General features: G+C 38.8%; 5 protein-coding genes across 17 annotated transcripts; 4 read left to right on the forward strand and 1 right to left on the reverse strand.

Moving 5' to 3' along the window:
• Positions 1 to 3,745: 3,745 nt before the first annotated feature.
• On the forward strand, positions 3,746 to 9,903 carry LOC148869202 (heat shock 70 kDa protein 15-like). 4 transcript variants are annotated; one of them, XM_088968776.1, is made up of 11 exons: positions 3,930 to 4,146; positions 4,394 to 4,418; positions 4,574 to 5,803; positions 6,164 to 6,391; positions 6,516 to 6,611; positions 6,775 to 7,002; positions 8,024 to 8,218; positions 8,295 to 8,441; positions 8,527 to 8,676; positions 8,919 to 9,049; positions 9,348 to 9,903. In XM_088968776.1, exons 3-11 carry the CDS (start codon positions 4,634 to 4,636, stop codon positions 9,562 to 9,564), a joined length of 2,562 nt encoding a protein of 853 aa, XP_088824902.1. In that variant the 5' UTR covers positions 3,930 to 4,146; positions 4,394 to 4,418; positions 4,574 to 4,633; the 3' UTR covers positions 9,565 to 9,903. The 4 variants fall into 4 exon arrangements, with proteins under 4 accessions (XP_088824899.1, XP_088824902.1, XP_088824900.1 ...); XM_088968775.1 differs by having other exon boundaries at positions 4,132 to 4,225; XM_088968773.1 differs by lacking the exon at positions 4,394 to 4,418 and having other exon boundaries at positions 3,746 to 4,146.
• A 4,149-nt stretch (positions 9,904 to 14,052) lies between these two features.
• MSH7 (MUTS homolog 7) lies at positions 14,053 to 47,815 on the forward strand. Of its 6 annotated transcripts, XM_088968777.1 has the most exons (18): positions 14,053 to 14,201; positions 14,318 to 14,655; positions 15,155 to 15,698; positions 19,314 to 19,409; positions 19,501 to 19,556; positions 21,217 to 21,283; positions 26,784 to 26,879; positions 31,436 to 31,567; positions 31,675 to 31,708; positions 31,793 to 31,840; positions 34,232 to 34,431; positions 34,518 to 34,644; positions 34,752 to 35,029; positions 35,766 to 35,960; positions 44,178 to 44,594; positions 44,862 to 44,958; positions 45,533 to 45,660; positions 47,157 to 47,815. In XM_088968777.1, the coding sequence occupies exons 1-18, from the start codon at positions 14,154 to 14,156 to the stop codon at positions 47,622 to 47,624; spliced, it is 3,369 nt and encodes a 1,122-aa protein (XP_088824903.1). In that variant the 5' UTR covers positions 14,053 to 14,153; the 3' UTR covers positions 47,625 to 47,815. The 6 variants fall into 6 exon arrangements, with proteins under 6 accessions (XP_088824903.1, XP_088824907.1, XP_088824906.1 ...); XM_088968781.1 differs by lacking the exon at positions 35,766 to 35,960 and having other exon boundaries at positions 14,064 to 14,201; XM_088968780.1 differs by lacking the exon at positions 31,436 to 31,567 and having other exon boundaries at positions 14,064 to 14,201.
• A 1,784-nt stretch (positions 47,816 to 49,599) lies between these two features.
• LOC148869204 (beta-ketoacyl-[acyl-carrier-protein] synthase III A, chloroplastic-like) lies at positions 49,600 to 60,251 on the forward strand. Of its 3 annotated transcripts, none has more exons than XR_016107572.1 (9): positions 49,600 to 50,706; positions 52,105 to 52,253; positions 53,141 to 53,277; positions 54,572 to 54,677; positions 54,778 to 54,896; positions 56,638 to 56,702; positions 56,818 to 57,387; positions 58,659 to 58,720; positions 59,810 to 60,251. XR_016107572.1 is itself a non-coding variant. In XM_088971513.1 (9 exons), the coding sequence occupies exons 1-9, from the start codon at positions 50,522 to 50,524 to the stop codon at positions 59,847 to 59,849; spliced, it is 1,086 nt and encodes a 361-aa protein (XP_088827639.1). In that variant the 5' UTR covers positions 49,600 to 50,521; the 3' UTR covers positions 59,850 to 60,251. The 3 variants fall into 3 exon arrangements, 2 of the variants coding, with proteins under 2 accessions (XP_088827639.1, XP_088827637.1); XM_088971513.1 differs by having other exon boundaries at positions 56,818 to 57,040; XM_088971511.1 differs by lacking the exon at positions 58,659 to 58,720 and having other exon boundaries at positions 56,818 to 57,040.
• A 4,928-nt stretch (positions 60,252 to 65,179) lies between these two features.
• Positions 65,180 to 74,443, forward strand: LOC148869205 (polyamine-modulated factor 1-binding protein). The gene is made up of 4 exons (XM_088972993.1): positions 65,180 to 65,513; positions 66,479 to 66,530; positions 66,973 to 67,134; positions 74,186 to 74,443. The coding sequence occupies exons 1-3, from the start codon at positions 65,411 to 65,413 to the stop codon at positions 67,127 to 67,129; spliced, it is 312 nt and encodes a 103-aa protein (XP_088829119.1). The 5' UTR covers positions 65,180 to 65,410; the 3' UTR covers positions 67,130 to 67,134; positions 74,186 to 74,443.
• LOC148869206 (potassium channel KAT3-like) lies at positions 67,185 to 87,259 on the reverse strand. Of its 3 annotated transcripts, none has more exons than XM_088972990.1 (13): positions 86,923 to 87,259; positions 80,828 to 81,043; positions 79,595 to 79,756; positions 79,419 to 79,476; positions 79,011 to 79,328; positions 75,094 to 75,333; positions 74,274 to 74,372; positions 74,164 to 74,196; positions 72,323 to 72,508; positions 71,793 to 71,861; positions 70,971 to 71,046; positions 69,689 to 69,844; positions 67,185 to 67,602 (listed from the first exon to the last, which is right to left on the reverse strand). In XM_088972990.1, exons 1-13 carry the CDS (start codon positions 87,111 to 87,113, stop codon positions 67,499 to 67,501), a joined length of 1,908 nt encoding a protein of 635 aa, XP_088829116.1. In that variant the 5' UTR covers positions 87,114 to 87,259; the 3' UTR covers positions 67,185 to 67,498. The 3 variants fall into 3 exon arrangements, with proteins under 3 accessions (XP_088829116.1, XP_088829115.1, XP_088829118.1); XM_088972989.1 differs by having other exon boundaries at positions 71,793 to 71,870; XM_088972992.1 differs by lacking the exon at positions 71,793 to 71,861.
• Positions 87,260 to 103,400: the final 16,141 nt, after the last annotated feature.

A 103,400-nucleotide genomic window follows, 5' to 3' on the forward strand; every position in this document is an offset into this window, starting at 1 on the left:
TCCTGTTGATTTTAATTCTCATTTTCATTCTTGTATGAACCAAACAGACTATGGGAATGGACCATTTCGATTCTGATTCTAGAGGATTCTGATTCTGATTCCAACTATGAAACAAATGGACCCTAAATAATCTCTCTTCAAGCTACCATTTGTCCTACTAACATTGAAAAATTCAACATTTGAGACTATTATATTGTGTATTTGCGTTAATAAAATTGTATACATTGAATTCATTTGGGCATGGAATTCTAGAGCATCACCACTTATGGCTAAAATTAATAAAATGACTAATTATTCCCCTTTTAATGTATTTTCGTCAAGCTTTCTCCTTGGTTGATGAGCCATAACTTAAAACCTTGATCTGAACCAAATATTTCAATCAGATTTAGGACATTCAAAAATGTCTACCTATCAAATTTCATCACAGATTCCCTCATTCAACCTACTATTAAACCAATATTTTTTTCCAACAAATCTCCTTGATTAGAATTTATCTGTCATAGATCTTCATCATCTAAACCCCACTTGATCAATCAGACCTCGCCATTTATGCAATATTTCACGCCTAAAAAATCCATTTATGCAATATTTCACGCCTAATTTACTTGTTTAGCTGTTAATTAAAAAATTTTGACGCACTAGATTAAATCACCCCTTCATTTATCCCAACATGAGACCTCAAGAGAGTAGGGGCTGATGTCAACACTATACTTTGACATATTAAAACACCTGGAGCAGTAACATTAAGTCTAATAGACTTAAAAAACCCCAAAACCCAAAGATACCTTCGCTTAAAGAGAGGAAAAAGATAAAATGATCGATGAAATCAAATTTACATTTTATTGTTTCTCATTGGATGCACAGAACTTGTGGAAATCAACTCTAAATCAAAGAAAAATGTTGTGCCAAGAATGAAATGCTGACTACAAACTTTCATCATTTGAACATCCTTGTCATTTTTATAAAAAAACTCTATTGAGACCCAAGTTTTGTAATTGGTTGAAGTTTTATACATGTTTTTTTCTCTTATCTCTATAAATGGACCTAAAACCAAGCCCAACAAGGGACAGGAAGATGAGCTAAAAGTATTCTCATCCTTTCTGTAGCATATTTATTTTCATTTTCTTATAAGAAACATCAAGTCTTTAGCCCTTGAGCTTCCAATCTACCCAAAACAAAAAAATAAATAAATAAATAATAGTCCAGGCTATATTTAAGAAGTAAGTTTCTCAACTCGATTCTCTATTTCTTTAGTTTGTTTTAGCTCATTTTTTATTTCATTTAGGCTTGAAGAATGAGGTAGAGAGGTGATGGATTTGGGGAAACCAGTACCCAACTCCCGATAATATTGCCTTAAAGCAAGTTTAAAGGAAATTGAGAATCTTCTCCTAAGGATTTAGTGTTTACTTCTTGATTGAAGCTGTTTATTGGAAAATTAAACCTAAAAAACTCATATATTGGGCTATTACAACAACTTAGAGAGAGGGTGCCTAATTCCTTCCCTCTCTCAATCTATCTGAATAAAAAATATCTCTTTGTCAGGTGTCTTTCCCATGGAGAAATAGAATTACAATCAAGAAAATAAGATCAAATTTCAAAGTTGAAATGGACCATTTTCTTTAAAAAGTGGGCGATGACTATTTCTTCTTTGAATTGGCCATGAGCTATTGGAACTCACACCATGGAGATTGAAGAGTGTTATCAATCAATATTAGAAATTTAGTGAGCTTTTGGAGTGAGGATGGCGTGTCATCATGTCTTCTATGAAGCCAATCAAGTTGTGGACTGGCCTGCACATAAAACTCTCTCCTCTTAGGATTCCCATCTTTCTTTCATCTTTACTGATCTCCCTTTTAACTTTTGTATGATGGTTTAATGTTTGGGGTTAAGCTATCCCCCCTCGCCCACCTTTGTGTAGCTCTTCTTGTATTTACCAAAAAAAAAAGAGATTTATCAGAACTTGTTATATTTGAACCCCCAATAAAGAATAAAGAGACGCTTGTAATTCATGTTTATGAATATGTTGATAAGTTGGCTGAAAAAACAACAAAATAAAAAAAATCCGGTTTGGAGCAGCAAAATGTACTTTTGCTGGTGTGAAAAAGAACTAGAACTGACATTTAATCAAGTCACCATCTTTAAGACAAACCCAACTTAAAATTCCTATTTCTCCATAGAACTTTTTACCAACTTATATCACCCCATCCAATATGGCTACTTAAATAAATTAGTTGAACAAAATCAATTGAAGTTTTAAACATCTAATAACGTAAACATGAGAAGGTACAAGAAATTGAAGTGAAAGAGGTTCTCGAGGTATGCTCAAAGAAGAGACAATACGGGCACATCCCGCTTGAAATAAGCGATTTTTATTTTTTATTTTTTGATTATTAAAGAAGTGCTGTTTTATCAAACATTGGTAAGTGCTTATTAGGATAACCGCTTATCCCAAACGCCCATGTTTGTACCATGCAGTTGAAGTTGTTGCTTAATCCTTAATCCTTATAAATAGTTTGGTGGGTAAGCAAATCTATGTGGGAGGTTTACAAATCACCATCTTTTTTTTTTCCGCTTCATGGGGACAAATCACCATCTTGTGTTAGATGGTTAGGGCCTAGGGGTAACTTTTGTTGTGGAAGAAATAACTTAGATTGGACCGCTCAAGGTTAATTGGGTCATTAAACAAGGAAAGGAACGGATCTGCTCTTTACACCCCACGCGCACTTCACACGCACATCCTATTATGCATTGGGAACATCTCCCATACTCATTAATTATTATTTACATGAGATATTTCCAATGCATATTAAATGTGTCTGTGAGTCATCCTTTTGTTAGGAGCAGATCCCGCTTTCGCTCTATTTCATAAGTCGGGTTGGATCTGTTTATTGTGATTTTTTCAACTGATCCAATCTGGTCGGGTTATTTGACATAGAAATCGAAACCAACCCAGTGTTAAGCAAAATTGATTTGGTCGGCTTGAATCGAGTTGAGTCGGTTTCGGTTCTAAGTTTATCCCTGTGATAAAATCTTGCTAATTTTAAAAATAGTCATAAATTTAACATCATTTCAACCATATCCTATGATAAAATTTAAATGAAATGTTTCTTGCAATCATTCAAAAACTAGGTGGCCTAATGGGCTTTGGAACTTCATGTTTGAACTAGAAACTAAGTCGGTTCGGTTCGGATCAATTTCAGTTTTCTTGTGTAAAAATCAAAACCAACCTGAATCATCGGTTTAGAAATTTGTACAACTTGAAACCGGCCTATACTGATAAAAACCTGACCGACTCAGATTGGGCCAATCTAGATTGATCGGTTTAGTCGGATTGGACCTTCTTATGAACAGCCCTACGACCCAGGTTAATTTGATAATTCAAAATAATCAATGATCTAAATAGACGATTTCTGTTAACGGTCACTTTGATCCCTATCTTTTCCGAGTCTTTTTGTGCTTTTCCAAACCAAATTAGCCTAACTGTGACCCTACGGATGACGGAACCGAACGTAAGTTTTTTTAAAAAGAACTGCTTTTAAAAAATCAGGGTATGTTTTAAGAAATAGAGACAAAAGTGAAGGAAGATTTTAGATAATAATTCTATTAAAAATCAAACCATTTTGGGATCACCATCATAGCCACATCCCACTATTGGGAATATGAGTTCAACTTCAGTTAATGCAGCGTTTGAAACATTTAGAATATCTCTGTATATAAATTATTTAATAGGGAGATACTCTCACTGTAAGGTTTCAAGATGTTATTCGAAACCGATTTCCTTTTCTGAAGTATGAAAATATAAAGTGACATCATAATAATATGCAAATACGGGAGATGTTCTCGATGCGCGGCTGAGACATGCTGTAGGAGCAAATCCGGACTCAAGATTTTCGGTTAACCATGCGCTACGACACTACCGTAGCGAAAGTGAACTCAATGTCATTGAAAACTGGTCGTGTTAAGCTCATAAGTCATAACCAAGCTCCTTAAACCGCGATAGTTTTCCAAGTCTTTGGAGGATTCTAGAACAAGAGCCACCAAATATTATACGTCTCAGTTCTAGCATGCGCCCACGGTAGCACGTTTGATTCAGAAGGCGCTTTCTTAAGAAGCAAAAAGATCAATACGAGCTCTGCAATCCGCAAGGTATGTCTACGTTCGGCCACGGCGAAACCCTAGTTTTTCATTATTTTTGCCAATCCAGTGATTCACCCGCCAATAACATGTACGCATTTTGCAGATCTGTATTAAAATTTTAACCATTTCTTGTTCATTTAGGGTTTCGATCCCATTCCTCTGTTCTATTATGTTCTTCGGCATAGGACCTACTTTTTTTTATTTGGATATAGATATTAATTCGTTTTTTCTTCTCCTTTTTTGGCTGGGGGATTAGACTTTGGAGTCATGAGGGCCCTGATGTGAGTTTGTAGATTCATTATTAGATTCTCTTTTTTTTTTCATAAATAAAGAACTTTTATTACATGTGTAGAAAACCCTAATTTGACGATGATTTTGTTGTGGTTTCTCTGTTTTCTTAAGTGCTAATTTATGAATTTTCTGCAATGTTGTTAAGATCGTTGTGTAGTAGGTGGCAGTAAGCCGATTTATTTACTGATTATTGGTTTCGACGAAGATGAGCGTTGTTGGTTTTGATTTCGGTAACGAGAGCTGCATTGTTGCTGTTGCGAGGCAACGAGGTATCGATGTGGTTCTTAACGATGAATCGAAACGGGAGACCCCTGCCGTTGTCTCTTTTGGCGAGAAGCAGCGGTTCATTGGAACTGCTGGAGCCGCTTCAACTACGATGAACCCCAAAAACTCTATATCTCAGTTAAAGCGATTGATTGGTCGTCAATTCTCTGATCCTGAGCTTCAGCGGGACCTCAAGTCCCTGCCTTTTACTGTCACGGAAGGGCCCGATGGGTATCCATTAATTCACGCACGGTACCTTGGGGAATCCAGGGTTTTTACGCCAACACAAGTTCTGGGAATGGTACTTTCTAATCTGAAGAGCATAGCGGAGAAGAATCTTAATGCGGCAGTTGTGGATTGCTGTATTGGGATTCCAGCTTATTTCACAGATCTTCAAAGAAGAGCTGTTCTGGATGCAGCAACAATTGCTGGTTTGCACCCTCTCCGGTTGTTTCATGAAACAACTGCCACAGCTTTGGCCTATGGAATTTACAAGACGGATTTACCAGAGAACGATCAATTAAATGTTGCTTTTGTTGACATCGGCCATGCAAGCATGCAAGTATGCATTGCGGGCTTCAAGAAAGGCCAGCTCAAAATATTGGCCCATTCTTTTGATCGTTCTCTTGGTGGTAGGGATTTTGATGAAGTTCTCTTCCAGCATTTCGCAGCAAAGTTCAAGGAAGAATACAAGATTGATGTGTTCCAGAATGCACGGGCTTGCCTTAGACTACGTGCGGCTTGTGAGAAGTTGAAGAAGGTTCTTAGTGCAAATCCAGAGGCACCTCTGAACATAGAATGCTTAATGGACGAGAAAGATGTCAGGGGATTCATCAAGAGGGAAGAATTCGAACAGATAAGTACTCCAATTTTGGAGCGTGTTAAAGGGCCTCTGGAGAAGGCTCTTTCAGAAGCTGGGCTTACTGTTGAAAACATCCATTCAGTTGAGGTTGTTGGTTCTGGTTCTCGTGTTCCAGCCATTATTAGGATATTAACAGAGTTTTTTGGAAAAGAACCTAGACGCACCATGAATGCCAGTGAATGTGTGGCTAGGGGCTGTGCTCTTCAATGTGCAATTCTTAGTCCCACTTTTAAAGTGCGTGAGTTCCAGGTACGCTTTCTCCTTCTTTATGATTCCTTATAATGTGAATTGTTATTTAGGCTCAGTTTGGGAGGGGTTCAAATACTATGTTCAGTACAAAACCTTGTACATGATATTTCTAAACCTTGTATTTGCATTGTACATATTTGAATTTGCTCTCTTTCCAAGCCGAGTTGGGGATATTTAGACAGGCTCACACGCACACGGGCATATTATTATTGTGTGTAAGATTATTGCCATTATTTTACTTTACATTGATAGTGATGCTGTGAAGGATCTAGAACTACTCATCTTCCATTTTGAAAGGAGCAGTACAAGCATTGAGTTATTGATTATCTTACTTCCCCCTCCCCTTCCCCTGATGAGTAGGTAAATGAGAGCTTCCCCTCCCCAATTGCCTTATCATGGAAAGGTGCAGCACCCGATTCCCAGAATGGAGCAACAGAGCACCAACAGAGCACCATTGTATTCCCAAAGGGTAATCCAATTCCCAGTGTCAAGGCTTTGACAATCTATAGGTGGGGTACATTCACAATTGATGTTCATTATGCTGATGTTAGCCAATTACAGGCACCTGCAAAGATCAGCACATATACTGTAAGTGGTTTACTGATAATTTGCAGTTTTAAATCTATTTCTATTTTCTTGTTTCATAAGTGTTTGATATTCTGTTTTCACCCCATAATTTGCTTCTAACATTCCAAGTGTCCCTGTTCTATAGGTTGGTCCTTTCCAATCTAACAAAGGTGAACGGGCAAAGTTGAAGGTGAAAGTTCGCCTGAATCTTCATGGCATTGTGTCTGTGGAGTCTGCAACTGTAAGTGTGTTGTTTAACTGTGTAATTGTTTATTGCCATTATATCTGTTCATGGGCTGGGCCCATTCAAATTGCAAAAGCTCAACCTGAGCTTGGTCCATGAACAGGTATAATTTCCATTTTTTTTTTTTCTATTTCATCAACTTTTCAAATGTTTATTTCAGTTGTTGGAAGAAGAAGAAGAAGAAGTTGAAGTTCCAGTAGTAAAAGAGTCAGCAAAAGAAGATACAAAGATGGAGACTGACGAGGCTCCAAATGATGCAGCACCTGCTGGTACTGTTGAAAATGATGTAAATATGCAAGATGCCAAAGGTGCCACTGATGCTCCTGGGGTTGAAAATGGAGTTCCTGAGACGGGAGACAAGCCCGTGCAGATGGAAACAGATGTCAAGGTTGGAAAACTAGTGTATATCTTTTGGATCAGTTATCATATATACCATTCCTTTATTGTAGTTGCTTTTTCTGCTTTGCTTCTCAATTGCTCTATAGGGTTTTCAGTTGGATCATGTTTTTTTGTGTGTTTCTGGTACATTGTTAAAATTGTTTTCACTTTACAACTTATGCTTGGGTTTTAATTTCCATTCATGCTATTTCCTAAGATATTTGGGAAATTACTTGTTCATGTGCATTCTGATAGTTTCTTCATATTCTTTGGTTTTTCACTTTGTCTGCTTTTCATTTGTTCTTGAATAGTTGTGTTTGTTCAATGGCACATGATGTTTTTTCACTTTGTCTGCATACTGCAAAACGATGAAGTGATAAGGGGTTATCAGGAATTGGTAGGTCAAAAGGACAAAGAAGGAAAGAAAAAAGAATTGTGTAGTTGTGTTCTCTATCTTCTCGTGTTGCAATTTCTCTTGACTTGTGTTATTTTTAATATGTACTGCCATCAATATGTTATATTATGCTATTGCCAGTGCTCATTTTGGCAACAATGCAGTTAATGCACAGGTATGGACATATGAATTTCATAAAAGAAGAAAAGCAGGTCTACATTGATTATAAACAGGGAGAGTGGTTAGCTGACCACGTTGAACATAGACTATGACACACAGTTCTTTGATTCCCATAGCTCAATGCCTTTAGGCTACAGAAACTGTTTCCCCATGCTCTTTGCAATGCATTTGTTGAAAATGTTGGAAGGGAGAGGTTACAGGGGGTGGATGGCAATTCTTTATAGGTTTTTGACTTTTTGTTAGAACTGTGTACAGGGAGCTTCTGATTTCCTAATTTGCTGCCACATCCACTAATTGGGAATGGCAGCTTTCATTATTCCTTCCATCTAAATGACTTCATTGTTTGCAGTACCGAGTGAGATTGGGGGATTATCATTTGTGCTACTTAGGGAGTGATGTTCTTGCTTGAAGTAAAGTTTCCTTTCCATTCCTGAATACCTTAGTTGTTTGTCTACAGGTTGATGCTCCAAAGAAGAAGGTGAAGAAAACAAATGTCCCAGTTGCAGAGCTGGTTTATGGTGGATTGGCACCAATAGATGTGCAAAAGGCTGTGGAGAAGGAGTTTGAAATGGCTTTGCAAGATCGGGTGATGGAAGAAACCAAAGACAAGAAGAATGCTGTGGAGGCATACGTTTATGATATGAGAAATAAGGTAGGTAAAATTTATATTTGCAGTCTAAATGTATCATTTAGCAGAAATTGACATTCTCATTTTTCTGTTCCTCCAGCTAAATGACAAATATCATTACTTTGTTACTGATTCGGAGAGGGAGACTTTAACTGCTAAGCTTCAGGAGGTGGAGGATTGGTTGTATGAAGAGGGTGAAGATGAAACAAAGGGTGTTTATGTTGCCAAGCTTGAGGAGCTTAAAAAGGTAAATGATCTTTGCTGCTGTTGGCTGATTTGGTAGTTTTAGTTGTAAGAAATATTTGTATCTTATGAGACTAATCTAAATGCAGCAAGGAGATCCCATTGAGGAGCGTTACAAGGAGAGCTCAGAACGAGGGCCAGCAATTGACCAACTTGTCTATTGTATCAATAGCTACAGAGAGGCAGCGCTGTCAAATGATCCCAAATTTGATCACATTGATATTGCTGAAAAGCAAAAGGTTGTATCTTGGTGCCCTGTCTTCCTATATTTTCATCTTAACTCGGTGATAGTTTCTTCATAGCCTGCTGCCTCCTGTTTTTGCTTTCCTTCCATTTTATTCTTGAAATTCTTCTAGATGGATCTATTGTACGAAGAATATATATATATATATAATATATATATATATATATATATATATATATATATATATATATATTCATATTTGCGGTGGCTTATTATTGCTCTCCTGTTATTTTGCAGGTCGTAAATGAATGTGTGGAAGCAGAAGCTTGGTTGAGAGAGAAAAAGCAGCAGCAAGATGCTCTGCCCAAGTATGCCAATCCAGTTCTGCTGTCGGCTGATCTAAAACGGAAGGCGGAGACAATTGACAGGTGCACTTAGTGTTTGTTTTAAAATTTTCTTGGTTGCTTGGAGTTACTGGTATTTTTTGGGCCTTTCTTGGGGGGATTTGCCTTGCGTGCTTGCATGTTCATTTAGAAGTATTTGATTTCTCTTTTGGGGTGGGGCAATGAATCACTGTATTTGGCAGTTCAGAGAAAGTGTTTCATATTGGTGTTTACTCTTATTTGTCCTGCTACCCTCTGGTGTTTTCAACACCTATTGGCTATTTCTACTTGCCATACCCAATTGAGTATTTATTGAACACAATATTTCCCTTTCCATGAACAGGTTTTGCAGGCCTATAATGACGAAGCCCAAGCCAGCCCCGGCTAAGCCACAGACTCCTACCGAGACACCAGCATCTCCAGCTCAAGGAACTGAGAGCCAGCCTCAAAATAATGACAGTAGCAATGAGAACTCAGCAGGGGGTAACGAGGCAGCACCAGCTGCTGCCGCTGAGCCAATGGAGACCGACAAATCTGAGAGCGCTCCAACTCCAGCCTAAGTTGGTTAAAAGATGCGAGGAATTTGCCATACGATTTTTACCCAGCCCCAAAAAAAGGCTCTACCTGTATTTTCATTTCTGTTTGAGCATTCGTCTTTACAAGGCTCGGTTAAGGGGGTGACCGGATGGTTAATTTACAGGTGTTGGTGTTTTTGGATGTGTAGCACCACTCTTCTTTGGTGGGTCTGCCCATTCATATTGTTATTAGGTGGGTCTCTAGAATCCAGTTTTCAAAAGGGTTTCAAGAGAAAAATCGGACTATTCTGATCTTTTGTTTTTTTTCCCATATTTTATGATGAGATGTCACGCTCTAGAATGCCATTTACATTTGTTTTCTCATTTCTGATCTATTCGGCAATGCATCGAGTACCTTCCTCTTTTTTTGGTAAATTTTAACCAGGCATGCATTTGATTTGAGGGAAGAATTCTGACTATCGTGTCGCCAGCCGGCAGAATCGTCACCGTTTCTCGTTTTTTCGATTATAGGCTGGGAGGTTATCTGGCTCGTCACCCGGCCGGATTTCGGTGGGGGATCTTTGCCGAATCTTTCCCCACGTCGGTCGTCGGAAACAACAAAACAGTAGCAATTCAAAATTGTGATTGATAAATAAAGAGTACTGGAACAAATAAATTGTCTTCACAGTCGGATAGCCATTCAAACAACTTGCTAGTGGCAAGTAATGATTGTTTAGAAAGGTTGAGGGCATCAAGCAACAGCTGTGGTTTTCACTGTAGACAGACGAATTAATTCTTAGCAATTTATGGATTTGTTGGATTGATTATCAGTTTAAGAATTAAGAGAGCATTAGTAAAAACGGGGGTAGTCTAACTCCAAATGTTTTCAAGCTTAATTTTGCAAATTTTCTGGTCGGAGAGGTGCTTCTAAGGTGCAAATAGTGAAGTGGCCTCGGTTGGCCAATCCATCAGCAAAGCTGATTTGCCTCAAGAAAACACATGAAGCCACTGAATGAACTTTTCACTTTCCTCCCATTTGGAATTCTGGACGGGCAAATTCTGGCCAACTTGAGGAAAATCTAATACAATGTGAGATGGGAGTATGAACACGTGGGCTGTTTTGACACTAGGCACTAGAATTTTACCAGTGTTCCATTTCACGAGCTTGCCATATCAAATAAAATAGAAATGCTAAAAAATCTCCTCTAGTGTGCTGTTTTTCGGAAAGAAGCACTTCGTAAATTGTTTTGTTATGCTGAATCATGATGATGTGGCACATTAATTTGAAAAAGTTGACGCTTTTTTTGTTATTATAATAAGTCAAAACTCTTGGTGGTTTTTATTCCATTGCATTTTTTACGGTTTTTAAGAATAGAGTCAGGATCTCTTCCTCACAGTGCGTGCCTCACACATACCTCACTTCATGTTATGTATGCACATGGGGAACATCTCCTATACTTGCATTTATTATTTACGGGGAGATATTCTCAATACAGGGTGGAATGTGGCTGTGGAGTCCGTATGCAGCACTTTGTGAGGAATAGATCCCAATTCTTAAAAAAATGACAATGCAGGGTGATGTTTGTTCCCACTTCTCACAATTACCTGAAAATATTTTGAAAAAATAAAAAGACTCAATCTGCTACCCACTAGTTGTTCCTACATCCCTATCCACACGACATAACAGTTGTGCATTGGAAATAGCTCTCTCTTTTCATTCATAGGGGGATGTAGAGGTGTATAATTGATCGGTTAGGTTCAATTCAATTATAACCAGTGACCTAACTGATGATTCAGTTTGACCATCTCTCCCAAGTGAACCGAGCCAAATTAGAATTTAGAACCAAACCAATTCAAACCGAATTCAGTTTGATTCGCTTTTAATAATTAATGAATAATAAATTATTAGACTTTAGTATAGGTTTTAATAATTAATCTAGGTCTTAATGAACAATTAACACAACTACAACTACACTCATTTAATGAACAATTTAATGACTAATTATTAAAACAACTATATTCATTCTTTATAAATAATTACTGAATAAATCATAATTAATCTAGGTTTTAATACCTTAGTTGTATAGAGTTTCTAGATAATTAATTAACTATTATTAAATAAAATCTAGAATATGACTAAAGCTATAAAGAATAACGAGGAATTGTGAATTGGCAAATGGAAAATATAATAATTATTAATTAATAAGTATAAAGTTTTAAATAGATTATTATATATTTAATAGACTTAATCTACTAGTTTGTTTGTCGGTTCGGTTATTGAAAATCTCAACCAAACCAAACTAAAATTAAAACCAAGTTTTTAAAGAAACCAAAACCAAATTGAGCCGAACTAGCTTATTCGATTTGGTTCGGTTCGAAAATTTTTGGTTTATCATCAGAATTTGGCCACCCCTAGGGTGTTCAAATTTTGATGTTTTTTCTTTCACTATGGATCTACCACCTAGTACCAATGCATTTTTTTTGTTGTTTTGAAAATGTCTAATGTGATACTAACATGGTATTTGATAAGGGTGGACTTGGTCCTCCAATGATATTTTGACACATGGCACCTCGAAACAACTAAGTGACACCCGGAACCAATTTGGCAACAACTTGCCTTAGCCAAGTTGATGGTGTCCCACCTGGTGGCCTGGCTCTAACGCGAACTAGCAGCCTGGCTAGGCGCAAGTTGGCAGCCTGGCACAGGCGCGACCTGACGGCCTAGCCCAGGCGCGAGCTAGTAGCCTGGCACAGGCGCGACCTGGCGCCCTGGTGGCCTGGCACAAGCGCGACCTGGCGACTTGTGAGATGTACTCAGCGACAAATTCGACATGCATATCCAAACAATCCCACGATCCTTGGAAATTGGCCCACGTGTCGAACGATCCGGAGGGTGGTCAACGTGCATGGTGGTTACCTCAGGGAATTTAGGACCACTTAGGCGATCTCTCATAAACCTCAGATATGGTGTGTGAAGCCCATGCCAAACAATGCCTATATAAAGGCATCAACCCCAGTGGCATAGGGGGGCAAATAAGCAAATTATAGCTCTCATGCTTTGTGATTTTTAGCTCGCAATCTACTATGAGAGTACTAACTTAAGCATCGGAGCGACGTCACCAGGTTAGCCACCCTGGGTCCTTTGACATTTTCGTTCCTTGCAGGTCTCTAAAGAGCAACAAATCTCATCAATCCAGCTCGGTACCTGGTCAGCCCGACACCTCACAGGCAACTCGGCACCTAGGCAGCTCGACACCTCACAAGTAGCTCGACACCTCACAAGCAGCTCGACACCTCACAGGCAGCTCGCCACTTGGTCGGCTTAGCACCTCATAGGCAGCTCAACACTATAATCAACTCACCACCTAGCCTGCCCAAGTCAATTTAGCCTGGTAGCCAAAGTTCTCTACTTTGGCCTGATTCATCGACCACTTGTAAGCAAACCAAATGATGAGGTACCTAGCCAAAAAATTGATACATCACCAAAAATCGATTCACTAGTATTGTTTTTCAATTGAACTAGTGGAGGGAACTTGCTTCACACGGATTGGAATGGAACCATCAACACATTGATCCATTGATTTGATCCCTGGCCAAAATTTGTTGAATCGGTTAACGATCTATTGATTCGAATGGTTGAGCCATTGACTCGTTGACCCATTCAAGGGTTTTTGCCCATTTTTATTTATTTTTAATTGAGAGCCATCAAGGCAACTAGTTCCGTTTTCTCACGATCTTGGTCCCTAGCCAAAAACCGTTGAATCGGACAATGACCCATTGACCTGGGCAGTCGAACCATTGACCTATTCAATGGTTTTTGGTCATCTTTTTAATTTTTGTTGTTAGAATGAGCCGTTTATTCGAACCAGACAATCAAACCGTTGACCCGAAAACCAATGGCCAAAATAGTTTCATTTTCAGGTCATATGGGTCACACGCTCGAATGACATAACATCTTGGTTTTTAAAACCGAACTGGAGTCTGAACCGATCAAGGGTCCAACTGACAAAAAAATAAAAAATAAAAAAATAATAAAAAAATGGTCAAAACCGTTTGAACGATTCAATATCTAGTTATTAACAATATTTATAATAACTATTATATATTTTATATAATTAGATAATTATATAAATCTAATTATCTAACAATATTTATATAACTATATATATCTAACAATATTTATATAATTTTAAAACCGATTCGGAAACCGAAACGATTAAGAGTCCGATTAGCAAGTTGAACTGTCCAATAATTCAAAATGAACAGTTAGCCCGTTCTAACAAAAAAAAAGTGAAAACCGTTCGGACTATTCAATAACTAGTTATTAATAATATTTATAATAATTATTATATATTTATATAATTAAATAATTATATATATCTAATTATATTATATATATTTATTAAAAGAAAATAGATTGCTCACGTGGAAATCTATTCGTACGAAATAGATTCCATTTCCTGTACGGATAAAGCATCCTTATCCTATATATATATTTATATATTCCAGCCATACATTGAAAACTTCTTCCATAGATTGGGAGATGCTCCCAACGTGCGGCTGTAGTTCTGAATCCGCATGGCGCAGCAAAAGCGCTTCCGTCAGAATGATGGACATTTTCGTTTTCCCAAAATATGAACACAAAATTCCTTTTGGCGCCAAATCGTCGTCTCTGTAATAGTGTAATACCACTCGTTTCTCAACGTTTTCTCTTGATAAATTCTTCCCCTCCTCAATCCTCATCACTCTGTTTCCTTGTCTCTCTCTTATTATTATTATTATTTTTTTTTAAATGCAGCGCCAGAAATCTATCCTCTCGTTCTTCCAAAAGTCGTCGTCGGAGAACCAGAGCTCTGATGACTCTTCATACACTGACACGCTTTCCCGCCAGCATCTCGTTCAGTTTCCTAGAAACCAACTGAAGCTCAACTCGTCGAAGTCTGAGCAATCAAATGCTCCTCCTTCGGCTAAAGATCCCTGGTCCGAAGTTCGAGGAACAGATACTCCGCCGGAAAAGTTACCTTGTCGGATTTTCTCCACCGACCTTCCGGCGAATGATGATAGCCGACCTTCACTGTTTTCTAGTATTCTGCACAAGTTTGCGAGGGTTGATGAACGGGAGAGCTCGCGTGATCGGTATATGTCTGCCGCTTTTCCTCTTTAGGCTTTTCTGTGTCAGTCTTCCTGTATTTGGTCTGCTCATGCACTTAAATTGTTTTGTAATGTACTAGTTGTAAGGTATTTTGGATGCCTTGTTCTAGTTGCTTGTGGATCTCGTGTGCTGTGATTTGTTAGCCGTTAGGTATTTTCAAACTCCTGCGTCTCTACCGCACGAAGTTAGGTTTTCTGCTCAAGTTTACGTATTCATTTTATCCAAACACATATAGCCAAATATTCTCATACTTCTATTTCCACTATTCTTAATACATACAATTCTAGATTTATAACTTCTAAGGATATTGACTTGTCTTGTCTCATTTGAATGGGAAGTCCCCCATCCCAATAGATTCATAAATTTTTTAGTCATTATCACTTATTTTCTGAGAAAAAATCGACATATAGCTTGTTTTGTTTTTAGAAAGCTCTGGTGTTTTTGATATTGCCTGCATCATTTTTTTTACTGGAAATTTTGCAGGAACCAAGCAAATGGTGGTTCCGCTGGTAGTTACTCAACAAATATTAAAATTGGAGATTGTCAAAAGTTGTCTCTGCAAGGAGCACCTTCTCAGCGTTCCCGTAAAGATAATCCTTCCAATTCTAGTGTCACTTATCGAGGGGATGTTGCACATGTTGAAAGTGCTCCAGATATATTAGGTCCGGAGACACCAGCTATGCGTCCTCTTGTTCCTCGTTTAAAGCGAATTCAGGAGGACAGTTCTAACTTGGAGGAGAAGAATGATTCATCTTTGTTTGATCCTAACAAAAGAGTGAAGTTACTTCAGGATTCAGAGATTGCAAATATGAACCATAGGCAAGCATCTGAAATGACTACTAGTAAGTTTGAATGGCTTGACCCTTCTTTGATGAGAGATGCTAAGGGAAGAAGGCCTGGAGATGCTCTCTATGACAAAAGGACGCTGTATATACCACCTGATGCTTTGAAAAAAATGTCAGCATCTCAGAAACAGTATTGGAGTGTCAAATGCCAGTATATGGATGTTGTTCTCTTCTTCAAAGTGGTCAGTTCAAGTTACCATCTCATCTAGCCTTTTCCTTCCTGTCAGTGTGGTTTTTGATTACTATTACGTTTTGGCTTGGGTTTGTCTGAAACATTATTCTTGTTACATTTTGGTTTCGTATTCAGGTTGTCTTTCTTGAATTTTACTTAAACTGCTTTTTTGTTTCACCTGCAATGGCTATACATTTCATTATTCATATGATGTGACTACAAGTAGAACTACATCTGTTTGAATTGTTCAATGTTGAAATAGATGAGACATTGCATAATGTACATATAAACAAACAAAGATCAACTCTCTTCTCTTCTACCCTGACTATTCTGGTTTTTTATGAATATGGCAAAGTAATAGAACATTACTTTGTTAGAGAGGTTAACATATTCTGTGGAATCAGCAGCCAGAGGCAAAGAGACAGATAGCAATGTTTTCTTTTAAAGAAAGGTGTTCCCAGTTTTGATCAAGGATGGGAATACTTGTATCGATCCATATGATGATGCAAATAACTCATCTATCAGTAATGTTATAACATTCTTCTTAATGTTAAAGAGAATATTAAGGGAAGGTGTATAAATACTTATGATTTTTAAATGTTATCTACTTTCTCAATTATGCTCCTGCCTAATCATTTTTCAAACATGTCCTTACAAATGCAAGCATATGAATTCTCAAAGTATTGCATATTTGTATTTTGTACAGATGCAGGACAGGTAGTGGTGGTCCACAACTGTGAACCCTAATACAAAATTAAGGGATAGTTTGTATGTCTACCGATGTAAAATTAAGGGGTTGATGATGTGAAAAAGTGAAATATATTATCTAGGATAGAGAAAACGACCAAGAAACGACAGAAACATTGCAATATGTTGAGAATGATTGAAGGAATCAAGTGTCTTGATTTAGGAACAATAGAGTAAGACAAATTAAATGAAAGTTGAAAATATATTGACAGCAGAAAAATGGTAACAGAAGTCTTAAAGGTACCAATCCAACAATATAACTATATCCCTAGAATCCAAGGTAACTAGCTAGCTTCAATATATGTTCTTCGATCTTTATAACATTACCTTGATGTATGAAGGATAGAGGAGGAGTTGTTTTTCTTTTTGATAAATGAGTAAGAATTTATTAATCCAGCAAATAAGAGTTAAAGGCAACCCAGGGAAAGGCACGAGGTGCGACCTTTCCTTTAAAGTTGGTCACAGAATTATAAGTTCAAATTAAATAACAAAGTAGCCCGATTAACCCCCTGTTTTGCAAGTTAGTCAACCATTGAGTTTGCTGATCTGCCTACCTATTGAACTCTAATTGTCATATTCCTTGTTTTCCATTTAACCTTTTTAAAGAGATCTCTATAGTCACAGATCACAGAATCCGGATCTTGCAACCAGCCCACTATCACTTGGGAGTCCCCTTCAATAAGCAGATGCTCTATTCCTAGCTGGTTTGCAAGCTGGATTCCTTGTACAACAAGTAATTCAGCCCTTATAGAGTCTCCCACACCTGTAAGACCTGAATACAAAGATATAATGCTACTGTCTTTATTTCTCAGCACTCCTATACCTGAAGGTCCAGGGTTATCTCGCTTACTCCCATCAAAGTTCAGTTTAATGAACTCCTCCCCAGGTGGCATCCATTCTACCACATATCTATTCTTCTTGGTAGAGAGGTATTAGCCACTGATAACCAGTTCCTCCATAGGTCATTGAAGGAGTAGGTATCATTGTATCAAAAAGATTTAAAGTTTTTGGTCACTGAATTGCCCTTGTCATAATACAATCTTTAACTTCCTAAAAACTTCTTTTGTTTTCACAAAAAAATCTGGTGCTCCTTTCTTCCCAAACAATCCACAAAATAGCTTCTCTTATGCACTTCCGCATATTTCTCCCTCTCATTGTATGCCATTCAAAAGTAGATGGATTGAACAGCAAGCTAATATCAGATGGTAGGTTCCACCTACACTCAAACAACACAAATATCCAATTCCATAAAGCTGCAGCAAAGGAGCATGAGATTAGTAAGTGGTAACAGTCTACATTTTGAGCTTTACAAAGAACACACCAATTAGGGGATAAACACCAATTTGGTATCCTGTTTTGCAAGTTTTCAAAGGTATTAATCTTACCATAGTAAACTTCCCAACAAAAAATAGCAATATTTGGGAGAATGGGTCTAGTCCAGAATTCTTTAACTGGGAAATTCCGGGGTGCAGAAGAAGAGCAAAGGGAATTGAAGAATGAGGAGCAGGTGAAGATGCCTTTTGGATTAGGGGTCTAAATTCTTGTGTTAGATTTGAGAGGGTCTAGGCAAGCAGACTCAAGTAATAACAACAGTTCTGATACATGAGCACATTCATCATCACGTAACCCTCTTTAGAAGCCAAAGTCCTAATTTATCTATAAAAAATCCCAGTTTAAGGTCAAAGGAGAAGCTGGGGAGGAAATAAATCTGCAAACCAGCTCTTTCTTATAAAGGGAAAGAGAGTAAAGAGAGGGAAGGTCTTTAAGAGGTTGGTTGCCTACCCAAATGTCTTCCCAAAAAAGAACATTGTTTCTAGAATTGACATTATACCTGACCAGATTGAGGAATTGGGGAAGGATTCCATGTGCAGCTTTATAGGGTGTTGCAAGAGTTGCTTGTTGAGATACCCCAACATCCCAACCGTTTTGCGAACAACCATGAATACTATTTGCCACCTTGTGCCACAACCTCTCTCTCTAACGGCCATCTCTCAGTAGATCCTTTATCAACCTTCTTTTCTTCGCACTTCCTAGACCCCTCACATTTCAACTAGTGATTTTCATTAACTCGGTTCTATGGGCGATTTTATCACCTTATTGTAATATTTTTTCCTCTTTCTTAATAAATTTTCCTTTTATTTACTACCAATAAAAAAATAAATGTATACTTCCACAGGAAGGGAATAGCATATTGTTTCATCCCAACCACTCAATACCACTAGCAAGCACATCATTGTAGGCAATTGACAAGCAGACAAGTATAAGTGGTAAACCATGCTGACAACTATGGATATTCATAATGAATGGGATATCACAACTTATAAAATGGAAACATGAAATTCACCACAGGTAGTAAATCCAGAATTACCATAAAGAATTAGTTTGGAATTACTAAAATGGTAGAAGGGTAAATTATGTTAAATAATCATGCCATGTGTACTAACTGAATAAGTGTATGATGTTTAAAGCTATTGATCTGTTGTGGTGGTTAATATGTAATACTATTGGATTCCAGACTTAACCCATTTCATTGTGTTATTTGATACATGTTATGCATTTGGTTGGTATTTTGGTGATGAAGGGTGTTTCACTGCTTTCCATCCAACTCTTTTGTTCTCATACAGCAGAATTTATGAATTCTTAACTTCCTTTTGTTACTGTGTTTCTAATAAGTTTATCTTTATGTTTGCCAATAATAACTCCATTTCTCCTTTTTCTTCCTTTTGTTTGTTTTACTTATGTTTATTATTCACTTAAATGTTTACATCTTCCAAGTTCCATCATACAATGTAGCAGAGAGTTGTAAATTTTACAGGTATTAATTTCCTTGCTTTTGGCATTAATTTAACTAATAACTGTTTGTTTTGAAAAAAAATAGGGGAAATTCTATGAGCTGTATGAACTGGATGCTGAGATTGGTCATAAAGAACTTGATTGGAAGATGACATTCAGTGGGGTGGGTAAATGCAGACAGGTAATACTCAAATTAAATGTCAAGTGGCAATGAATATGGCATTTATTTGTGAGGAAATTGTTCTATCCAATGGCATCTCACTTTTGTTCAGGTTGGTATTTCTGAAAGTGGAATAGATGATGCTGTTCAGAAGCTACTTGCTCGTGGGTAAGGGAATACTGTATATAACCTTCATATGCATAATTCTTAGTTGCATAATGCATTTTAGAAGATGAAGAAACTGTGCTTTTTGTTATCCATTTATGTTTTTGCCTTCTAGCACAAGTCCTTTATGGTCTGATTTATAAATTTGCTTTTGAGCTTCTCAGTTTCATAGATCAATTGTTGGATTTTGTTGGCTGGAAATATGTTACTGGAATGAGTTGTCTGTTTTAGAGCTGGTGTTGTTTTTGTATTAAAATTTTTCCTAAACGAGCAATTATTAGTGATATGTAGGGCTGTCAATGGAGTCTGAAAGTCTGAGACCTGATCTGTTATCCAATCTGGTTATATTTATGTACATGGATACCTATGCAAGGGTGTCATATGATGTCAGATACTATATCCAGCCATATCTGGGTAACATATTGTCAAACTAGGATGGATATATATTGTATTTATAGCTTAAAAAGTGATTAATTTAATTATAATTTTTGGTTATTTATTTATTTTAAACTTCAAGAAAATCTGATAGGATATAAATTCGACCCAAGTCCCAAGAACGAATTAATTTTGGATTGGATCCAGATTTAGGTTTTTAATAATGAATTGTACTTGGATGTGGCTGGGTCCTATCCAAATTCAACCCAATTACAGCACTAGTGATTCACTCTCATACAGGTGCTGACATCACCTTTCACAAGGAACAATTCATGGGGTCTAGGGGTGAAAATGGATCTCATGATCCGATCCGATCCTATTTGGTTGAATTTGGATCACCCTTGTTCGGATCTTCAGATTGGATAATAGGAGCCAATCAGAAATTGGATTGGAATCGGATCACCCCCTATCTGATCTGAGAAGATTTGATCCGATATATATTATATATTATATATATTTATAAATGTAAATATATAATACATATATATGTTATTTATTTATAAATATAATTTTTATATTATATTTTTATAAATTTGTTATACTATTTATTTTTTATAAAAAATATTAATAAATACTTGTATTTTTTGTTTTTACTTTATTTAAATTAATTTTTCTTTTAATAATTTATTATTTTTTAAAGAAAACAAGTCAGATCAGATCAGATCTGAAGATCCCACTTACCGATAGGATTTGAATTCAAATAAAGTCCTATCAGATCTGATCGGATCTTCAGATTGGACCGAATCTAACATGAACAGTGTTGGACCGATTTGAATATACCCTGATTTGATTCCGATCTGATCCGTTTGCATCCCTAATGGGGTCCAGGTGTTAGGGATGGAAATTTGGTACCTGATTTGAAGAATTTATACAACATCAAGTCTGGGCCTATTCAAATTTTAACAAGTTTTCAACCTAAGCCTGCCCAAGTTGCACCCCTAAGACCTGTATGACAAGGAACCTGCATGGGTAGTTTTGGTCTGTTAAATAAATTCACTCAATGAACAATGCAAATTATTTGTCTTGTGTATTGTTTAGCTGTATTTAATATGTAATATATCTCTTCAGTTGTTATAAATCATTGTGAAGTTTGCATTATTTGTGAGAAAGTTATTTCCCTTGAAAGAAGAAAACCTTGAGGAATATTTATTTTCCCATTCATGTATTTCATGACTCATACCTATTTATCCTTTTTATTTATTTCGTTACATGTTTATATTTTGCAAAGGTATAAAGTTGGGCGAATTGAGCAGGTAGAGACATCTAGTCAAGCCAAAGCTAGAGGAGCTACTTCTGTAAGTAGTTATGACCTCATGGGGCCTTGTAGAGACATCCAATCAATAGTTGCTATATATTTTGTGGTTATAGTTGTTAACCAAAGCTATCTGAGTTCTTTAGACAAGGGATTCTTTGAACCTCTATTTTTTGCATTCTTTGTTTATGCAAATAAACTTTCTTTTTGAATGCAAAAGCAAGTATGGATAAATCTACAGTGCAGTCATGTCCCTATTAATCTTACAAGGAAAAAACATTGTTACAGTAGCTCTTCATTGGAATCAAGTTTAGAACTGCAACTTGGTCTTTCATTTCAAATGAGTTTTAGGGTTATTGGATCTTGGCTTTTGATGCATGGAAATTTCTGCTTATTATGCAATAAAAGGGATATTGAGAAGTGCTTTGGTTGTAAAAGCCTAATTGTTTTCCTCAACATTTTGATTTGATGTAAAAATATATGTTTTCTTCTTTTGCTTCTAAAAATGGATTATATTTCTTCTCTTTTCCCTACTAGTGTAAAAATAGTCATGAGGTTTGTTTTTATTATTTTTCCTTTTTCTTAGTAAAATGCTTTTTGCATTGAAAAGCAAAAATACATTGCTTCTTGGAGTAAAAGTAAGACTTTTGCATACATGCATTGATGTTATTTTCACTCTCATGATGCATCCATAGGTTATCAATCAAAGATTTGACTGAACTTCCTATTTGAAATTAGTTTTCATATTTGAAAACCTGGATATGAGTTTAGTTTGGTTTGGTTAATCTGGTGGGAACCACCAAATTGCACTCCTTGTTATTGGTTTTCCTGTTCAATTGGCCCATTTGGTCTGGGTTCAACAGCACTGATTGTTTGTAATATCTTAATCTAGTTGAATGAGATGTTCTTTCAGGTTGCTAGTCATTCAGGCTCTTGATCTTTCTTTGATTGGTGGTGATCCAGGGTCTTGTGTGAACTAAGGAGTCACCACCAAGCGTATAGTTCGGGATTACATGGTAATCACTTCACGTTATACCATAGAGATGCCTTAAACGTTAAGGGACAACTCGGGATAGCGACTACCGAAAAGTCTTACTTTGGGTATGTAGCTCTAATAGCTCGAGCGATGAGATCACTTTAGCAAAAATAAAGGGAGCACGCCATACTTTGAAGAAAAAAGAAATTTCATTACCATTCAAAAAAAAAAAAACCGAGCTAAACAGTTCGAGAAAGTTTATCAAGAGATAAAAAGGGCACAACCGCCCAACAAGATTTTTTCAAGACCGGGTTATGGCACTCGAGAGCCACTAAAGATAAGAGCAGAAAAATCGGAGCCGCCAGCCTCAGGGGTCTACCTCCTCCACCTCGTCCTCATCCTCCGGGGAATCATGCTCTTCCTCTGTCTGGTTCGTCGTCTCAAGAGCCAGGCACCTTGTTGTGATGCCGTCAAGGTTGAGCCCAGAGAATTTCTTTCGGACCAACCAATGGAAAAGCTTGAATCCGGAGCGGTACGAGCTCGAGCCATACTTCACTTAGAGGTCGTGATACTCCTGGGAGTCCTTGAAGTCCCAGACCGCCCTCTCCCGCTTGGCCTCCACCATGGTGTCGAAGTTTCGAGTTTGGTTCAGAAGTGTGGACTCCAAGTCCCGAACCTGTTGGCGAAGGAGCTCCCTCTCTGCGGCCACCCTCGACGACTCCTCCCTATAGCATGCGCTCTCATCGGAAAGCCTGACGATCTGTACCTCTTGGTCCTGGACAAGCAGCTCTTGGGACTCGTTCCCCTTACGAGTGTGAAGGAGCTCCCCCTAGAGCTTCTAAATGATGACCCTCTGATTGTGAGCGTCGCCGGAGTGGATGTTCGTCTAGAGGGCCATGGCGTGGATGGTGGAGTTCACCTGCCAACAAGAGACTATGGTTAGAAGGCAGCAAAAGGAAGCAAAAAACAAGGAGAGGGGAAGGACCACTTACCACCATACAGTGAGGGAGGCGAGCGCGGTGGGATCCCCGGGCTCCATCTCCCCCCACTTAGCGATCTCCTCATGGCAGATCGCCCTTTGGCTCTTTCGCCTGGCCACTACATAATCATTAATACCCTCCCAGTTCCCCACCGAGATCCGCGGGTAGGGAAACGGATGAGAAGGACCAAGAGGAATCACCCCTTGTTGCGGGAGGTCACCTCCTCGAGGCCAACTCTGCCAGCACCTCCTTCAGATGGAGGCAACGAAACTTCAGGCAGTGGAGAAGTGAAGTCTGGCTCCACAGACCCGAACTCAGTACCCCTAGAGGTGGGAGTCCGGTCAGGACGCGATCTCTTCACTTTGTGCTTCTGGTTGCTTGAGAGGAGGCGGCGCACGTCAACACTAGACATGATGGCTGCCAAAAAACCACAAGATATTAGTTCGGTAAGAAACAAAATGTATGTATACACAATATTGTTACAAGGCACTACGCGACCTAAAAGGACAACTTACCTAGGCTCAAGCTGGCCTGCGCGAGCTTCTCCTTGGTCAAGTAGTCCAAACAGAGGAAGCCTACCGATATCCAGGACAACATCGCTTTCCGAGTTTCAGGGTCCAGCTCGGCCCCGAGGTCCTGGATGGTGCCCCTCCAAGTTGGGAAGGGCCACCCCTCGGGGTTACGAACCACAAAATAATCCCACTTCCAGGCGGGAATCTTGTTTGGTAGCTCATACAAGAGCTTATAGCTGTAGCAGGGAGAGAGGTAGTAAAAATGCCTTTCCATAGGAACTCTAGGTGCGGCATTTTGATACAAAGAATATAAGCAAAAATGTCAAGGTTCAAGGGGAGGTAGTATTCATAACACAAAGAAATGGTCCAACCATGTTCCGGATAGCGTTGGGATGAAGCTGATCGATGGTAACATTAAAGTGGTTTAGCACCTCCACTATTAGGGGGTGCAGGGGAAGACGCAGGCCAGCCTCGAGCTGTTCCTGGAAAATAACTATATCATCGGGACCATGCTCCCAGGGGAAATTACCAGTGGGGAGACTGTAGATGAGGTTCCCAGGAAGGTGAAAATAGCGGATTAGAGACCCGAGCTTCTCCGCCGTCATAGAGGAAGGATTGAAGGTGTTAGGCTCCCTCCCCCGAGAAGTAGAGGCCACATCACCGTTGGTCTCCCGAGCCTCTGGAACTTGCTCCCAAGCTCCCTTGGAGCTCGAGGGATCGTCGTCGTCCTGGTTATCGTCTCGGTAATAAGTATGGTACGGATACTCGGGCATGATTGACAGTGATTGAGACTCACCGGAAAAGGCGAAGCGAAGTGAACGGAAGAGCTTGGGTAAACTAGACGGATGCACGACCTCGGAATCCGAGGACAACAAGATAGCATGAAAGGAAATGAGGCCCAGGGGCCCTCCTATTTATAGTCACTGTGCCTCCGAATCAATGTTCCAAATTGAGGCAGATCTGACGGTTTGCAGTCAAGCTAACCGCACGCCTTCTGAAACCGAAATGTGACTGGTTGCACGTCTCCCATGATTGAGGTAATGGCGGCTGCACGACATCTGGAGTTAAGAGCCGCTTCAATGCGTTTTCGGTATTCGAGAAGTCAGAAATCCCTTGATTCCCGCGCACACATTTAATATGAGCAGTCAATCAAGTTTGAATTTCGGTCAAATCAACCCGTCACACTTCATGAACTCCTCACGCTAAGGCAACACTCTTAGCTCGAGGAGTGGGGGGCAATTGATGGAGGATGATTTGACCCGACCTACTGAGACAATGACACGTGGATCTGACTCAGCACGAGCAACAACTCAGCGTCATGGCCTGACCACAACTAAGTAACGAGCCTGTAGAGCAACTCGCTACATCATAGCTCGCTATAGGGGAAGCTCGCTACAACGCGAGCTCCAGGTCCCCCGAGCTACTCGAAAGGGAATACTCCAAGACTATTTCAGCTCGTGAGCTAGGTAAACCAACTCGCTCTAGCACCTGGGCAGAAGAACTGCCCTAAAGACCCAACCTTGATGAGGGTCACCTCGAAGTACCCCTAAGAGCTTCCTACAAAGTAGCTCACGGCAAGGATAGCTTGCTACGAAGCAACTTGCGACTGGGATGCGACGCTCTCAGGAAGCTTCCATCTGACAAGACTGTACTCGTCAGACTGCACCACGTCTCTCTACTGACGATGCAGTCCCTGCCCATTTGATAGTCTGCACCCACGTCTCTCGACAGATGGTGGCGTGCCTGTCCCTTCAGGACGTGTCACTCATCCAAGCGGGTAGTACATTGCAACGATCACCTGCACAGCTCAAGCAGGTAACGGTTGCGACAGGAGCCCAGTGGCGGTTACGCCCCATTTGACAAGAATGCCCCTATAAAAGTCCTTTAATCGAAGGGGAGAGGACACTCTCTTGAATTGGATCTGAACTTGAATTCTTACTTGCTCACGAGCTAATCTTGAGACACAATGATCTAGCGCGACCTACACTCTTAGCCTTTTATACTCTTTTCTTCCTCCCCAGCGTTCTAACTTAAGCTTCGGAGTATTCCCGCCGGGCAAATCCTCTGGGAATCCTTCACCTTCGTCTTCTCAGGTGCCGTCAGTTGCCAACAAGGAGCCAGTCAACAGCCAGCTAGGGGTGCCCGGATCGTGCCGCATCACTACCCATGAAATATGTTGTGGAAATGTTAGGGAAATTAGGGACATTTTAAACCATGTGTATATAGATCCAATTGAATGTCTTAATATTAGTACAATAACTACAGCTGACAATGGCAACAAGTATAAAATAACTAATGAGTTGTCTAAATAGAGGTGTTTAGCTTTCCATTTGCATTTTTCAGGTAGGATGTGTTATTAAATATAAATGAAGTCATAGGTTTCTTAAGATGATCTTCTTAAAAGAAAAATGTAATCACTGTTATACCCTTCTTTACTTTTCTGTCTTGTGCATAATGGGGTTGCTAGTTAGAGACCAGTCCCACTTGATGGGTGTGCATTTGCTAGGGTTCTATGTGGTGATCTGGGTGTGCATTTGCTTGGGTTCTATGTGGTGATCTGGTACTTATAACTTTTTTCTTGTTGAGCATGTTTTGAGACATTAGCGATGTTTGACATTCATTTGTAGTAGTAGTATATTTGCCAATGGTATCTGGACTGTAAAGAATGTCTCTTTTGTGACAAACCATGGAGTCTATTTTGTTATTAATTGAGCTTCTGCTTGTTTATCATTTTTGTTAATTCTTTACAAAGTTTTGAGAAGCCACAACAGCCATCGTGCTTCTACTTTTATTTATGTCTATATCTAGTATGCAGATTTCCCTTTTAGGGGTCATTTTATATTCTAGCTTGATGACTTAATGTAGGACTTCACAGCTACTTCTGCAGCAGGATGTTATTTTTAAAACTTTGATATGCTTTGGTTATCTAGTATTCCCCAGTTTGCATTTTCATTTTGTATTTCACTTTTCTTGGTGCTTTTCTGTAATCTGTACCTTCTGTCTATTTCTAACATAACATTGACCATATGGGTAATTTTAAGGCTAGTTTTTTTTATTAGTAATGTTGGATTTTAGGTGATTCAAAGGAAATTGGTGCATGTAATGACACCATCAACCGTTGTTGATGGAAGCATTGGACCTGAATCTGTTCATCTTCTTGCTTTAAAACGGGTTTGTACAATTTGTCTATTTCTTTCTTGTATATATACATAGAAATCATTTGTGAGTTGTCCTAAATTCTAGTGTCTGTTTTCAAATGAAATATAGAATTGTTTAGATTTGCTCGTTTCTCTTTCCCATTATGCTTGCATATGATTCAACTTTTGTTTCTCATCTTCTTTATGTATCTCTCTCATCCTTTTCTGGAGGGGTGATTGGTTCTTTTGATTATTGGTCTCACATTTTTTTTTTGAAAAGGCCCCCCCCCCACACACAAAAAAAAATTCCACCCTCAAAAACGAAGAGGATAAAGTATCATTTTTAAATACAGTATGAATGGATAACCGGCTTCTAAAATTCTCTACTACCCTATTTATCATCCCTGATTCTGTTGATGCATTTTGTTTGAAAATTCTCAGTTTTCTTTCAGACCAAATGGCCCACAAAACAGCCAATGGAATTTCTGACCAACAAACTTTCCCTTTTTTGGACATGCCCGGAATACCCTATTCTTGCAACAGATCCTTAACTGAGAAGGGACAATACCCGTGCAGATTGATAGCCCTTTAAGTGACTTCACACAGCTGAACTGAAATTTCAGTGCACAAATAAATGTCCAATAGTTTCTTACTCTCTATTGCAAAGCACACAATGTCTATCTTCATCCAACTATTTATTCTTGAACATGCTTTGTGTATGGCCTGCTTTCTCAAATAGTAATGATTCAGCACTGTTGCATAGACACCAACATGAGTCAGAATCCTACACATGTTCAAGAGTCTGACTCTGCATGACAAGAAAACATGGATTTGCTTACATGTTTATGAAATAGTATATACTGTTAAAGTGGTTCATATTTTATTGAATTTTAACATTATATGACCAACAAAATATTGCCTTTATTACTAAATAACATTTGATATAAAAAGTGGCATTCATTTTGTATGTTATCTTTTCATTTATGTCAAGTAAGCTAGGGGATGAAAAAGAAAATGTTACATAGAAATGTTCTCAAGAATTCATGGAGTGTTGGACTTGTATCCAACATGAACACGTTTCTCATTTAGGAGAAACTATGCGACACTGTTAAGAAGGTTGTGCATATATGAGGCATCTTGTTTTAAAACCAGAAGTACCTTATCAGTCATCAATATAGGTCAGCGTACTGCTGGAGTTAATGTTCGGAATGAATATCCTTAATATGTATTTTAGAAAAAGTTCTTTTAGATTAAAAAAATAATTTACTATATGATTTTAAGTGATATAGCATAGCCTCATAGGTTTGGGAGGATTAAAAGGGATTTCATGTGTGACATTTACCCTTGAATTGTTAAAGACAAGATGAACTTTTTTGTGATGGCTTGTGTGAAGGGATGAGAGATCCATCCCATGGACGCCCAAAGATTGCGGAATAAGGGGCGAATTTCAAAAATTTTTCTCTCCCTTCAACTGGGAATCACATTCCCTATTTAGAAAATCATATTTTCAAGGATCATTCTTGAGCCTTAAACTGAACCAGATCTGAACCAAAAGGAATATGAGAGAATTATACCTGATACGGAGAAGTAATATCTCCCAACGAAGGTGTTCACGCCCAAGGAAGGATCCAAAGATTGCTCCCACTGAAGATGGCGCAGTACAGGATGGAGCAGAATCAACAGTGTTCTTCCCCAAGAACTCTGTCCTTCGCAAGAATCAGTAGAATGGTACCTGAGCACAACTTCCTTCTCAATCATTTCTCAAAGAACTGATGTCAAGATCCAATCTTGACTTCTCCCACAACTGGAGATCGAACTGGCAAACAGGGCGTCAAGAACAGGGAGGCGGCAAGAGAGTATTCGTAGGGTGCAGAATTCTCTCTTTTTGATTTCAGCACTAAAGAGGAAATGATGTATCTCTTGGTCTCTCTCAAGGTTGCCGCCCCCTCCTTTTTGTTAACTTAAAAGATCAGCTCCTAATCCCATTAGGAGGTGCTTATCCAAATCATATTTGGATCAGCCTTCTCTTCTAGTGATAAGGATAAACCCTTATCTTATCTGCAGATTAGATTAGCTTTCTCCCAATCCCATTAGGAGGTTTCTAGATCTGAATCACATTCAGATCTGGACTCTCTGAGTGGATAGGATTAAGACCCTATCCTATATGCTAATCCATCTCAGAATTCGCCCCTTTAATTAACTAAATAAATAGCCCAGTTCGAAATGGGCTTTAGGCCCATTAAGCTTATGTGCTCACTTAACCTTCCTAACTGTTGTCTAGTTGGGCTTCCTTGTATGGCGTGGGATCCAAGCATTGATCTACACATCAGCCACATGGGTTCGGCCCAGCCTTTGTTACAAGGCCTGGTCGAATACACTGTTAAAGACAGTACACCCCCTGAAACCCATCGAATGGGCTCTATGGGCCCAACAGTTACCCTAAGTGGTCCTTGGGCCAAGCCACCTTGTAACACCCAGGGACTGTGGGCAGATGCAAGATTATCCCATTAGGTATTATCCTCAATGGTCTTACACTTAACCTCTCAGCCCTTAATGATCATACACTGCCCAACAAGAGATGACCTCTCCCTCGGCTGCAAGGAACAGTGTTGCACTCTCCACTTATATGGATCCCGGGAATTAAAACATTTTAGAAACCATAATATATATACTTTTATATCTCATATAAAATATACTTTGCAAAACAAATCTCAATGGTTGAAATCGGTTGTCGGCAGTCTTGGTTTCCAACAGTGAGAGTGCATCCCCGATCATTACCTTTGTCCGACAAAGGGGCTGATCCTGTCATTATGATCACCCACTCAGATGAATTCTCGGATTGTCCCAACATACCCAGGTTTTGACCCCCGCTAAGGATCTCACTGATTGGTACATCAAAGACAGCCCGATCCGACACCTAGTGCAGTATCATAATCGAGTCTAGGGGTCGGGTGTAACTTTCCAGTTTTGCCCATCAATCTCCAAGGTCCAGGGCAATACTGGAAATCTGGTCCAGTTCAAAGATTCAATTAATCCTACACTGTATGTGCCTAGGGTCTCACCTCGGTAGCTGAGACAAGCCACCCCAACCGACTTGGTGGCACCACAGTGTCAGCCTTGTCAGGATAGGTCTCCCCAGACCGATCCACTGGCTGTTAACATTCTAAACTAACACAAGTCTCAATAAGTGTCCAGTTTAGGGGTATTACACAGAAACATACCAAGGGAACATGAATCAAATATGCACTTTTATTCGTTTACAATAAACTCATAAAGTACATCAATTTTGATTGAAGCTAAGGGCATACAAAACTGTCTAACATTGTGCCCTAGTGGCTGTGCCATTAGTGTTTATAGAGGTATGTTAATCTTGTGACTTGAGGCTTGCTTCTAGACTAGCATCAAATCCCATAAGATTAGAATCTTAGATTGAGGTTTATGTCTTTTGCATTGTGACATCATGTTGGGTATCTATGCCTTTGTGTAACTTTGTAATGTTCCATTTAATGTTTTGAAAGCCAAAATTGTATTGTAATTGCAAAATTGTTTCTATTTTTTTACAAACTTGTAAAAAATAAATAGATATGCTAAAAAGCTAAAAATATATAGAAAAGTGATTTTACCCAGTTTTAATCCATATCTACCATATATGTACCTACAACAATAGAATTTACCATTTGTACACTAGAAGCCTAAGATGATAATCAAGTTTGACCTGAAAGTCAAATAACCTGCTTACAATGGTTCTTTAACCTACATATGATGGAAAATATCTGGTCTTAAATAACCCAAATAAATCATTTTCTAGTAAGGGCTTTAAAATAGGTTCCCTTGACAAAACTAAATATAAATAAATCAGTATGCATTCTTACATAATGTAAATAAGTTGTTTTCAATCAAGGGATTTAAAACAAGTCTCCCTTGACAAAACTAAATATAAAACAAAAAGGACAAAGTAGAGAACTAATTCTTAATTAAATTGATACGAGTTGCATGTATCCTATAAGATTTGTCAATCAAATTGTAAAACAAAAATCCTAGGATTTTTGCAGAAAAGGATTCAGACATATGATTCAAATTGAAACTCTTGAGATTTGTGATTCAAATAGTGAATTGTATCATTAATTGTAAGATTTTAACAACATTGATTCCATGACCTTTTTGAAAGTTCTATAATTGTATATTCATTTTAACTATTTTTCAATAATCATTCTTACTAAATTTAAAGGTGAAGTCAAGAAGAGGTTCTTTTTCAGTTCATATATGGTTTTTCCTCATTAGCCATGCAAAAACTTTTTGTTAGTGGGTTTTTCTTTTTTACCCTCTCTTTATAATTATACCAATATATCCATACTATTTATAAGATCAAGTTTTGTGTCTATATGTATATGAGTTATTTGTTTGATGGTTTGATCTGCTGCATGGCTTAAAATAGAGTTATTTCTCTAACCAAGTTCTCAGTTCTAATTACTGAATACTAGTGAGTTTGTTCTTTTCATTTCCATAAAAGCCAATTAAGTTATTTATGTGGGACATTAAGGGATGTTCAAGTGTTTCTTATAAAGCTTACATTTTTGCTTTTGTTTTTAGGGAACTGGTGGGTTAGAGAATGGTTCGGTTGTATATGGATTTGCATTTGTTGATTGTGCTACTTTAAAATTTTGGGTTGGTTTGATACATGATGATGCTTCTTGTGCAGCTTTGGGGGCTTTGTTGATGCAAGTAGGTTGTTCACTTTGATTCTTTTGTTGTATATTTGGGACATGGTATGTACCTATGGTTAATGACTTTAAGTTTTTCTTATTTTATTGTGGGCTTTTGCTTTTCAGGTTTCACCCAAGGAAGTAATTTATGAAGACACAGGTGGACTTTTCTAGATATTCTAATTGAAAGTGTTACTTAAATTTTGGCATTAGGATTTGCAACTAAAATTGTCAGTTACTGCAGGGCTGTCCAGAGAAGCTCAGAAGGCACTCAAAAAGTATTCTGTAGCAGGTGCTATTATTTTTCTCCTTTTTTTAGATTGCTAATACAGTAAATTTACTTGTATGGAAAAATATGTACAAGTAAGGGAGAAGTGTGCAGAGAAAAAAACAAAAGGAAGAGAAAGAAGAAGAAAAGCAGGAGAAAAGAAGAGGAAGAGGAAGGAGGAGAGAAAGTAGGGCTTGGTAGCAGAAGTAGGGGACATGTCCTCTTTCATTAGAATTTATATTAATGGCACGAAGTTACAAGTAGGCCCCTCATTAGCATAAAACAGAAAAGGTGGACAGACTTTCCCTCAAACAAACGCCACACACAACAAAGAGGATACAAGATTGTCGTAATACAAAAATGCAGGAAACAGGAATACACAAGGAGCATAATATCAATAATGCAAAATCTCATCCCAGATGTACTAAAAAATGGCCTATCTAGTTTCATTATATTCTTTTGAAACCATAGCCCTTTCTCCATACTGGAGATGTGGTTGTGGCTCTCTTGCATTTGCCATAATTTTTTTCTTGCTTTTTTTTCATGTTTATTGATTTTCATTATATTGTTTCTCTTGTATTGGTTTTATTGGTCGAATTGTCCATAAATGTTCAATGGCATTCAGATGTTAGGAAAGTTAGCCATGCTATTTGCCTATGCATTTGATTAATAATGGTGACACCGAGGATACAATTTAGAACAAAGTGGGTGTAGGCTCAACTCTTTCTGTAGGCTCAGTTTGGGAAGAGTACAAATAGAAATATATACAATACAAAACCTTGTATATTAGACCTGGCAATTGGGTGGGTCGGGTTGATTTTAGGTCGAGTTGGCTTTTGAGTTGGGTCAGCAAATGGTGGACCGAACCCTAACTGTTAGGGTTAGGGTTGACCACAGGTTAATTCCGGTCATCCCTAAAAATAATCGGAAATTTAAAAAATAAAGAAAAGGTACAGAAAAATTGCCAAAATTAAAGGAATTAACCTTAAAAGGAACATTCAACAATTCAAAGAGTAAACGATAAAGTGTAAAGACTAAATAGTAAAGATTAAAGTTTGGAAACTTCTAATAATATATAAATAGTCCCAATTAGACCTGACAATCAGGTCAGTGGGTTAACCCATGACCCATCCCAACCCAACCCAGTTTTTTCCGGGTTGGGTCAAGTTGGGTCATTCTCACATTCAGGTAGCTAAATATGAGACCCTAATCCTGTTTTTTTGGGTTGGGTAAACTTTTTGCCAGGTCTATTGTATATTGTATTTCTAAACCTTACATTTGCAGTGTACATATTTGTACTTGTACTCTTTGTAAGCTGAACCGTAGTTGTAATCTTTGCATTCATTAGTTCCAAGAATGCTTATTATTATATAACGAGGTTAGGTTGATGCAAGGTTCAAAGAATTGATACATGTGATGTGCAATAATTTTTCATTTGATTTGAAGGGGCAATACTCCTAGTATTTAGCATATCTGTGGGTTCAAAAATCGATATGTATCATACAACACACACTGATACGTAGTCATTGGATTGAGGTCTATGTATTGATGCTACCACTTACCAGTATGTTTTGACAAGCTTCATTTCAGAGCTTCATGCACTGCTTAATTCTTTTAAGTGTTTCCTGTATCTTGAATGGAAACTATTAGATACCATCATTATTATCATTGTTGTCATCTAAGCCTTGTCCCAACATGTTTATAGCAGTTTGGTAGAAGTTTTAGTGCTCTCTGCTAACCTGACACAACCCTCCTCCTTTATCCAGGCTTGGGACCACAGCAATGTAAGACAAATTCATACTGGTAGAATTAAAACTATCATATATCAAAACCATTATATTCTTTGTAACCCCAGATGGCGTTGAAAAGAATCAATGTCTTCCTAGGGGGAAGATTTGGTTCTGCTCTTAAGGGAGTTCTGGGAGTGTTCAGTTTCTCTTTTTCTTTCTTGTGTTTTTGTATTTTTGGCAGACTGAGAAATAGAGAAAGTCTTGCATGCTTAAGTTCTATTTCTTTGTGGTAATTTCCCCAATTTTTTGTGAGCAGGTTCAAAATGTAACAGAACCCTTCAGATGTAAACCTAAAAGTCCTTATCAAAAAATTTGGTTGTTCTACTCATGAATAGCAGTAGCATAAACCGTTCATTTACTTCTCCATGCATGAAAAATGTTCAGGCATTAGAAGATATGCTTTGATTATGGTGCTTATACACATCAGTGAACGTTTTCTAGGATTTGCTTCCCCTCCTTTAATCCTTCTAACTTTCAAAGATTTAGGCATTTAGCACCTGTAAGTCTGTTTTACAAGAATGGACCAACTGTGCATATTTCTGGCTTCAAGATCAAACTATAGTCATATGATGCATAAATCATAATATGAGATGACACTGGTTTGCATTTTCTGCTTATTGTATAGGTTCTACTAAGTTGCATTTGACTCCAATGGCATCAATCACCAATTTTGTGGATGAATCTGAAGTAAGAAAACTGATTCAAAACAAGGGATACTTTAAAGGGTCTACTAAATTGTGGGATTCTGTAATTGATGGTGGTGTTCACCATGGCCTCACCATATGTGCCCTTGGGGGACTTGTTGGGCACTTATCTAGGTTGAAGGTAATCTTGTTTCTGTTATTTCTTCTCAACTGGAAGTGCTTTTTTTTCTTTTTAATTATGATTGATACCTTACCGGTTTTAAACAGTTAGATGATGTTCTATGTAATGGGGATGTTTTACCTTACCAAGTCTACAAAGGCTGCCTTAGGATGGATGGCCAAACACTGGTAAATCTTGAGATTTTCAACAACAATGCTGACGGTGGTCAATCAGGTAAGTGTTATAAACTTAGCTGCATGGAAGAGCATCTATTTGAGAAATCCAGTTCTTTTATCCATGAACCATTACAACTTCTTAGATATATGTTGGTTAATATTCAGGTACTTTATATAAATATCTTGATAACTGCACAACATCATCTGGCAAACGTCTTTTAAGGAGCTGGATTTGTCATCCACTAAGGGATGTTGGGGATATCAATAGTAGGCTTAATGTGGTTGAGGAACTAGTAACACATTCAGAAATAACTTCCCTTGTGGCTCAATATCTTCGAAAGATTCCTGACATTGAAAGGCTTCTTGGACGAGTGAAGGCTACTGTTGGGTCCTCAGCTTCACTTTTATTGCCAATGGTTGGGGAAAAAGTACTGAAACAACGAGTATGTCTGATCAACTGCTTTTTTGAATTTTTGTAATTTTCATCCATTTGATTATAATTAAGTATATGTGTTGCTTTATTTCTGTTTTGCCTTCATGCATTTTTCAAGTATTTTGGAATGCATATATAGTTTTCTCTTCTCTGTAATCGATTGTACCTAGTTGGTTTTCTTCACGAAATGGGCTTTCTTTATCTTTACAGAGCTTATACTATCTATTTTCTGAAAAAACATAAAAATAACTATTGACTAACTGCTAAAATAGATTTTTTTTGTATTTAATTGTTGGATCCTCTAGTTGGTGTTTCAGGTTTTCAACCAACGTTATTTGTTAGGAAGGCTTCAGGGTTGAGAATTTTGTTTGTAATTGCAGTTTTTTTTACCATGAGATACTTAACATGTTGATACTTTCTCTTGGATATGCATGCTAAGATATGTGGAGTCCTTGTATGCATCTAATCAGCATCATCACTTACTTTTGATGCTGAAAACAATAAAATTGCACTAGCTGGATGCATATAAAATTTATCCCACATTTCCACCCTTAATCTTTCAATAATATCTTGTGTGAGGATGTTTTTTGTAGGCAACTGGATTTTATAAATAGATGGGAAAACTAAAATATTTCTTACCAAAAGAAAATAATTTCGTATCTATGGGATTTTATAGGAAAATGAGATTTTTTGGGTCACCTTTCATGTTTGAGTTATCATATATAGAATCTTTTGGTGCTATGCAGGTGAAAGTATTTGGATGTCTTGTTAAAGGACTGCGTGTAGGAATTGACTTGCTAATGATACTACAGAAAGAAGAGCATTTGTTCTTGTCATTGTCTAAAATTATGGTTCTTCCACTTCTAATTGGTAGCAATGGGCTTGATGAATTTCTTACCCAATTTGAAGCAGCTTTGGATACCAATTTTCCAAAGTATCAGGTATTCTTTGAATCAGCTATGGTACTTTTGTACCTTTCTGTCCATGCATTACAGAATCTGGTTCTATTGTAGAACTGTTTGTAGTGAGTCTCATTTGACCACTATAAGAAGTAAGCTTTGTCAGTTTCCAGCATGTGTGTACATCTAATGACATTCTATTCTTGTAGCTCTTTTTTTGGTATCAGGATTATTCATAGATAAAACCTGCCTAAAGGGTATCTTCTCACTTAAATCCTTCTGCAACAAATTAATGGAGAGGTAATGGTTGAACTGCTTCTGGAGTTGCAAAGATGCAGGGGAAGCCAGTGTCTTCTAGGGTCGAAGTTATAATATGGTTTGTGTTTGTTTACCAAGCAAATGAGGTTTTTTTGTTCTTTTTTTTTTGGTGGTGGGGGGGGGGGCGGCTGGTAAACAGGCAAATGAGGTTATGTGAAGACACTGCAGAGGATGCTAAGTTGCTAACCACTTGTCCTTTTTTTTAAATCTTTCAAGTCAACTGCAAGATTCTGGTCAAGAATAATGTTTTGATGCACTAGTGACATTCAAATTCTATCTGTGACGAAAAGACAGAATTTTATGAAGGATAATGTCATAGTTTAGGGCATTGGAAAGGATTAAGTTCAATTTTTTAAATAATCTTGAGACCACTTCATATAATTTTCAAGGATATCAGTTTCTTTCATTGTGGACTGGTCATTGGTGCAAAAAGAGTAGGATAGGTGTATCAATTAAAAAAAAGGCCATTATCCAATGTTGATCCCAGCTATCTAGGGTCTCGGGAGGGGTGGTCTGGATATAGACCTAACCTTTGGTGTTTCTATATTTTTATTTTTATTTAGCACTAAGTGGCTGCTTTCAGACTTGGGCCTACATTCTCATTCTCATGATTGTCAGCCCAAGATTTTACCATTAAACCACACAGTGGCCCCAGTAGGTGTGTGAGCAGTTTATATTGAGTAACCTTCCTCAGCTGACCATATTGATAGAGTTCAGTACACCCATAATTGGGTCACTATTGGGTTCTTTTGTGAAATGCCAATCTTTGAGGTTCAGGCCCTAGTGTATTCTGTTCCCAAATAGCCATGCTATATAAATTTGAAGTGATTTTATCTGTTTCTTTCTATTATTTTTATTCATAATTTTGTTCTATTAACATATTCTCATCTCCGATCTTGTCCTGCATTGTGCACCGACACTGCCCTGGTGTTGTTTATTCACAGGGCATGGCAAGTTGAGGTTAAGGTGCAGTCAAGTTTGGTTTTGGGGTTTATACTGAGTCTAACTTGTTGACATCCCTATTCAAGGATATGGATTTTATTGACTTTGACAACAATGTGACGAAAATTTGAGACATTTATACAAATCATATTTGTGTATTTTTGGTACTTTTGTATGGTCTTCTACATTATAGGTGGAGTGACCTTGTTCTGCTTTAATTGTACTTTCGTATATATACTTGATTATTAAACTTAGTTTTCTTAGTAAAATATCTCCAACCCTTGTTTGCTGACTTTCTTAGTCCTGTGTCAATAAAACCTCATCAAGCTATACTGAACTACCAAAATGCATTATACTAGTCACATACTTGTCAAGACACATGGGTGATTCCAGGCAAAAGTTGAGTGCCTAGGCAGCTAAGCTATAGAATTTGATAAATAGAAAGCCTAAATTCTGTATTAATTCCCTAGTTTCATAAATCAATTAGCATTCACATGAATTGTAAAATAGCTATGCTCCTTACCAATAAATGTTCAAGAGAGAAATTGGATGTCAAAAAATTAACAACTAAAAGAAGGCTACAATTTTATACTAATAATAGAGGGAGGGATTTTAACTGATTACGAGTTGTTGAAAGCTGTTATTTTCCTAAGTATAGTACCGCAGGGTTACTATTGTATTTTTACCCTTTTATTTTTTTAGTTGCTGTCGCCCTAGTATATATAACAAATAGCTGGCGCTGCCAGCATGCTTTTGGCTCTCAAATCTTTCTCGTCTCTTCTTCACTCTCTCTCTTCTTTCTTCCTCTCTTCTTTTCTCCTACATCACTGCACTGATAACATGGTATCAGAGTGGGACCATTAGATCTGAAAAGGAGAGATCGCACCAGACTTCCAGATCTGCCGCCACCATCTACAGTTCGAGTGATTGAAGATCTGCCGCCATCATCTACAGTTCTCACGCCTGAAGTAATCTCTCTCCTTCCCTCTTTTTTTCTGGTTGTGCGCCAGGGCAGAACCTGTATTAGGTCTGCTGGTTGGATGTGAGGTGACCAGCACCTCTGTCTTTCCTTTTTTGTGGGGTTGACTGACCCCTGAAAAATTCTGTAGGTTGGTGAAGACTTTTATGTGTTGCGATAGCAGCTTTTATGCTGAACCTGAAGGTCAAGGTGACCTGTACTTGCTGTAGCAGCATCCATGTTTGATGCGTAGATCAAGAATTGACCTGTCTGCCCTGTAACAGCACTGATGTTTATCAAAAAGGGGCCTGTTAGTGCTGTAACAGCACCTGTGTTTTCAAAAAAAGGGGGGTAACAGCACCTGGTGCTATCAAAAAGTGGTTGTGTTTCTGAAGAAAAAAAGGGGGGGGGGACTCCCTTGGTGTTAGCCTTTTTTTAAAGGTTTTGCCTCACTCTTAAGAGTCTTTTTTGAATCTGTAACCATGGGCGGTGAAGATTCTGGTACGTCCGGTGTTTCCTCAATGCAGAATGGAATGAGTCGGGGTGCAGACCTATCCTTTCCAATGGCTGTTATTCCTCTCGATGGTTTAAATTATTTGGAATGGTCAAGAAAGATCAAGTTGTACATTACTGCAAGGGGAAAGATAGGTAATATAAATGGGAGAATCAAAGAACCCAATTCTGGGAGTGTTGAATATGACAGATGGAACTAGGAAAACAACATGGTCATGTCCTGGCTTTTAGTGTCTATGCAACCCCAAATAAGAAGGAACTTTATGTGGGCTGAAATGGCAAATGAAATCTGGGAACAGGCAAAATCAACCTATTCTGAACTGTGTCACTATGCAAAGATTTATTAGTTATAGGTAGATTCGTCCACTTGTAAATAGGGGGAGAGGTGTCTTTTTATGTACTACTCAGACTTGACCTCTGTTTGGAAGGAGTTAGATCATTATTAGAGTGTGGACTGGAAGTGTGATGAAGATGCAAAATTATACAAGAAACTTGTATCTCAACAAAGAGTGTTTGCTTTTCTACATGGCTTGAATCCTGCATATGAATCTATCAGAGTTCAGATCCTAGATAGCAAGGATCTTCCCTTCGTCCAGGAAGTTTATGCTCTTGTACAATCAGAAAAAAATAGAAGGAACTTGATGAACAGTTCTGGAGGGGATGCAGTTGGGTTGGCAGCAAAAGGAAGTGTGATTATGTTATGGGTCCGCGAATAGGATCTCGTCACGGGTCGGTCCACGGGGGAAACCCTCTGTTTTCCCTTGTTCCTCCCTGCTCTTGATGAACCTATCTAGGCACCCTAATGGTGATTTGTTCAAGAGATCACCTAACTCTCCTTTACTCTCTTTTTTGACTGAATATTCGATATCCTCATTCAATAATGGTGTCTCCTTAAATAGGAGATTACAAGAGTCCTAATCTTAGGGAGTCTCCTTGCTGAATAGGGAGACTTCCAATTCTATCTTGCTAAGGATAAGATAAGCTAATCCTAATCTGATAATAAGATAAACTAATCCTAAATAAGATAAACTAATCCTAATCTGATAACTTACCAACAAGATAAGATAAGAGCAATAGAATAAGATAAGAACAAGTAAGATGATCTAATCTAATCTGGCGGTGGGTCAGGTTCCTGTTGCTGCCGGCGGCGATGGTACGTCTTTCCGAGGAATTCGTCCATAACATTACTCCCCTCTTGGACTACGAGCTTGTCCTCAAGCTCGAACTCCGGATATGTGGCTTGGAACTCTGTCAATGGGATCCATGTGGCTTCGGCCGATGGTAAGCTACACCATTTCACCAAGACTTCAAGAACTCCTTGATTGAAACGAGAGCGGATGACAGCTTTAGGTTGGGGAATCAGTTTGCCATCTTGTAGGGGTGGTAGGGAGGGGACTTGATCCGGAGGAACATTCGTAAATGGTGTCAGCAAGGCGATGTGGAAGACTCATGAATCCGGCTAGTCTCTGGCAGTTCTAGCTGGTAGGCCACACTGCCAATTTGTCGTAGAACCTTGAAGGGCCCATAGGACTTAGGGCCCAGTTTCGGGGCAACTATATTAGGACTAGTAATAGCTGCTCGGAGAAGCTACTGTTGCTGTTGTTGATCATGTTGTTGCTTCTGCTGCTGCAGTTGTTGCTGTTGTTGGTTGTCTGGCTGCTGTGGCTGAGGGTGTTGCTGCTGCTGTGGACCAAGAAGAGTCTGCTGTTGCTGCTGTTGTTTGCCGGATGGCTCCGTCAAGTCTGGTCGGAGGTTGTTTGTGGTTACATCCCCTTCTGGATTCCTCTCCCTGTTAGAGAAATACGATTCCAGCAAGCATCGCAACTCCCGGACATCGTCTTTGACCTCACGAACCTCCTTGCTGGTTTCTACGAGCCTATGCTCCAGTTCGTGGACCCTGGATGATAGCTGTTGCAGATCTCCCATGACGATCGGCTCTGATACCAGAATGTTATGGGCCCGCGAATAGGATCTCGTCACGGGTCGGTCCACGGGGGAAACCCTCTGTTTTCCCTTGTTCCTCCTTGCTCTTGATGAACCTATCTAGGCACCCTAATGGTGATTTGTTCAAGAGATCACCTAACTCTCCTTTACTCTCTTTCTTGACTGAATATTCGATATCCTCATTCAATAATGGTGTCTCCTTAAATAGGAGATTACACGAGTCCTAATCTTAGGGAGTCTCCTTGCTGAATAGGGAGACTTCCAATTCTATCTTGCTAAGGATAAGATAAGCTAATCCTAATTTGATAATAAGATAAACTAATTCTAAATAAGATAAACTAATCCTAATCTGATAACTTACTAACAAGATAAGATAAGAGCAATAGAATAAGATAAGAACAAGTAAGATGATCTAATCTAATCTGGCGGTGGGTCAGGTTCCTGTTGCTGCCGGCGGCGATGGTACGTCTTTCCGAGGAATTCGTCCATAACAGATTACAGGCGGTGGGAATAACTTTAAGAAGGGGGACTCTCACAAAAGGGCGGATGACAAAGACAAACTATGGTGTACTCATTGCTAGAAACCCTGACACACCTGAGATACATGTTGGGATCTTCGTGGGAAGCCGAAATGGGCTCAAGATTTAAATAAGAAGCAAGGTTAAGATCTGAACAAAAAGTTAGGACAACAAAGTACAAGAAAGAACATTGTGGCAAACATGGCCTTTCATGAAAATCAGCCCCCCATTACTATTGTGACCCCGACTCACGTCTTTGGATCTGACCCAAGGGAGGATATTATTAATTCATTTCGTGACCATTTAGAGCTCTATGGTAGAGCAATTCGTCAGATGGATGCTCCTCCCTCAACTTCATTCGCGTCTACATCAGGTAACTCTTCCACAACTTTTCATATTGCATCTCATACCCTAACACTCCCTGGATCATTGATTCTGGAGCATTTAAACACATGATTGATACACCCTCTTACTTTCAAACCTATCACCTCCTTTCTGGAAGAGATAAGGTGAGACTAGCTGATGGATTATACACTACCATAGTTGGTCAAGGAACCATTTCTCTTCCTTTTGGCCTTACCCTCTCTGATGTTTTATATGTCTCAAAATTTCCCATTAATTTGTTTTCTGTTAGTAGTATTACTAATTCCTTAAACTGCTCAATAACTTTTTTCCTTTCTTACTGTGTGATCAAAGATCTGGCCTCGGGGAAGACAATTGGTGGAGGATGTATGGTGGATGGACTTTACATGCTGGAGAATAAGGTTGGTTTTCAAGTTAGAGAGTCTAAGAGTCAGTCTTGTAAGAGTTAGGTCTATTTATGGCATTGTCGTCTTGGTCATTTATCTTTTGAGTCTTTAAAAGTGGTGTTTCCAGAGTTGTTTACGTCGGTGTCAGTTTTAGATTTTTCTTGTCAAACTTGTCAATTGAGTAAGTAGTGTAGAAATCATTTTCCTTCAAAGAATAATAAATCTGAATTTCCTTTTCACATTGTTCATTTTGATGTGTGGGGCCCTGTTACTTTACCATTTGAGAGTGGCTACAAGTATTTTATTACCATTGTTGATGATTATTCTAGATATACATGGGTATATCCCATGCGGACTAGGGATGAAGTACCAAAAGTTATCCAAGATTTCCAATGGATGATCTTCACCCAATTTCAAACTAAAATTCAAATATTTCAATCAAATAATGCTAAAGAGTATTTTCATAGTGATCTCATAGATTTTTTTGCTTCATGTGGTTCACTTCACCGTAGCTCTTGTGCTCGAACACCACAACAAAATGGTGTTGCCAAAAGAAAGAACTGACACCTGCTTGAAGTGGCCTAGGGTTTACTAATCTATATGAATGTTCCGAAACGATTTTGGCTTGAGGCTGTCCTTTGTGCTACCTATCTCATCAATCGTATGCCCTCTCGTTGGTTAGAGTGCAAAGCCCCACATCAACTTCTTTTTCCTAAGGCTCCCATTCTTTCCATTCTTTCTCATGTGTTTGGTTGTCGCTGTTTTGTCCAAAATCTGTCACCTACTCATGGAAATTAGACCCTTGTGCTATTCCTTGCATATTCTTGGGGTATTCATTTACTCATAAGGGATATCGTTGTTTTGATCATGTTTCTCGGAAGTTTTATGTTTCCATAGACATTTCTTTCTTTGAGAGTGAGCCCTTTTTCCCTATTTCTCCTTAGGGGGAGTGTAGGAATGATGAGAAACTGGTTTAGCTCCTCCTCTTCCTGATCCTCCTTTTCGTGTATTCTTTTGTCATCACAAAGGCCAACCAAGTTCAAGAGCTGTGGAGAACCTAGAAGCTGTACCTCCAATGCCATCAAACACTTTGGGGGCGGATCATACTCACTCAGGTATCTTGGTTCCTATTGATGTCCCTGACTCTATTGCTATTGATACCTCTGTTGCTAATGACCTTGACCTTCCTATTGCTCACAAGAAAGGTGTTAGATCCACTAAACACCCCATTTCCCACTTTGTTTCCTATGAAAACATTTCACCCTCTTTTTGGGCCTTTCTCACTTCCATTGACAGTGTTCCTATCCCTAAGAATGTGGCATAAGCTCTTTCAGTGTCTAAATGGACAAATGCTATGAAGGAAGAAATTAATGCTCTACATAAAAATGACACATGGGAACTAGTAGATCTTCCTTAGGGAAAGGATCCAGTTGGATGTAAATGGGTGTTCATAGTCAAACACAGGGCTAATGGCATGGTGGAGTGGTATAAAGCTTGTTTAGTGGAAAAGGGATTTACAAAAGTGTATGAAGTTGATTATGCAGAGACTTTTGCACCTGTTGCCAAGATGAACTCCATTAGAGTCCTTTTCTCCCTTGCTACTAATCTCGGCTCAACCCAACCCAATCCAAAGTCACCTCAATCCTTACCCAACCCAACCTATTGGAATGAGACTTAATGTACCTGCACTGCCCCGCCCTGTCCTATGAATGGTGCTGGCATTCTTAGTGAAGGTTATACCAAAGAGCTTTCAATGTCACTATGCCAATGGAATGGGTTTGACATGAGTCAGCCTCAACCCGAACCTGACCAAGGCTAACCCAGTCAAAGCAGGTTTACCTCTTAACCCAACCTCCTACTTCCCTAGCTACAATGTTCTGTTGTTTATTATTAATTACCGTTCAGTGATGTTGATCTCTCAAGGAAAACCCTGCTAAGCCCTTAAATCGATTTCTTAAAGATTCTATGTTTTTAGTGACAAAAATTACCAAGCCAAAGTGTGTTCAAGACAACTGAATTTTCCATTCTGATTGGTGACCAGGAAATGAAAATTGCTCTAAGAGTTACTTGATACTTATTTGTTATGCTTTCTTTAATGAATTTATCCAAAGATAAAATTTCAAATGACATAATTTTACATTATCCATTATGCACATTTTCACATAAATATTCAGTCCATTTATACAGGGGTCTTGCTTGCTAGTACTTTTTTTCTTGTTTTGTCTTGTTTATATTTCTGTAGGCCTTTTCTATTGCCAATGAAAAAAGAAAGAAGAAATACATATTAGACATTTATTGATCTTGTACATATTATCAGGATCATGATGTGACAGAGTCAGATGCCGAAACATTATCTCTTCTGGTTGAGTTATTTATTGAAAAAGATACTGAGTGGTCTCAAGTCATCCATGCCTTGAATTGCATCGATGTGCTACAATCCTTTGCTGTTGCTGCAAATTCTTCATGTGGGTCTATGTGTAGACCTGTTGTCTTGCCTGCTAATTCTAGATCTGTGACTGCTTGCCGGGATATTGGAGCACCTGTACTTAAGATCAGAGGCCTTTGGCATCCATATGCGCTTGGAGAAAGTGGGGCCACACTTGTCCCCAATGATGTACATCTTGGTGAGGACACAAATGGCTACTGTCCCCAGGCTTTGCTGTTGACTGGACCAAATATGGGTGGAAAGTCAACTCTTCTGCGTGCTACATGTCTAGCGGTTATATTGGCTCAGGTATGTTTAACCATGTGGAATCCTGCAGAGTTTAGATTTGTGATGACTAGAGATGTCAACCTGATCCTTACATGAACTCTGCCAAAGTTACTGATGCAAAATGATGTTTTTTTTTTGTTAAAAAAGAAAATAAAAAGAAAGTTACTGTGTAGGGTAGGCTAATGCTGGTTTCCCTTGGTAAAAGCCTAACCTGAACCTTTGTTAATGAACATACAATTTGAAGCATCAGGGTATTTTGTTAAACAATTCTTCTTCTTTGGGTTGCAGCTGGGTTGCTATGTGCCTTGTGAGATGTGTGTTGTGTCACCTGCAGATATTATATTCACACGGCTTGGTGCAACTGACCAAATCATGGCAGGCGAGAGTAAGTTCTTTTTAATAAATAAACATCTTTAAATTTCATCTTAATGCCTGCATTTGTGTTTTGTGGATTATTACATGTATACATATCAGTCAGCTGTAAACAAGACTAGCATATTGATTTCATAGTGTCTATTCTTGTAAGCTCCATATTTCAACTACCTTTTCTACCAATTTACCTTAAGAGAAAGGGTGGTGGTATGCTGAAATTATAAATTTACCCTTCTTTGGTATTACAGAAATCTACATGACCTGCTTGGCAGTTTGAGGGCAATGTACCAATGGTATCCAATGCACATGGATGCATGCATTAATTTGATTTACAAGATTTTATGTGTTAAAAAAGCTAAAAATTAGTTAATGCTCAAGGTTGTCCTTTTTCTGAAATTATCTTTTCATTTAATATCCAAATTAGAAAGGAGTTAAATAGATTGCAAGTTGACATTTGGCCTATAAGAATTCCTATTCCACCTGCAATGTCAATTATATGTGTTGTACTTGTCTCTAGGAAGGACCCCCCATTTTTTTGCATCTAACCATAGAACATCCTAATATTTGTTTTCCGGATTTTTTTGTAGGTACCTTTCTTATCGAATGCATGGAAACAGCATCAGTTCTTCAACATGCCACTCAAGAGTCTCTGGTCCTTCTTGATGAACTTGGTAGGGGAACAAGCACTTTTGATGGATATGCCATTGCATATGCTGTGAGTACTCCATCTCTTACTAGTACTTTCATATCAACTCTTAGCGTTACCTCAGATTTTTACTTTCTTTCTACAAGGATGTAATTGCTTGTTCTTGGTTGTTGTGTAAAAGTCATCTGTTTCCAGTTTTGCTGAAAAAAAAGGTTTAAATCAATGTGGAGATAATTGAAATGGCTGTCTGGCCACTGACCTCCTCCCTGCATGCATGCAGAAAAGAATGATAGCAAACCTTTTAAGATAGTTTAGTTGGATGTGTTCTAATGTGTCTATTAGGACCTATTGATGGCATCACACAGATAATAGTTTAAGATGCAGTGTTCCTTGTCCATAAATAAACTTGGCTCAGTTATGACTTATAATGGTAATCGGGAGGCCTTCTCATGTGCTTTTTGACCATGTGCTTTACCATTTCATGGAATAAGAATGTAGGTGTTGGTCTAAATCCATTTTTTGCCTACAGAATCTGTTATAGAACACTTGCAAAATGCTGACCCTTCTCTAAAAAAATGTGAATGCATTCCACATGAATACTTTCATCAGTACGGGGCACTAGCCTTACAAGATCTAACTTTGGTCTTTTTTTTTTTTTGGTTTTGATCAGCAACACAAAATCATTCATTCATTTATTTCTTGAGATAAAAAACATTATAAATTGTAAAAGTATGAAGCAGCCCATTACAAACATACAGACCCACCGCCCTATTACAATTGAGCCCAATACATTTGTTGTTTGTGAACACTTTACTAAGTTAAACCATCCGCCACGCTATCAGAAGATCTCCTAACCCATCTATTTGAATGTTCATGTCTTTTGAGAGCCACTTGAAACATCTAATCTCATTTCAAGTTGCCAAACCACCCCTCACCTTTTTTCAGCCACCCTACTACTTTCTTCGAGTTCCCTTCAATAACCAATCTTACAATTCCCATTTATTTAGCTTTCTGTACCCCAAAAACTGTTGCCAAAAACAAAGCACATATATTACCACCCTCATCCCTTATCACCCCTTCCTAATTCCCAGGGTTGTCCAAACTGTTACCATCAAAGTTCAATTTCATCCAACTACCAATTGGGGGCAACCAAACCTCAAGGATTTTTTGTTTCCTAGAGTTCTACCCCAAATTTGGTCATTTCTTACCAAAAGTAGGGTCATTTTAGAAAAATTATATTATTTCACCAACTTCTATTAGCATGTACCGACAGAAATACTTAAGTTGTAACATGCTTGTTAATATTCTTCATAGTAGTTTTTCCCCTCCTTCTCACTTTAAGAGCTTCATAAACGTTTAGAATGCCTTTTATATGACAGAATAAATTGTAATTGTAAAATCCAAAGGAAACAATGTAATTGGTGCTTATAATTTACAAACGAACATGGACATAGTCATCCATTTGCACAAAGATCAATCATGTTCTGGTTCCTGGAAAACTATTTTATCCAAGTGACCTTTCTATACTTAACATTCTAATCTGTAACCTCTGGATATTTGTCCAGGTATTCCGTCATCTCATTGAAAAGGTTCACTGCCGTTTACTGTTTGCCACTCATTATCACCCTCTCACAAAGGAATTTGCTTCCCATCCTCATGTGTTACTGCAACATATGGCCTGCAGTTTTAAGTCAAAATCATGTAGCTCTAAAGACGACGAGGAACTGGTTTTTCTTTACCGGCTCACATCAGGTGCATGTCCAGAGAGTTATGGACTGCAAGTAGCACTCATGGCTGGCATCCCAAGAGAGGTGGTTGCAGTTGCATCAAAGGCTAGCCAGGCAATGAAACAGTCAATTGGCCAGAGTTTCAAGTCAAGTGAATGTAGATCAGAATTTTCCAGTCTCCATGAAGAATGGCTGAAAACCCTGTTGGCTGTTGCAAGGGCTGGACACTGTAGTTTAGCTGATGATGATGTGTTTGATACTTTGCTTTGCTTGTGGCATGAGTTGAAAAGCTTATATTGCTTGTGATTGGCATTACATGATGTAAATATGCACTGTAAAATTGTAATGAAGAATAGGAAACAGATGTTGAATCAATTTTCAAGTTTTTATCTCCGACAACTGTTTCCGGGTGGGGTTATTGTTACTAAGTTTCCCTTGGATTTCATTTTGGTGGTTGTATATCTGGTCCTTTGAAATAGATTGTCAACTTGATAAAAGTGTGCGCATGTGATATTTTGTATGACAAATATTTTATTTATGGGTTCGACTATGATGCTGTAAAGACATACCGGAAAAACTTGTAACCAATTAATCAGCATCATAAAGGGGGTAACCAATCAGGTCGGATTTCATCAAAATTCACGTAAGGTTTTGATTGGTGAAAGCCTTTTCCGTATCATAGATTTTCCCTGGGTATCTGTACTTGGGGGGTATTGAAAGATTAAAAGAACCCCTCCATGGGTTAGTGGGGAAAGCAAAATTACTAAATTAGCCCTTCAATATCATATGGGCTAACAACGACTAAAGTTATGAAAATACCCATTGTAAAGGGTAGTATTTGAAGATCAACTGTTCATTGGAGGCGTTGAGCCGTTGAAGATGAATTTACTGGCCTTTGTTTTTATTTTTCTTTTGTTTTTGATAGGTAAAACAAAATTATATTGACAAAGGCTAGCCTTTGTTGAGAGAAACATGTGAGAGTTGGTGTTTTTTTGAAGGTTCAAGCTTCAAGGTTTCTATACACTCAATACATTAAAAAAGAAAAAGAAAAGCCAGCATTAAGTAAAAGGCTTTGACACTTTGGCTGCGTTTGGAATCAGTGTAAAACATCATCGGTGTAAAAATATACTGATAACGTTTTACACTGAATCGTGAAAATGACCATTGTTTTTAGAAAAACGTGATGGGTGGAAGAGTGTAAAGTTTTACATCAATAAAATTGATGTAGTTTTTACATCGATTGTCAATGTAAAGCTTTATGCTTGATGAGGTTTTACGTCAGTTATCGATGTAAAAATCTACTCCATCCAAACACATACAAAACTGAATTGGAGTGAAGTTTTACACCGACCATAATTACACACTCTTTCCAAACGTCTATAAAACTGAACTAATGTAAAGTTTACATCGGTTCTTGATACCTTGAAAAATTTACAGCTAACTAAATTCATCAAAATTTGCATTTACAGGGTATTGTGATTGATCAACGCTATTCCAATTTCCAATATCATGTCTTTCTACTATTATAGATTTTATATACATAGGAATAGTTTAGACTTTACTTTTAAAAATGTATAAACATCTGACAGTCGTGTGGAAATATTTTATATAATTAACTTTTTCAATTGAATTTTATATGTTTAACTGATGTAATGATATGGCATGTATCACTGTTCCCCTAAGTACATCACAACGATTAAAATATGGATATTTCCATGCTTATCAATATAACCAGTATCTTCTTTTTTTATTTTGTTTTTCATTTTTTATAATTTTATAGATAATTAGATATTAGACTCAAAGATTATTGAAAGTTTTAATATTTTAAAAAATACAATGATATTTATATCAACTATACTATAAAATAAAATGAATATATATATATATATATATAATTTAGTTTTTTTGGTAAAACAGAACATCATTCACTACTAATAGAAACTGCAGAAGAGTTTATTTATACATTGAGATTAAGGTTGGGCCACGGAGCTAGAAACGATCACTGACTCTTATTGTTATGTAAATCAGTATTTTTGAACCATTGTTAATCCGAATGGTTGGATCATTTGGTTTGGGACCGTTCAGACAATCGATTCCGTTTCACTTTTGACCAAAAATAATAGACTTCTGACCCGGGAAGCCAAACTACCTTACGAAGCGGACGGTCGAACCGCTGACGTCGAAACCGGTGATCAAAGCGAATTAAACGATTCCGATTCCGCATCGATTTTTAAAACATTGATGTAAATCTAAATTCCAATCATATCCGTTCACTTGCGAAGGAGAACGCCATTTATTACATTTAGTACATTGAATTGAGCATGTGAAACTGAGCTGGCTATTAGGAAAGCTAACATCCCCTGCGACAAAGAAACATGCTAGCCACAGCCAGTTCTTGTCGTGTGATGTGATTTCGTTTTCTTTTTCCTTTCTGGTAATCGGTTTTCTTTTCCTGGCTTGAAACTTATCCCCTCGCTTTACTTCAGTCCCTTTTCTGTTACCTACCATCATCTTCCACGCTTTATGGTTGAACTGTGCCTTGAACAAGGAAAACAGGATCTTTTGTGCTTGCTTGTTCCTGCATAAACCTAACTAAACCATGAAAATTTGGACAAGTTGGTGAAAAATGGGAGTTTTGTTTATATAACTGAAACTGACTGGCTAGCCACGCCACCGGTCCCCTTTCCGTTTCTGAAATCGCCCAAACTTTCCATTTTACAACACGCTGAGACTTGAGAGTTTCAGAGAGACAGAGCAATATAAGCTCGGATCTTCTTTGGCAGATCCGATGGTTTCAGGGAGAGGCAGCTGGTTACCAATCTATCTAAACCTTCCTAACTAGCCTTTTCTTGGGGTGAATGTGAATCCCCTCTGCTCACCAACAGGCTTGATGGCTCAGGAGTCAGAGGAGTACTATTAAAGTCCTTTAATCCAATGCATTGGAGTTTTCTCTCTTTGTGTTTGAATTATTGCCCATCTTCTTCGGACCCTCTGAAGATTTGAAATAGTCTCCACTGTGTCTCTCTAATGCTCGTTCCATGCTGTTTCTCTTCTCGTATTTGCTTCTTCATTTTCACTTGACATTAATACATTATTATCATTTCAACCGCAAGCTGGAGATCTTGAGCTCTTTATTCTGCTTATACTGATTTTTCTCCCTCTGTTCTCTCCGAGTTCTTGTTGTTTCTGCGTGCTTGCTTTAAATGGCGAATGCATCCGGTTTCGTTTCTTCTTCTGTTCCAAGTGTTAGACTGAGAAATATCCCTTCTTTTGGTGTTTCGAGATCTGGGTTCTGCCAATTTGTGAGAATTACCAAGAGGGTAGTTAGCTGCAGCGCTGTTGAAGGTGTTTCTTCTGCAGTTTCCCCTTCTGAATCACGGATTCCCAGGTGCATTTTCTGCTTTTTTTTGAAGTAGTTAAATTGGTTTAAGAATTTTAACTAGATTAGTAACTTTGGGTATCCTAAATGTTTTCCCTTCCTATGAATTATAGATGCCATACGGCTTCAAGCAGAGAAGTACTGATTAATATTTACTGTTCAGTTGCTCAACTGACTGGATATCGTAAAATACTTCCTTTGAAGGGACTCTGTTTGAAGGTTATTTTTGTTAATGGAATTTCAGCTTGTTTTGAATCTGAAACCGCTTATGTTGCTTGCTTGTTAATGGAATTTCATTTGTATATATTTTGATGGGAGTGCTGTTCAGCATTTGAAGTGTGAGGATTTTTTTATGCAAATTCATTGCAGATACTCCCATGTGTTTTGACAAACTATTGGGGTTTCTACCTAGTGAATGAACATGAGAACATGAAACAGTTCAGTGTTTTCCATAAGATCTTGCAAATCATTTGTAAATTTGGTTGTTTGAATTTTGAATGAGCTACCTTAGATGCATCTTATGATGTTTAGCTCTTTATGCTAGCTAACTTAACTAGGTCGACTTTTATATGTTCTACATTTTTCTAAAAGGAGGAAATAACTATAAGATGGAAACTAAAAATAATTTCATCCTTTATCACTTTTGTCAGTTACTGATGATAAAGTTTGATTTCTATGTTAACCCCAAATCTTAGTTCTTACATTCATTCTATGTTTGCATTGCTCTACTTTGAGTGTATTATCATCATTGTACAACAAATACTACTATTTGATTTATTTGTTATTCCATTGAAAACTGTACTTGAAAAATACAACTTCATGTTAAGGTGTGAGCACCCAACATAACATGGTGAAGGGTAATTTGAAGAGAAGACAATAGAAAAATGACCATGTCTCCATAGTTCCAATTTCTCGAAAAAAATAAATCTGTCATACTGTGGTGATTGATCTTGATTATCAACTTCAAATTTTCCCCTCTTGGTAGATCTTCTGAAATCAATGCTTCACAAATGGAGATAATGGTTAGCTAGGGCCTAATAAGTCACTCAGGCTATGGGGCAATCATTAAATTGGAATCAACTAAATTTGTTGATTAAAAGAGTTGGAATTCCTTGTGAGGTCCCAAAAGGCACTATAGGCAAATTTGAGCTCTACTTTTTTGTTCTTGTAATTGGCATGTGCTTTGCACAGATTTACAAATAAAGGATGCAAGTTGGTTGGATGTGGCTCAGATGTTAGCTGGGCCTAATAAGTCACTCAGGCTATGGGGCAATTTATTAAACTAGAATTGACTAAGATGATTAAAAGAATTGGAAGTCCGAAGTCCTTGTGAGGGTGCTGAAAGGCACTTCAGGAAAATTTGAGGTTTACTTATTTGTTCTCTTGATTGACAAGTACTTTGCACAGGTTTATAAATAAAGGATGCAAGTTGGTTGGATGTGGCTCAGCTGTGCCAAATCTTATGATTTCCAATGATGATCTTGCAAAAATTGTTGAAACTTCTGATGAGTGGATATCTGTTCGCACAGGCATTTGTAATCGACGTGTTCTTTCAGGTAACCTCCTCCTCAAGTTGCATGTTAGTAAGATAATATGAAGTACATGCTAACTATTGGTGGTGGTGGATGCTTCTACCCAGGGGGGGGGGAGGGGGATAAAGATGCCATAGATGATTCTTAACCAAGAATAATATATAGGTCAAATTCTAATATGAAACCATACTTCGTATCTCTTTTACAGTAATACAATCTCTCCTCCCTCCTGCCATCCCCCCTCCCCCCACCATCTTCTGGATTTTCAGCCTTCCATTTCTGACACTAACATTCAAAAAGTATGGTTTGGGTTTTGGATCAATTGATATTCATTGTAAATGTGTAAGAGTGAACCCATCTGATGGTGGTGCTGAATATCCCTTCCATACATGGAATGTTTTCTCTTCTGTGCTTGGTAATGGAATTTATCTTAGGTTCATGGTGACATCAGCCTTAGGTGGACAGTGGATGCTATTCTTCAAGGTTTGGAACTGGTCAATTGGGAAGCTTTTTAAATTGTTGAGTTTGGTGATTGATTGAATATATCATGATCCCACAGTAAGGGTTGTAATTCTGTGTAAAAATAAAAAACATTGCATCAGAATTTTCTGTCTCAATTCATAGAAGCCACATTTAGATGGTAGTGCCTTAACATACTATATCAGTCTTAGTAATAAACTACCAGTCAAATAGGTTTGGTTCGAGGAGGACAGCCTTTGTTGCTGTAAATCTAAGGAGGAGACCACCACAACCCATTATCTTATTTATGAACTAAACATTTCCTAACAATCAAACGAACTGAATATTTCCTTGGTGTTTACAAATCAGTTTTCTGCTAGATCTTCACAACAATTACATAAATATATAGTATGTTAGTTTTACACTTTTGCTTGTGTCTTGGTATTTGGTAGGTGAAGATGGATTAACAGGCTTGGCTGTAGAAGCGGCAAAGAAAGCTCTTAATATGGCTGAAGTTAATCCTGATGATGTGGACCTAATTTTGATGTGCTCATCTACTCCAGATGATCTTTTTGGCAGTGCAACTCAGGTGCAAACCTCTTTTATGAAAGTATCTAAAATTAAATGAACTTAATTGCATTTTAATTGTGATTGTCATTAATGTTGCTTCTCGTGGGTGTCTTCTGTCAGCTAGGGTATTTGCCCTGTGGGAACCATATTTTTTATTGTCATGTAATAGCACCCAAGTTTTGCTCTATATCCTATGAGAGCAAAACTTCTATATGCAGGAAAGGGGATGCTAGACTCTATCTTTAGCTGCTTGATTAATCAATTTGAAAATTATCTGTCATTGAACAATTGAATCATGAGCTTCTTTAACATATCATCCCTATCTTATCACTGAGCAAGACAGAAAGAGAAGGAATCCAGAACTCTATCTTTGCTTTTCCCAAATCCTCTTATGTAAATTGCACCGATCCTCAATTTATTTCATTATTTTCTAATGCAAATATTTGAGTATCATCATATAATCAAGTCAGTTCTTTTTTCCTCATTTGTTTTTTTACTATTTTGTTCCTTATTTTCCCCTTCTCCTTCCCCAATTTTCTTTCTTGAGTCTATTCTATTATAATCTCTTTTGTTTGCTCTGCCCATACTTGATCCCTTGGCCACTTGATTAATGTCTTTCAGTTGGCGCCTGCCTAGGAACCAGAAATGTGGTCACCATCCTTAAATTGTTATTCTTGGACAAGTACCTCCAGGTGCTTCACCAGATCAGGAAATACTCATTACCATTTGGGTTTTTTTTGGTGGTTTGTTGCTAGGTCATGGAGTTCATCAACAATGTTTTATAGATAGAGCACTAATATGAAACTATTTGTGGGAATCCATCACCTATTTAAGGGTTTTTTCATTATTATTTGCACATCTGGGTTCTCTTTGGACCTTGTTGTTAAGAAAGAATTGAGAAGGCATTTATTATGCAAGAGCACTGGGAAAATGCCCCTACATCTCTTTGTTTTCATTTGGTCTGCTAAGTCAGACTGAGTAGTACATTTTGAACATTTAAAATGTCAGCCACCTCTTTTTCCTCTTCTTCCAGTTCCTTTATGGGATTTTCGCTACCCCACTCTATTTCTTTAGGCATTTTGTTTTTTCCTCAAATTCATTGCATGCCATACTGGTTCTTCTTTTGATTTTATAGTACTAGATTTACTGAAACTCAGCTGGATTTCCAAATTTTCATCTGATGCTAGTAAAAGATTTTGCTGGTTAACTCTTAAGATTATTATTGCCTGAGTTCCAATCTTAATTTCTTCTACATATAGCTTGTTAATGCTAGAACTCTAAAAGATCCCTTTTGATGCTTCTTTTGATATTAGGTCCAAAGAGCACTAGGATGTAAACGAAATCCTTTGGCCTATGACATAACAGCTGCATGTAGTGGGTTTGTATTGGGTCTTGTCTCGGCTGCTTGCCACATAAGAGGTAATTGGTTTGTTTACTCTGGTAAAGGTAACATTCTATTTTATTATTTGTAGCTCTTGATCATGGTCCATGCAACTAAAGTTTGGTGATTCAAATGCAGGAGGTGGGTTTCAAAATGTTCTGGTGATTGGGGCTGATGCTCTCTCTCGATATGTTGATTGGACGGATAGAGGAACCTGTATTCTCTTTGGGGATGCTGCTGGTGCTGTATTGGTACAGGTACCTAGCTCCTTTTTGTTAGGCTTTCAAGTTGCAACCAGTAGATATTGGTGCTTTTGTACAATCTATTGACCCAGAGTTATGGAATGGGAGAATTCCTAAAAACTTGTTGTTTTCATTATGTTTTGTGTAACACTAGTTGTATCTGTTAGCATTGGATGTCGGTAGTTGATACTCATTCCTGGTAATTTCGTGTCTTGTTAACTTGAGAAAATATGCCAAGTTAGCCTTTTACATGGGAGTTCCATTCTTAATTAGGTTTCTCAATTTCTATCCATCCATAGTAGATCATAGTTTTTTCACTTTTAATTGACAGGTTTTGGGATCTTGCATCTTATTATCATTGATTTCATGGATACCTCAATTGATTATGTGGTCCAATTTTAAAGGGCACTGATGTCTTTCATTACAGCCTTACAGCTCTTTTTTTCTTTTTCTAAATTTATCAGAGAGAAAGTTTTTATTGAAAAGAAAAAAGGGTACAGGTCTCCCAAGCAGAAGGAGATGTTCACTCTGGATGCCAAGGTTACCAGAAACTGACACCAATGCTAAACATCTTGTAGGTGTTCAAGACTGCTATCAGTCTTGATCACTAAGAAACTTCAGGTTCGAAGAGAAGAGAAAGTGAAGAAGAAAGAGGAGAAAGAGTGGTGAGAGAGCAGTAGAATACAGGTTTTGAGTAGAAGAACAGAATCTCAATATTCTGCCGCCGCCACTTCAATTTAATATTTATATGTTATGCTAGTTACATGAAAGGACACATCTGCCCTTGGTGTTTACATCATAACACATAACAATATAAAACTGAAAAGTAAATGACAACTAGAATAACAGAATAATAAATTGACCATCAGCTATGACTAGATACATTCTACCCTACGGACAGAGTGGGACCACAGCTGTGGGGCCCACATCAATGTTCTCTACACATCTTTTGGCAGACCCTGATATCCAACACATTCTTACAAATTGTTGACTAATTCCTTTTTCTCTCCTCTATTCTTTTCCCTTTTTTCTACTACATAAAATATGAATTCTTTCTTTACCTACCATGTACACCCTGACCCTAGTAGGATTTTATCATCCTGTCCTACATCACCTGCCTTCCAAACAATTGTCACAAGTTGCTTGTGTCTCAACTTTTTCAATTTTACGATCCAGGAATATCTTCTTCCTGAATTTAAAGCGAGGTTCTGTTATGAGGTTCTTACAGCCAAGATTTTAAACTTAAATGGTTTTTTGAAAAGTTTAGCATTTCTTGCTTCAGTTATGGATGTTTTTAGAATTTTCAACATTTTTGAAATTCTGCCAAATTCAGACAACCCAAGCCTTGTACAAGATTTCAGTTTGCAATGTTCAAAGATACTTATAAATTTTGGGATTTCATTTCCATTATTAATTAGATAAAAGCTATATAAAGATCTTGCTTATAGCTTTCCTGCCCAGGTTTCCTCTATTTATGTTTCTCACCATCTTATCTACTATAGTCGTTGTATGCCCATATACAGTAGTTGTTTTCAATATGACCATAAATGGTTAATCTATTCCCACTTGAAATTCTGTAAATTTGAATTTCCCCATCCCCGACGGGGTCTATAGTCATTGTATGCCCATATACAGTAGTTGTTTTCAACATGACCATAAATGGTTAATCTATTCTCCCTTGAAATTCTGTAAACTTGAAAATTCGTTATTGCTCTATGTTGAACTGTTGAATGTTGATATGATAATTATTTTGCAGGCCTGTGATGGCAGTGAAGATGGTTTGTTTAGTTTTGACCTACACAGTGATGGGGAAGGCCAAAAGTATTTCTTTTCCTTCTCTGGAAAAAGCAAATTAATTTTTTTTTCGTTTTCTTTTTGCTGCTTTTCACTTTGTACTATTCAATTTCTGACAATCACTTAACTGGATCATTTGCAGGTACTTAAATGCTTTGGTCAAGGACGATGAAACTGAGCATGTACTGGGTTCCAATGGTTCAGTGGCAGGATTCCCCCCAAGACGCTCCTCTTACTCTCACATTCAAATGAATGGGAAGGAAGTCTTCCGTTTTGCTGTTCGGTGTGTGCCACAGTCAATTGAGTTTGCCCTGGAAAAAGCTGGTCTGATGGCATCTGACGTTGACTGGTTACTGCTTCATCAGGTATTTTATACAGTGTTTTGAAAACCGACCCTGAGGCTGAACCGTTTTTGCCTCAGGCTCGCAGGTCACTGGGTCGAATGGGTCAGTAAGAGAGAGTGTTGAGATTAGACTTAAATATCAACATCCTATAAAGCCAAGGAAAAGATTGCAAAATTAGAAGCTAGATATCATCAACAACAATGTCAGCAGTAGAACAAAAGTTTGGTCAAAATGGAAATATCTCCACATCATCAAATTTGGATGAGCTATCACCTAATACAATATAAGGTTTCTGATATCAGTCCAAGAGTTGGGCTGATTGGGCTCCCTTTTCATCAGAAGTGGTCTTAACTGATCAAATCTGACAGGTAAGGTAACTCTTGATGCTTTTAATGTCCAGTCAGATAAGTTTCGTTTGGGAACCTGGGGATTCAATAGTTGAGAGATTTTCCAGGAAGCTTCAAGTATGGAAGAAAAAATTAGTTCAACTTCTTGTAATCTCCATGTTAGATTCCTAGTGAAGTAATAAAAAAATTGAAAACATTATAATGACTTTCTTTGGGAACCTGTAGGCGCCGAAGTAGGGGTGGGTGAACAATCAGTTTATTCAGTTAAAAATCAAACTGAATAAACCAAAATTTTTGAAAACAAAGTTTGAAATGGAAAGCTGAACCGGAATTGAAATAATCAAAACCAAAATTTTCAGTTTGGATTTTGGTTATTCCGGTTAAAACTGAATTTGTTTAATATATTAATATACATTAACATATTAATATATATTATACAATATATATATATATATATATATGTATATATATATAATATTATAATAGTATAATATAATATATATGTATTTAGGGGTGTCAATTGGACTGGATTTGGTCCAATCCGATCCAGTCCAATGTGAGTCCATTATAAATGGACCAGGTCCAATCCAGTCCAATGAATATCTTGGACCATTTTGGACCGGTCCAATTCAATGTCTGGACCATCCAATCTGTTCAAATTCGTTTTGATTTAGATTGGTTTCAACCCAAACCTGGTCCATTGACACCTATATTCTTATCTTATATCAATGGACCAGATATTGGCTTAATATATTATAGATATTCTATATAATATGTAATATATATATATATATATATTAATATTTATATATCTATTATATAAATAATAAAGTTTGATTAATTCAGTTTTTTGATAACTGAATTTTCGAACTTGACTTAAAAACTGAAACTGAAATCGAAATTTTGTAAAACCGAATCAACCAAACTGAATTAACTGAAAACCAAAATAACTGAACCAAAAGAACCGAAACCGAGATTTCTGGTTCGGTTTTTTCTGTTGTAATTGAACAATGCTCACCTCTACACCAAAGGAGACCATCTCTTAAATTGGGATTTAATGTGCAAAGGAAATGAAGATGGTGGGTTGGCCTAGGGCACAGATTAAAAGACAGAAAAATGTATCTTTTAGAAAAGCTTTTGCAGCAATTTCCTCCCGAGGGTCAAAGCTTTTGTTATTCGTTTATAAAGGGAAAGTACAGCATCCATTCGAATGGTTGGGATTTTGGACCAGCTAATAGAGTCAATTAGAAGTCATTGGAAAGCTATAAAGCTGTTCACTTTTGGTTTGACAGGTGCATCAGGTACATCTCTATGTCAGGTTCAAGGGTAAGGTTCTGGGAAGATCTTTGGTATGGTAAATCTCCTTTGCTCTAAACTTCCTATACTTCATTTTTCTTTAGATAAATGAATCCATTTCTTCTATAGTCTCTAGTTTCCTTCTCTTCATTGGGTCTTTCATGGGATTTTAGTTTTAGAAGTGGCCTTTGCAACTGTGCTAGGAGGTAATTCAAAGGGGTAATATAAAACTGCTATATGATTGGAAGCTCCTAGTAGGGGTAATATAAAACTTGGTATCGATGGATGCCCCATTGGAAACATAGGTCATTGGGTAGGTGGAATGTACAGAGTAGCTAATGATGAGCTCATCCTGAAGTGGTGAGGAACACTTGATCAAGAAAATCCAATACAAGTGGTGCTAATCTCTTTGCTTCAAGGATTTAAGCTTGATTTTTCTTTGAGCCCAGAATGGGTCAATTGGAAGGTGATTCCTAACTGTGATAGGTTGGAAATCTTTTCTGAAGATTGTCCCTTGGCCTTTAGACAAACAATTAGAGAAGCTCAATAATTTGCAACCACAATGAACAGCTTGTTCAGATGGGTTTTAAGATCAACTAATTCCCTTGTTGATGGGTTGACCAGGGAAAGGGTAGGAAGGGGCCAATCTGTTTCAGTAAGCAATAGGAAAGGGATAAAAGTTGTATTTTCAATTGCTTCAACATACATATACTTCTGATCAGTTTCTACACTGTTTGATCTCACAATTTACATAAAATTTAGGACGTTGTCTTCTTACCCTCTTCTAAAATCTCATTGATCTGCTGTTGATTATTTTTTTGATGGATGATCTGTTGTGGATTATTAAAACAAAAATAAATAAATAAATAAAATAAAGAATCAGAATTGTTATATATCACCCCATTAACAATAACTTGCTTGCCTCCCACCAATTCACATGGTTGTTAGTATTACTTCCCTCCCTCCACCCTTCATTGGAGCAATGCAATGTGTCTTCAAAGATGAGTCATTCTTATTCAGTTGCCCGTTGCCCCAAATATCAACAATATGTTAGTGCTTTCTCCTGCACCCATCTATTTGAGCAATTGAACGATAGATATGCATTATCCCTACAATAACATCTAACAGAAACACCTTATTCATGCAGGCAAACCAAAGGATCATTGATGCAGTTGCAACACGTTTAGGAGTCCCACCAGAACGAGTTATATCAAATTTGGCAAATTATGGTAACACTAGTGCTGCATCAATTCCCTTGGCATTGGATGAGGCCATTAGAAGCGGAAAGGTTCTGTCAGGTCATACAATTGCAGTTGCAGGTTTTGGGGCTGGTCTTACGTGGGGTTCTGCTATTGTGAGGTGGGGGTGAGACATCTTGTTGCATAAGTGGTGCAAGAAAAAACTGGCAAATGAGAAGAGAAGAAAATTTGCATTGAATGATTGCTGAAATTGTCATTGACATCGGCATGCCATCAACACCAAGTATTTGGGAGATGGGGATGGTGAAACACCTCTCTGCCTCTCCCCTTTGTTCTTTTCGATCTTGTAACTTTTTGTCAACCCCCAATAATTTAACTGTTTCATCAACATTTGAGGCTGTTTTTGATGCAAGATAGGGGATGCTCCATAGTCTATAACTCTATACTATGGGCACATCTGTGTGTCTGGGAGTCTCAGTGCAGCATTACAGGCTAGTTTAACTAATGAGCAATGCAATATCCGCAGAGAAACAAGGAGAGGATGAGAAAAAAAAGGATACAAGGAAAAAGATGTCAAGGTTCTTTTAGCGGCTAATAGAGTTAATCACCAAATCTTCCTACTATGTTAATAATCGAGGAAAGCAATGAACGATAGAAAAATAAACATATGAAAGAAAATTGTATTGAATTACTTCCATTATAAATAAATATAAGGATTAGTGTAGAGCAAATGCTAGGCAGTGTGCAAGTTTTATTAAACCATATATGAATTTATGATATGGAATGAGGATGGGTATTGGCACAACAGTTGGGTTGCTCCATTGCAACCTGAGTGATCAGGGTTCAAATCTTGGAAACAACTCCTCTGCATATGCGGGGTAAGGCTGTATACATCTGTTCTCCTCAGACCCCATATCAGCACGAGCTTCATGCAGATGCAGTGGGCTACTATTTATATGGTATATGGTATTTGGATTTAAGTTTTATGACATGCATAGAAACCAAGGCTCTTTTAACTGCTTTATATGGTAGATAAAACTATGGTGCTAGAAAAGTATGATACTGAAGACCGTTAATTAATCATTGGCCAAGACTTTGCTACAACCACCTAGAGATCTTAACAATTAGCCAGTTGGCACCTTGTAAGAATTTTGACCAATCATGTTTTTTTTTATTTGAAGAGTTATATAACGGGTGTAGCCTGGCCATCCGCCATCTCATTAGCCCCCCAACCCTGATGGAAACGGGATTGATCCCCAAGTCGGATAAACGAAGCTAGGTTGAGCCACCAACCAGTTGATCACCAATCAAGGTCGTACGGAAACTCTTGCTACGCAACAATTATTTGAATTGAAACATAAGAAGTTTGGGATAAATAGATTGCAGTCCATCTCAGAAATCTGAAATTACAACCTCCTCCATTTACCTTTCTGATATCGTTAGTTCATAACCTATGGAGGGATAGGTGACATCAACTAATAATGATTAAAACAACTAAAAACACTTAAATCTACCTATGGAAACGAATATGTACTGGTCAACATACATTGACATGTTGAGATATTTTGAACCTTGTGATCAATCAAAAACACTTGATACTGGTTGATTGGTTTAAGTTTTTCTGGTATCTACCCTTGGCTCTATTTATTCATAATTGGTTTTTGATTTAGTTATTGTAGATTAAGCCGTCAAGGATATATTTATCTTTTCATGTATTTTTGAGATGTATATAGTATATACAAAAGAAAGTAGGCTGTACATTTACCTACCATCTTCTCATTAAACACCTCTCTCTCTCTCACTCTCTCTCTCTCTGAACATATGGCATTTGCCACATGAAGAGCATGACCTTGACCTTATGCAAGTTTGAGCCTATACTAAGGTCAAGATTCAAAATTTCGACATGATACATACTGGGTATATAGTATTGACCAGCTTTAGAGCCTTAGAATATGTTTTGTTTGAAGGAAAATGTAGGGAAAGGAAGGAAAAGGTAAGGAAATCTTTACAAGGTATATTGATTTCCCTGTTTTTCCTTTCCTTTCCCTACCTTTTCCTTCAAACCAAACATAGCCTCAGAGTTAGAGGGTCCTGAAGCAATTTATGCACTTGATGGCTGTCATGGAGCATTAATACTGGTCTAGTAGCTCCTAACAAAGCCATCAAGTATATGTCGGTGCATTTCATCTTTGCCAGAATGGGCCCTTGTTGCCACCATCTCTTTCCACATCATCATCATCATTTAAGCCTTGTCCAAGTTATATAGAGTCTGTTATATAAATCCTGTTAAATACAATGCCATATCCATGGTTAAACCTTGGATCCCTCAAAGAATTTATGACAATTTCACCTCATGTCCTTTTTGATCTTTCTCCAGCTCTTCTATGAATCAGGATTTGTTCGAACGCTCCTCACGGCACATCTCACCGTATATTAGGAACATCTCTCCATGAATAATAATATACAAGTGCAAGATATGTTCCCAATGTACAACTGAGATATATTGTGAGGTTGGTGTGAGGAGCAGATCTGGACTCCTTGTCTATCCCTATAGTACTCTCTCCGGTGATGTAGATGGTCTTCTCAATATGTGACCACCATTCCTCTTCGCAGGGGCGGAGCCAAGGGAGACATGGTCCCTCCTATGGCCCAAAAATCCCCACTATTTCATGTAAATTTTTCCCTTCCCCATTTCTCACTCCAATGGATTGGCCCCCTTATGACCATTCATATTTGTTCCCCCCCTCCCCCAAATTCACCTTAGATTTTGATCCCCTCATGAAAGTTTCCTAGCTCTGCCCCTGCCTCTCCGCATCTGAAACTCAAATATACTCGATGTGACTCAAGCCCACATTATTCAACACAGTCATCAGTGGGGCTGTTTGTCTCGTCGGCAATATCAGGCTCTTGGCCTTCATTAGTAATTCAAAGTTTCAAACCCTTCAATGGATTGGTAGATCTCGTTACCAACGCAATGGCTGAATATTTGGCAGTCGATATTTCTTTATTTCTTTTCTTTTTTTTTTTTCAGTTTGATATTTATTTTACAGGTGAACTTATTAGGATGACTATTAACAGTCTCCTAAACTTGGATATTTTGAATTTTGGTGACTCTCGCCTCTCGGTATCAATACAGGGTGTACATTATATGATCCAAATCGTATTAGAAATCGCATCATACATAATTGGCATTTAATATGAAATGTTTATAGGTCGGTTTGGTTCAGTTTCAGATTGTTTGGCCAACTAAACTGACCTAATCGGGTTGGGGAATTGGTCACCCGAAACCGACCAACTATTATTGAAAATTGGCCAACTTGGGTTGCATCGGTTTAGGTCAATTTTCAGTTTGGTTGGTTGGTTCAAGAAATTCAAATTTTAAAAATTAAAATTATATTTAAATTTTAAAATTACAAAAATTAGAAATTAGAAATTATAATATAAAATATTTTAAACTAGGAAATATGGAAAATTTTCCACTTTCTTATATTATGATCAGATCAGGTTGACTTTGATCAGTTTACAAGTAATCAGACCAAAGCCAACCCGACCAAACAAATTAATATAATAACTGAAACAAAGATGACCGGAAATATTAAAACACAGACCAATTCGGATTGGATTGATCAGTTTGGTCGGTTTCATCGATTTGATTAACAGTCCTTAAACCTTGTGTAGGTCAAATATGCACATAAATACCATTATACCAATCATGGTTTTTAAAAACAGCTCGGTGACCAAACCGGTCAGGGGTCCGGTTACCGGGTTGAACGGTTCAACCATTCAAACTGAATGCTCGGCCCATTCTGACAAGAAAATAAAAAAAAAATAAAAAAAAGGTCAAAACCGTTTGAATGGTTAACTGCCCGATTCAGCGGTTCGCTAACCAAAATCAATGGTTTTGAGGAAAAACGGAATCGATTGACCGGTTCCTGGTTTTTCCGCTCTGATTTTGAAAACCATGATACCAATTGCTTTCATTTTGCTTCAAATGGACATACATTGCATGAGTTTGGCTTTGTCCAAAATCCAAATAAGTAACTTGCCACAGTAGTACTTATGTAATGTGACTTGTGGGTCAAATTACTTTGCCACGTGGATATCATTTATTATATATTGTTAGAGTTCAAATCAACCCCCACAAGATTGCCCCTCACAACATCCCACAACACATTCCTGCTGTGTATTAAAAACATCTCCATAATGATATCATTATTTCTGAGATTATCATTGGGAGATGCTCTCAATACAGGGCGGGGATGTGCTGTCGGGCGTTGTAGGGGCAATCTTGTGAGTGGCTGATTTAGTCTCGAATGACATGTGCATTTGCAGGTGCAGAGAGAGATGAAACCAAAGGCAAGCATACGGCATTATGTGATAAAAGAACAAAAACGTAATAAAACACTTATTATTGTTGGGCAGACATTGAAAAAGCATATCCAATTGCACCACATCCCCAATTGCCACTTCCTTCGAGTCCTAGGTCAAGCCCGACCTTCTCAATCCGAGTTCAGCTCGAATTGTAATTTGATGTAATTGGTTTAATCAATGAATCCACCATGAATATGTTGGAGTGGATTTGGATTACCTAAGGACTAAGCCTAGGTCCAGTTCAAAAAATAAAAATGTTCGAAGTCTTAAACCTGAACCCAATTTAAGGATCGAAAATCCAAACCCATACCTGTATAAAATTTTAGGCTGAATTTGGCATTCTTTATTTGAAGGATTTATCCCTTAATAAAAATTGAGTTTTTAACCCTTTACAAAAAAAAGAACACCAAATGCAGCCTTAGATTGGGTATATGTTTGGCACTGATTCCAATCCACACATCAGCAGTACAGCGTCTTTTTTTTGTTTGGGTTGGAAGCACTGTTTTCTTAGAAAATGGTGTATTTTCTTTGTTTGGAAATGTTGTTGTTAGGTAGGATATTTCTTGGAGCAACAACAATACCTTCTATTTGGTATTAGTGTTTCATATATGTTTTCAATATTGTTACTCATTATAGGAAGTCCACGTCACTACCACATCATATCCTTATTGGCAGCAACAAACTCCAATCTGAGAAAATGGCGAATTTGACATTATTCCAAATCACGCCTTTTTAATTTTCAAGGCATGACTTAGAGCACCGTTTTTTATAGAAAAATGATTCTAAACATATTAACATTTCTTAAAACACGGTTTTTTTCAATGTGGTATCACCATTTTCTGGAGCAATGACATCGATACCAAATAGACGCCCAGTTGATCCGGGTTCGGGTTGGCCCATCCAAGTTGCTTGCAACCACAATGAAAATAGGAAAAATAACATGAACCGTTTCCTTATTTTCATGGCTGGCGACTGGCGTGCCCGTGTTTCATTGGGGTCGCAGGGGAGTGATGCAACTACCGTCGTAGCAGATTTTAACTAATGCTCATTATTACCCATGTTAGCGTCGTCTTGTGTAGTGGGAAATCTACTTGGCAAATGCGCGCCTATAAATTTACGAAAGATATACTGCTCTGCACTCGGCTTCACCTGCTCTCAATTTCATTGTCGTTCTCGAAATGGAACCTTCGAAATCTTTAGCGATAACAGTTTCGCCTCCCTCAGAAAGCTTAGCTCTTCCTCCTCCAGAATCTGAATTTCAGCTTTCAAATCTCATTTACGGTACTGGTTCATCTTCCATAAAGTTCGTCGGAAATATGTTTTATCTTCTTAGGTTTTAGTAATTTGGCTTGAAAATTCTAGGAATTTCGATTTGAGTGAATTGCTTGTCTTCCTGTGTAAGATTAGAGTTGGTTCTTCTCACTTGAGATCTGAGAAACTCACGGATTTGCCCAAATGAGTGGAAGATTTACGGAATTATGTCTACAGATAGTATTTCTTATCAGGAAATCGAGCATTTCTCCTGAAAGTTATAACAAGCTTGAAGATTTAGAGATTCTTTCGGAAATTTCGACGTTTGGACTTTGGTGCAGATGTGTAGAAAACTTATTTTTCCCTCCAAAATGTGACATGGAGATTTTTGTCAATCTTATGGTAGCATGTCCAGAAATATCTTCTGTTTGTCTCTATATATGTATCATGTACGTTTTATGCAGAAGTAGTTGTCTTCCTACACCTTAAAGAAGAAAGGCAGAGGTTGTTCTGATCTCATTTTACCTGCTAAAAACTGAAGACAAAGCGAACTTATAACTTTGATTAAATACTCAACATTCAACAAATCATCATTAGAGTTGGTGAAGGATCCAAGATTGCAATGCGTGGTGATAAAATACACACACAAATGAATGTATTACGTGAAGTCTGTGTATGTATTTATGTATGTATACGTGCATGCATGTGTATGTATGCATGTATTTAGTACAGATAAAATATTTTGCTGCTGGAGGTTTGTATAGCTGCTGTTCTTCACTGTCTAATTGCTTTGGGATGGAATTATGTCATTTATTTTTATGGTTCCACTATGATACAGCTGGTGTAGAGTCTGATATCAGCTTCTTGTTGGAAATGTAGATTTACTTATCGCTGTTATAATGCTTACTCTTCCGTTTTGGATTTAAGGGTTTTTTAGCCTCATAAATACAATTATTGCCTTTCCTTTGTAAATAACTTTTTGTTGATAAATGCAGATGTCTCTCAACAGGTGCAAGAAGCAATGAGTAACATGCTTAAGATGATAAAGTAAGTGCATTATCAATATTAACCTCTGAAAATTACTATACACATAAATCGTGTATTGCTTGCTAATAGGGCTTCGGAACTCAGGTGTTTCACAAAAGTGATTGCCCATGGAAAGGGAGATGAACTTTATTTTGACAAGTACACTGAAATCCAATAGATTCACTATAATGAATTAGGATTCCTTTCCTTTTTCTAATTATAGTTTCACAGGTTAAATCCCTTCCATCTACTCTCCACATCCAGGAACGATCTCACTCTTTCTCTCTGTATTTGTGCTTATTCTTGGTATTCTAGATGTTTGTTTTTCAGCAAAGACCCATTTTCCATAGTTGTTTTCTTTTTCATTTTCTTTGTCATAGATTACTATTTTAACTATTTATTGATACTTGACAACAGCTTTCCTCTTTCTAATTATTTAATGTACTCTTGATTTTTTTAACAGTGAAATAGATCAAAACTCTGCTGGGATAGTGGAGGAGATAGAGAAGTGCAAAGAATCTGCCAATGAGAAGAAGAAACTATTAGATGAAGAGAAGGAACGCTTCCAGAGAGCTGCATATACTGTTTTAGATATGCTCAACAACAGGGATGTCAGCTAAAAGCTGTAAGCTTTGCTATTTCTTTAGTGCTAGTTTAAAATGCACTGCTTTTCAAATGTAAAAGATATGCTTTATAGATGATAACTCAAAATTCTGATACTTTTAGTTACTTGGGAGCATGTACAGGTATCATTTTATTCTATTATTACAAAAAGTCTCTCTCTCTCTCTCTCTCTCTCTCGCTCGCGCGTGCGCGCGTGTGTGTGTGCACGCACACACACATTTAACAATAGATATGGCACTGAACAGAGGAGAATGGCAGAATAGGATTCATGTTGCTGACAACATATAGTTGTCAGAAGGCTTTGTTGAGTACACACAGACACATATATATACATGCTGATACTAGTTAAAAAGCATCTTTTCCCTTCAAAAAATGTACAGGTGATCATTATCTCTCAAAGCACGCAAGTCTTCTACTTCTGAGCCATCATCCATGAGAACTTTAGTCCCCCTTTTGCCAAATTTCTTCTCTGCATCCAAAAACATTTGAGACAAATTAAAGCCCTTTTACTTAGCAACCATGTTTTTGTTTCTTTTTCTCCATTTGACCATTTCACTAACTCATTGACCTTATATTATCACGTCTTTAGAATATGAAACTGATGGGAAGTTGGGAACCATGCTATTTAGTGTTTTGTGAAGATTTTTGTTAATGTTTATAACTAAACATAATTCAGATAATCATTCTAATTTCTAATGGTCAGATTCAAATATTTGAATATTATTTTCCTCAGTGTTCTAAAACCTGGACCAGTAGCCAACCCATTGTTTGGATGATGGTTCATTAGTTCGACTGTCTGGTTGCATGGTTCAACCTGTGACATCGTCAGATTTTCAAAACCTTAGGAAGTTCTCTAATACATAAGAGAGCAGTGATAAGAGTGGGGAAGAAGATGAGCAACAGAAGTGCCACAACAGAAGTGCTGACAATGTGGCAGCAGTAGTGCAGCAGCAGTGCAGCAGCAGCATGGTGGTAGCACAGCAGTAGCATAGTAGCAATGGTGACAGTTACATGGGAGAGACCAATGACCACTTGTTTGTTTTTTCTCTTTGTTTCCTGTTTGGAGAGTTGACATCAGTCCTCATCAAATTCTTGAAGTAAATGATGGCAGGACTGTTGGAGATGGTGGCTAAGGCTGTGCATGCAACAGTAGTGCAGCAAGGGTGGTATTTGGTGAACCAACAAGAGTCAGCAACTGTAGCCACAAATTGGGTGATTATTCAGGTTTAATGGTGACTGGGTTGCTAGTATGCACAAATAGGTGAGAGATGGAGTCGGTCTTTAGGTTCAATGGTGACTGGTGAATTAGTCCATCAAAAGTGCAAGTGACAATGGCAAGGTTACAGGTTTGCTAGTCAGACAAATCAGTGAGAGATGTATTTGGTATTTAGGTTAAATCATGTAATCGTGGGAATACATCCATCAATGGTAGAAATGACAATGGAAAATTTGTGATTTATCTTGGAAACCCTTTTCCTTTTTTTTGCCTTACGATATTTATTTTATATTTATTTGAATCAGGATCAGTTTGCACTGAACAAAGTTTGGGAAGGTTACTGGTTTGTCTTGGGAATACATCCATCTAATTCATCAATGGTAGAAATGATCACTTTCTTAAAATGCTTTTTAGGATCAGTTTGGGAAGTACAAATAGAAATATGAAAAGTGCAAATGCAAGGTTTATAAATACCCTATACAAAGTTTTGCACTGAACATATTTGTATTTGCACTCCTCCCAAATTAAGCCTTAATGATTTAAACTCAGTTATCTTGCTACTAAAACCTTCTCAACTAGCTGAGCTGTCATCCATTGAATGGTTTGAATAATTCAGCGGTTCAACTTCTTGGTCCATGGTTCATTGACCAAGCCCTTGTTTTTTTTTTCTTTTTTCTCTTCAATGGGTTGAAGATTAAACCAAACTGTTTTTCCTGATGGGTGATTGATTGAACGGTTTAACCATCTGGGTCAACGACGGTGTTTTTTTTTTTCCCCAGTATTGCATATTACACAATACAGGGGGGTTAAGGGGTGGGGACAGAGTAGGGTGCACACAAAGTTCACTGACCTTATCGTGGAGAGCCTGGGTCAACAATGGTTTGAAAACACAGGTTTTCCTTTGATAATCATAGCAGTGTTTAGCGCTACTAGTCACTTTATATGTCAATCTAAATCTGATCGTCTGTTGTGGAAATTCATATGTCTTTTGGTTATTGTTTTTCCTATGATATGCCTTTCATTTTCCTAAGGACTCATAATTTAACAACAGATTAGACTCTTGATAGAGTGGAATGAGAAAGAAGTATTTAATATTTATGTAGCTAACACCATATACTTAAGATAAGGCTTTGTTGACTTGAAGCTTATTATTTCCTCCTATAAGCACATTGGTGACTAGTGCTATTAGTCACCACACTAGATAAGCTGATCTCATTCTTGATTTTTCTTTCTGTATTACTAATATTGTGTTTAAATCCTAATTTTCTGCTGAGGAAATTTTTATGTTAAAATTTGGAGTTATTTGATAAACTTAGGGGAGGTACCAAGCTTGTAATACCTGCCAAGCTCAGCAGCTCTTCCATTGAGTCAGGCATATGAATGAGTTTTCCCATCTTACTAGTTCCTTCCTTATTAGCTTCATCTGGATGAAAACCATATATTATCAACCTCATTGGCAAGCTACTTGAACATGGGGGAGAAAGTGTTGCTGTCCCTGCAAAAGAGTAGCTGGAATTTGTAAATAATCTTTAGCTTTTATTTGCAGATGAAAAGTTTACTCAAGAAAAATGAGAACCACTATTATATAGTCAATGGCATTTATGTCATTGTCAAATATGGGTACACATTGTTCCAAAAAATAAAGGCTTAAGCAAACTTAGCAAGACAAACATACATCCATTTAATTGTAAAAAAAAATTGTATGTTACGAGATATACTTCTGAAATAATTTTGTTTCCACCATTATTCAATAGAAAAAAGTAGGAGCCTTAATAAGTTAATATACATACAAGCTGCAAGCAAATCTGTAGAAAATGTAACTGAAAATAATATTTTTGATAAATCAAGATCCGTTCAACTAATCACAATGTCCTGCATAGAAAAATTTTGAAATGGAGTTCCTGTATTCCTTACTCTTCTCTTTTCTGTCGTTTAGGCCAAATTAGTTTAGTATCTTTATTGCACTCTTGGAGAAGTGATTTGTTACAAGTTGAAGAGGCTAGAAGGGCTAGGGGTAAACCAAAAAGGACATGGGTAGGAGTCGTAAGAAATGATTAAACCACTAATAGTTTAACAGTGGATATGGCTTTAAATATAATGGATTAGTGAAACAGGATTCATATAGTCAACCCCATATAGTTGGGACAAGGCATGGATGATGATGATGATGATGATGATGATATTTATTGCATGCTTGAAGCTATTGTAATATGCACCATTGCAGCTATCTGAACTATGTCCTATTTAAAGTTGCCATATTCTGAATCCAATTTGGCTATTGTTTGGAGGCCTAGGATTTTCAAGAAATGGAAAAGTCCCAAGTCCAAGGAGAAGCTTATTGGTGGAGGTTTCAATTGATGAATGTGTGGTATCATGTTCTTTATTTGCATTGGTACTCTTTATTCATCTAGAAAATTACCTCTTATGGTTAATGCTTGTAAATGCATTGTGATGTCAATCAATGGCCATGTGGCCATATCTTGATATATAACATAATGACACATCTACCCGTTTCGATACACATAAGCATGTCCAAAAATACAGAAACATGTACACTGTGTATGTCCAAGTAGATATTCATGGACAAAGTTTAGCAATTAATAAAAGATTAGACATAGAACCTTCTAAGTTGTCATCTCCAACAGAACTTAATACTGATGCTTCATGGTTTCTTATTTCCTGTTCGGATGTTGTGTGCTGCAAAAGAAACACAATTACCATCACTAATCATATCTATAATTCCCATATTCAGAAGTTAAAAAATGGTGAAACTGATATTCTTAATCTATGCACCATAAATCTTCACATATATATGTTTTATCTTTATGTTTGCTTTGGAAGATTCTTCCAACCTATCTGGTAAGCACAAATTCCTACAAGTTATGGACCATGGTAACACTTTATGTTATAACTTATATTATAGGAGAACCTTTCACACTGTCCTTGTGAATAAGAGATATATGGCTTTGTAGATTACAATCATGGTGCAACATAATTGATCAAGGCATATTCCCATGGCTTTGTCTATGTTTTATGTGCATGCTTTTATCACTGTCATTTCCTACTTGCTAGGTGGTAGGTACAAGTTTTACAATTTATATGTGTCCAATTCTATATTAAATGTCAATTTAGTACTTGATATACATGCATGTGCATGTTAAAATTCTTGCTGCACTCAGCAGGCAAAATGTACAAATATTGGGTCTTAGGACAAATGAATGTCATGACAAATTTGTGAATGTTATGGTCAGTTAGTTCTGTGTTCAACAGCCAAGAACCAAATGCCACCCTTTTTCCCTTTCAGTAAAAGAATCATCTATAGCCCCTTTTATGATTTGGTCCTCCTTGGTTTCTTTTGAGAGGACTGATATATTAAATTTAAACTTGTACGTTTACCATTCATCACTGCTTCCTTCCTAGTTCAGTCCAGGGTGAAGACTAACCTCGTTATTTAAGTCTCCCAGCTGCTCTGTTATAAATGGTATTTCATTAAGTATTTCTCCTTCTAGTCCCTTCAAGTACTGAAGAAAGATTAGTTAGTATTATAAATTGAATGCAGATATGAGGTTATGTGATCTGAAAATCAAAAGCACATTTTTTTTTCCTGAAGAAATGACCATTGGATTTGATATCACTGAAAATGGACCTTTTCCTCATATTGGTTTACTTTGATGGTAGGAAAAAACCATGTTTGTTTATAAGTTCATTGTTTGAATTCTTTTGTTTTTGTTATGGAAGAAGATCATTCCAAGCAGAGCTAGGAGATTGCTGTGAAAACAGCCTGTGGTTCTAGTGTCTTTTCTAAATGGAATAATTTGCAAAACTTATTTTTTCTATCGTTTTTGAAAATGCAAAAGATGGAACCTTGGTTTTGGTAAAATTATGGCTGAAAAAGTAATGAAACTGATATTCTCCACTTTCAATTGAGTCTCTCCATCTCTGTCACATGCACAGACACACACACAGTCCAAACCTGAATGAAGTTGGATATAATTATTTTTCCATCTTCAATGTGTGGCTGCACAATTTGCTTGAAGGTCTGATGACTTATTCTGATGACCTGAGAAAGTCTCTTGCTTCTCACTGTAAAAGGCTGTGGTATATTGAAAATGACACCAATTTCTCCTACCATGCTTGCAGGTCCCAAATGTGACAGACACTGAAAAGTTCACAAGAGCTTAGTAAACAATATGTAAACAAAAAAAAAAAAAAAGAATCTATTCCTAGTTATTAATTAGCTCATCGTATCTTAAAATTCAAAATGACTTAAAAAACTTGTGAACAGCCTGTGGGGTCTAGTGTCTTGTACAAACTACAAACATTAAGAATGCATAAATAGAACTCAGACTGATTCAGATTTATCAGTGTTTTCTCTGATAACTCTCCTGCTGAGTTCTCTATTTGTTATAAAGGTTAGGTTCTAGCTTGAGGAGCAAGAACATTGATAATGTGCTGCTGCTAAATAGATACAATATTAAATCCTCTTATGTTTTACTTTCTTTTTCATTGTTTCATGAAGTTATGTGCTTGTACACTTTATTGATCATTTAAGTTGAAGCTCGTGATGGATTTATTTGAGTAGAATCTTTAGTGCATATTTACAGCATTCTATTACACGTATTTGTTTACTTGCCATCACACATTTGAGTAGTATCTTTTACTCATAGGATTTAGATCATTAGACTGTTACTCTCTTCTTTCCATTAGAGACTTGTATAACACCGAACTTTGTTTTTCTGTTTGTTGATTCTTTCACACCCTGTATATGCCCTTTGATGATTTTATTATAAATGGATTCTATTTCCTTATTTACTTGGTTAAATATATCCTTGCCCCTATTTGATAGGTATCAAGAACACAACAACATATAATTCTGAAATACTTTTACTTTTTGCAAATTGGAAACATGCCATATGCCTGATAGTGCAATCACATCGCATATTTAGATCATCATTTTTTTTGCTTCCTTAATTGATAGAAATTCATGAAGCAATGATGTGGTAAAATTCTAGAATCTCCTACAAGAAAATTCTACTTAATGATTGAATATATACAGTGAGAAATATATATTGCATATTTGCAAACCTTTTCCGTTAACAAATACAGTATTCATTCAGTGTTTTGTGCATGTAATCTGATGCCAATTGAAAACCCCGTATCTTAAAAATTTGTGTCAGGCTAGATTGCCATGCACATTTTCATTGCAGGAGAATAAATTTGAACCTGGTCTGTTGATTCCAAGTTCAAATGCCTAATTTATAGAGATGGCTGGTCAGTCTTCAAATTGGGCAACTGTTAAAACAGTTTTTTGTAAATACAAATTTCAAACTTGTGTCAAGACATTTTCATTCATTGGCTTTTATGCACAACATTCTTTTATAAAGTTTTCCCAAGGACCTGTAGTGGTCAAATTTGACTTTCCCATTAAATGCACATATATAAGAATAAAAGGTTTGTTTACATATAATATTTCTTGTACCTATTTATGATGTCAGAGGTTTACTGTTGGAGGACATTTGGCATCTAACTTGGGCTATATTAGGAAGTATTGATTTAATTAGCAATTTTTGTCGGCAACAATATTCCACTCTTTTCTGTTAAATTTTCTTATGCTTGAAGTTGACAAGTTTTAATATAATAATGTAAAACATTTAACTCTTCTAAACCATTTAAAGTTTATCTATTGCTTTCTCTTTGTTAGAAAGGACTTTTTTCCTACCATTTCATTGTGTTCTTTTTATACTTCATGCATCCAGGTAATATAATCTAGTCATAAAGAAGGTACTTGCTATCATTCAAAATGGCTTAAAATACCTGTTCTGTTCCGTTCTTGTAGGTCAGCAGATCCTGCAAATTTGGGCACAGTTAGAGTTGATATCTCAGAAAGGAATTGGAATGAACTTGTGAGAAAGGAGCTATCATACCACTGCTCCAGAGACTATGATGTAGAAATCCGTGGGAATTTCATTTTGTAAAACAATATCAACTTTAGGTGGAAAATATTCTGCTTTCATCTCAGTAACCTGTAAAAAGAGCTTCAGTGAACTGCTAAAAGGAAAATTAGAGGTAAAGGTGTTCAAATTAGCAATCTAAATCATTGTTTTTTATATTAATGCTTCAACTTCTACGATATTATTATTATAGAATACTAGGAAATTGCTGATATGAGATGGTATGAATGCTGTGATCGGGACAGAATGAATAAACAAGTTATAAAATAGATTCAGGCCACTGGAAAGGTTTTGTGATTACTCAAGGAAGATGAAAATAAAAACAGTTGGATTAACCTTCTAGACATGGAAGAAAGAAATATAAGAAATTTTATGGTGTTGTTCGTTGCCTTGGTTCTTTATGATGCAGAAGGCCAGAAGAAAACTTGGGAGATTAACAAGGAACTTCATTGAGCTAGGTAAAGCTAGAAGAGAATTGCCTGCAGATTACATAAAACTATGATCCGGTTAAGGCAAATGATGGTAGTAGAGTTGATAAAATCTTCTGATTTAAGGCCATTGACGTTTTCCCCTAAAAGAAAATTCCAAGTGGCCTAATGGTGAAATGCAGGTAGGCAAATGCTAGTTTGTAGGTTTAAAGAGGATAGAGGCACTGATATTGGTTTTCTCTGTGGTTGATTTTTCAGCTTTGAAATTCTTGGTGAGGTTAATCATACTTAATAACTGCACAGAGAGGAGAGAGAGAGAGAGAGAGAGAGAGAGAGAGAGAGAGAGAGAGAGAGAGAGATTTTACCAACTGAATTATAAAATCTTGAGAGGCTCCTTTGAAAAGGTAGGAATTTTCAACAACTGTCTGGAAGAGATGTTGGACGATGCTAGATCGTATTGCCTTTGGAAGGTCTTCAAGCACTTCTTCTTGCTGTAGCTCTGCTGTTTTGAACCTAAGTTTCACATGTGCCATTATCTGATCTTTCAAGATTTCTGGAAGTCGATTCTTGCTTGCATATCTCAAAATTTCATTGACGGCATCTCTCTGTATAACAGCGAAAATTAGTCTAATTTTTAAATTCAAGAGTATCCTGTTTACTTTGACAAGCGACTGAGATTGTGATGTATCTAAAATTGAGGGAACTAGATGGTTAATAATTCCATTCTTTGTCCTGGGGAAGTAATATGGTTATGCATATGGTCAACGGAACGGAGGTGTTAAGATATCAGTCTGGCACTCTGTTGTAAGGCTAATGTCTCAATGGATATGGTCATTTGCGAAATGGAACTTACTGAATTCTAACAGTAAAGAAGAAACTAGAAAGCAGTTGATGGTGTTTCTAGATAAAGCTTTTTGTTTTTTTGTTTTCCTTGATTGATGGTGTATATAGAATTTGGGTGTTGCATGTAGTCAAGTTTCAAAAGTATCAGGCTATTGCATCTTTGGGGTACCAGTATGCTAAATAAAAGGGATCTTGGAGTTAGACCACTTTCATGGGGTAGCCAGGCCTAAGGCCGACCCCCTGTAAATTTGGAAAGAAGAAACTAAAAGAAAAAAAAAAAAAAAGAGTGCCTTTTGAAACACCTGATTCACAAGTTGTGCATATTGGCTGTATGAGTTGTATGGATATTTTGAATATTGGATAAATTACAGATTGGTACCATGAACTTTGACGGTAGTGACAGATGGGTACCTTGAACTTCAATTGCAATATTCGAGTATCCTGAGCTTTCAAAAATAAACACTTGGGTCCATCCATTAGTATTCCGTCAATTAAACATTCTATAATGCCAAAACTACCATTCTCTTGTATTTTCAGATCATTTTCCCTTTCCTTCAGTTGAAAGTACACTGGGTGTTGCCAAAGTAGATTTTGGTAAAATTGCATTGACTGGCAGGTGGGGATTCTATTCAGCCCTTCTTGATGGATTCCAGTATACTCGAGGAAAATTTTAGCTCCACGGCACTAACCGGTCCCATCATTCTTGAGATACAAATACCTCTTCTCTACAACCAACATGGACCCACTCAATTTATTCTTGTTGAGATCCAGCCATAACAAGCTCTTGCAGTCCAGCTCTGGTGGAATGGCACCAGAGAACGACTTGCTTCCAAATTTGATTGCTAGATTGCTCAACTGACCAATCCGCTATGGGATCTCACCATTCAGTTGATTGCTCGACAAGGAGACCCAATCCAGAGAAGTACAATTGCTTAAACCAAAAAGGAATAGTCTAGCTAAATCGTTACTATCCAGGATTAGATTTTCAAGCGTTTTAATGTACATGAGCTCCGGTGGGATCTCACCATGGAGCTGATTCATCCACATAAATAGATCACGGAGCTGAGATAGGGAACCCAAGCATAAAGGGATTGTACGTGTGAGGTAATTGAACCTGAGATCAAGTGAAACCAGCTGAGAACAGTTACTGAGAGCTGCCAGAATAGTACCCGTTAAGAGATTGTTCTGAAGGTACAGCTCCTTTAAGCTCTTATTGGGACCTTCACACAGTCCTAAAGGGATGGGCCCAGAAATATTACTAGAGCTGATATCAAACAATTCCAAATTTGTAAGCAATGGGGAATTCGGCAAACCACCAATAAAATTATCGTAAGACAGAACAAGATTCTTCAAGGTGGTCATTTTATCGGTTGAGAATTCACCAGATAAGTTGTTGCTGACTTGTTGGAGAGATTAATGATTTCTAATGAACAAGAACCGATATTATTAGGAGCCATACCGTACAAGTGGTTGGAGGAAAGATAAAGTTGAATAAGAGTTGAACAAGCATCAGCCAAATGCAAAGGTATCTCTCCTTCAAAATCGTTAATGAAGAGCACAAGATACTGTGAACATCCGTTGGGGAAAGATGGGATTTTCCCCAAGAACTGGTTGTCAGATAGATTTAAGAAGCTCAGCTGTATACAGCTCGATAACCCAACTCCTATGTCGCCAGAAAATTTATCGTCAGAGAGATCCACATGCTGCAGAGCTTCACAAGTGCTTACAAATTTGGGGTTTATACGGTAGGAAGGCAAAATGGTCTGAAAATACACGAGAAGGGTAGTTTTGGTATTATATAATGTTTTAACTTATGGAATACTAACAGAAGGACCTAAGTGTCTACTTTTGAAAATTTAAGATACTCGAATGTTGCAATTGAAAGTTCAGATCTATCACTACCCCAAAGTTCAAAGTATCCATCTATAATTTACCCTTGAAACTACTAATTTACCCTTGAATCTTACGTATAGTTGAGTCTTGAATGACTAGAGCACCAGCTGGTAGATTGGTTTTTTCCCTTGTATCTTTCTTTATGGTATATACATTCAGATACGATAATTGAAATGTGAATGATGATGAATGTATTTAGCTACAATATCATGCTATATATTAAAAGGCTAAGTATTAGGGTCATTATTTGATGTAATGGTAAAATCTTGTATGTCAAACCTGGGAACACAGATTCGAGCTTGAGAATGGCCACTTAAAAAAAATTAGGACCATATCCAGTAGACCCCTCCCAAGACAATGGGTAAAGGGTAATAGCCTTTATCGGAAGGCTAATTATTGGAAATCCAAATTCTCATCAACTGTCTTAGTCAAGAATGAATTGTAATTTCACTGGTATTCACTTGTCAATAAACGTTGATTACAAGGTGTAGAGCTAAAGGTGGTTTGAAATCCTAAAACCACGTGACAGTTGGCAAGCTCAAGCATATATTCTGTTCAAGGTTTAAAATATCGATCGGTAAGATATTGCTAATCTCTCTTAAATTGCACCATTTAGTTCTATCCTATTCTCTAGTATTTAAATTTTACTTCATGCATCATATTTAAATTTTAATTCAAATTAACTCCTTCCCACAATTAAATTCAAATCATTATTAAAAATTATATGCCATTGAATTGTTACTAGAGTCGGTTATGTGAAAGACAATCTCCCATTGCAACTTGATAAAGTAGTGTGCATTTATTGGTCATCTAATTAGATTTCTTTCAAGTACCAAATAACTTTATATTGTTTTATTTATATATGCATATTTTCTGACCTTTGTAAGTTCTTAACTGTATCTCTGTAGTCTGTAGTTCACACTTCACATAAGCCATTCAAATATACCTTTTTATTTTATGTATCTGTAGCTTATTTTTAGTAACTAGATCTTCTCATTCATTGTAATTCACATTTTTTTTAATTTATTTGAGTTTCAGTATCAATGTGTATCTTAATTTTTCTACTGTACCTAAAACATACTTTGATAAATTTCTTAAAATTGCATTCCCAATACTTTTTATGCTTCTGATACCTTGAATTGATATTGTTCACTAAGGCTGCCTTTGGAAATGATGCAAATAAGTGTGAATGCAAATATGTAGAGTGTAAACGGTTCATATAAATTGTAAAGTTAGGTTAGTTTTGCATTGACAAATTTACCTTCTTATCAAACAAATTTTTAGCTGTAATTGATGCAAAAATGAATTTTAATAAAGCATATGCTTTTTTTTTTTTTATCAAAAGCCCAATTGAATGCAAATTTACTTCTTTTCTATTAATGTACTTTTACATCTTATTATCAATGTAAATGTGTATTAGTCTCTCATTTATCAATGCATAAATGTAATATTGCCAAACATAGGCAAAAGTGAACCAGAGTGCAAATTTACCCTGAACCGGGATTTACACTCCGCAGCCTAATGGAAGAAAAGGGAGAGGACTTACCATTGCAAAAGTCCGAATAGCGCCATGGACAATAAGATTGGTCATGTTTCCAATCAAGTATGCAGTGAGCCCTATATTGAAGAGCATGTAGCAGATATTGAACACCTTCTCTCCATTATTTGCTGAGTGAAGATCTCCATAGCCAACAGTTGTGAGGGTGACGATAGACCAATACATGGCGTAGGTATAGCCCAGCCAAATGCTACGTTGCTCAAAATCATTCACTGCACTCCCAATCCAAGTCTTACTTTTTTCTGGGTAATGGATGGCCAGCCAGTAGTAGAAGCAACCGGCTGAATGCACTGTAAATAGTGTCACCTGCAATTGATCGTAAACAATGATTAAGCTCCTCTTCTTTCCTGCAATTGCAATCTATTGTATCGAGAAGTAGAAGCAAGAGAAACTAACAGCAATGAGTTTACAGTATCTTGTCCAGAAGTAGCTGAAACGTGTATCTTTCTCTAGTCTGCAGAAAAACAAGTAAAATGGAAAAAAAAAAAAAAAGAAAGGAATCAAATTCCATTCAAAACTCTGTAGCCAGCATTTGAGTATTCTACCAAACGTTATAAATGGATTATATATACCTTGTGAAAAGTTCGCTAACACGCCTGAGTCGCCACAGCCGGAGCAAGTTGATGAAACCAAAAACATCACCTTGGTGCATTTTTCCAGTGAGAATTCGATATATGACCTGAAATGGTAAGGTCGAAGCCACGTCCATGGGGAACCATAGCTTGGTCACATACCTGAATAAAGAAGAGGTTAAACAGAAAATTAAAGCCAAAGAATGATCGAGGGTGGAGTTCAGCAACTAGCAGTTAATACCAGTACGTAGCAAATCCCGCTGCCACCAGGGGGTGGGGGCGGGGTTAACGGAAAGGGGATGGGTTACCCTCTGTTGTGTAGTCCCATGAAGCGAAAAAAAAAAAACAGTACGTAGCCTATCCATGCAAATGCATTGTTTAGGATATTAGTCTTTTATCCGCATACATCCTTTCTTCCTCAGGAGATTCATGTAGAACCTGTCTGGGGCTCTGAGATACAGCACAGACTGCAAATATCGTGTCGTAGCTTCTCATATGTATTAGTCTGTTGTTATCTCTTTACGCTGTAGAATGAAAGGTTTATTAATTGGTCCTGTAGTTTTGTCATATGACAGTGTAAGGATGCAAGTAGAGTGGGCTGGGCGGTATTTAAGGTCAACCCAGCCCAATCCTAAACATTGGGTCTAAGGCCCGAGCCTGGTTCGGGCCTGAGGTCAAGCTTGATCCTTCCAATGCAATCCCAACCCAAACTAAAATTTGATATACTGATCAGGTTGGTTAATCGGGCTGCTTTTTAGGCCAATGTATCAACAAGTATATGTTTTTATGTATGTAGTTGGGCTGAACTTGGGCTATCTAAGGGCTAGGTCCAGACCCAACCCAGAAAAGGAAAACTTGGGGTTTTGGGCCCATGCTCACCCTGATGACCAAAATTTGAAACCTAATTTATACTATTTATAAAAGAGTGAATGCCCTTTTTTCTAGAAATTTTATTAGATATTTTTTACTCCTTTTGTCTAAGTATATAGTGGGTATAAAGAGGGTATATATATCCTTTACTCTCACTTTAGAAGCTGTTTATAACCATTCAAAAACTACCCACATATAACCCGGTTCAAAAACTGTCACATACAAATGCACATACATATTTAATTATCCATATAAAAATGCCAACTGAGTCAGTTTGGGCAAGAGTTGGACCGCTCTATTAAGACATTCATTACCCATCAGATGTAGGAGGGAATAAGCCACAAAAGAGAGCCGAAAGAGTACCGTAGAGCAATCTTCTTAGGATCGTCAACGAGGAGGTAGGTTGATTTATCCAAGTAGGCCACAAAGAAGGTCAAGACGATGTCAATGGCGAAAAAGGCATCAACCATCAAATCAACAGGCAGCAAAGAACCCGTTGCCACTCTTCTGAAAGCTAGCTCAAAAGGAGATGACCATGCAGAGTAGATGACTAACACCACAAGAAACGTCTGCCACAACCTGCGTGATGTTATACAAGCCTCCAAATAATCAAACTCATATGCATGGCCCAACTACCTCTTCCATTAAAATAAACGCCATTACGACAATAATCAAACTCAATTTAATATTTTTTTTCAAATTAAATTGCAAGTATTCGTTCAGTTCATCATCTGTAAAACTTTCATTCCTGGCTATTAGGACAATAGCTATGTACTGAAAATTAATTATTGTACAATATAAAATTCCAATTTTCTAAGTAGAATTTATAAGGCAACCATCCTAGTTTAAACTTGCATAATCATGACTGACAATGTATTGTTGCACCTCTTACTATGTGTTTACAACGTTTTAAAAAACGATCTAGAACCGAAACCGTTATGACTACCGGTTTCTGGGTCTGATGGTTCAACTATCTAATTTGAATGGATGGCCCATTTTAATAATTTTTTTAAAAAATTAAAAAAATAATAATTAAAATAAAAATGACCAAAAACCATTCAACAGGTCGACGGTTCGACCACTTGGTTCAACGGGTTATTGACTGATTCAACAATTTTTTACTAGAAACTAGGTTTGGGGTAAAACAGAACTGATTACCTGGATGATTTCTCGACCAAACGGTCCGACCATACAGGTCAATGGAGGTTCGAAAATCATGTGTTGTACAAGGATTTCTAAAATACATCTAAAAAATGTTGTTTGTCAAGGAAATGCTCAACCATAAAGGTTAAGCTCTTAGGTGAGTGGTAGGGGTGCAAAATTGGAATTTGATCCTTTTTTTTTTGAATTTGGATATCCTCCTATCAGTTTTTTGGATTTAATTGGGTTGAATAATAGAATTCGACTGAAATCAGATCGAATTGGGATCATCCTTATTCAATCCAAAAGAATCTGATCCTATATGTATTATTTATTTATAAAAATATTTATATTGCATAATTTTTTGTTATCTTTTTTTTTTATATATAAAAAGGCATGTATATATATGATAAAAATAGCTGAAAAATGCTTGTAATTTTTGTTTTTTTATTATGTTTTTTCTTTCTAATAATTTGTTAAATTTTATAGAAATAAAATCGGATTCAATCAGATTCAGATATCTGACATCCTTAATGGATTCAAATTCGAATGGACCTTTATGAGATCCCATTGGATCATCAGATTGGATAGGATATAATATTTATATTATTGGATCGAATTCGGATACACTTTAATTCAAATTCGATCCAATCCTGCATCCTTAAGGTAAAGTCCTTGAATAGGTTTTTTATTTGCCAACATGCCCTTTTATACAAAAGCTTATTAAGTTTGAAGTGTGGACAAGCACATACCTATCCATACCTTATAATTATAATGGGACAGCAACGATTGAACAACAGGCCGATTGGTTAAATAGGTTCTAAAACCACATTAAGGAATTATTCAAGATAAAAGCTTAAACGGTAAGGTGAGGTCTCTGGATACGTTTTTATTCTCTAATATGATGACTTCACTACAAAATTACCGGTTAGAGAAGTTAAATGAATTCCACTTTCACATTTCTACTTCGTTCTTGTTATTCTTTTTGTTCATCGTAGGAGACTGAGAGGGAACTATTTTGATGGAAGGATGGAATCGACTCAACTCACCTAACCAACCCTACATGGTCACTTGACTCACTTCTGTCAACCTACCGTAAGAAAATCTACTCATTATACATATCAAACCAAACAGATCCTTAATGATTAAAAAAGAGTTCAAAGATATTTTTAAGGAGCTTTTCATCAGAGTAATACATATAGACGTTTTGGCCAAGATGACAAAATTAATATCTGGATTCTTATTCTAGACAATATATGCGGTTAAAAATTAAAATTTTGTTTTTTTTTTGTTAGAAATACTCTTCTTAATAATTACTTGTATTTTTGTTTTTCTTTATATAAATTGTTATTTTTTCTTCCTTTTAATACTTTATTAAAATTTTCAGAAAGTAAACTGGATCAGATCAAATTCAAATATCTGACACCCTTAATGGATTTGGATTTAAATCAACGTTTGTAAGATCCAATCAGTTCTTCGGATCAAATTAGATCTTCGATTAGATTGAATTCAGATATAAAACTTGAATCCATGATATAAAATATTTTAGATTAAGAAATATGAGAATTTTCTCACTTTCCTGTAAAAAAATTAAATTTAAAATATAAAATATTAATATATATTTATGGTTGAATTGGTTTACAAATGGCCAAATAGAAACTCACATAACTTGATTGGATTGGAAAATTGCTAAACCAAAGTTGATTAAAAATACTAAAAAACCAGTCAATTCGAATTGAATTCGATCAAATTAATTATTAAAAAATTAAAATATAAGACAATTATATACTCTTATATATTTCTATTATTTAACTTTTAGTTAACAAAATTCATACACCGCGTGATCCTCATTAATATATATATATATATATATATATATACCAATTCAAATCTAATCTTATACGTCTGCGTCCCTAACTTCATTCACGTTCAACACTTGACGAGCCACAAAATTCTAAGGGGTCTAGTGCATGCATGAGTGTAGACAAAACGTGTACGTTGAAGGCACCATGACTTCGACTTTTTCTGACTTAAAAGAGTATCAAAGTTGTTTGGACTATTGTTACGTGCTTACATTTCCTTCTTTGTCGTTCAAAAAATGATTGTAAAAAGACTCCGTTCGAATAAACTTTTCTTTTTGAGTTTTGGGTTGTTGAAAACAAATTTGAACAAAAAAACGTGTTTTTAAGCACTTGATAAGAATTACTTTTAAAAAAGCATTTTTGTCCTAAAGCACAAAATCCTGAATCTCAACCAAAGTTTATGAAGCCTTTGATTTTCTTGGCCATAGAGTCAAGTGGGACTCCTAAAAAATGTTCCCGATTTTGTCTTCTGGTGTTTCTTTAGGGTCCTACCATATTCATGCTAGATCACAAAAGTTTCATAAATTGGTTGTTTATTAGGATTCTCTCAAACACGTCAATGAGTCCAAAAGCTCCATAACTTTTCCAAGTGGGATTCCATTAATTGGATTTGTCCACACTAAAATCCAATTGATTATGTGTTAAATTATAGGGCATATACACCCATTTCAAAGCTTCCCATAAACGTGTAGCAAATTTGGTTAAAGCAAGTCCAACCCTTGTGAAAATGATATATTTCTCAATCTACCATTGGTTGAAATGGTGGTAAAACCATTAATGGTCCCTACCATGCTTTCAAATAGTGGGTTAAAATCAAAGGCTTTGGAGCTCAAATCTCTGCACCCATAAGAAAATTGGATTAGTAGAACGCCTTAACTGTGTAACAAGCTGTACCATGGTTTTTTAAATCGACCCGGTGATAGAACCGGTCAGAGGTCCAGTTATTGGGTTGAACAGTCCAACCGTTCGACTTAAATGGTTAGCCTGTTTTGACAAAAATAAATAAAAAGATTTAAAATTTTAAAAAATTTGAGAAATGGTCAAAACCGTTTGAACGGTTCAAACGGTTAACCAGCTGATTCAACGGTTTGCTGACCAAAATCAACGGTTTTAGAGAAAAAAGTAGTTTTGGGGAAAAACAGAACCAGTCAGGTGACTGGTTCCTGGTTTTCCGGTCCAATCATCCGGTCTGGTCCAATTTTAAAAACCATGATCTGTACCTCACACTAGTGATAAAATACAGGGGTCAATCTGCACTAAGAAATTGAATGGTTGTGGCCTCATGTATTTTATGAAATGGAATTCAATCAGTGCAAAGCCCGTTCAAACAACCACCATTGCCTTGTATTGGGAATATCTCTCCATGAAATAAAGCATAGAAATACGGAAATATTCTGGATGCAAGGCTGTAAAGACTGTTCAAACATATTTGAATGGGTGTTGCAGTGATTGAAACCGATCTCGTATTTTATAACTGGTGTGGAATGTGGAGTATTATTATTGATTCCACAGCCTACCAAACATCTATTGTGTTCAGCTAATACTATCTCACCCACAAGTCACTTAAATTTTTTTTTTTTGATAAGTGGTAAAATGATTGTATTAATTAGTTACTCTTATTTTTTTAATCAGAATAAGTGGATTTATTAGATACTCTTTTTCTAAATAGGGGCTTAGATGTTGTATGCTAGACCTAGTCAGTGGAGATTTAGTAGGTTAGTGTGGGAGAAATATCTACTACACCCGTTGGTGTAGCCTTGGGCTACAACTGTGAATCACGGCCGTTTATGTATTTCTGTGGCCCCACTTTGAAGGCCATGATTTCATAGTTTTTTTTCCTGAATGTTGCTTGAATTTTTTTGGTTTGGTTAATTGAATTTTTTGGTTTTGTTTTTGTGGTTCAATTTTTTGGATTTTTCAGTTTTTTTGAACCACTGTTGACCTAAACAGTCAGACCATTCAGCCCAGGAATTATCCAAGCAACTGGTTCCATTTCACCCTTAACCCATTCTTTGGCCAAAACAGTTGATTTGGTCAACATCGTACTGCCTTAGGCGGTCAAACCGTCAACTCATCCAGCCCAAACAATGGTTTTTGGCTGCTTTTATTTATTTATTTTTTAAATTGGAATATGTCGTTCTTTCAAATTGGATGATCAAACTACTAACTTGAAAACCGGTAGCCAAAGCGGTTCCAATTCTGAGTTGGTTTTTAAAACATTGGTTTTTTCAATTTCTATTGAATACCCCTATTGACAAAGCACAATCTCACCCATACCTAGTACTAAGTTTAATTAATTATAACGGGGTTTAGTGTTAGGTCTTCCAAGCCCCCCCTTTTTTTTTACGCGTAAAGGCAAGTTCATTCATAAATGCTTAGGTTATAAAGTAGAAAAAATTAACATCAATGAAAAATACAACAAAAAAAGCATGTTGTTTAATTCATTCATAAATGTTTAAGCGTGCTAGGACAAAAACGTAAAAAATGTTGGCTAAATTCCTCCAACAGAGATGAAGCCAAAAAGTGTCTCCTTACCAAATGAGTTCGGGCAAAACCCTCAAGGGATACAGAGAAAACAGGTACCATGGCACCCAATCCATGGCAATATTGAAAACATGAAAGAGAGACCCTCACACAAAGAGAAACCTTCTAGCCTGACCCCATTATAATTAATTAAATTTAAGCACCAAGTATGGATGAGCATGTGTTTGTCTATGCTTCAAGCCTGATGGGTTTTCACGTGAAAGGGCATCTTAGAGAATAAAAATCTATTCGGGGACCTCACCTAACAGCTTACCAGACCCTCTTGTCATTAATAATACTGTTCTTAGGGTCCATGTGCGAGAGAATCACCTAAAACTTTGTTTGGTTCATCTATATTGTTTCGTTGAAGATCAAAGGATAAAGTCTTAAAAAAGGCATAAATCCTTGAAACTTAACAGCCTAAGACTACTTGCAATTGGCTCTGGTTCATCCCCTTTCACACCTAGGCAGCAAGTGACACTGACGATGACGGACCACTCTCGCCCGGAAAATCGTTTTCCAGAGAAATAGCAAGATTTCTAGCGGAACTTTGATGTTTCACAGTCTGTTCTTTCTGTCATTTTCGCCTGTTCCTTCGCTGCTTTGTGGATTTCTCACCTTTTTTTTAATCTTTTCCAAGTTTTTTTATCAATTCCTATTTTGATTCATTTTCCGTTAGGATCGGATTCATGGCGTAGTATGTTCACCAAAATCAAATGTTGACAATCGAATCTGTGTTCATCCCTACGTACAAGCGTTTTGCTCAAAGTGTTGACAAATCCATAGATAGGTTTCATTCTCCTTGTTTTGGAGAAACACAGTCTACTGCTAATAGAATTAAAACAGGAATAAACTCAAGAAGATAAACCAAGCTCCAGCACACAGACAACCAAATCCGTAACAATTATTCAACAGAGAGAGAGAGAGACTGACCTATATCTCCGATCGTAAGGGGCTATGATGTGCTTCCTAATCGGCAGAGAGCCTTCACCGACCACAGTTCCGAATGCAGGCAATAGGCTGCTGGAAATTGAAGCTAAGTTCTTGATTTCACCCTTGGCGGAGTATGTTCGAACCAGAAGAGGCGCAGGTGACCTTGTTGCACTCTCCGTCTCCGTCGACATCGTTGTCGGTGGCCGGATTTACAATGCTGGATCAGTTCATCTGAAACACGAGAGAGAATCATATAACTACATCTAGGGAAGGCGGTAGACTTTCGAAAGTCTCCACAATAATTTTATATTCGTTAAAATATTAATGAAAATAACCCATATAAACAATTTTTTTATATTTATTTATATATTATGGAATGATGATTTTGTTTGAATTGGCCATCCATTCATATGAAACTCTCCTTGCAGAAGTGTAAATCGTAATTTGGCCGAATTAATTTACCAGTCATCATGATCAACGGTTGTAAATACCCGGGAGAATGGCGAGGAATTGAGATTGATCGTGTTTCCCGTGAACGAATCGTAGAAACTTGAAAGTTGAAACCATCAAATATCTATATGTACGTAGATGATTTATTTTTTAATTTTGATGCGTCAGGTAGATGCATTATTTACAACCATCAACGGTTGTAAATATCCAATTGTTGATTATTTTAGGCCAAGGTCATACCAATAATCACTTATATCATACATGTGTTTGGAAAATAATTTCGAATAAATGTTTCTTCAGAAAATAAGTCCATTTTGAATAATATTAAAATTTTGGCATTTTTAACGTTTCTTTTGTAATTTTCGAAATACCTAATTACCTATTTGAAAGAATCACTTTTACACCAAACATTAATAAATGTATTTATTAAACATTTATTTATTTAATAAGCACTTTCAAACAGGGACTTCTTCCATAGGACATGGGTTTTCATGCCTTTTTTTTTTTTTTTTTTGTACTCGGTGCTATGCACCATGACCACTTTTTTTTCCCAAATTACTGGTTGTGGGATTTGATTTCACGTCAACGTTAGAACAAACCAGCTAACACATCAACAATTGGTGGGTTTTCATGCCTGGTATGTACCAGTGTTTTCAACCGGGTGAACCATCCTAGGTTTTTAGCTCTTTTCGACGTTTTTATCAGGCTAACCACTGGGTGAACCTACAACCCACCACCGGTCCAGATATCCCATAGTCTATTTTGTTCATAGGGGTTTGGAATTGGAATCAAAATGAGGAATTTTGATTCCAATTGTTTGGTTAGGCAGAACTGAAATCTCATTCCCATAAATGCTGGAATGGCATTCCCCCATTTGAGTGAGTGGCACTACAAAAAAAGTGATTTTTAGTGGCATTTTCAAATGTCGCTAAAGATAGGTAAAAATGCCACTAAAGGCTATTATGACGTTTTCAAATTACGCCATCGATATTTGAGTTGGTGAAAGTTTTAGTGGCGTTTATCCAATTTTTATTGGCACTGAAATAAATGCCAATAAAACCTACTTCCAATGGCGTTTATCCAAATTTTAGTGGCACTTATATAAATGCCTATAAAAACTATTTTTAATGGCATTTTATTCATCCTTTAGTGATAGTTTCAAATGCCATTTTTAAATTTAATGATAGCATTTATTGGCACATTTAGTGGCAATTCTTAGTGCCACTAAATAGCAACCGCTATAGTGGCAATTATAAATGCCACTAGAAGGTTACCATAAAAGCTAGCAATAACAATATAATAGCATTTATTTTTTTATATAGAGGCATTTTTTAATGTCATAAAATATTTATCTGTATAGTGGCATTTATAATTGCCACTAAAAAGTCTTAATCAATCTATTTATTTAGGATTTAGTGGCATTTACAAGCGCCATTAAATGTCTAAATATATTTATACATGCATGCTAAAAAATAATAAAATTAAGCAATAAAAAATATGTTGCTTATTATATAATGGTAAATGGACCTGCATCAATAAATATTAATTTCATCATGCCCTTTAACTCAAATGTGATGTAGCACAATCGGGTCACTCCTATCTGGCGCTCGTGTGGCTCCTGAGATGTACCTGAAACGAGAGGGAGGAAGAACTCCCGGGGGGTTTCCGGGCAGGAACGCTCTGATGCTTAAGTTAGTATTGCGTACAGGAAGCAAAGAGAGAACGATGGCTAAGAGTGTAGGTTGCACTAATGATTTCAGATACCTTGTTCCTTGAGGGTAAGTTCCTTATAGCTGAATTCCGTTGCTCCCGGCCCTCTGACTTCTGACAGGGTAGGTATAATCGCCACCGTCAGTCTGCCATAGCCACTACAGGCAGGGCTGAGGTGGCACGTGCGGGGCCGTCGTGCAGGGTACGTGTCTGTCAGGTGTGGGATGCCTTCCTAAAGGTGGCAGGCGCGACGAGGGGACATGCCTGTAATTCGCAGGTTTGTCAGGTACGGCGGTCGGGCAGGAAGCCCTCCTATGGTATACCGAGCTGTTCTCCTGTGAATTGCCCTGAGCTAGGCCGTCCCTTAAGTGATGGGCTGCCTGCAGTCGGTTATGCCGAGCTAGCCGACCCGAGGTCTTTGTGCCTCGGGGCATCCAAAGAAGAATCAACGCATTTTCGCTTGGGAGTGGCCTGAGGTCCATTGGGAGGAGCTCAGGTCTCAAAAGGGGTCAGGGTGCCTCGAACTCGGACCCCCCAAAGTCCCTTGACTCCAGGGAGGAGGTGCGGGCCAGGCGGCTTTCGGTGAGTAGTTTACCTGCCGAGTTGCCGTGCTGAACTCGATAGGACTTCCCAACCGAGTTGCGCTCTTGTCCGTTGTGCTGTCATGCTGAGTCACTGTTTGAGCTAGGTCACGCCTACATGTACCTGAGCTACGAGGTCGGGCCAAATCACCCCCCATCAATTGCCCCCCACTCCCTACGCTGGTGGCGGTGACCCAATGCGGGGAGGTCATGACGCATCGGGTGGATTGCGTCGATGTCTGTGCTGCATCGCCGCGCGTTCCGTCCAGCTGTACCGGTCTAGCGCCTAGCTCGACCGAAAAGAGATTCGGGTCGCGTCCAGGTTACGCGCGGACTTCACGCGACTTGTACTTCACGGACGTCAAAAACGCGCTAAATCATTTTTGCCTCGAAGAACCTGCGGTTGCGGCTATAAATAGGGGGTCCCTTGGCCATTTTCTTCACCACAAAGCCTTCATCGTTAGCTCGGGTCCTCCAGTTCATTCTGTTCTTTTAGTCTGGTTGCGTTTCTTTGGTGAGTCCTCCTGAGCTTCCTTTTCCCTTCTAGTTCACTTCTTTCTGTTAGTTCGGTATGTCATCTAGTGTAGACAATCTCATCGACGAGCCCGAGGTAGGTACCTCAGCTCGGGATGTCCCCTCTACTACCCAGCCATCCGAAGTATAGGTGGCTTCGGGTCATCTGGCATCTACCACCCATCGAGGTCGGGAACCAGATCAGTTCGGGCCTTCCATAATGACCTCAGAGAGGCTTCAAGACCTCATACAGAGGTTCCGCCTCCCTAGCGAGTATTCATATAGTCTTCCCACCGGCAACTTCCCATGGGAGCACAGTCCCAACGAGATCGTGATCTTTAGGGAGCAATTGATAGCCGGGCTCAGACTTTCACTTCACACTTTAATCGTTGAGGTGTTGGTACACTTTAACATTACCCTGGACCAACTCCACCCGAACTCCATACGAAATGTGGTGGGGTCCATTTCTCTTTGTTTCAACCATTCCCTTTCCATAGATTTAGATGTTCTTAGTACAATCTTGGCTATAAAAAAGAGTGCTTCGGGTGCTCTCCCTGGACATAGGCGGTCTTACTACCTCTCCCCCCGCCCAGGTTTTAAACTCATGCACAAGCTCCCGAGCAAAGTCCCAGCTTGGAAGCGGGACTACTTAGTAGTCCGGAGCAGCACGGGGTGGCCCTTCCCCACCGATTGGAGGATAGCCGTTCAGGACCCTGGTGTCATCCTAGACGAGAAGACCAAGAAGGAGCTCCAGTCACTGGCTAAGCTTGGGTTGCATTATAAAGACTTCACTTCTGAGGAGAAGCTCGTCCGAGCGGGCTTGAGTCCGGCTAGGTTTTTCCCACTTCAAGTTACTAATGTCATATTTCACTACAGGTCCCATGGAGGCGGAAAAAATAGACAACCAGAAACTCTTCCACTAGATGAAGAGGAAGAAATGCGTGGTAAAGAAGGCGCACGTTGGGTCCCCGCAAGCTCCAGCCGAGCCTCGACTTCCGTAGACCTCTACCCCGGGGCCCGAGGTGGCAGTCGTGCCCGTCGTAGACTTGGAAGAGGGGGTTGTGCCCAAGGGGCCTGAGGTGACGGCGGAACTTGCCGTTAAGCCCGCCGAGCCCGTTGCTAAGCCTACCTGACTTGCCAGGGAAAGCGTCACCGAGGCTAACACCACTACTATCGGGGCTCATCCTGCTGAAGATGCTGCCGAGACCTCCGAGAGCTCCACTCATGATGTGGAGATGATGGCTTCCAGCTCGGAGGGTCAGGGGAACCAATCCGTCCTGAACCCCAAGTGTAGCCTGAAGAAGAGTACGCTTGCTGCATACCCGGGGGAGGTCAGCGAGTGGCCCGGGCCGAACTCACTCCTAGTCAGCTTGGCGCCCGAGCTGCCACTAATACTATGGTGGTGATTTTCTCTTCTTTTTCTCTTTTTCCTTTTTTTTTTGTTGACTGGTTTCCCTTTCGCAGGTGAACACCGCCATTCGCGCCTTGACCCTCCAATCAGATCGACACCTAAGGCGGGCTCTGGAGGCTGAGAAGTCATCTTGCGCAGCCCATACTGAGTTGAGGGCAGCTCGTTGTCAGGTTCACCGCCTAGAGAGTGACGCCTTGGCTCAAAAGAGCTTCATTGAGATGTTAATGGCAGAGAAGGGGGAGCTGGCCCGAGACAAGGACAAGTTGAGGGCCGAGGTGAGCAGCCTTAAGGTCGAGCAGGAGGCCTTAGGGCTCGAGGTGAGCAGCCTCAAGGCTGAGCGGGATGCCTTGAAGCTCGAGGTGCAAGGCCTCAAGGAGGCAAAGGGGAAGCTAGAGCATGAAGTGGGGTACCTCCAGGAGGACATAAGGGAGAAGGCTGCAATCTTCGAAGGTGCTCTTGAGGAGGCCAAGACCCAAGCCGTCATTGACTACGTCAGCTCTTCTAGATTCGATGATGTGATGACAGAGGCCTACCGTAAGGGCTTCAAGCTCAGTCGGTGGCTGATTAGGCACCTCTACCCCGAGCAAGACACGGGCGCCATCACTACTTCGCGGATTACTGACGACATCGTGCGTCAGTCAAAAGATGACCCCGATTCCGAGGATGAAGGTCCCGAAAATGGAGCAGAGGACGCTGGTCCAGACCCCGAGGGGGTCCTTGATAGAGGCGGCGAGTCCCTGAAGTAGTTTGCTCTTTATATTTGTAACTTAATCCTTTCCCTTTCTGAACTGTGAATGTACCATCCTGAGCCTCCGAGCTCGGGTAAAAACTCTTGTACCTGAACTCTCTTTTTAATGAAATATAGTTTCTTTCGAGTATCTCTGAGTGCAAAAATACTTCTAAGTGTGAGCGGACTCCAAGCTGGTCAATTAAATGTATAGGTTACCCGAACTATCAAGCCACCGAGTTGGCGGTAAGGGTGACTGAGTGAAGTTGTGTTACTTCAGGTTGCGCGGGTTACCCCAGACTATCGGGTTACCGAGCTGAGTAAGAGCAGCAAGGGTATAGACACTGTAGGGTTCATATTCGAGCTTTCCCTTAAGGGTTAGAGATAACCAGGTTTTTGTTAGTTTGCTATGCCGAAGTGGCAGCTAGGGTTTTCTTGTGGCCCTTAGGCTTAAGAAGGGACCTGTAGTCTGTTTTTAGGTTTCACCCAGGCCAAAGTGGCGACTGGGGTCTTCTTGTGGCCCTTAGGCTTAGGGAGGGACCCATAGTCCACTCCTGGATTTCACCCAGGCCGAAGTGGTGGCTGGGTCTTATGTGCTGAGGTCATGTTAGCTCAGTATTCTGGCCCTTAGGCTTGGGGAGTGGCTCGTGGCCTACTTGATTCTTATAAATAATATTGTCTTAGGTTGACAATATTTCATGCTCGAGGTATTTGTTTCCCTTCGAGGGTCTCGAGCTCGTATGTTCCTTCCCCGAGCACTCATTTCACTCGGTAAGGACCTTCCCAATTGGACCCGAGCTTGCCAGCACTAGGCTCAGGTACAATAACTTTACGAAGGACCAGGTCGCCAACGCAGAGGTTCCGCTTCTTGTCCCTGGTGTTATAGTACCGAGCTACTCTCTACTGGTAGGCTGCGGTCCTAATGTACGCGAGGTCCCTTACTTCGTCGAGTAGATTGAGGTTAGTACGTAGCTCATCTTCGTTTGTCTGATCACTGTATTCTTCTAGTTGTAGTGTAGGTACTTCGATCTCTGCGGGGATCACTGCTTCGGTGCCATAGGTGAGATTGAAGGGTGTTTCTCCCGTGGCGGTCTTCTCCGTGGTCTGATAGGCCCATAGGACACTGGGTAGTTCATTTGCCCACAATCCTTTAGCTCGGTCCAGCCGTGCCTTTAGTCCGCGGAGGATGGCTCTGTTCGTGACTTCTGCCTGACTGTTTGCTTGAGGGTGCACGACTAAAGTAAAGTTCTGTTGGATCCCCATGTCTTAGCACCAATCTTGAAATTTGATGTCCTCGAACTGTTTGCCATTGTCGGAAATCAATACCCGAGGTAGTCCAAAGTGGCATACGATGTTCTTCCAAAAGAAGTTTTGGATACTTCGGGCATTGATCGTCACGAGGGGCTCGACTTCTACTCACTTGGTAAAATAGTCCATCACCACTACTAAGAACTTTCTTCCACCCGTTGCTGGTGGGAATGGCCCGAGTAGATCGATGCCCCACTGCCAAAAGAGCCACAGGTTGGTGAGATACTTGAGGTCAGCAGCGGGTTGGTGGTGAATATTGACATGTCTCTGGCATTTGCCACATTTTCTGACGAGCTCAATAGCGTCTGCCTTCATTGTTGGCCAATAGTACCTTTGTCGAAGTGCCTTTTGGGCAAGGGCCCTGCCCCCCAAGTGTCCACCAGACCCTCATGGATGTCGCGGAGTACGAGCTTGGCTTCGGTAGGTCGCAAGCAGCGCAAGTAGGGGAGCATGTAAGATCTCCGATACAGTTATTCATCTATCATGACATATTCGGTTGCTTGGCGCTGCACCCTTCTAGCTGCATTGCAGTCTGCAGGGAGGGTCCCGTGTAGTAAGAAGCTCGCGAGTGGGTCAATCCAGCTCGGCTCTGCTTGAACGACGAGAGCGACCTCCTCTGCCCCCCGAGAAATGCTAGGCTGAGGCAAGTCCTCTATGTACACGGTTCTCATGGTGATGTCGTTGTTGCTGGCTAACCTAGACAGGGCGTCGACCTCGGCGTTCTCTGACCTAGGGATTTGTCTGATAAAGTGTGACTGGAAGTTGAGCAGGGCTTCTCTGACTTTGGCTAAGTAGGCAATCATGGTTGGCTCGCGAGCTTCGTACTCGCCGGTGACCTGGTTGACCACAAGCTAGGAGTCGCTGCAGATAATGATGTTCTTGGCTTTTACTTCTCTGGCTAGAGCTAGTCCAGCTATCAACGCCTTGTATTCTGCTTCATTGTTGGATGCCCCGAACTCGAAGCGTAGCGCATACTCCAGTTTTATGCCACTTGGGTCGTGCAGAACTATTCTGGCACCGCTACCCTGTTGGTTCGAGGTGCCACACTGGCTACTACTTCACAGGGTTCGGGCTCGACCGATCTGGGAGCTTCGGGCTAACCCAAGGTGGGAGCCTCGCGCTCAACCGGACTGGGAACTTCGGAGCTGAATGTGCATTCGGCTATGAAATCTGCTAAAGCTTGGACCTTAATGGCAGTTCGCGGCTTGTACTGGAGGTCATACTCGCTGAGCTCAATGGCCCACTTCGTCAACCGACCAGAGACCTCGGGCTTAAGCAAGACTTGCCTCAGAGGTTTGTCGGTAAGGAGGATAACAGTACGAGCTTGGAAGTACGGGCGAAGCTTTTGAGCTGCAATTACCAATGTGTATGCTAGCTTCTCCATCTCCGGGTATCTCGTTTCTGCTCCCTGCAATACTTTACTAACATAATAGATGGGTCGTTGGACCCGATCTACTTCCATTATTAGTACCGAACTGACCACTTCGTTGCTCGCTGAGAGGTACAGTTCTAAAATGTCGCCCTCCTTGGGCCGGGTTAAGATCGGCACACTAGCGAGGTAATTCTTGAGCTCGTCAAATGTGAGCTAACAGTCTTGGTCCACTCGAACCCTTTGCTCTTGATTGCCTTAAAGAACGGCAGACAGCGGTCCGCCGATTTGGACATGAAGCGGCTCAGGGCGGCTATGCGGCCATTCAACCTCTGAACCTCCTTCAACTTACGGGGTGATCTCATGTCTATGATGGCCTTAACCTTATCCAAGTTGGCTTCAATGCCACGCCGGTTAACGATGTATCCTAGGAATTTACCTGAGGTCACACCGAACACACACTTGTTCGGATTTAATCTCATGTTAAACTTACACAAAATTTCAAAAACAGAATGCAAGTTTTGTATTAATCCATGTGAGAATTGAGTTTTGACGACCATGTTGTCTACATAGCATTCTACTTTTCTATCGATTAATGGCGCAAACAATTTATTTACAAGCCTTTGAAAGGTTGCCCCTGCGTTTTTTAACCTGAAGGGCATAACCTTGTAACAGTATAGGCCGAACTCCGTGATGAAGGTAGTCTTTTCTTCGTCCGCTGGGTCCATCTTGATCTGGTTATAGCCCGAATAGGCATCCAAGAAACTTAGCAACTCATGCCTTGAGGTCGCGTCCACCAAACGATCGATTCTAGGGAGCATATAGCAGTCTTTCGGGCAAGCCCAGTTTAGGTCGGTGTAGTCGATGCACATGCGCCACTTGCCGTTGAATTTCTTTACCAGGATGGGGTTGGCTACCCAGCTCGGGTAGTTGACTTCTCTTATGAAGTTCATTGCGAGGAGCTTCTCGACTTCCTCGTCGGCCGATTTCCACCGTTCCGGGGCTAGGTTGCATTTCTTCTGTCTAACGGGCCTAACTATAGGATCAATGTTCAGCTTGTGTGTTATGAGTTTGGGGTCTATACCGGGCATTTCTGCCGCGGACCATGCAAAAATATCTAAATTTTGAAGTAAAAAACTTACCAGTTCGGATCGTAGGGGCTTCTGGACAGAAGCGCCGATCTGAAGCGTTCGAGTTGGGTCTATTGTTGATGTCAGAACCGCGACTGTTTCTTTCGTGGGCACAGCTTGCTCTTCGCCTTGCTCCGTGGGTCGTTCTAATTTGAGTTCATCGGCCGCCTTAGTTTTCCCCTTTAGGGTGGCAACGTAGCACTTGTGGGACTCGAGTTGGTTGCCCCGCGCTACTCCCACACCAAAATCTGTTGGGAACTTCATAGCCAAGTGGTAAGTGGAGACCACCGCCCGTAGGACATGGGTGATCGGTCGACCTATTATGGCATTGTAGGGAGAGGGGGTCGCTACGACCAGGAAGTTGTGTTCGAATCTGAGCACACAAGGCCATGTGCCGATCTCTATAGGTACTATTATTTTCCCAAGGGGGCGGACTTCCTCCCCGCTGAAGCCCACTAAAGGGGTGTCTATAGGCCTCAGATCGCTTCTCTGCAACTGAAGCTGGTCAAACGCAACTTTGAAGAGGATGTCGGCTGAGCTACCTGAGTCCACGAGTACGCACCTGACCTCGAAGTCGTTGATTCTTAGCTTTATTATGAGTGCGTCACCATGGGGTGGACCCCTCGCACATCGTCTTCTGTGAAGAAAATTGGATCTCCCATCTTCGGCCGCTTTGGGGGGTTCTGCTCTTCCCGGGTGGCCTCACGAACTGTTGTCCGAGCTGCTGCTGAGATGCAACCCACGACGATCAAACCTCCCACTATCATGTGGATGGTCCCCCGAACTGGCCTCTCCTCAAGAGGCTGCCTTCGCGGTTGTTCGGTCGGCCTACTGTTGGACTCGGGAGCATCTTTACCGTACTCTCCTTGCCGACCTGTTCTATTGCTATTGTTATTATTATTATTTTGTACAAAGTTTCTCAAATATCTGCGACGGATGAGCTCCTCTATCTAATCGCGGAGGTTTTTACAACTCTCGGTACTGTGACCGTGGTATTTGTGAAAACTGTAATACAAACTCTTATTTCTTTCATTGGGATTCCCCCTCAGACGAGGTGGCCACTTCACGTATGGGGCGTCCTTGATCGCCATCAGGATTTCGGTCCGCTTCGCGTTCAGTGGGGTGTAATCAGCTCGGTCCGATGTAGAAGCTCGGAACAATTGACCCGGTTTTGCACCCTGAACTGCTTCCTTTTTTCTTCGGGTGTCCCCTTGACTGGAAGGCTCTCCTTCTCTCTTTCTTTTTTCGGGTGTGCCCTCGCCCTTCTGGTTGATCTCCTCTTTAGTGGCTATGAACTTATCTACAAGGTTTAGAAACTCGGTTATGGTCGCGGGTTGGTTGACGACCATGTGCCACTTGACCTCTTTGTGCATCACGCCCTTCTTGGTTGTAGCAAGGCGTACGGCGGGATCCAGGCGCAGTATCTGCATACAAGCGTCATTGAACCGCTTGATATAGCTCCAGATGGACTCTCCCTCTCTTTGTGCTACGTTGAAGATGCTTTCTTCAGTTCGCGGGCACCGTTTGCTGGTGACGAAATGGGACGTGAAAGCTTGTGCGAACTGTTAGACAGTTTTTGTATGCCCTCAGCTTCAATCTGATTTGATGTGCTTTTGTTATTTAGTGGAAATAAATAAAGTACATGTTTGATTCATGTTGTTTGGTTTAATTCTGTGTAAAACCCTAAAACTGGACATTTATAGAGACTCGTGTTAGTTTTAAATGTTCACAGCTGTTGGATAAGTCTGGGGAGATTTATCCTGCCAAGGCTGATACTGGTGTGCCACCAAGTGTTGGGATGGCTTGTCTCAACCACCAGGGTAAGACTCGAGGCACATGTAGTGTGGGATTACTTGAATCCTTGAACCGGACCAGATTTCCAGTATTGCCTTGGACCTTAGAGATAGATGGGAAAAACTGGAAAGTTACACCTGACCCCTAGACTCGATTATGACACTTCACTAGGTGTTGGATCAGGCTGCCTTTGATATGCCAATCAGTGAGATCCTTAGCGGGGATCAAAGCCTAGGTATGTTGGGGCAGATTGAGAATTCATCTGAGTGGGTAATCATAGTGACAGAATCAGCCACTTTGTCGGACAAAGGGTAATGATCGGGAATGCACTCTCTCTGATGGAAACCAAACTGCCGGCAGTTGATTTCAATTGTTGGAATTTTGTTTTGCAAAATTAATATATTTATATATATATATATATATATATATATATATATATATATATATGTACGGTTTCAAATTGTTTGCAAATGGTTTTATTTCCCGGGATCCATTTGAGATGAGAGTGCGGCACTGTTCCTTGCAGCCGAGGGAGAGGTCCTCTCTTGTCGGGCAGTGCTTGATCATTAAGGGCTGAGAGGTTAAGTGTAAGACCATTGAGGATAATACCTGATGGGCTAATCTTGCACCTGCCCACAGTCCCTGGGTTTTTATAAGATGGCTTGGCCCAGGGACCACTTAATGTAAGTGTTGGGCCCATAGGGTCCATATGATGGACTCAAGGGGTTCATTGAGTTTTTCAGTGAATTCGGCTGGGCCTTGTATTAAAGGCTGGGTCGAACCCATGTGGCTAGTGTGTAGATCAATGCTTGGGTCCCACGCCATACAAAGAAGCCCAACTGGGCAGCAGATTGGAAAGTAATTAGACACTGAACACTTAATGGGCCAGAAGCCCATTTCGAGGTGGGCTGATATGATCACCCATCCTTGGGGTGAATCTGAGATTAATGTTAGTAAAAGGATTGGGCCTTTAGCCTTATCCACTCTTGGAGACCAAATTCAAATTCGATTTGAATCTGGTAACCTCCTGATAAGATCAGGAGTAAGCTAACTTTATCTGCAGATAGGATTAAGATTATCCCTATCCAAATACTGATTTGGATTGGGATAACTCCTAATTAGGAGGATTCTTAATCAAGAAGAAAGGAGGAGAAACCCTAACCAAGAAGGAGAAATATCAGATTTCGAACCACCTTGAAGAGATATAGGATATCTCTTGCGAATTGAGATAGGATCTCATTCATACTCCAGAAAAAGAAAAAGGCAGTTCAGTCTTTTCGCCTTTAGACTTCTCCTCCTGCCGCCGCCATTTTTTTTTGCAAGATTAGATCTTTGCAGAAAAAGAAAGTCAAGAAATCTGTTCTTGACATTAGTCTTGCAACAAAGACTAAAAGGATTCAGTGTTTAGTGTTTCCAGAGGATTCTTGTGATGGATCCAGTGTGTAGGACGCACCCTGCTGGTTCTGTTCCATCCACAGTTGTGTCATCTTCAGCAGGAACGGATCTTGGAGCATTCTTTGGGCGTGAACACCAACTTTGGGAGATACTGCTTCTCCGGATCAGGTATATTCCTCCCATTTATCTTTTGGTACAGATCTGGTTTGATTATGGTTCAAGTAGGATCCTTGAATATTGTATTCTAAACTTAGGGAATATGATTCCCAGTTGAGAGAAGGTAGGAAATTTTTTTTGAAATTCGCCCACCCATTCCGCAACCTTTATGGCGTCCATTAGATGGATCCTTCCATTCTTTCAGATCTGCACCCAACTTCTTATTGACCCGGGCGCCAAGTTTCGGTACCACGTGCGGGCTGCTCCCCTAAAAGTAGTGGAGAAGGCCACACACATGCACAACTCGCTGGCTCACGTTAGGTGCATCTATGACTGAAAGGCGTCTAGATGATCATTCGGGTCGAACGACCCATCATTCTTATCAAGAGGGGGGAGCTTGAAATCCTTGGGCATCGGGGCTACCAGGAGTTCGGAGGACAGGGGGGATGGAACCGAGAGGAGGGAAGCTTTGGCTTCGGCCGAGCCTACCTCTTCTTTGCCCATGAGCTCAAGCAAATCGCGGGTGACAGATCGGCAAGCTCGGCGGCGGCATCTCTGCTTCATGATGGGCTCGGCGTTCGTGCTGCTCACCTCCGCACTATCCAGAATGGTTTGTGCCGAGAGTATTCGTCCGTTGGTGATGGCTACGGACAGAAGGATCCTGCTTGGAATCTGTTGCCAGGACCTCGAACCGGTTTTCAAGGATCAGGGTTCCAAACTTCGACTGTCGAGGCGACGTAGACCTGCCGTGCCGGGGTCCTCCTGACTTGTCCGCCCGCGGCGAGATTGGGGTAGCCGGTCTCTCCCGTCTGCCATGTGGGGAGGCCTGGTTTTTGGGGAGATTTTGGGGGGCCTCTCCTTGACTGGAGTGCTTGCTCTGGCGGCGAGATTTGGCTTGCTGAGAAGCTAAGCACTGAGGCGAGAGCTGAGGCTGCTGAAGCTGAGGTTGGGGCAGCTGGTGGAACTTCTGCTGATACTGATACTGGGAGACCGGGTGCAGTACGTGCTGTTGGTAGAGTTGAAGTTGTTGGAACTGTTGCATTTAAGCCTGCATGGTCCTCATGCACTGCACTAGGTCCTCCAGCTGGTTCGGGTTGGTCGCTGGGGGCACGACCGAAGGCTCAGTGAATGCTGTTTCGACTGTAGCGGGGAGTGGGGCGCTGACAGGTGCCATTGTGAGAGGCACGTTCAATCTGGGGATTCCGTCCGCTGAGAGGGGATGGTGAACTATCCGATACAAACAGTAGGAAGCTGGGGTTGTTCCCTGGAGTTATCTATCTCCGTGCTTCGTCCGACGTTGCTAGAGGATGCCATGAGCGTTGGATTGTTTCAAGGAAGAAGAAGGAACTGAAAAAGTTTAGAGAGAAAGGCTTTTTGAAGCGATTCCCACAGACGACGCCAAATGATGTAGCACAATCTGGTCACTCCTAGCTGGCACTCGCGTGGCTCCTGAGATGTACCTGAAATGAGAGGAAGGAGGAAGAACTCCCGGGGGGTTCTCGGTGGGAACGCTCCGATGCTTAAGTTAGTATTGCGTATAGGAAGCAAGGAGAGAACGAAGGCTAAGAGTGTAGGTTGCGCTAGTGATTTCAGATACCTTGTTCCTTGAGGGTAAGTTCCTTATAGCTGAATTCTGTTGCTCCCGGCCCTCTGACTTCTGACAGGGCAGGTATAACCGCCACTGTCAGTCTGCCATAGCCACTAGAGGCAGGGCTGATGTGGCACGCATGGGGCCATCGTGCAGGGTACGTGTCTGTCAGGTGTGGGATGCCTTCCTAAAGGTGGCAGGCGCGGCGAGGGGACATGCCTGCAATTCGCAGGTTTGTCAGGTACGGCAGTCGAGCAGGAAGCCCTCCTATGGTATACCGAGTTGTTCTCCTACAAATTGCCTTGAGCTGGGCCATCCCTTAAGTGACGGGCTGCCTGCAGCCGGTTATGTCAAGCTACCCGACCCGAGGTCTTTGTTCCTCGGGGCGTCCAAAGAAGAATCGACGCGTTCTTGCTTGGGAGTGGCTCGAGGTCCATTGAGAGGAGCTCGGGTCTCAAAAGAGGTCAGGGTGCCTCGAACTCGGGACCCCCTGAAGTCCCTTGACCCCGGGGAGGAGGTGCGGGCGAGGCGGCTTTCGGTGAGTAGTTTACCTGCCGAGTTGCCGTGCTGAACTCGGTGGGACTTCCCCACCGAGTTGTGCTCTTGTCCGTTGTGTTGTCATGCTGAGTCACTGTTTGAGCTAGGTCACGCCTACATGTACCTGAGCTACGAGGTCGGGCCAAATCACCCTTTATCAAAGTGCATATTATATATTTAATTAAAAAAATCAAATAATTATGAAATTTAACCAAATAAATCATTTCATATAAAACAAATTTATCATAAAATGTTTATATATACACTTGTCACTTTCAGGTCATAGATCCATAATGGATAGTCCAAAATCGAACAAAAAATATAACAACAAAAATCATTTCGCTCTATGATATTCAACGGTGTTCATCAAAATCCAAAGTATATATCTTCAATAGCCTCCATGTTAACAATTTCCTGAAAAAATAAATACATCTTGTTAATAAAAACTAGATATAATATTATATCTTTGGATCCAATAATAGATGGCTGAGAGATAGATAAATAGAGAAAGATCTTACATAATAGATATTATATCTTTGTTGCAAATGGGAATGAAATCTTGTTCTTGCTGATTCTAATTCTCATTCTCATTCCTGTCTGAACCAAATAGACTATACCAATAGGTCATTCCGGTTCTGATTCTAACTGCAAACCAAACCAACTCTAACTTTATTAGCCATCCTTCTCCACATATGCATATATTAGACATTATTCTATGATCATGCATGGGATTAGGGTCTAGGGCGTGCGATACAAGTTAGAAAATTTTGCCCCACTTTAATGAGTCCAAATCTCATGCAAGCAAATACTCTTAATCATATTTAGGCATATAACATTTGTTAAATTCAACATGTAGCTAGATTCCTGTGCTTTTATCTTATGGTATATGCAGAATTTTTACTTGCAAGAAATCCCGTTGTCACTTTAATTACCAAGCTTTTGAGTATAGACTATAAAATGAGTTCATTACATTATATGGATATATCTATAATGCCGGAAATGTATGGTACCAAAAAGAAGTTCCAGCATGCTGGTTGCTGGATACTCAAAACGGGTCAATTCTCATTGTTTATTGATTATCTCAGTTTGACGCTTCAACAATATATTTAATAGAGCGGTTATTAATATTTAAAAGCATTAAAATGCATGATTATGATTATCTAACATATCGCTGACTTTGGAAACCGATACATATTGTACGATGATAAAAAAGTACACATTGTACGATAAATCAATATTTTGAACCATGTCTTCGATCAATCAACACCTTTTCCCTTTCTTTTGAGTTGTGATGAATATTACTTGATTGGTTATATATGAATACAGGATCATTTGATTGCATTTTTTAGAAGTCTGAATTTGAAAATATTGTTTTTCAGATATTTCTTCTTGTTTGGTTTTACCTCTTAAACATGGTTTAATCTTATATTCAGATCTGAAAATAATAGACCTTGGGCCAGTTCTTAATGCAATCAGATGTGTTTTAGAGCCGGTGCAAGGTCGAATCTACCATTCTATTTTTTTAGAAATGACGTATGTTACCCTTGATTACCCCCAAATCCAAAAAACCTAATCATTTAGCAAGGAGGAAGAATGCCTTTCTCACTTTCGCTCAGGGAGGAAGAACCTCTCTCTCTCTCTCTCTCTCCTATGTTCCTACCATCGCCATAGTCGCTGCAAGTTGCAGCGGATCTCTCTCTCTCCCCCCTATGTTCCCACCACCGCCAGTGCTGTTGCAACTTGCAGCGACGGCTCTTGCTCTCGCTCTCCCTCCCTCTCTCTCTCTCTCTCTCTCCCCAGTGTTTTCAC

Source organism: Nelumbo lutea, chromosome 2, assembly GCF_056320005.1.
Source record: "Nelumbo lutea isolate HS-2025 chromosome 2, American lotus-T2T, whole genome shotgun sequence".
NCBI lineage: Eukaryota > Viridiplantae > Streptophyta > Magnoliopsida > Proteales > Nelumbonaceae > Nelumbo > Nelumbo lutea.

Bases quoted from the DNA above. Each gene is read 5' to 3' on its own strand.
- LOC148869202 (XM_088968773.1), top strand. From the start codon at position 4,634: ATGAGCGTTGTTGGTTTTGATTTCGGTAACGAGAGCTGCATTGTTGCT. The intron at 6,392-6,515 runs GTAAGTGGTTTA...CCTGTTCTATAG, and splicing joins CAAAGATCAGCACATATACT to GTTGGTCCTTTCCAATCTAA. The intron at 8,677-8,918 runs GTTGTATCTTGG...GTTATTTTGCAG, and splicing joins ATATTGCTGAAAAGCAAAAG to GTCGTAAATGAATGTGTGGA.
- LOC148869204 (XM_088971511.1), top strand. From the start codon at position 50,522: ATGGCGAATGCATCCGGTTTCGTTTCTTCTTCTGTTCCAAGTGTTAGA. The intron at 56,703-56,817 runs GTATTTCTTTTC...GATCATTTGCAG, and splicing joins AGTGATGGGGAAGGCCAAAA to GTACTTAAATGCTTTGGTCA. The intron at 57,041-59,809 runs GTATTTTATACA...TTATTCATGCAG, and splicing joins ACTGGTTACTGCTTCATCAG to GCAAACCAAAGGATCATTGA.
- MSH7 (XM_088968777.1), top strand. From the start codon at position 14,154: ATGAACACAAAATTCCTTTTGGCGCCAAATCGTCGTCTCTGTAATAGT. The intron at 14,656-15,154 runs GTATATGTCTGC...GAAATTTTGCAG, and splicing joins CGGGAGAGCTCGCGTGATCG to GAACCAAGCAAATGGTGGTT. The intron at 45,661-47,156 runs GTGAGTACTCCA...ATATTTGTCCAG, and splicing joins GATATGCCATTGCATATGCT to GTATTCCGTCATCTCATTGA.
- LOC148869206 (XM_088972989.1), bottom strand. From the start codon at position 87,113: ATGTCGACGGAGACGGAGAGTGCAACAAGGTCACCTGCGCCTCTTCTG. The intron at 69,845-70,970 runs GTTCTATGTCTA...ACTCTTTTGCAG, and splicing joins TGGAGATGACAACTTAGAAG to GGACAGCAACACTTTCTCCC. The intron at 67,603-69,688 runs GTATTACAAGCT...TTTTGGATGCAG, and splicing joins AGAGCTGCTGAGCTTGGCAG to AGAAGAAATTTGGCAAAAGG.
- LOC148869205 (XM_088972993.1), top strand. From the start codon at position 65,411: ATGGAACCTTCGAAATCTTTAGCGATAACAGTTTCGCCTCCCTCAGAA. The intron at 65,514-66,478 runs GTACTGGTTCAT...TGATAAATGCAG, and splicing joins GCTTTCAAATCTCATTTACG to ATGTCTCTCAACAGGTGCAA. The intron at 66,531-66,972 runs GTAAGTGCATTA...TTTTTTTAACAG, and splicing joins AACATGCTTAAGATGATAAA to TGAAATAGATCAAAACTCTG.